Below are 144,179 nucleotides of genomic sequence, written 5' to 3' on the forward strand. Positions count from 1 at the left end.
TGACTTTCCTCTCAGCCATGGAGCATTTCCTGAGTAAACTCTCCCGTGAACATCAAAGTCATGTGGTCAGCAGCCCCTGAGGAGCCTTCCCTCCGCAGTGCTTACACGGTCTGGACTCGAATGCATCTGGAACGGAGAACCGAGCCCAGTGCTGCAGAGCCACCTCACTTTCCATCTTCTACCCACCTGGTTTTCAGCAAGAATAATCTTTCTTCTCTAGGAAAGCTTTTCAGAAATATGAAGGAAATGACCAGTGACCTCTTACCCTCATGTCTTCTCATTGCCAGGAGGAAGAACTTTGTTCCTTCAGCCATCTTCACAGGCCAGGGGCTGGCACCTCCTCCACACTCTCGGCACACCGTCCTGTGCATCGTACAGTTTACCCACAAGCCCCTAAGAGGGGCAACTCCCCAGGTGTGCTCTAATCAGATCTCCCACTAAGTACCGTATTTCTGTAAACTCATGTGAGATCAAACTAGCTTCTCAGTGGGTGCATCCTGGTGCTAGTTAATTTTGGATTTAACTGATTTGACATTGATTAAAACTGTTAAGATATTTGCAACATGCTACCACTAAAGCACTACTCCTTTGTCCTATATTGGGAAGTAGTTTGTAGGATGTGAGGCGGGTGGACGCAAATAAAAGCATTTACACTCATGCATATTAAAATGAACTTTTGTCGATTCAGATTTTTTCAGCGGAGATCCTTCCACTCTCCCTCCCACTACCATGCTCTCTGTAATTGAGGAAATGGGAACTTCTGTATTTCTGTTCAGGGCACTAATAAAAATGCTGGACAGTCTAGAATCGGGGACAGAGTCCTAGAAAATAAGATCAAAAGACTTAGGGTTACTGAGTCAGTGATTCCTTTGGACACCATTAGCCAGTTAGGAATCCTCCTAATTACCCCAGCCTCTATCCCACATTTCTGCAGCGTGTCCACAAGTAGACCATAAGAAGCTTTTAAAGTGCCTTGATGAAGAACAGACGCGCTGTGTCCACCGCATTTCCCAGGGCTACTGCTGTGAAAGAAGGAGTGAGATGGGTGGGTAGTGGCCGCTGGACTTGGCTCCGCTACTTCCCTCAGATCCTCCGCTGAGTGAAACAGAGTAACAGGAATGATCTCAAAGTAGGCAGCTCACCCCAAGAGACAGTCTTCTTCCAGAGTGCTGGGGGAGATACAGAACCAGAAGCGTAGAGTCCTGCAACCATGCCCATCTCATACACCTTTGGCTATGGCCCCAAGATGCCTCAGTTTCCTGCATCTACCTATCTCTCTGACTCTTAGTGAGAATCAGTTTAGCTGAGGTCATGCACATGTGCTTGAAAACCACACACCCCCCCTCCCGTGCTATGAATGTGAGGCGATGGTAGCATGGTCCAGTAATACCTTTCATGGCATTTTGGAAACCTCAACTAGCTTAGGAATGCCATCCATCTGGGTGCAAACCTCAGGGAAGTTCTAGCTGTAAAAACTCCTTAAAAACATAACAGGCAGGGCATAGTGGCTCACGCCTGTAATCCCAACAGTTTGGGAGGCAGAGGTGGGTGGATCACCTGAGGTCAGGAGTTCGAGACCAGCCTGGCCAACATGGTGAAAACCCATCTCTACTAAAAATACAAAAAATCCCCTGGGCATGGTGACTGGCGCCTGTAATCCTAGCTACTCAAGAGACAGGCAGGAGAATTGCTTGAACCTAGGAGGCAGAGGTTGCAGTCAGCCAAGATTGTGCCACTGCACTCCAGCCTGGGCAACAGGAGCAAAACTTCATCTCAAAACAAAACAAAAAATAAACAAACAAAAACGCACCTACCATATATGGACAGTTTTGAGGTTAAGGACAATTCACAGGATCAAAAACAACAGTACTATTCCCAAGAATATGTTAACCCTGCTTTGCTTTAATAAAACACGTTTCATACTCCACAAGCCAATTTGTACTTACGAAAGTGCTTAAGCCATAGCTTACCATCTTTGGAATGGTCCACCAAAGAAAAGAAAGAGTTAGCTGGCGATATTGAAGGGATTGCTTTTATGACTTTTATGACACAGACTCCTGTGTGTGTCTGTGCTCCAGGACTATGGGATACACCGAAGCATCACCCCTGGTCTCAGACAGATCTGCACGTCCAGTCACACCACTACTCAGTGCCACTCTGTAACCAAAGAGATGACCAACACAGAGCATGAGACTGTGCTTCCCAACCTCCCACTGAACACACGCAGGACACGGGACACAGGACACATGCAAACCTGGTGGTGGGAAAACACAGGTACCCCTCATGCACCAATGACTTAGCCACCCCAAGTCTCGGAGCCTAATTTCCTCAATTGTAAAGTGGGTTTGTTGTAGCAATTCACCATGGTGCCCTCTTCACCATTGTACTTTCTTCATCTGTCTGTCCAGAAGGTTAAGTGAAATAATACATATGAAATTGCCAACCCTAAAGCCAGGCTAGACCACAGTATTTTTCCTAACAGAGCAACAGATGTTGTTCTTGAGATGAATCATGGCTGATTCATGCAAGACCAGCTTCCATAGATGGATGGAGCTGCCTTTGATCTTGAGCTTCACGTTTGTCATGGTGTCAGAGATCCCAGTCATTAAATCCCCAGCAGATCTACTTGTTAAAATAAAACCCTCTGTGATGTATATGCACTTATATAATGTATATGCGTGAAAATGAACTGATCCTGTCTGGATTTGCAATAACAAAATTCCCAAACCTAAGATAAGAAGTCATTTAAAAGCAGAGTGCAGTGAGAACACTCACACTTAACTGAAGTTATAAATAACAAAACCGCAGTAGCTTCCAGCTTTAATGTTAACATGTATTTCACCTTTTGATAATGAGAGTGAGTGTTCTTCAAGAGTAAAAGCAAATATTCAGTAGAGACTTAATATTTGAAATTATATTGAAATATGTAGTTTATGAAGAACATTTCTCCCACATTTGCTCAACGAACCCCTTTTCAAATGAGAAAACTGAACCTGAGGTTGAGTCTCCTCAGCACTATACAGATCTTCAATGCCCAAGTTGAGAGTCAAACCCAATCTGACTCGAAAGCTGCTGCCTTTTCCCACTAAATTCAGACTGTTTGCAGCACGCCAAGCTGCTGCCAATTTCTAAACCCACCTCTTGCCATTTTCTTCCCTATTACTGAAAATGCCTTTCTGGGCCCGCAACACTGCTGTTTCCCTTTTTGGTTACTATCAAGAGGACTTGGGCACAAGGCATGCTAGGCTGTCATGGCTAGGATCTAGACCACACAGGCTGTAGAGAAATCAGACAAGACTGGAGGAAGCCAGGAAGACCCTTTAACGCCACCCAAGTTACCTCTTGAACGCTTTGCTGCTTAGAAATTTCTTCTGCAGCAAATCCTCTCTCTCAATTTCATCTCTCTCAAGTTCAAAGTTCCACAAATTTCTAGGGTGGGGCAAAATGCCACCAGTCTCTTTGCTAAAACATAACAAGAGTCACCTTTGCCCCAGTTCTCAACAAGTCCCTCATCTCCGTCTGAGACCACCTCAGACTGGACTTTATTGTCCGTCTCATTTCCAGCATTTTGGGCAAAGCCATTCAACAAGTCTCTGGGGAGTCCCCAAGGTGCCAGGTCAGCAGGTCAGGGTGGTCATGGTTGCTGGCAAGTCGCCCATACAGCAACAGCAAAGGCGAGGCCACCTGTGATGAAGCAGAATCTGTGTCACAGGTCCCACTCATAGGCTTCATCCTAAGCTGCAGGTTCACGTGGGTTTTTTAGCCCATGATCATTGGAGAAAAGAAGCTGACAAAGATCCCAGGCTGTGTCATCCCAACCCACTGATAATTGAAAGAACTTCCTGCAGCTTTCAGAGGGAGCACAGATATCCTCAGCTTAGGGCTCATTTCAAAAGTACCAGACCTTTTCCCCAAACCTCCTGTCTCTAACCCTCCCATCCTATTCTGTTTGAGTCCCTGACTCCTGTGTCACAGCCCATGAATCTGCGTAGATCCTCATCGGCTGCCATTTCTTCACCCCTGGTCACCACAAAAGCAGTAAGTGTGAGCAGGGCGGTGTACCTAGCACGTGACCCTTAGTTGTTATTTTCCTCCCCTTTAGGATTACTGCATACCAAGTGGACAAGATCATTGCTCAGTGCTCTGCCTTTGGGATGTCCTTTCCTTCTCTGCTGTCCTTCAACCCGAGCGAGGGCTTACCATGCCATTGGTCACCTGTCACATGGTGTTGGCAAGTCTTGCCTTTATTCCACTGAATGGTGGAGCGATGCTGGCACACCTGACTTGTGACTAGGTGGGCTGGGTCACATCTGGCTTGTGACTGGTAACCTAAGCGGTGTTGAGAGGGGAGACCCTCCTCACTTCCTTTAGCTTTCCGGTCTCCACCTTCCCCCTCCCCTCCCCTACAGATGGGAAGGAGGGTGAAAAAGAAATGAAATACTAAAGAGCTTGAATCCGTGGTCAGGCAACTTGCTAATGCCACTGACCAGGCCATAAAGAGGCCCAAGGATGGGGAAAATGACTCCCTTTTTGGTTCCCAGTGTCTCTGCTATCTATAATCCTTGAAAGAGTTGCAAATGAATGTTATCACTACTGGCCAGAGCCCTGCACTGGGTTACGTCCCGCACATTTGCACGACCCAGGCTCCCTCCTGGAAACACCTCTGCCAACTAATAATTTACTGCCTTCGTCTGGTCTCTGTAAGCCCCCTCCCCTGCCTGTTCCTGCTCATGCTGCGTATGAGTTAGCAAATCAATGAAGTCAAAAGATTGTAAGGTCAGATGTCCAGCCAATGGACAATGACATAGTTTTGCCTCAGTTTCCCCTTTAGGGTTGTAAGCCTATAAAAGGGGAAAGAAGCTGCTTCTCTGAGAGCTCAGTGAATGAGCTCCCAGCCGAATAAAAAGCCACTTCCTGTGTGTGAGGGGGGAAATAGAGGAGGGACAGCGGGAGGTGGGGAGTTGGGGAGAGATAGCATGGGGAGAAATGCCAGATATAGGTGATGGGGAGAAAGGCAGCAAATCACACTGCCATGTGTGTACCTATGCAACAATCTTGCATGTCCTTCACATGTACCCCAAAACCCAAAATGCAATAATAAATAAATAAATAAATAAGCCACTTCCTTCCTCGGTTCGGTGTTGGAGAGCTTTGCTTCTCGCCGCTCCTGCTTCAGTATGACCTCTCATGCATGTCAGGAGCTGTTTTCCAAAGGAGAGTCCTGCATGCGCAAGGAAATGTGGATTAGCTCCAAAATCCTGAGGAACTCTGCCATGACCCCACCAGTCAGGATCTGTCATAGGTTTGCCCAGCTTCCTCACATCCATGAAGAATTTGAGAAGGTTTCTGTGGGCTGGATCTCAGAGCCATGTATAAGACCCACAGCAGGTCCCCATGTGCTAATTTTGTGTGTGTGCCTTAAAATAAACTACAAAATCTTTAAAGAAAACAAGGGAATAGCAGTAATAAATTTTTTTGAAATACAAAGCCTGAACTTTACAAAGTTAATTTTTAAAGAAATGAAAGCAACAATTAAGCAACCTAAAAAGTTTCTAAATTTAGAAAGTGAAATGCAGTAGCATGAACCGAGGGTATGGATGAGAAGCTATTCCAAAGGATTCAAAGGTTATAAAAATAAAATTTCTAAAGGATTCAAGAGGAATAAAACAAAAATAGTTTTGAGACTCATGATTATGGAATAAAGCCGAAAAGAACTGAAGATGGAGATACAGTAAGATGACAACTTTGATTCCAGTTCCTACTAGACAAAGACGAAAAGCACCCTCTGAATGGTCACAATGGCCCCTGTGACTTCCTATGTAGGAGGAGACCAGGCGGCATCAAGTTGGCATCAAATCACACACTTGGCTTCCGGCCTTGCTAAAGCTGGGACATGGAGGCGGCGGTCTTTATAGCAGAGGCAAGTTTGCCCTCTGCAGGACTCTGGCTCAGAGCCCCAGTTGTCCCTAGAGACACCCTAACGCCCTGCACTGCCCAACAGGCAGCGGCAGCTGCCCCTTCTCTCCCAGTGCTGTGCACGTGTGCTCAGCAAGAGGCTCTCTGGGTCTGTGAGGGCTGCACACATGAGCTAACCCAAACCCTGCTCTCAAAGACATCAAGGAATAAGAAGGAATAACCGTTACGTGCAAATGGTGGAAACCCAAATGTCTGCTTTCTCCACCCCACTAGCCTCCAGCTGTGAGCTCCCTTTTGCATGGGATGTTGTTATTTTGGTCCCAGTCAATTTTGAACTCATCAATTTCACACTGTGCCCCTTTCTTGTAGTTTTACTCAAAGTGTACAGACGCACAGGAGGCAATGCCTTACATATGCCACACATCCCTGGAAAAGCCCCCACCAGCCACCCTCTCGCCAGAGTGCTGCCTGGCACCCACCGCTAAGTGGGTCTTACTGCCGCTGTTGGGCTCACAGAGCCAGCGTGGAGATTGGCGTGCTCATGGCATCAATGCCACTGATGGGGAGAAAGAAGTGGGTTAGGCCCAGAGAACAAGTGGGCTGTGGTGCAGCTGCATGGAGCCTCAGCTGACCTCAGACCAAGTCCTGAGAATGGAAGGGCTTCAGAGTTGGCTCAGTTGAGGGGGCCATGCCTTTAAACCCACCAGTGACCAGTCACTGGACACAGGCTGCCCCCAGGGAAGGAGCACAGTCTTGGGTAAGGTCTGGGGCTGAGGGTAATGCTCAGAGAGGGACTCAGCTGGAAGCCACCAGTAGCCACCATTCCAGGCAGCGAGGGAAATGAGTGTCCCATCGTGAAGGAGGGTCTGAACAGTGCGCCACAGCACCCACTACCCCCAGTCTCCCTGCTGCTTCATGGCTTTCTCTCTGTACTTGCAGGACACCCCAGGGTCACACTTTTGGGGGGAGGGAGCAGAGCACCCCAGAGTCACATTTGTGTGTGTGTGTGGTGGGTGTTGCTGGGGTAAAAAAGGTCTTAACCATAAATCCCCAATTCAGTGGCATTACCCCTTTATTTTTAGCCCTTGGAAACCACTGTTCTACCTCCTACCCCTATGAATTTGTCTACTTCAGGTTGCTCCCATGAGACAAATCGTGGGTATTTGTCCCTTTCTGACTGGCTTATTTCACTTTCTTCAAGGTTCAGCCAGGTTGTAGGCAGCATGCGTCAGAATCCTCTACCTTTTTAAGCCTGAATAGTACTCTACCATGTGGATAGACTACATGTTGTTTATCCGTTCGTCTATTAATATTCAGGTCCTTCTTAACATAGTGGAGTTTCTCCTGGTCTCTCCTTGTATAAATATGTATACCAATTGCTACCAAAAAACACACATTTCCCTTCTCATTTCTGAGTGAACTGTCAGTATCAGAGTGTTCTCAGCAACCAGCTTTTAGAAAATATTCACTGAAGAGCTGACCACTTACCAAGTTAGCCCCCATGCCATCCCCTCTCCCTGCTTCACACTGTAGCTGCTGTAACACAGTCAAGCCATGCCAGGTGCAGCCATGCTCTTCCTGATTGGAGGAGGCTGTTCATACACCAGAAATACAATGCAAATTAACAGAAAACTTCAAAAGAGGTAAGATTTTGTGTAGTAGGTGACAGTTATATTACAGAATTTCTGGAATCACAAATTCTGGTAGACCAGTTATCACTGAAAAGGGAAAAGTTAACAAAATTGGTGACATCATCAGTGACTCACAACAAGGCATCGTAAACATTTAAGGGATTAAGAAAGGCCTTGGAAAGATGGTTAAATCCCTGGAGCATTCTGACATGTGCGACTCTCTTCATGAACTTGCCAGAAAGTCAAATGAGAGGATGTCTCATACTTATCATGCAGCGTTGTGATCTCACATGAAGTGCAGCCTTAGCGTGACCCGCTAGATATTCCGAAACAGTGATTACATGGCAGGATTTTTCTGCCTTGAGGAGACGTTAGGGACAGGTTAGAATACATTTTCAAAGAAATAAAGAAGAAAATTTCTAAATTTCTAATCTAAAAAAAAAATACTTTTGATAAAACTGAACAATTCAAGGTTCAGCCAGGTTGTAGGTAGCATGGATCAGAATCCTCTACCTTTTAAAGGCTGAACAATAATCCACCGTGTGGCTAGACCACCTTTTGTTTATTCATTCATTTATTAATATTCAAGGTCCTTCTTAACGCAATGGAGTTTCTCCTGGTCTCTCCTTGTATAAATATGTATACCAATTGCTACCAAAAAACACACATTTTCCTCCTCATATCTGAGTGAACTGTCAGAGTGTTCCACACTTATTTATTCTCACACTGTTTTATTTCTAATTGTAAAAAGACTCATTAAATTAAAAGAGAAAAATATTTAACATAAATATATATATATATAAAACACATAGTATATAACATGATTCCTTAACATCTGAATTCAGAATCTAATATCAAAAAGAAATGGATGAGACATTCTCAGTGAAGATAGAAATGTTTAGTACCATGCCATGTTATGTAAGTACTAGGAAGTTTAATAAAATAAGAAAAATAAGAGCTACAAATGTTGGAAATTAACATCAAAATACTATTTATAGCAAAATGATATAATAGTGTATCGACAGATGGTGCTGGGACAATTGATTGATAATTTGGAAAAAAAAATAAAATTCCTACCTTAAACCTCCCACCAAAAACAAAAATCCACATCTCAAATATTTAAAATTAAATAAAATTTAAATTTAAAAATACTAGGAGAAAATATGGGTGACAATTTTTTATGGTTTTCTATTTGCTTATAAGTAACAGAAAAGATTTCAAGCTAAATGACATAGGAAGTGAATTCATTATAATTCATGATATTCTATCATTGCTCTTTCTGTGAAAGGCCCACATGGGACTGAAACGAGACCTGGAGTGCTTTGGGAAATGAAGACGGCTTTGCTCTCACTTCCCTTCCCTTCTCATCAACCTCATAGTAAGTCCAGGACGTTTGCTGCACAGCTTTCTGGGCTACTTGCATAACTCACAAGCAGGCTTACTAGATCTCCTAATCCCTGCATGTTTCAACCAAATAAGGCTCTCTTCCAGACCCTAACAAAAAGAAAAGAAGCCTAAACTCTTCGGTGGACACCAATGGCCCCTTCTCCCACAGCCCCTCACAAGGTAGGAGGAGGAAACACTCATATCTGGGCATCCCGCCGTGAAGGGCGCATGGCTGGGGACAGATGCGCTCTTACGCCATGGTGGTACTGTGCCCTGATGCTTGAGATATTTGGCAGCCTCTCTTTTTCTCCTTGGCAGGCCTCTTAGAGCTGCGGTTGGCCCATTGGTTTTTGAGCCTGAGGATGACCTGAGTGCTGAGAACCCTGGGTCCTCAGTTCACCCACTTGAGGTTTCCCGGGCAGCGGAATCCTGGTGAGCTGCCTCTCAGTTTCAGTTTGCGGTATCCGTGTATGAGTCACAGCCTGACATCTCCAAGCATCAGCCGCTCCTAAGCCCAACTGCCTAATATGACAGTAGACTTTCAGTTTGCTCCTAGAAGTTAGCAGTTAACCCTAGGATTTTGTCCTTTGCTGTGGTTCACTAAGTAAACCCTGGCTCCCGGAGCCCACGTTACTAGGGGAGTGGGGCAGGGATGTCAGGGGACCGTTCTCAGAGAAGGGGCACAGGGGCTGAGCAGATGCCCAGACCACATCCACTATAGTGTTTCTTAACCTGGAGTTAAAGATGGCATTTATAAGCACAGCAGCAGAGATGGACTTTGTAAGGGGAAAAAAATTAAAAGGTATGAGTTCAGAAAAATTTAAAACCACATTAAAAAAGGAAAATGATAAGTACTTTAAATTTTGTAATATTGGTAAAAGTAATTCAATCAGTAAAGAAATCTTCAAAATAGAATAATAAATAGGCCAAAAGTAAAACGGGCTGGGTGCAGTGGCTCATGCCTGTAATTCCAGCACTTTGGGAGACTGAGGCGGGGGATCACCTGAGATCAGGAGTTCAAGACCAGCCTGGCCAGCATGGTAAAACCCCATCTCTACTAAAAATATAAATGTTAGCCGGGCGTGGTGGCGGGCACCTGTAATCCTAGGTACTCAAGAGGCTGAGGCAGGAGAATCGCTTGAACCGGGGAGGCAGAGGTTGCGGTGAGCCAATATCGCGCCAGTGCACTCCAGCCTGGGCAGCAGAGTGAGACTCCATTTCAAAAAAGAAAAAGAAAAGGAAAGAGAGAGAGACAAAGAGCCCAAGCTCTTTTCCGACTTTCAGACTGGATTGAATTCAAAAACAGCTGTGTGACTACGGGCAATTACAAAACCTCTCTGAGCCTCTGTTTCCCCTCTACAAAATGCAAAGCTTCCATCAGTCTGGGAAGAATTAAACATGACACTGAGAGCCAGGCATAGAGAGCTCAATCCCTCAATCCCCTCCATCCCAGAGGAGCTATTGTTTCTGTTGCCGTTAGTTTAGGTTTGTTGTTGTTGTTGTTTTGAATAAATTGTTTAAAATTTAACTTCACTAGTAATTTTAATCAATCAAAACAATGCAACATCAATTTCACACATCAAATTAGCAGCAAAGATTTAGTAAAATAAACATAGTTTTAGATGAGAGATGAGACATTTAAAAGACCATTAGTGGGTCAGGTGGGTGGCTCACACCTGTAAGCCCAGCACTTTGGGATGCCGAGGTGGATGGATCACTTGAGGCCAGGAGTTCAAGACAGACCAGCCTGGCCAATATGGCAAAACCCCATCTCTACTAAAAATTCAAAAAATGAGCAGGGCATGCTGGCAGGCGCCTATAATCCCAGCAACTCGGGAGTCTGAGGCACGAGAATTTCTTGAACTCGGGAGGCAGAGGTTGCGGTGAGCTGAGATCGAGCCACTGCACTCCAGCCTAGTTGACAGAGCAAGACTGTCTCAAAAACAAAAACATAAAAAATAAAAGACCATTAGTGGGAGTATAAACTGGCGTAGCTCCTCTAGCGGGCAGCTTGATGACGCATCCCAAAAGGCTTAAAAACATGAGCCACCTTGGACACGCATATTTCATGTCTTGTAATTTGTCCTGAAGTAACAAAAAGAGAACCGAGTAAACACCTGTGCAAATGTCACTCATCACCATATTGTGATAAAAGTGTGCCATCACTGTGTAGTGGAAAAGTAGAAACAATATAGGTGTCCAAGAAAATGAGGCGGCGTGACTGTGGTACACGCATACCTATGCAAGATCAGGAGTTTATTAAAACCAGGCTGCAGAATCACACTCAGCCACGAGAAACACAACAGTGATGTAATTAGGAAGGACGGCTGAATACTAGACACTGCCGGCCACATTCTTCTTCTTGACATTCTCTCCTACCCACACCCTTGGTTCCAGAGTCCACCCTCCTGCCCGCCGCATCCTCCCTTCCATTCCTCGTGAAACCTGCTGAAGGCCCCATCCCTGTGTCCATCTCTAAAGGCAGATGGCCCCCTGTGGCCCTGGCTTCTCTTTCCTCACTATATGTTTTCTCTGGGTGACAGCATTTGAATTCAAGGCTTGAATGTTGTAGTGATTCCTCCCGAATCTCTAGCATCCAACCGACCTTCTCCCCCTGCTTCAATGCACAGGTCTAACTGCTGGCTGATTAGCTCATACCCCATAAGGACTCAAAAGCAGGGTTCATTATTTTCTTGACCACTGTAGAGCTCATCATGTGTTCCCTGTCTCAGGAATGGCTCCACCATGCACCCAGACAGCTGGGCGCCTTCATCGCTCAGCCCTCTCCTCACCAGCCACAGCCAGCCAGTCACCAGCCCTGATCCCCTCATTGACTCATTCCCATGTCTTCAATTTCCTACTCCTTCCCGTGCCAGGGCCACAGTCCCGAAGAGAGCCTTCACATCTCTCTTTGTAGACTGTTCACGGCCTCCCTGCTCCATTTGACATAACAATAGTTCATTATAACAGAAAATGGGGAGTAGATTGTCCTGGATTCTGAAATATAATCATGTCCTCTGCTTGCCTAAACAATTAGTCAATGTTCCTCCCTCTGTGCTGTCTTACACTCCTGGCTGGGCGCAGTGGTTCACGCCTGTAATCCTAGCACTTTGGGAGGCAGAGGTGGGCAGATCACAAGGTCAAGAGATAGAGACCATCCTGGCCAACATGGTGAAAACTACTAAAAATACCAAAATTAACTGGACATGGGAGCACATGCCTGTAGTCCCAGCTGCTCAGGAGGCGGAGGCAGGAAAATCGCTTGAACCCAGGAGGCAGAGGTTTCAGTGAGCCAAGACCGTGCCACTGCACTCTGGCCTGGCAACAGAGTGAGACTCCGTCTCAAAAAAAAAAAACATAAACTCCTTTGCATGACAGACAGGGCCCAGTTCATCAGCTGTCAGTCCAGCCTCGTCTCCACCATCCCAGGAAGGGCCAGCACCTCTCTCCAGAGACGTCAGGTGTTTGCACGTGCCAAGCACTCACCATGCAGAAACACCTCATCCTTCCAGCCCCACCGAAACGCCAGCCCCGCTGTTTAGTCTCCCCAGGTGCTGCTGAATGACTTGAATGTGCTTCTCCTCAACTCCCAGTCTTCATCCTCACCTCCGTTGGAACAAATATCATCTTGTCTTTACTTGCCTGTGCATCTGTCTCTAAATGCTACTTAAGAGCAAGGGCCAGGACTGTCCATTTTCTTATCCCCACTGCTTTTCACGGTGCCTGGTTCACAGAAGGCCTCTCAACGGCATGCATGCCTTCATCAAAGCTCCTGTCATTTTGCACAGCAGTCATTGTTTATACATCTGTTTCCCCTGCTGGCCAGATAGACAAAACTCTGATGCTTTTATCCCTGTGCATGCACATCCCACAGCACAGAGCACTGCTTGCTAACTACACACCAAAGCGGCGATCAGATATTAAAACTCACATATGCGCCTGTGTTAGCATGATTGTTCTTGGGTCTGCTTGGATTTTTTTTTTTTTTTTTTTTTTTTTTTTTTGAGACGGAGTTTCGCTCTTGTTACCCAGGCTGGAGTGCAATGGCGAGATCTCGGCTCACCGCAACCTCCGCCTCCTGGGTTCAGGCAATTCTCCTGCCTCAGCCTCCTGAGTAGCTGGGATTACAGGCACGCGCCACCATGCCTAGCTAATTTTTTGTATTTTTAGTAGAGACGGGGTTTCACCATGTTGACCAGGATGGTCTCGATCTCTTGACCTCGTGATCCGCCCGCCTCGGCCTCCCAAAGTGCTGGGTGGATTTTTTAATTACCAGATAGAATGATGACCAGTATAGGCCAACTCTCCAAGGTCAGTTTGAGCTGGAGGACCTGGCCTGAAGCTTTTCTTCTAGAAGCTCCTTCCTTCAGCCTCTCCACTTACGGAAGCTTCCTCAGCATCTGGCACCTGTTAAAGCCTGGTCTCCTCTTTCCTCATGGCCCTGGTTCGGCAGCACATCCAGAACATGCACCTGCATTGTGTCGAGAACTCTGCTTATTCTTCATAGAAACAGCCTACTTAACACGACTGGACCTTCAGACAGCTCCGGCCACTCTCATGCCCAGACGCATACGTATTCACTATCAAACCTAGGCCTGTCATCTGTACAGTCTTTCTGTCAGGTCACATTCAATGATCTTTCGGTCAAGGGCAAGGGTGTTCATTCCCAGGCCAGATCAAGCTTTGCACAGCGCTCTACAGAAGACCAGACATAGAAACATGTACTTGGAGGTGATTTAACTCAGTGCCTCTAAACCAGAGATTGCAAATGGGTGGCTCAAGGGCCAGACATTCATTTGGCAGGGGTGTCTTCAAATCTTCACACCTGGGTGCCTTTAGAGTGGACACATCTTCCTTATTTGCCTCAAGCCTCAGCAGTCCCTAGTGCCTTGCTCCTACTCTGCCCAGGAGACCCACCCAGCCCTTGAAGAACACAAGCCTGTGACTCCACCTAGACAAAATATGCGCCATGAGCTCCAAAAGGACCCCAAGGGACTGAGGCCGAGGGTGGTCCCTGAGCCATCGTCACAGCGGCTGCTCTGGCTGCCAGTACATCCCCTGTTATTACACATTCTGCCCACTTTGAAATCGTCTAGTGAGAATCCCACTCCTGCTCCTGGAGCCGAAGGAGGCCAAAGCCTCGGGCTCAGGGAGGTCACCAGGGGAGTGGCCCCGAGAGGCTCCAGGATGGTTCCGTTTCTCTGTAAATCAACAGTTAATTTGGGTTGGGGCTTGAGTAACAACCTCTGGCAAACAAGGCAGCCAGCCGAGCCCCGATGAGGCTCCGAAGACAGTGCCTCTTCTTCCACACGAGACGGCCAGGCTGCGCGGCAGAGCCTGCTGAGCTGCACCCCGCTATTTTTAGTGCTGCTCTCTGCCACGCTGGCGAGGCCGCCCTGCTCAGCAGCAGGCAATGTGTTCCATGTGTGCAGGCTGGAATGCAGCGGCTGAACCAGGGCCAGCAGCAGAGCGTGCTTCCTTAAAAGGCAAGAGAATGTCGGATCACATGCCACAGGGACAGGAGCATGGAGCCCGGGACAGGAAAGGATTTCCATCCTAGAGAGCTCTTTAGGGGAAAGTGAGCTAGCAAAAATCTACTATGAACATGCTGTGGGTTAGAACAGATTTTTACCGTGAAATTCAAATAAGGACAAGGATTTGAGCCAACGGTTCCGTTGCATTCTGGTCATCTCAGGAAAGGCGATCCCTGTGTGATTTATTTGTGGCAGGGACTCTAGAGCCACTCATATAAATTTCCCTCAGACATTTACTTCACAAATCAAAGCTGTTTGGCCAGCTGGTTACAGCTTGATGCTAAGCAGACCCAGGCCTCAGCTCAAGCTTTTCCCAGGGCAATCTTGCGGAAAGAAACAGTTTTCTGAATATATTCTAAAACAGACTAGAACAGAATAAAGCATAATTAGAATATATTCTAATTTGGGATCTTTACTCTGAATATCATTAAACATGCGTAAGCTGCTTCTGGAAATGGTTAATATTTATCTTCATTACCCTGAAGTTGCGTCTCACTCTGACTAGCATTCATTTCGCCTCCTGAGGTGGGAAATTCAACAAACAAATCATTGTGTATAGAGAAGGGCCAGGCAATCTATTGCCAAATTCCTCTTTCACCCCACAGAAAAACAAAGATAGAGACATTTTTGAGGTCTCTCTGCACAGCCCTAAACTCGTACTTAACCATCGCACTGCTTTCCAGTTTAATGGAAAATTAACCTAGGTCACAAGCATTAAACCTGGCCCAGGAATTAATGAAGGCCACCAGGAAGTAAAGAAGGTGGGAGAGACGTGCGGCTAGGATGATGGGCACAGACCCCCAACGTTCAAATCTAGCGAGTCAGCAAAGTCAGCGTCTAGTTGAGGCAGTCAGGTCGACGGTCACATAAGGACCCAGTTTTCCTGTCTCACAGTGAGGAAAACACAATAGACTTCATGTGTCATTAAGTCTCGTTACTTAAGTGCTTCCCTTAAACAAAAACTAGAAAGCTGTGTTTCTGTTGTTTTGCCTCTTTCGGAAACTATTGAGGGAGTTGGGGAGAGTGATGCCTATACCATTGGGTGAACTGCAGGCTGTTAAATGTCACCGATGGCTGTGAGTCACGGATGCATACACGTGAACTTATCCAGGCGCAGTGATGGGTGCAGCCCTCTCACATCCTCTCAACCAGAGCCCGAGGGCCTCAGGTCCGGGGCCTCTCCACGGGGGGATGGGCTTATTTAAGAGGGTTTCTTCTTTTCTTTTTTTTTTGAGACAAAGTCTTGCTCTGTCACCCGGGCTGGAGCGCAGTGGCACGATCTCGGCTCACGGCAACCTCTGCCTCCCAGGTTCAAGTGATTCTCCTGCCTCAGCCTCCTGAGTAGCTGGGATTACAGGCATGTGCCACCATGCCCAGTTAATTTTTAGTAGAGGCAGCGTTTCACCATGTCGGCCAGGCTAGTCTCAAACTCCTGACCTCAGGTGTTCTACGGATTCTATTCTTATTGCCAATGTTGGCTTAGAGGCCATGCAGCCCAGTTTCAACCAATGGAATGCCAAGTACCATCTGCAGGGCAGCTTTTTGGAGAAAAGCCACAGAAAGGATGCTCTTCCTCCTTCCTTTAAATATAGTTGTGTCCACATGAGACTGTCTCATTGCCAGCCAGAGGGTGGAGCTCAAGCCAAAAATGGCCCAGAGAGACTAGAAAACCTGGGTCCTTTATGGCATCATCGACTCCTCCCACAGCCTGTGCTTTGGATTTCTGTGAAATGGGGACAAGCAGTGACATCATGGTCTAAGCCAGTGTGAGATGGGGTTTCACTTCCTGGCTGCCGAGAGCATCCTGACACACCATAGCCCCAAGAATACTTCTCTCTCCTTCCTGCTCTCCTTTTTCTGAACCATTAGCAGCATTCAGCACAGGTGACTGTTCTGTTCTATTTTTTCTTTTTTTTTTTTTTTTTTTTGGTTGAGATGGAATTTCACTCTTTGTTGCACAGGCTGGAGTCCAGTGGCATGATCTCAGCTCACTTCAATCTCTGCCTCCCAGGTTCAAGTGATTCTTCTGTCTCAGCCTCCCAAGTAGCTGGGATTACAGGTGCCTGCCACCATGCTTGGCTAATTTTTGTATTTTCAGTAGAGATGTGTTTTCACCATGTTGGCCAGGCTGGTCTTGAACTCCTGATCTCAGGTGATCCACCTGCCTTGGCCTCCCAAAGTGCTGGGATTACAGGCATGAGCCACCATGCCCGGCCCTGTTCTTTTTGACACAGCTTCTCCCAACACTATCCATGCATGTCACCTGTCTCTCCTTACTCTCTTATTTCTGCAAACACTCCTCCTCAGCCTCTTTCACCAAGCCTGTCTTCTCTGCTCAACCTCTGATAGCCAGGGCATAGAGAGGCCTCTCCTGACTCCCAGTCCCTCTCCATCTACAGTCTCAAACAAAGGAATCTCTCTACAACTCTAGGCTTCGAATATTGTATATTCCCAAACTGCCGAATGTATATCCCTAGCCCCAGCCTCTCCTCTGAACTTCAGCTGCCTTCCTCATGTCACCACTCAAAAGTTCAATACGCATCCCAAGTTCTAACATGTGTGACAGAATTTTTGATTGACTACTCCGCCTCCAGAAAGCATCCCATGGCACACCCAGACTGCCTGGCTTAAAGCTCCCAACAGCTTTCTATCACATTAAAGTAAAATCCACAAGCTCCTTACCATGGTGAAAGAACTTTGAGACCTGACTTGGCCATTCTCTCTCAGACTTGAACTCCAAAAATTTATCCACTCATTTGTTTGGCTCCAGCCACGCTGGTCATCTTGCTGTTTCTCAAATATGTCACTGTCATTTCTCTACCCGAGACCTCAGAGCCAGCCCCTCTCTGGATATGGAATCTTCCTCCAGGTCTTCCCAAAGGTGGCTCTCTTATTTTTGTTTTTGGTTTTTTGAGACAGAGTCTCACTCTATTGCCCAGGCTGGAGTGCAATGGTGCCATCTTGGCTCCCTGCAACCTCTGCCTCCCAGATTCAAGCGATTCTCCTGCCTCAGCTTCCTCCCAGATTCAAGCGATTCTCCTGCCTCAGCTTCCCGAATAGCTGGGATTACAAGCATGTGCCACCGTGCCAGGCTAATTTTTTTTTTTTTTTTTTGTATTTTTAGTAGAGAGGTTTCACCATGTTGGCTAGGCTGGTCCCGAACTCCTGACATCAAGTGATCCACCTGCCTTGGCCTCCCATAGTGCTGGAGTTATAGACATGAGCTACCATGCCTGGCCTGTCTTGTCTTTTTTTTTTTTTTGAGACGGAGTTTCGCTCTTGTTTCCCAGGCTGGAGTGCAATGGCGCGATCTCGGCTCACCGCAACCTCCGCCTCCTGGGTTCAGGCAATTCTCCTGCCTCAGCCTCCTGAGTAGCTGGGATTACAGGCACACGCCACCGTGCCCAGCTAATTTTTTGTATTAGTAGAGACGGGGTTTCACCATGTTGACCAGGATGGTCTCGATCTCTTGACCTCGTGATCCACCCGCCTCGGCCTCCCAAAGTGCTGGGATTACAGACTTGAGCCACCGCGCCCGGCCTTTTTTTTTTTTTTTTTTTTTAGCTCATAAATCAACTCTTCAGAAAGGCTTGCCTTAAACAAGCAGTAGCTCATCAGACAGCCTCCACTGCCACTCATGCTCCTAATTTACTGAGGGTTTTGTGTGTTTGCCACTGACTTCCCTGCCATGTAAGGAACACAAGAAGCAGAAGTGTGTGCTGTTCACCTCTGTGTCCCCAGCGCCTTGTCTAATACCTGCTGTATGTTAGGTGCTCAGCAAATGTTTGTTGAATAAGTGATTGAATGAAGGCTGTTTCTGAACTGGCTCTGCATGGGGTCTCAGCAATGCTGAGGGGTGGCACAACGCTGGAGTGCATGATTCCAAGAAAACAGGAAGACCCCAGAATGCGATGGCTCTCACAGAAAATCAGGTTCACTTCCACAAATGGAAAGGAACAGGGAAGTTGAGCAGCCAGAGCTACGGCTGAAATTCATAGACAAGCACAGGCTCCATGGCTGTTGCTGGAGCCCGAAAACCACTGGATACTGTCGGGGTCCTTTACCAGAAGAGTGTGCCAACCCCCTTCTGGTAGAGTGCTGGGCACACTGTGGGCTGTGGTTTAAGAGCTCAGAAGCTGTGCTTAATCCATGAATCCCCTCGTTTCCTCCCATCAGCGTAATCAGAAGTGGACAATATGTCTCGATTATCATCCTCATCTAGACAACCCTCTCTAATCCACTTCATGTCAAAGCCACTTCAATGTCTATAGGCTCATGTTCAAACTGGCTGATTGCTGATGCTGCTCATGTCCTGCTCCTCAGCCAACCTCGGAGCTCCCCTGCAGCTGGGCTGGCTGGTTCCAGGTGTGCTGACAGCACTCCACCTCAGTGGCCCACATGGCTCTGCTTCTCTGCCAAGGACTTTTCTAGCAAGTGTGTGCAGGGGAGCCTCAAAATGCTGGTGTGTAACACCCCCAGGTCAACCCCTGTGATGGCTAATATTGAGTGTCAACTTGACTGGATTGGAGGATGCAAAGTATTATCCCTGTGAGGGTGTTGCCAAAGGAGATTAACATTTGAGTCAGTGGACTGGGAGAGGGAGACCCACGTCAGTCTGTTTGGGCAGTATCTAATCAGATGCCAGCGCAGCCAGAATAAAGCAGGCCGAAGAACATGGAAGGACTAGACTAACTGAGACTTCTGGCTTCCATCTTTCTCCCGTGCTGGATGCCTCCTATCCTGATACATCAGACTCCAAGTTCTTCAGCTTTGGGACTCTTGGCTTTACACCAGTGGTTTGCCAGGGGCTCTCAGGTCTTCAGTCACAGACTGAAGGCTGCACTGTCAGCCTCCCCACTTTAGAGGTTTTGAAACTCGGACTGGCTTCCTTGCTCCTCGGCTTGCAGACGGCCTATGGCAGGACTTCACCTTGTGACTGTGCAAGTCAGTACTCCTCAATAAACTCCCTTTCATATATACATCTATCCTATTACTCCTGTCCCTCTAGAGAATGCTGACTACCACAAACCCCAACCAAAAAGAGATGAGGGTCAGTCCATAAACACCCAGCTTTCTGTTCCATGTAGCATTCTCCCAAATTCCTCAGCGGGTTCCCAGGGGGACTGACTTGCTCTCAAGGGTAACACGCTTTTAGCTAGTGTACCAGCCTTTGACTTGCCCACTTGTCTTTCTCTGTCTGGCTTCTCAGTGGCCTCATTTGTGCTTCCCACACACCTTCCCAAACAAATGACTGCAACCAAAACTCGGTCAGCATCTGCTTTTGGAGGAACTCAAAATAAGACTGGTTTGCAAATGACCAGTCAACTTCCTGAACTATAACTCCTATCAGACGTAACTGTTTTAAATGGAGTCTTTAAAAACAAATATTCTTTCATAGATATATAAGTTACACCAATTTCTTTTTATTGTGCTATTTCTGTTTCTAAGATCTCTTATAAAATTCATGCAAGGCAAGGCATGGTGGCTTACACCTGTAATCCCAGCACTTTGGAAGGCCAAGGTGGGCAGATGGATCACTTGAGTTTGAGACCAGTCTGGACAACATGGTGAAAACCCGTCTCTGCTCAAAATACAAAAAAAATTAGCCAGGCATGGTGGTACTCACCTGTAATCTCAGCTACTGAGGAGGCTGCGGCAGGAGAATCACTTGAACCTGGGAGGCAGAGTTTGCAGTGAGCCGAGATCGCCCCACTGCACTCCAGCCTGGGTGACAGAACAAAACTCCATCTCAAAAAAAAATTATGTAAATGCTGGGAATTCATTATTTTCTTGAAATCACATGTGAATAGCTAGTTTACGTTGCAGATGCCCATTACCTTCTATCAGATGACTTTTCACAACAGCGGTGTGGTTTTCTCAGAGACATCGACATAGGCAGGAAAACAATGTCAGCTTTCCAGGTTGAGCGATACTTGGGCGGTGTCCCTGTCATGCACAGAGGCCCTTGCATCGCTGGCCTTTTCCCATCACCCATGATCAAATGTCAAGCTGTGACAAGTAGATTTCAAAATACTACTTCTTTGGTATTTTGGTCTTCATCAACTTTATGCCCACCATAAAATTGGGCCAAATAATTGGGAGAAAAGGATTTCTGAACTGTCTCTGCACTGAGGTCTCCGAATGCTGAGGGGTGGCCCAATGCTGGAGTGCATGATTCCAGGAAAACAGAAGACCCCAGGAGTGCGATGGCTCTTACAGCTGCGTACTACCGGTATTCAGCTCCCAGGGAAGGGGAGGCACAGGCAGCAGCAACGCTCAGACCCAAACTAAACCAAGGAGGGGTGTGCCAGAGGGCAACCTCTGGACCAGACCCCATGGCCTGGCAGCGTTGGCAGCCCCTAACTGCTCTGGAAGCCACACCCGGATAGGTAGAAACCTGGGAGCCTGGCTCATGAAGAGCAGCTAGGTCCAGCTGGAAATCTGACAACCATGGAAATTTGGCAGGAAAATACGAACCATCTCCTAAAAGTGAATCGCTGTGGGGGAAGAAATTAAAAATGGTTCTTGAGGGTTCAAAACATTGGCTTTCTACAAAAAGGCTTGCACCCGTTCATAAGTGCTGTGATTTCTTTTCAATTATGCTGAAAATTGTAAAGAGGGAATAAGAAGTAGAAAGCACTTGCATTCAGAAATCCAGCAAAGTTGCTGTTGGAAGGACTGATGTGCTCATAGCTGAGTGCAAATAGATGTACTCGTGACTCGGCCTCGGAGCCCAGGCAGGCCGTACTCAGCCCTGGCCACCTTCTGTGCAAGCCCTCAACGCGTGCCAGAGCCCCCAGCTTCTCCAAGTTCCTCCCTAAGCCACAGCTGCTCAGGATAATGAGAAGAGATAGAAAAGACTGCAATGAAATGACAGGGAAGGATAAAGACTTGCTGTCCAAGAGAGAGTGACGGAAGGTCTTAGGGAGAGTCACGCAGAGGGCATGCTTTGTTCTGGGAGAAGACACATGGCTCAGATCTGACTTCCAGAGAAAGAGCCAGAAACATCTGGAGAACGGCAGTGAGGGTCCTACAGGAGCCAACCTTGGAGCTCTGGGAAGGCTTCTGGGTCACCATGACTTGTTCAGATGCTCCATTAGGGCACAGCTGAGTGAACTAGACCACTCTGACCCTCTGTTTCATCATCTCTAAAACTAGGGCAATGACCACTACTGAATAGCACGCACCACCTGAGATGTGTGTGAAACATGTAGCAGAGCACCTGACCCACAAAGGCTTCTGGATAAAGGTGTGCTGTGTTCGTTAAGGTCACACCAGCTGCTAGAACAGTCCAAGTCCCTAGTCTCTTACCTCAATAGAAGTTTATTTATTAGTCACAAAATCCAAAACAGGTGTTCTTTATTGGCAAGCCACCTTCCATGGGCCAGGCTGGAGGCCTCCCCAGAGAGAGCTGACGGATATTAGGGTCAGGGACATGTCAGGGTTCAAAGAAGGACACAGAGTCCTTGGTATAGTCTGGCAGAAGATGCATCTTGAGAAGAGACATCCATGAGCTGTCAAGGGGTCAAGAGTCCTACAGCTCAGGTCATGTTTTGCCGAACCCTAAGTTAGGACAGATGACGTAACAAAGGATTTTGTTATATTTGCTCTGTGGGAATAAATGGGGAAAACCGTTCATCCACTGCCTAAGCACCTTGCCTTACCTCAAGTTAGCAGCACACACAGCTGAACCAGCCACTCGTCTGGACTTCCATCACTTCCTCCTTCTCCTGACTCAGGTGAGACAGTGGCTGTGATCGTCCCAGCAATTTTGAGCAGCCAAGGGACACATACAGAGAAGCAATGCATGGATAGAGTGAACCAAGAATGGCAGGGATGGGCATGCTGGCAACAGGAGGTGGGAAGAGAGATTGGGTTCCATGTCTGGAGCCCTAGGAAGTGAGTCTCCAAGTGCTGGGCCCCCGCCCCAGGCTATGTGTAACATGCCTTGAGCAGACCATCTAGGTATGTTACAAATATTGGCGTCCTACTCCTGTACGTTGGAACTGACTACTCCCCCAAGTTCCACCAGTATCTGCAGGTCTTTGTCAAAAACACTTTCTTACACCACGGAACGCCCCTTTGCCAGTGTGCCTGCAAGCTAGGAGGACCAGAGCAGGAATGCTCCAGGAGCAGCCAGTGACGTGTGGGAACAGGCGTATAACTACCCCAGCTCCTTCACCCCTCTGCTGGGCTATGTGTGCCACAGGCGCTCCCTGAGTTTCCCGGAGGGATTAGGCTCTGGGCACCCACAGTGGGTGCTGACTACACACCTCTCAACAGTGCTCTCCCTTTCCTTGTCTCACTCCCCATTTCTCAGCCACTCAGTGATTTCCCTCACCTCCCAAATAAACTACACCTACCCGTATCCTTAGTCCCAGAGGCTGCTTCTGGAGGAACCCAAAAAGTAAAACCAGAGTGCGATGCTCATCTTAGGTCCATAGCAGATACAGTCCATGGGGGGATCCCTTGGGAAGTGCAGTAGGCAGCTCATCGCTATGGGAGCTGGGTCCAGAGCTCTCTGCTCCTCAAGTTCCTACAAGAGGCTGATATTGGGTTCCTGGCTATTCCCACTTTCTCAGCATTGGTCACCAAAGGCCACAGCTCAGAGCACACTGACCTGAGCCCACCATGGTAGCCGCCAAGCTAGAAGAGGACGGGGGAGGCGGTCACGGTGGCCTTGTGAGGACCAAGTGGTGCTTCTGAAAAAGGTCACACTCCTCTCTCCCTTCCCAATAGACCATCTGGCAAATTCGTCCCCTGATTTTAAACAGAACAGTCTGCTGACACCCAAGATTCCTGTAATTCTATCCTCAGCACTTGTCGGAACATATGTATTTTACCAAATAAGTTGTTTCCTTCGTAATGGAACTCGAGTGCCTCCTGAATATGTATTTGTTGGTTTCTTGTGTTATTTCTGAAGACAGAAAAAAAATCTTTAAGAAAAAAAAACAATGAAAGACCTTGTGCTTTGTCATTGAGATTCCAGGAAAAGGGTGGGGGGTGCTGGGGAAACACTGAATCTCTCAGCCGTTGTGAGAGGGAGCAAGTCAACCCACTGGGAAAGGAGCGCTGTAGAGAGGAAGACAGGAGGAGGCCGAGGCTCTGGGGGCCAACAAAGAGTTAGGGGAGAGGATGGGAGCCAGCCTGGCTCTGAAAATTAGAAACACTGCCTGCACCCGACAGCAAGAACACCCTGCACTCGGCCCCGGAGTGCTGGAGGATGTGGGGCTGAATTCGCAAAGCGGGGGTGCTTGTCTCCACCCAGTCTCTTTGCACACTGGCTGATGAAGCGCTTCTTGCCTCCTCCACTGGAAATGAAGGGGTGTTGCCCAGGTCCATGGGGCCAGGACCAAGCCCAATTTCCCCAAGCTAGGGGGGAGTTCTAACAATCGCTGCTATGGAAACAAGACAGCCAAGAACACCACACCCAGGAGACTTTCAATAGACTTTATTAAAAAGTTTCTTTGTATAAATTTCCTAAAAATTTTAAAATTAAAATTAAATCCCCTCCCCCCTGCACAAAAAAAAAAACACACAACATTAGAGGAATGCCAAAAATATTCTCTATGGCAACTTTCTTTTAATTCTTTAATGAAGGCATTGGTCCCAACGGTGCGCATAGATTAAGGAATTTCGCTTCCTTCTGAACTGGATCATTTGTTAGAGGCTTTAGAAAAAGAAAATTAGCTTGAAATCTAATTCAGGAAATTGGGGGCAGAAAGTGAAAAAGTCGGTCTCTTGTTTCTCCATGATACACAGGCTTCCCATCTAAAGTCATGCTTAACTAAAAGGAAAAAAAAATGAACCAAGCGAAAGTATATAGAGCAGCCATGACATCTGCGTTATTTTCTAGACTTTACATTTGCCTGCAACAGGCATAACATGAAACTCCAGAGGGAATTTGAATTGATAGGAATGTTCACATACACACCAGCAGTGGCTAACTATTACACAACATTCAAAGGATTCGAGAGAACAGACACATTAGCACCATACTGATAGGTCATGCAGCAGGATGATTCCTCCCGAGTTCGAGTGTAAATCAAAGCATGAAATGATACAGTGCAAGGGAATCTACACCCGGAGCTTCTACAGAGACGGGTTGGCGATGGCTGACTCCTTCTTCTTCAAGAGGTATATGATGTTGGCCAGCCACGCTTAGGTTCCGATCACATTGATGACTCCAGGTTTGGCGAGCACTGAGGGTTGATGGGGCGGGTGGGATGAGGAGCCGAGAGAGGAGAGGAAAGGCCACATTACTGACCCAAAAGGGCACGTCGTTATCATGACACAGCCGCGCGACCCCTGGTTTCCATCACCTGTCTCGCTTTTCTGCTCAGACCATCAGTGACTCTCTGTGACCTTCTCGGCCTGGGGCCTGGGAATGTCTGTGAAATCTGATTCCATTCTTTGGCCCTGCATCATCTACCAGGCCTTTATGCGAACTGAGCTCTCCCCATTCTGGCACTGACCCCAGGATCCGTTCAAAGTGTTTATTTTATCACCAGTCGAACTGCCCAATGTAATGGAGACACTCATTGTTATTCATAAGAAGCAAAATTATTTAAAGACAAATTTGTGGGGGCTATTGATCTTTGGCGTCATCTGTAGTTGCTCATTATATTATTTTCCCAGAAATCATTTTTGGTGCAATATTTTACGAAAAATGGCAACTTAATAAGATTTCTGAAGAATGACAAGGGACAAGTGTTTTTTTAGAAACCCAAAATAGGAATTCAAAAAGAAATTTCATGGGCTGTATTTGAACCTCTTTCTTATCTGAGGATACAATTCATCTTCTTTTTCATATGTATCACAATCTTTGTACCTCTAATATTTTTCAAAGTGCCTTATGGACCTGAATCTCTTATCTTATTTGCAAAAGCCATAAACACAAAGAAGAATCACTTACCAGGAGCGCAAACCTTTTCACATTCTTTCTGTGATCCAAACTTGTTTTCATTTCCACCGCAGCCTCCGTACCAGAATCTCGCACAGCTTTTGGTGTTTGGATCGTAGTACCATTTTAATATGAAGTCCCTGCAAGTTCCTTCGTCTTTCGGCAACTTGCATATGTCTTTAATAACAAGATGACAAAGGACATTAGTGAGAACGTGTGTGTTACTCTGTTCCCCATGCTGGGGCTGACAGTCTGATGACCCTACTGTGGCAGAAGAAAAAAAGAGAAGAGCTTCCAGGTGAAGACGCCCTTAACCTGCTTGAATCTCTATCTCCTCACTGCCATATGGACACAGTAATCACTTACAGCATTGTGAGAGATCAATGAAATTATGTCAATGAAAGGGCTTCATATACGGCACTCAGAATCCCAAACATTGGCGATGGTTACTGAATAATTTTAAATGAAATAAACCGTCTTTCTCCTTTCCAATCACTGGCCCATTTGCCCTCCAAATCGTTCCATGTTAAATCCCAGAGAAGAAACCAAATTTTAAAACCTCGGCGTTTTATACTTCTTGGCAAAATGGAAATTTGATTCTGTTGGAATATAGTTCAACGATAAGGCTCTACCTTTCATTACAAGCCAAGTAGACTGAAAATTAAGGGTAAAGCAGAAAAGAAAATCCTTTGAGAGAGAGAGAGAGTGTGTGTGTACACGTGTGTGGTAGCCAAGGGCCTTTGTGACCTGCCAAACGAAACACGTAAAACGAAGAGCTAGCACTGATGTAAAACGCACGATGGCAAAAATGTCACATAGCAGAGCTATTTTGAAGACAGAGAAGCATTCTTTTTCCAGTTAAGGAAGTTTATGTTTTAAATGCACAGGTCTGATGTAGCCCAGCTGCAAAGTAAAGTGAAGGTCCCCTCGATGCCTGGAGAAAAAAGTTTACAGTTCACACACAGCACAACTTCTGTTTACAGAGTTTTCTGGCAAACTCCAGATTGTTCTGAGAAAGAGAAGCACTGATGTCAACCGTTATCTGTAAGTTTGAAAACATAAACCTTCTTTCTCCAAAACTCCCTGAAGCCAATAATTCTGCATGTTCCTGTGAGCAGCTAACAGGCTCAAATTATCCAGCTCTCCCCACAAAGGGCTGCTTCTCCATCTCCTTTGTCCCCAGTGAGGCAGCCTGCTCACAGCTGTGGAGGTGGTGAGCATCTGTGGTTCAGATAGATACCAAAAAGGACAAGGAAAACCTAAGTCTTCAGTGGCTAATCATAGCTTGGATCACCCACGGTGGAGCACAGGACTGAGGCTCAGAATTGGTCTAAAACATCCCCTGGTTGCTGCTGTCACCCAAATGCCAGGCTGGTGGCTGGTGGCTCCACAGTTACAACACCTCCTAGTCGCAGACCCTCTCAGGGACCAGAAAGCCAGCAGTCCCCTGAGAGCCTTTGAAGACTCCAGGAAGTCAAAATAAAATGGAGACGATTTACAGAAACAACCTTCTTTCCCTCAAGTATGCCAGTAACCGAAGGAAAATGTCTAGCTTTCAAAAAATGTCCTCAAGGGAACTGAGCAACGAAAGGTGATTCAACCAACAAAACTTATCCCTCGTTTACTGGTGGGTTCTCCTTTCCAATTTCTGGGCCATTTGCCCACCAAATCCTTCCATATTAAATCCCCAGAGAAGAAACCAAATTTTAAAACCTCGGGGTTTTATACTTCTTGGGAAAATGGAAATTCAATTCTGTTGGCGTCTTGTTCAATAAGGCTCTACCTTTCATGACAAGCCAAGTAGACTGAAAATTAAAGGTAACACAGAAAAGAAAATTCTCTATGAGTGTGTGTGTGCACGAGGCCCACATCAAATGATCACCTTATTCCCTCCTTCCTCCTTCACAGAGCGTTCGCCAATGGACCCTATTTGTTCTAATTTATTTATCTCAAGTGTACTTCAGTCCTGACCGTCTGTGTTTAGCTGTTCAGTTCCCAGTCCCCTGGGCTCTTCTGAACCAACCACGAGAGGTCTGCCCAGACCCACAGACACCCAGCCCGTGGGCGGCCTTACAGCAGCGCACTCCACCTCCCATCTGACTAGCCTCTCCAGCTTCCTGGGGTCTCCACCCTAACCCTCCAGGTCCACACCATGGCACTGGCGTTTTCTGCCCTTATTTCAGTGAGAGTCACTACTGAGACCCTGTGAGATTTACTAATGAAAAATAAAGACACTGTTACTGTGGACAAGCAGATATTTGGAAAACCAAGAGAAATATATTAATGAGGATTCAACACGATTCAAAGACAAAAACCTGGAATTCTCCACTTCAGAAGCACGAAAATGGGGGATTTTATGTTCTCAAGCAGACTTCTAATGCAAACGCCACGTCATCTTGACTCCTGAGACCCATCGTTTTGGCTGGACTCTCCTCAGCTATGCCCACATATGTTAAAGCAACTGTTTAAAAGCCAAAAAAAAAAAAAAAAGCAGGGCTCAGTGGCTCACGCCTGTAATCCCAGCACTTTGGGAGGCTGAGGCATGCGGATCACTTGAGGTCAGGAGTTCAAGACCAGCCTGACCAACATGGTAAAACCCCATCTCTACTTAAAGAAAAAAGCATACACACACACACACACACACACACAGCTAGGTGTGGTGGTGGGCTCCTGTAATCCCAGCTACTTGGGAGGCTGAGGCAGGAGAATCGCTTGAACCTGGGAGGCAGAGGTTGCAGTAAGCTGAGATTGCACCAGTACACTCCAGCCCAGGTGACAGTGCGAGATTCTGTCTCAAAAATATATACATATATTTAAATGTCCTGGAGTACAAACAGAGATGGCTGGCCCTCGTTGAATTTAACCGGGACATTTCCCTAGAACGACCAGTCTTTGGACGCAATAGTTATTCATCTTTTCCCTCTCAAATGAGTTTGCCCCCCAGGCCTGACCTCTAGGAAGCTAGAGCGTTCTCTTTTTCTGAGAGGAGTGTTTGGTTGAGTCTTTCTTAATTTGCTCTTCCTAATTACTGAGAACCTAGTGAGACCCTAAAAGACAATAAGGACTGAAAATTATCCACAAGCTTCCTGGCTTCCTAACCTAGAACAACAATGCAAGTTTCCTTGCAAAACAAAGAGGCGAAAGGCTGCCTGACTCAGACCACTGTCTGCTGAGACTTCCTTACTACTGGTCACAGTGTTAGGGTAAAACCCCGTTCTGGGAATCCCACCTGTTCCCAGAAGCCACAGGCACCCACCTAGAACATCCTACCAACAACCATTCAAAAACAGTGGGGTGCGAGGCACCCTAAGCACCACGGTCTGATATAAAGATACATGGGAGTGGATGCACACGTGCAATGCATGCACCTACCCACGTGCAGCAATATTCACAGAAAAAAAATCGGAAGGCTATGCATTGGGTCACTCCTGGTTTTCAACCAAAGCCAGCAATGCTGTCACAGTGAGAATTGTATAACGTATTTCTTTGTCTATCCTGAATGCTTGACAACGCATCTCTATTAACTTTATCATCAGCAAAAAATATGTGTATCCTTCAAAGCGGAAAACACGTTGAGTGAAAAATCTTGTCTTTTTCATAGTTTGATAGTCCCATAGCGTTTCGGTGCATTTTTAAAGGCGTCAGCTTTGACATTTTCCAAACATACTGATTTCCGAATCACTATGTAAGTACTCCCCTGAGCAAACCGAAGGAAGGCAGGCTGGAGGTGTTTATGCTGCATTCAGCAACATGTTCCTCATCAGTTTAATGGTCCCCAAAACAAGAAAATTCAGTCAGCTTCTCACTCGGCATTGTTATTGTGGTATAAAGTGCTTACAAACCTTGATGCTTCCTTGGATCCAAGTATGGATGCAGACATGATTTGCCTGATTGAAAACACTTTCCACCGTCTACATTTTGAGCACTGGTCAGTTCAAAGGGTACCAAGGAAACGTACTAAATTTCTAACTTTATTTATTTGTTTATTTATTATTTACTTTGAAATGGAGTCTCACTCTGTCACCAGGCTAGAGTGCAGTGGCACGATCTCAGCTCACTGCAACCTCCGCATCCCAGGGTCAAGTGATTCTCCTGCCTCAGCCTCCTGAGTAGCTGGGATTACGGGCATACACCACCACACCTGGCTAATTTTTGTATTTTCAGTAGAGATGGGGTTTCACCATGTGGCCAGGCTGGTCTCAAACTCCTGACCTCAAATGATACACCCACCTGGGCCTCCCAAAGTGCTGGGATTACAAGCGTGAGCCTCCACACCTCGCCAATTTTTAACTTTATTTTTAAATGTAGCTGTGGTTAAATTTTGGACCCTTTGCTCTTTCAGATCTTGACCAACAGACTTCTATTTTTTAAGACTTCAGGATAAAAAATAACTCTTTGGGCTCAACGTGATCCACACACAGTAACTAACCAGAAAAATTCCTCCCACAGCGATGAACAACAGACAGCTTGGAGAGGACGATTTCCCAAATACCTGTAGCTATTTAACTTACTTCAGCCATGAGATTAGTTCATTCTTTAAATTATTATTAACATAAAGTCAGATATGTCCCCCGAATATACCATTTTATGCTAATTGATGATATATATGCATACAGAACATGGACAACCAAATCCTGTATTCCACCCAATCTAAGATATCTTAATTTTATGATGCACCATTGTTTTATGTTCCACTAAGTCACACGAAATACTACCAATAAACCATGATATGTTGTCAATTCTAAGTCACCTTTCAGTTTCAGAAGGGTCCCAATGGGGAAAAAAATGTGCATCTTAGAATCAATAAGTAAAATGTCAGTACACATGAAATGATGGTTCCTTCAGGGCTATATAATTGGCCCAGTGATGTCTGCTCAGGCAAAATGTGATCAGTTCTACAGACTGCTAATTTCAAAAACAAATAATAAAGGATATTATTTGTTATTTTTTTCTAGTTTCTGCATTAAAACTTCTTTAACACATACGATTAAGCCAGTAATTTAGGATTCATTTTGTAATGTTGCAAAAAGTAAATTTTAAGTTAGAAAATCTAACTTGTTATTGTTTAGAAATTTCGGAGAGTCTTAGCTTTAGTAATAATATGCATAGAAAATATCTATCCAAGGCTTCCTTAGCTAAAAATGAGAAGGGAGAAGAGGGAAGTGGTAACAAGAGACTAAAATCAGAATTAGCAACTGCACAGCACGGTCTAACCAGCAGCGGCAAAGCAGGTGGCAGAAGGGCCCAGAACACCCATGCATTCAGGAGGCCGTGGTAATGAATGAAGGATCCATTGCCGCTAATTGCCATTTGTAGGCAGCAGATGTGTCACAGAAAAGTGGCTGGGGTGTAATTCTTTTAGATGCTGAACAAAGCAAAAAGCGCAGTGAGATATTTGTGTGGGGGTTCATTTTGTTTGTTTTAAAAAAATACAAATATTAACCATTTAAAATCAAATCACCTAATATTGCAAAGCTGGAATCCTGAATGGCTGCCAGCGATGCCGTAGGCGTGTTACTGGAATCAAGGTCTGTTAACAGAATCAACCTTCATCTCAAAGGCGAGAGCCTCCCTGCCACACACCAAACAGGGCCAGACCTTGTAGGGACAGAGAATTCCCTAACCAGACCGCCCTCGCCTTACATGCCTACCTCAAATTCCTGATAAACAAGCATCTATCCAGTGTGATTGTCAAAACGTGCAAACATTAAGAAACTCAAATGAAAACAAAGGGTAACCCTGGGGCTCTCCTCTTCCTCTGCCTTAGGTGCCCAGGACTGGGAACCTTTTCATTTCAAGGTGTTTTTGCCTACGGATTCCTTCACAGACTCAAACACAGGTCACCAGGTCCCCAGAATCCAACATGATAAACTATGAAAAATATAGGTTCTTAAGACAGCATCTTTTATTCACAAAAGTAAAAAAAGCAAACAATAGTATCTACTATTTCATAGGGACCCATCTCTGTAAACATGTTTCTAAATAGACACATGTAAATATCAAAAATGTGTTTTTAAAACTCTGTTTTGCCTGAATGGTCTAGAAAATCTGTCTTTGGAGAAATAATGCAAAATAATGCATATTGTGGTAACTGGAATTTGGATGCAAAATACACATGCAACTACTGAGTAAGCACGCGGTTACTATTTTTTTAAGTTATTTAATAAAGAGTGACGTATTCTAACTTCTTTTTCTATATCCAAAAATATATAAGCCATTAAAAGATTTCCCTGTCACCCCAGGGTGAGAAGGTGAGGAGGGGAGGGTGAGAAGTTGATGGGGTGTGGGGAGGACAAGCATTCCTCTCCTAATTCTGGTTATCCATTTTTAATTTTAGACATTTTTAATTTTAAGTAAATAGTCCATTTATTAGGTTGGTGCAAAAGTAATTGCGGTTTTTGCCCGTATTTTCTTTCTTTTTTTTTTTTTCTAATTTTACTTTAAGTTCTGGGGTACATGTGCAGATCATGCAGGATTGTTACATAGGCATACGCATGCCATGGTGGTTTGCTGCCCCCATCCCCCTGTCACCTACATTAGGTATTTCTCCTATGTTATCCCTCCACAATCTCCTCACCCCTTAACAGACCCCAGTGTGCGATGTTCCCCTCCCTGTGTCCATGTGTTCTCATTGTTCAACACCCACTTATGAGTGAGAACATGCAGTGTTTGGTTTTCTGTTCTTGTGTCAGTTTGCTGAGAAAGATGGTTTCCAGATTCATCCATGTCCCCGCAAAAGACAAGAACTCATCCTTTTTATGGCTCTGTAGTATTCCATGGTGTATATGTGCCACATTTTCTTTATCCAGTCTATCTTTGATGGGCATTTGGGTTGGTTCCAAGTCTTTGCTATTGTAAACAGTACCGCAATGAACATACTTGTGCATGTGTCTTTATAATAAATTGATGATAATCCTTTGGATATATACCCAGTAATGGGATTACTGGGTCAAACGGTATTTCTATGTCTAGATCTTTGAGGAATCACCACACTGTCTTCCACAATGGTTGGACTAATTTACCCTCCCACCAACAGTGTAAAAGTGTTCCTATTTCTCCATATCCTCTCTAGCATCTGTTGTCTCCAGATTCTTTAATGATCACCATTCTAACTGGCATGAGACGTGTTTCAGTAGCAAAATTGCAATTATTTTCCCACCAACCTGTAATTCAAAAAGAGTTCTCAAAAACAGCATGTATGTGTGTAAGCCAACATATAGTCATCAGGTCAAGGTATATTAAGTGGCCTGTTTTGCTACTATGAAGTAATTAAGTTTAAGAGATCAGAGATCAATTATGTAGGGCCTTGTTCTTTTTTAAAAAAAGTAATTTATGTCTTCACTCTAGGCAGGAAAACACACATAGTCATGTGTACAAACATACATACACAGACACGCACATGTGAAATGGTAAGAGGACATTCACATCCTGGGTCTGAGGGTTGTGCCCCAATTAGTATGAAGGAGAAAGAAACACAAGCCCCAATTTCAAAAACTCTTTTCTCTTTATCACATGTAGACAGGCGATCTCAGTGTTAAAGGTCTGGCTCAAAATCACCTTCTTAATTCTGAACCTCACAACTCAATATATAAAAAGAAAAGAAAAACAAAACAGCCCAGCCAGAACCTGGCTTAAAGATTTTGTTGTTTATATTAACTAGGCACTGCTGTTTATATAATCTTGTCCTTTGCAGACCACACATAAGAGAATCAAAAACATCCCCAAATCTTGCTGTCTAGTTTACACCAAGTCATTTTCTCTCAATGAAGTACTAAATTGGCTAAAAATTTTATATTTCTCACACTGTTTTCAGGGTAAAGTTAGCCAATGAGTGAGAAATGACATACACAGATTTCAACGACTTTGAAGTTAGAGTTGAATCTGCCCTGACCCACACCTTTGGGGGAAGTCTGTGTTCTTTGTGTCTTCTCTTTGAGCTCAAGCACCATGGTAGGGCCTTCTAATAGGCTCACTCAACAAATGCCTTTAAAATCAGTTACAGAAATAAGCATTGTGAAAAGAAACGCTTTCCTCCTCCTGGCAGTAGATGATACAGCAAAATATGATGAATCGTCCCTTAGTCAGGTCTATAAAATAGTATTATATCTAAATTCCCATGGAATTTCATTTTTTACATTAGCATCATATTCTTTGCTGAACCCTCTTAAGCAAGGCCTATCAACTACTTTGACAATCAGTTTCTCGTGGGTGAACAAGCCAAGTTCACATTCTGCTGAATGAGAGATTCCAGGTCTCTCGGAGTTTCACTGCCCAAGAACAAAAGCAAGTAACAGCTGTCAGTTCCTGAATCACACCTAATCAGTCACTAACTTAACACAGGCCCTGCCCACACTCCGGGGCTCAAGCACATGAGAGACGGGAATCACAGACTAAGCCAGGCTGTGTGCTTAGGACATTAGGACCAGAACATCCCATGATTCAGCTCCAAACCCATGCATCTCATGGATTCCAGCCAGATTTGCCTTGTGTCCTTCTAAGCAGTTTAGTATTCGATTAAATCACTGAGTAAATGAAACCCCAATCTTTGCAGCAACACAGACCACATATCAACTCGAGTCCCAGTATGAGGCACAGGAGAAATGACTAATGGACATGTGAATCCCAGCAACAGCTTCAAAAGCACCTCCCATCAAATTTTCCCTGAGCCTGGTCACAGGTAAGGTAAGACTCCATTTACACCTGGGATTATGCAGAATAAGATGATGTTGGGCAGCTCAGAGCTGGCGTGGACATTTCCCCATAGAAGTCATGCCTGGGCTGAGACTTACAACCCAGGAAGGTGAACTGGAATCAAGACTTCCAAAGCTTTAACTTTTTGGATGGGTATTTTCTTAGTGCCATTAAGGGACCTAATATTTTCACAACTCACCTGTTTCAGTGAGAGCCAACGGTTCTGTGCTCACCATTAGATTGATGGTTGAACTAGAAGCTGACCTTGCTGGCTGTGGAGGTGAGGGCTGAGATTTCACTGTAAAAGAAAAATACATGCAACTTGTAGGTAAATCAGAAACCAGAGGGCTTGGGAATCCTTAGTGACTGATACAAGGTTGCCTGCAGTGATTAATGTCTTACATGGGGGAGCAGGGATTGAAAGACAGAGATCCAAGATACCTCTGCATCCATGGCTTGTGCTGTGGGGTACAAGTTGGATCCGTGTACTAATAAACAAAAGGAGGAGATCCCTGAACTTCTGAGCAAATCCTCTCACCTCCCACACAGCCTCTTCTGCTGCCGTCCAGGAAAATAGAGCCCTACGGTTGGCTGGGTCTTTGGACTCATATCTCTATGGGCCTAATCGATGGCACTGGTGAGAATTCCCTTTTCTTAAGCTGGTTCCTTGATCTGAATCACTGCCTAAAGAAAAGAGGAGGCTTACCCTCCACATTCCTGGAGCAGTGGGGGTCAAGAAGAACCGGATGGGGGAATCCAGAAGAATTTAGACCCATGAGAGAGGGGATCATGAATAATTAAGAAAAGCTGGGAGGGTACTCATGTGCAGGCCTCAGTGAAATGGGGGACCCCTGGGACAACAGCTGCTGAGGACAAAGCCCAACTATGGTGAGATCAGGGCAGGGAGACTCAGCTACGGACATCCTCCACCCCTGGGGTAGTGAGACTTCAGTGACACCTCCATTACTCCCTAAGAGAGCAATGACTGGCTGGTGTTTTCCTGAACGTTAAAACCTGGACAGGGTGGTGGGCAGCAGAGAGCTCCTGCCAAGAGACATGGCCACGTTTCCCAGGTATGATGTTGGAAAGGGCTGTGCTCGGGCCAGATGGATCTGGTTTCCTGCATAAAGTAGCCCAGGACCCAGAGGGCAGGACCGCATCCCACATGGAATCCCATTTTCCATTCTGTCTTTTATAAAGTCAAGGTGCCACCAAAGCACCCAGGCTGAGCTGTTGTTTTTTTTTTTTCCTAGTTTGTAGTTATTTCACAATAGATTCAATAAGTGTCTCCTTTGTGCCCTAATTGATATTCCACATAGAAATCAGGTACTGACTTGTACTGATCACATACTTACTTGTACTGAAACTTCCGTGGTAGGTGGCTCTGACCTGCGACTTCAGGTAGCAGACCACGGCCACGTGGTACGTCTGCCCAGGGAGCAGGCCTCCGATGATGCGGTCCGTGATCGAGAGGTTCTGCTTCAGAACCAGGGACTGATCATGGGCTGAGGTGACGGTGAGGTCATAAAAGTAAGGACTGTAGGGGTCAGGCCTCTCCCAGTGGAGTTTGACGCTGTTCTCTGTGATGTCAAACACCTGGACTTCTTGGGACGCCTTAACTGGAAGATAGATCAGAGTGTGAAGGTAAAAAATAAAATCCTCCATGATTGTGAGCAAGAGAGGAAATCTGGAAGGGATGTGCTAACAGACAAATTGACTTGAAATTTAGGTGAGGCAGGGAAGTAATTTCTCGTTCAAGCCCCCCAAAATATTGCTCTTATAATCTATCGGCACATGTAAAATGTGAAATTCATAATAATGAAAAATCTCATTATTCATCAACTACTTTTTTTCTATTAAAAATCTCCACTGTTAAGAAGATACTTTGAAAATGCAAGTATACTAATCATAAGTTGTGTTTGCTACAAAATGAGCCCCATAATTTAAAATACATTAAGTCATGAAACGTTAGGGTATGACACGAAATTCTTTCAAAGGAATTCTGCTTTCCCTCTTTCACACTGCTCCTAAAATGAAGATAATTTCCATTTTATCACGAGCCTTCCTATACAGCTTGTGACACTCTGTGGTGTCTTTCAGTATCTTAAGACAATGATAAATAACATACTCTTGGTCTCATTAAACCCATCTATTTTTTGTATCTAATTCAGTCTGAAATATATTAGGTTGGTGCAGAGTAATTGAGGGGGTTGCCATTACCTTCAATATTTTTCTCATGGTCATTATAAGCACAGATTTCAGTCTTGGGGGAATGGCTGATGGTCCAGGCTCTGACTTTTCAGGCTGCTAGACTGAACACCCGAAATTGCCATAGCACAGAGCTTAGGGCCCCTTCTCTGTGGGTATAAGGCAGGGACAAAGTCTGCATTCGCATAGGGGTCCCCCAGACTTTTTCAAGTCATATTCTAAGGTAGGCGAGTCCAGCTCCAGACACCAGCACAGAAATAACTGCCTTGGTGCCTAAGAACCAACTGCAGGCTTTTTCTTTCTGTTTCTCTCACTCCTTAAATAAGGGCTAAAGCCCTATTTTGGCATAAAATCTTTTCTCTGTAGTTTAAGACAACTCAATTTCCAGGTGAGGTGAGCAGTGCCCCCATGGACATTCCCGGGAGAATGAGAGCTTCCCATCCCTACCCCAAGTCAGGATTGAGGGCACAGGATGGGGAGTGGGAGAAAGGTGACGACAGAGGCTGGAATCCCTAACCAACACCTCTTAAAATACATCATCCAGATGTACAAGCCCAGATCAAGGACTGTATTCTGAGTGCTTTACATGCAGGCTTTGAGGATCACGCCCTGGGAGCAGTCAATGAGGATGTCACAAGATGGCAGCCCTAGAAAGCGCTTTCTTACCCACGGGCTTAGTGGTGGCTGGCTTGGTGGCAGCTGGTTTGGCTGCCTGTGGCCTAGAGGCCTCGGGCTTGGTGGCCACTGGTTTTGCCACAGCAGCAGGGGGTCTTGCAGCTCCTGGCTTTGCTGCTGCAGGCTTCGCTGCCACTGCTGGCTTCACCACTACCGGGGGTCTGACGGTGGCTGCCTTTGTGGCCACAGGCTTGGCAGCCACAGGTTTTGCAGGGGCTGGTTTCGCAGGGGCTGGCTTTGCCTCGGCTGGCTTCACAGATGTCTGATTTACAATAGTTACAGGCTTTGTTGTGGTGGTCACCGGCTTCGTTGTGGTCACCGGCTTCGTTGTGGTCACTGGGTTGAATGTAGGACTTGAAGTAACATTATTCGGAATGTTTCTGTTAAGACAAATAAAATATTACCTCTACTTTTGCCTGCTATCTAAAATAAACAAAGAAATAACCCTGTGAGCTACATGAGATTTGCTGTTTTAGCATAATGCATGCAATAGTTTTTATAGATTATGTATAGTAGTGCATATATTAAATTCCTTCTCTTAAGGATTTGTGCCCCCCTCGAAAAAGATACGGAACAGCATACTGAAAAATAGAATCACTAAAAATGAAGCTTATATTGTTCTACAAAACATCTTTCAATTTATAAAATAAAGGCAGAGAGAAAATAAGAGACAATAGTAAATACTGTCCAACAATGTTCTCATTACAGCAATTAACCAGCCAAAACAAACACCAAAAATTAAACGAAATCAGTAGTTAGCTACTTTCATTATAAGAAAGTATCCACTCAATCAAATACTAGGTTGAGCTGGAAAATTATAAAGTTAGCAAGTATTATGTTGCTCCCAGGGCTTATTATTGGGAGTATATATATTTTTTGTCTTAATTTTTGTGTATGTGAATTTTTCTTGACAATTTCTTGATCTATTACCAATCCCTAGAGAGAATAGCAACCTAATCAAACAGACACAGCAATATGGACCCGCACTTCGTAGCTTTCTTGATCTTAGAAGAAAATGTATTATTTTATAGTCATATCTTCCTACATGTCCTAGGAAGTCTTACTATATTTTCAAGTTGATAGCATAAGATTTCAAATACTAGGTTACTTCATTCATTCTATTTTCCTAAAGATAAGAAGGTTGAGCCAATTTTAGGGATTGTTCCAGAGAAAGAATAAGAATCATTAAAGCCTAGAAAAATAGAGGCTGCGAAGCTAAATGAAGCATCCAGTGCCATGATAAGGGTCCTAGTTGCCTTAGCAATGATATTCATTCTCACTATGCTGAGATCTTTTTTTTTTTTTTTTTTGAGATGGAGTCTTGCTCTGTTGTCCAGACTGGAGTACAGTAGTGTGATCTCAGCTCATGGCAACCTCCGCCTCCCCGGTTCAAGAAATTCTCCTGCCTCAGCCTCCTGAGTAGCTGGGACTACAGGTGACTGCCACCATGTCCAGCTAATTTTTGTATTTTTAGTAGAGACGGGTTTCACCATGTTGGCCAGGATGCTCTCAATCCCTTGACCACGTGATCCACCTGCCTCGGCCTCCCAAAGTGCTAGGATTACAGCCGTGAGCCACTGTGCCTAGTCCATGCTGAGATTTAAAGCCACTCCTTCTGAGGACAAAGAAAAGAGCTGAAGGACTTGAGTGGTGATAGAGAGAAGAGTCTGCAGTAGGAAGAGATGGGCTCTCTTTTCCCATTCTGAAAGTCAGCCAGTCAGCCAGTAGTAAGCCAGATAGTCATTTTCCAAGGATCATTTGCATTCACATCTCATCTGTACACAAAGTTCAGAATCTGCAGAATCTGCACTTCCCTCCAAAGCATGGCACATTGTGACATTCTCTTGAGAAGCACACATTGCTGACATACCACAGGAGCCCAGTTCTGCAGCTGCATCACCCCAGCTAGCCCTCTGTCACATGGCCCCACTGCCTTCTTTGCTCCTAGACTTGGCACCCAAGATGGAGCAGGGCATGAGCCATGGCACACAGGCCAGGCAGCAGCATCAGCATGGGTGCCACAGTCCTACTCACTTCCATCCCTCCCTTCTGTCTTCAAGCAGAACATGCACGTGGCTTCCTATTATTACCATCATTACTTGTTATTAGAGCATTAATCATTTTAAGAAGATGTGGAGTCCATTTTTTGAGGTATCCAATCCTTCTTTTATGTAATCATTTCACACCAGCTACGGTAGATTGTTTGGACATATGGTCCCAATTATCTACCTTCCCTGTGCCCATGACCTTTATGATGTAATGTGGCAAGTCCTTCCATCAAGCCTAGTTTTCCACCCTTAAATATAGGTTAGCCTGTGGACATGCTTTGGCCAATAGAATGTGGCAGATCTAACAATGTGCCAGTTCTAACCTAGGTCACGGGAGGTCTTACACACTTCTGTCTTCCCTCAGGGAACCCTGCCAGGTCACCTTGTGAACAAACCCAGGCTAGCCTGCTGAGAATGAGAGACCACATGGAGCAGAGATGAGCCAGCTCAGCTGAGACCATTCTACACCAGCAGCTCTATAGCTGACAAGCAGCTGACCACAAGCATATAAGGGAGCCAAGTAGAAAACAGAAGAACCACCCAGTTGAGCCCAGACAAAAATTGCTAACTCACAGAATTGCAAAGTAAATCAGTGGTTGTTGGCCAGGCACAGTGGCTCATGCCTATAAATCCAGCTCTTTGGGAGGCTGAGGCAGGCAAATCATTTGAGGTCGAGAGTTTGAGACCAGCCTGGACAACATGGTGAAACCCCATCTCTACTAAGAAAAAAATACAAAAATTAGCCAGGCATGGTGGCATGCACCTGTAGCCCCAGCTACTCAGGAGGCTGAGGCACAAGAATTGCTTGAACCCAGGAGGCTGAGGTTCCAGCCTGGGCAACACAGCAAGACTCCATCTCTAAATTAAATAAATAAATAAATAAATAAATAAATAAATAAGTGGTTGCTGTTTTAAGCCACTCAGTTTTGTGGCTTGTTACTTGGCAAAAGCTAACTGATAAAACAGATCACATGACCCACATTACCTATGGGAAGTCACATTTCCTGAATTTCAGTGTCCTCATCCCATAAAGTTGGGAGTTGGTTGGAGGACCTGTGCATTCCCTGCGGCACCACAGCTTTTGAGACAATAATTATAATCACTTACACTTGTTTGTGACCATACTTCACAAGATTCTTTTTTGGTTGGTCCCCTTGGAACCAATCACACTGTTTCCTGATATCTGGCGACAAGTAAAAAGCATTTTCACCTAAAGAAAAAAAAAAAGAGAAAACAATTGAACTGCATGCTAATAACATGAAAATTAAAATTAAACTGTCAATGAGCTAAATGAATCGCATAACATTTATTTCACCCATAATTATTGTTGAATTAATTGTATCAGACAAACTATGTCCAATGATTTTAAACATTAAATATGATGGCATTTGAGCCATAAAACATGGTAAGCCAATATGTTCTATTTGGCAATATATGGGTGATTAAGTTAAAGATACATTTATTCAATGTGAGAGAGAAGACAGGGATAGAAGAAAAATCTAGTGAAGAGTTTAACAAGTTCTAGAGTCTTGAACATCAGATTATAATCCAACTGCCCTTCATAGTTTCTCAGTGCTTTGTTGAACAAAGCTTTAGTTTTCATATTCGGATGACGGGAATGGTGGCCCGTGGGTGAACCTGCTGGTTTCCCTTTGCTTCACATTTTCCCCTAAATTTTGGGGGCCAGACCTTCACAAATGTGAATATTGTTTTCATAGACCTCAACTTTCCCTTAAATAATGAACTTTCCATACATACATGTTTATTTATACTTTACAAATCTCCCTCATTGGTGCCAAACCTTGCCTATACTGACGCTGGGCTGCCCACTATATGCAGGTTCCCAAGGAGCAGTGTAGGGGACCACAGACCCACAGACCCACAGACAAATGATCGGCAGACCAGGTAACAGACGCCCTAAGTAGGGTGTCCGGATTAACCATGAGCAGGCCTTGGGAGCGGGAGCCGCCACGGTGAGCAGAAGCCATTGGAAATGAGCTTTGATGATGAATACGGGTTTTCTGCTTAAGTGCAGTGGAGAGCATTCCATGGCGGGAAAGCCCCATGAGCAAAGACCCAGTGGTCTCCAAGCACGGGGCTGGTGGCTAAGCTCACATCAAAGCAACTCTTTCTAGAAGCTTTCCCTGATGCCCCCAACAGAAATCACTTCTCTCGCAACATGCCAGCATGTTATGTCATGCATAACAAATGTGTGTTTGATCCGTTTGCCCACCCACTTGTAAACTGTTAAGGACACCAAGAGTGCCTGATGGCGAGGAAATGCTCAGTCAAACGTGGTGGAATAGATGAATCGATGAGAACAAGGATTCTGTCTGCATGCTCCCTGCTGAATCTGGCTCCTAAAAGCATTTCTGGCATATGGCAGGTGTCGATACATGTTTGTTAAATGAATGAACCAGTTCATGTCAACACATTGGTTGTCTTTTCCGTGACTGTTCCCCGACTCCTCCTGGTCCAAGCATAAAGCCAGGCCAGGGCACACACTGCAGAGCAGGACTTACTGCTGACGAAGGACGGAAACAGCCTCCCAAAGCGCATCAGCGGCTCCTCGCTCAGCTCGGTGGACTTGTCCACTAACTTGAAGAAGACGTCATTTGGCTCACTGGCGAAGGTGTATACCTCCTTGACGTTCACCTTCCTGCCAATGCCCAGAACCACAAAGAAGTAGCCCTGGCATTTGGCCTGCAAGATGACTTTCTGGGCCTCCTCCAGCTGCTGCTCCTGCACTTCACCCGTCAGCATCAGGACCACGATTTTCAGGTCACGTGGGTTTGGGGCACTTTTGAAAACGTTCTCTATGGTGTATTCAATGGCACTGCCCAAGGCCCTGGTTCCCTGCAGCTGTGTCATTCCCCTGCTGAGGAAGTCCAGCAGCTTCTCCTTGGAGCCATAGTCAGTCAGGGAGAATTCCACCTTCACAGGTGGCACGCTGGCATCACCCACGGACTCATAGGGTGCGTGCTGCACAACGGCCACTCTGGCAAAGTGCTGCGAGGCCTTGGGGTCTGGGCTTATGTCCAGTTGTCTGATCAGGTATGCTATGTACTTCTTCATCTCACTGAACTGGAACAGGCTGGTGGTCTCAGCGCTGTCTAAGATGAAAGCCATATCGATGTCCACATCACTCCCCGCCGCTCTCCTGTCCCTGAAGGAAGGCCTCCAACTGCCAAATCCACAGGATGGGTCGATGTTGCAGATGTCTAGAAAGAAGCATGGCAGCCCATTTATTCTGTGACACCCACAGCGGGATACGCCGCTCATCAATCTGCTGGGAGACTGGGGTGATTAAAATGGTCACAGAAGATTAAAACCGATTTGTATCTTGCTGCCTTGATTACCGCCAGATTTCAGTTTCCATCACCTAATACTTAGTAGATGAAACAATTCAGTAACCTAAAACCTTTGTAGTATACCATGGTACTGACATTTTTGAAAGAAAACAAACATTATCTTACTTCTTTGCCACTCATTAAAGAAATATGTTGTAGAATGTCACTAGAGCCAAATATTTTCATTCTAGATTCTAACATCAAAAGTTAAGCAGAACCCACCTCCTCCTTTGTTACCTATAAAATGAATTATCCCCCATCAAAGAGAAGCTCCGTTTTGGGAGGTCCACTTTTTTTTTTTTTTTTTTTTTTTTGAGACAGAGTCTCACTCTGTCGCCCAGGCTGGAGTACAGTGGTGCGATCGAGATCATGAGAGCCAAGCTGACTGCAACCTCCACCTCCCAGTTTCAAGCAATTCTCCTGCCTCAGGTCCCAGTTAGCTGGGACTACAGAAGATGCCACCAGGCCCAGCTAATTTTTGTATTTTTAGTAGAGAGGGGGTTTCACCGTGTTGGCCAGGATGGTCTCAATCTCTTGACCTTGTGATTCGCCCGACTCAGCCTCCCAAAGTGCTGGAATTACGGGCGTGAGCCACCACGCCTGGCTGAGGTCCACTTCTAATATAGAAACTGCTACGGTAGTATTTACAATGGCAAATAGGAGGCTTTGTGAATCAACTGGGCTCAAGCTCTTTTTACAGATCATAATTATTCCCTCAGACACTCTTCTGTGGATATTACGTTTTGTAATTGCAGCTGAACAGATTTTCCTGTTAGAGAAACAGCTTACCCAAGCAAACATGACACGTGAGGACATTCTTCAGGAAGTCTGTGAGGTCTCTCCTTGCAGGCAGGACAAGCGCATGGCCCACTGCTGTGTTATTGATCTGGTTTAAACAAAAGAACAATTTTGATAGGGGCTTACATGATCAGTAATATCTGAAAATACGGCAGAGGAGTAAATCAAAGCCACATCAATAAAATAGACTAACTTCCCAATAGGGCAGTATTGAGAATATTTTCTCATTTGGAGGTGGAGCTAGGCTCTGAGTATAATAAAAAAACATAGGTTTTATTCTAATGGGGTAAGCTGGAGTTCATATCCTGTTCAAAGTGAGTTCGGTTTTTTTAGCTATAAAATGAGGGGGTAATAATACTTTCCTAATGATGTCATTTGGAGGGTTAAATCAGATGATAAATGTTAGTACCTGGTGTATTCTTCAGTAAATAGTAGGAACTTAATCTTACCGTTATTTTTAGCAACAACATGGGAGCACCATCCCTTCCCCACCCTCTCAGGCGTAAAGCAAGTAACAAAATCACTCCCAGCAGGTGCAAAGAGTCCTGTCTATCACAGCACCTGGCACGTGATTAGTAGTAGTTACTCATTTAACAAATAGCTAGTTTGAATGAATGACTGGGTGAATAATTAATGAATGAATAATTTTTTGATCTTGCTGAAACCGTGCTAAGAAACTCACATGGTTCTGGGTCCCTCAGCCCACACAAGGACACGATTTATGTGAACAAACCTCCCACACGAGAGCACACAGCCAGTAGCCCAACTTCAACACTGGATTCCCAAGCCCAGCATTCTGTGCTCAAATCACCCTGTGGTCAGCAGAATAAGCACTGAGAAGCAGTAGTGAAGACCCAATGCCTTTTGCTGACATAGGCTGTGGTAAAAGCATAGACCATCCAATGTGGAAGGAAAGCCATGAGCAATCATCTTGCCCAGCCTCATCTTACAGGTGACAAATCTGAGACCCACAGAAGCTAAGTGGCTTGCACGTTACTTTAAATGTGGGGGGAGGTGGAACCAGGCCAAGGCCTCCTGACTCCTGGCTGGACTCCTTCCTACCCATCACCCATCTCTCTTGAACAGTACCACCAGAAATGCACCAAATAAATATTAATCGATATAACAATTAAACCAGTCAGCCAGGCACGGTGGCTCACACCTATAATCCCAGGACTTTGGGAGGCCAAGATGGGCGGATCACAAGGTTAGGAGTTCAAGACCAGCCTAACCAACATGGTGAAACCCCGTCTCTACTAAATAAAAAAAAAATACAAAAATTAGCCCAGCATGGTGGCAGGCGCCTGTAATCCCAGCTACTCAGGAGGCTGAGGCAAGAGCAACACTTGAACCCAGGAGGCAGAGGCTGCAGTGAGCCGAGATCATGCTATTGTACTCCAGCCTGGTTAACAGAGTGAGACTCCATCTCAAAAAAAGAAAAAACCAACCAATTAAACCAGTTATTTAATCAGATTACAAGTGACACTTGGCCGCTCTGTGGGATGACCCTTGGGGCCTGGCTGAAGAAAGCTTTGCACAGTGGTGTAGATTGGGGATGCTCAGTCTGCATGGTTTGAGGGACCTCACTAAGAGACTACAGACCTCCAGGGCCACCCTGGATATTAACCTTCAGGGCTGATTGGGACAGAGTGGAATGGGTGTCATCAGTACATCAGTTTCAGAGTCTAATGGACTAGGGTCCCAGCCTCTCACGAACACCTCACTACCAGCAGGGTCTTCTTATCCATGAGGTGAGACTGATGATACAAACCACACCAGCTGGTGATGGGAAGCAAATGCCCAGTACACAGTAAGACCCAGCTCAGAGTGGGCACGTGGGGCCATCTTGGGAGGAGCCAGGACTGATCCAAACGTCCAGGTCCTCACAAATAAAGCAAACAAGTCACACCACCTCCTTAGTAGACAGAGAGGGTCACGAACACTGGCAGTAACCGGCAGGAGCTGTCAACGTGTGAGGAGGGACCTGGGGGCAGTTCTACAGGCGTGTGGGCATCCCTGCAGTGCTGGAGGCACAAGGCTGTCCCGGCGATCTCACGAGAGAAGATCTCAGGTAGATGGCCTCATTGGGGGCCTTTTAGGAGCTATGGGGCATAAAGCCACCCAGGAGCGTGGACATGTCTGAGAACCTTCTCAGAGCCCCAGAAGAAAGGAAGAAGTCAGCAGCACCCACAGAGCACAGACCTGCAAAGCGTTGATGAGCTGCCGGTCCTCCTGGTTCGTAAGGAACAAGGGGGTGATCCCTGCATCTGAGAGCTTGAGAACAGCCTCTCCAAGCTGTGGGGATGCTCTTGTGGGCCTGTTGCTGAAGAAAACGGCCACTTTCCTCATTAGGAATCCATTCCTCACGCGTTTAAATGTGTTTCTGGCCACGAACGACATGGCCGTCTCCAGACTCTGCTGTTTGGATGTCAGAGCCACCTGAAGGTTCTTAATCTTGTCCAGGAGGACCGACTTCTTCTTGGAGTCAGCGAACCGGATCTCCGTGGTCACCTCATTGTTGTAAGTGACCACTGCCACCCGGGCCCCCCGTGGGCAGTTGCTCTCAGCAACGGTCAGGTCATTCACAATACTCAAGACCACATCTCGCATCCGGCTGAACGTGTCTTGGGTGACCCCCTCAGAGGTGTCTAAAGCAAAGGCTAGTTCTGTCGGGAAGACAGGACACTCCAGGGGTCCTGTGGAAAGTGGAAGGTGGAAGGTTAAAGATAAGCCACACGTACTACAAAAGGGAGGCTTCCTTTCCTTAGGAGAAAGTCACCAAAATCAACTTACCATAGCAGCAAGCTGGAAAGGAAACAAAGAGAAGAAAAGGTGAGACATCACTCTACCAGGTGAGACTTTCTAATGTGAAAATACACATTGTCAGACAGAAAATCAGGTACTTACGACACTTATCTTTGATGCTTTGGATGAGGGCACATTGCTTTAAAAGAAAATAAAAGAATATGTAAAGAGAGCAAATCAAAGCTCACAAGGCAATGAGTCATTCTGGACACATGTAACTTACATCGATGGAGTCGCCTCTGTTGCCCTTGGGACCCTGTAAAACCAAGGAACGAACAGCTGAGAGCCACGGCAGATGTGGAATTCAAAAAAAAAACAAAACAAAACAAAACAGTCTTTGGCTCCCAGAAACACACAGAGCAAGACAAAGGGACTCCTGGATAACCTTCATTGTTTACAGCCTCTCCCTATACCCCTGACTTTATCCCTTGCAAGGCAAGAGGGAAGATTCTGAGGGCAAATGTGTTTCCCTGGGAGGTCATTTGACTTTTGAAATAGTCTCATGTCCTGAAACCAGGAAGCTCACCAGCAATCCATGTAAAGCACACATGTGAGCTTGGGTCTAGATTTTGCTTCTCTTGAGAAAAGAGCTCCCTTTCACACACCTCCTTGATACACCACCGCTGCCAAAGTGGCAGTGAGGGGTCATTAAGCTGTCCTGGTCCCCTCCATGTCTAACACATCCCAGCTGAATTCCACCCCGAGGAGCTCCAGGGACTGACTCGAAGCAGCCCTCAGCATCCCATCCCTAAACCTCACTACCCTGACAGCCCAGCAGGTATCTCATGGGCCATTAGGTGTCTTTCCAGGGGGCTGTTTCTGCCTGCTTGGTCTGTAGGAATGGGCTTAACATGCTCCCCCCAACACTTTACTCATTTAAAGACAGCATCAGACCCACCTGACCAGGCTTCTTTTCCCTAATTCAACCAAACTAAGCCCTGGACCTTTCCTTCTAGGAATGATTTTCCAACTCCTGAATTATCTTTTCCATTTTTTTTTTTTACTTATCAATTTCAATATTGAGGGTCAATATAAGGAGAAGTTTAAATAAGGAAAAAAGAAGTTTAAATAAGTTTAAATAAGTTAAATAAGGGAACAAAGGTATTAGCAATAAAGAGGTTTGGAAGGTCTGTGGAAGGATGCCCTCCATCCTTCTCATTCCCCACCTGCAGCCTGGTGGTAGCGTGACTAGTGGACTTTACCCGCAAATCAGGAGATCCCTTGAAGATTTCATGGACCAGGGGAAGCATCGCCTAACCAAGACCTAGCATGATTGTACAGCTTCTACAAGATGCAAGCAAAAGGTATTTAGATTTTCCCTCTGTGGTGTCTCTTCTACACAAACCTCAAACGCACCTATCCCAGGAAACTATAAAGGCAAATTACAATACTCCCTAGATGACAGAATATCCCATGAAAGCTATTTTTAAAGTTTCTTGTTATTCTAAAACTCAAAATCTCTTTGCTGCATCATGATGTGAGAAAGGAAGTGGTTTGACAACCAAGCAAATGCAAGCGCAGCACGCGTTCTGGTGAGCAAAGGAGATGCTGGGAAGTTTTCAGGGACCGCGTGAAAAGCACCCAGCTCCAGGTGGCTGCATCAGAACTGGATAAATACTTACAGCTGGTCCTGGGTAGCCCGGGTCTCCCTTCTGTCCAACTATCCCTGGAGGTCCCGAATTTCCCTAGAGGGAACAGAACAAACATTGTTCAATTGTGTCAGAAAGTGGAAACTTTAAGGCTCCTATAGTTTGAAGGGATGGTAAAAGTGACCTAACTCAAGGGACTCCACCACCATGAGAAACCTCTCACTTTAAGGGAGTTAAAATGTCTCTTAAATTCAAGTTTAGGGACAAGCAACCTCAACAAAGCCAATGAGAGTCCCCCACCAACTACGGAGGGATTATGTTCTTTGCCAGGCTGAGGTAAGACAGATGCTTTCCCAAGAACCATTAATAGGATTACTATGGACACCCAGGAGAATAGGTAACGGACAATGAATGAGATAATTTGTTCAGTGTAATCAACGAATGTTTAAAGTTCTTTTGGGTATTAAATGATCTACTTTGACTGTCTTCACTGATCAAATTAACAGGATAATTATGATTCTTTTCTAACTATATATCAAGTCGAAAATAACTGTTAGCAACATTTACTGAGATCTAGGCCACGATTTGCTAATTGAAGACTCTGCCATTTTAGAAGGGTGCGTAAACATCCATTGAAAAGAGTAATCTGGCCAAGTGTGGTGTCTCATGCCTGTAATCCCAGCACTTTGGGAGGCAGAGGTGGGAGGATCGCTTGATCCCAGGAGATAGAGGTTACAGTGAGCCAAGATGGCTCTACCGCACTCCAGCCTGGGTGACAGAGCGAGACCTTGGCAACAGAGTGAGACCTTGTCTCTCTCTCTCTCTCTCTCTCTCTCTCTCTCTCTCTCCACACACACACAAACACACACACACACACACACAAAAGAATAAAAAGAAAAGAGCTATCAGGGCCAAAAGCAGCTTAAGGAAGAGGAGTCTCAGAACCAGTAAGCTGAGACCATGGCCTTGACCTGGCTTGCTTGCAAGCCCAGAGCCTTTGGAAGCAGTTTCCATACCTCATTCACTCCCACTGACTGGCTGTCTCGGTGGATATGGCCCAAAGTGATTGCACAGATTTCCCAGTCACCCATAATGAGACTTGAGAGAGTAGGTGGGTGCTGTGCCTGGAGTGAGCTGGGCTGGTGACCCTGGAGGTGAGTTGCAGGAGGACAGCCATGGACCACAGCCATGGCAGCACCCTGAGGACATTGGTCTGGGGCTCGGATTCCCTTCCTTCCACCCTGTACTATCCCTGGCAGGGTGCAATTGAAGAAGGATAATTGTCAAAGGCCTTAGCAGTGAATCACGCTGCAACATACATTCTCATTCCCCACCTGCAGCCAAGGCCCAGGCAAACTTACCCTTCGGCCTCTGATGCCTTTGGGTCCTGGTGCTCCATTTAGCCCAGGCTGGCCGGGGTTACCCTGGGAAGAAAGCCGAGAAGTGGCACAGTAAGCTCTGGAACAGAGTATCTCACTGAGGGTCCCTGGGGCAGGACCTCCAGGGAACGTGTGGGCCACGTTTTCAAGGGCAGCCAAGTGGTTAGCTTTGATTCACTTTTCCAGTGGTTTGCTAGTGTATTTGTGGTATTTGCAGATAAATCTTCATTTACTTAATCAGTAACGATGCTATCATATAGGTTAAAGCATTTCACAGCTTACTGAGTACTTTGATTGCAGTGTATGTTATTTAAATCTCATAAGCATCAGGAAAAGTAAGTACTGTCACCTCCACTTGACAGATGAGAGAGTGTTTTATGGAAGGAAGGGTCTTTCTTAGGGTAGCCCAGTTAACTGAGTGGCTGACCCAAGACTAATGCCAAGATAATCTGATTCTCAGTCCACGGACATAACAGAGTCATCCCAAAATCATGATGATGCTTCACTGGCTGGGGATTATTTACCTTTGGTCCTGGGTATCCAGGGAATCCCCTTTCTCCCTATAAAAGATAAATACATTATTTAAATACTTGGTTCTAATTTAAATTCATCTAAAATAAATTGACCTTGAAAGAAGGAAATATCTGCAGAGTCATCAAAAGAAAATAGTCACTCAAACACAAAAACAATTTTTAAAGAAATAATTCTTTTAAAATGCAACACATCAGAAGTTGTCCTTGGCACCTCCTGGCAGCAAGGACTCTTGGAGAATCCTCAGCAGATACGTACTTTTTTGCCCCTGCGTCCTTCGCTGCCAACTCTGTCTCTCCCATCATCTCCCTAAGGGTAGGAAAGAGATGTTACTGCCAGTCGCCATGTCTGGCACACCATAACCACCGTCTCTGCCCTGCTGCTGCCCTGAGAAGTGGATCCTTGAGCTCCTGAAATGTTTCCAGACTAAGGTACAGGAGTAGGAACACTTCCCGCTCCAGTTCCATCCAAATGTGAACAAGACCATTCCTGTAGGCAGTGGGCTCAAAGGACTCCCACAGCAAAATGGTGCTGGCAGACTCACATAGAAAGAGCTGCTGGTAGCTTTCTGTAAAGATTCTGTTTGGATGTAGAATATAAGACTCGTCAACCCCAGGAATCTTAGAATTGACAGGAATCCTGATGGTTACTTCAATTCTGTGCATCCATGAGTCTTTGATTCTACTTCAAAACAAGAACACTAAACTCCATCTCTCAGGCCCAGGTCATATTCCCCTTCCCCATACCCCTTCACTTCTTTCCAAGCCTTCACCCCTAGACCCCCTCCTTTCCAACACCTCCCTTGGCATGCCTAGATCTGTTCCTGTTGCTCTCTCATGTGTAGCATTCAGAACTGGGCATCATTAATTATTTCAAAAGAATCAGAAGAACTATGTGAATTATACATTACTACCTCTAAAATACGTAGGAGCTTGCCACTTAGTTAATTTACAGTTTTAAACGGACATCAACAACTAGATTCCTGCTGGCCCAGAGTAATGGAAACAGAATCAGGAAAAGATTTCCTTCAATAGTTTGAATAGACTTGAAAGTCCCTGTGCTTCTGAGACTAACAGTAATACAAACAGATTTGTTTTTAAACTTTAGTTAGTTGAATTGAAAAAAATGCAAGAAAGAAAAATATTTTAAAGCTTGGGATTAAGTGTTTAGGTGTCATGACTCATTTTGGAAAAAAATCACAATGGACCATAGATTTCTTTATTATTTTGTAATGTAGATGCATTACAAAATTATTGTTGGTGAGTTGTCAGGATGTTTTTAAATAGCATTCAAAAAATGAGTTACTGAGGTAATAATTTCTATTCCTAAAATGTCTCACTCAAAAGAAATTGTTTCAATCTGGATTGAGACCTAATCAAATCCAATTCCATTTTAACTCAAAAGACATTTACTTCTTTGCAGAAAAGCTTCATCTACTTATGCTGCGAAGCATTTTCGGGACCTAAGATAAAGGTGGTTTAAGCTTCATAGCCTCTACATTCCCTCGAATCCAGAAAAACACAGGGGAAACAATGTCTCTGCCCACTCCCGCCCCACCTCTCTACCCCTGCCAATAAAATTTGTTAAATTAATTTGCTGCGGATAAGCTGCAAGTTTCACTATTTGCAGCCGTATCCCCAATAATACAAGAAGCAAGGCTCATCTCTATTTGGAACCCTCTCCTGGCTTCCTGCACCTTCCGGCAAAGCGCTGGCAACAGCCTGGACCCAAGCGTGCTGTGACCTTACCGTCTCCCCACGAGGGCCACGGTTCCCAATTCCTCCTTTTGGTCCTGGCTCTCCGGGCTCACCCTAGACATGAGAAACACGACTGAGACCCTGTGGCCTGAGGCCAGCTTATGCTGGGACGCCAAGCCCCGCTTTCGCTCTAGATAAGGGTGCTGCGACCTGCTGACTTTACCTTTGAGATTTCAGTAAAATTATTTCCTAAACTGCAACATTCATGTGCAATCTAGAAATGTATTTGAGTGCAGTCACTCAAATACAAAAACAGTCTTTAAAGAAATAATTCTTTTAAAATACAACACATGAGAAGTTGTCCTTGGAGCCTGGAAAAGAATCCAGGAAGGTTTGTTTCTGTCCTTTGCACCAGCGTGGCATGGGGGCCAGGCTGATGAGAAGAGAGAATAACAGCTCAGAGAAGGAGGCATTGAGTCCAGCATAAAACCCAACAACACCCTCCAGGCAGAGACCGCCATGGATTCACAGGAACTCGCTTCTTTTACAGAGAACATGCAGTCTTTTCAGATTCTTATGACAAATTTTAATTTATCTCAAAGCTGAGAGAAAGGAGGTTCTCAGGCAGCTTCACACAGCAGACTTGCTGTTATCCAGAACAGTCAGAGTCAGGGCTCTCGGATGATCTAAATGTGATTAGCTGAGCTGCTGTACGTGCACTGTCCATGTTTAAAGACTGCTTGTTCCATATTATACTGCAGCTGTGCCAAGCACTGCCCGGCTGCTCTGATGGCTCAGAGCGGGCTGCACTATTGGCATAAACCAAGCAAAAGAGGAACGGATAACCCACCAACTGATGGAGGGCTGTGGCCAGGAGAAAGCCAGCCCTCTGAGCAGGGATGGTTGGTGGCAGAGATGGTAGTGGGGAATATGGTGGCGATTGTTGGGGGACAATGATCCCACTGGCCAAGCCAGTGATCAACAGGGGAGGCTGGAGTGGGAACCAGCAGTACTGAAGAGGTGAGATGGACAGACAGACAAAAGCGGAAGAGGAGGTATGTGCACCTGGCTGGCCCCTGTCCTCAGGAAAGCGCTACCTTTCTCAAGACCTACCTTTCTTCCCAAGGGACCCGTTCTGCCGCGTTCTCCAGGAGCACCGGCGGCACCTCCGCTTCCCTGGAGCAGGAGGAGACGAATCTATCAGTCAACTGGTCAACCGTCCAAGCAAAGTTGTCTCTAAAACCTGACTCTCCCCTGCATGGAGGTCAGAGTCCCCGAGGGGCATGGGACCTGTCCTGCCTGCAAATCCCAAGCACTCAGCTCTGAGCACAGGGCTACAGACTCAAACATAAACCTGCACAAAAACGGCATGTGCAAATTTGAGATACGAGTATTACCTCTCGGTGCCAGTTCTCACAAAGTAACGCATGTTGCAGTTGTTAATGTACCTATCCTAGGTTCCTGACTAGACGACAAGCTCCCAGATTTTATGTGACTGTGTTCTGTGTCCCTTTTCACACCCTCACAATGAGCACCTGGTACGTATGGGTATGTTAAAGCCTGTTAGGTCAATGGATAAACTGATGGATCAAATTAACTCTCAGAACGTGGTGCAGTCTACCCAGCCCAGAAATAACCTAAAATAGATGATGAAAAAGTGCAAATGAATAAATGTTTCTGGAGCTATTGATAAGTATTTGAATAGCTTTGCATCTATACCATCTTAAATTGTTGACTAGTTAGAAGTAAATGTTTTTTTATTTAAAAAAAACTCTAAAATCATGTATTTTTCAGCTTTCTAAGCAAGTTCCTTCCCACTTCCACTGTAAAATCTTTTTGTGCATTTATGTAGCAACATGTTGAGCTTGTTGCCAGTTTATTGGTCATTTTTTGGTAACAAATGATAGGATGCCTCCCTCAGTATCATCTCAGCCATGAGGGAGACCTGACCATGTAGTTTCACGACACCTGATCCTAGCCCAGCGATGGCAGTGTGTCTCTGCTCCTCGTTGCTGAAAGCTGCAACGCAGGTCAACATCCGCAGTCACAGCAAGTTTAAGGAACGTCTTCTGTGCTGAACTCAAGCGTGAGCTTGAGACACTCACTACACAAAACACTTGAGCACCAGGGACTATCTCCAGGGACCTTGCATAATCTAAGAATTTTGGGAGATTTAGATTTTCCACAATTCCATTCTGAGGCACATCCCCTGATTTCCACCCAGGGGCCTACACTTGGAAGGAGCAGAATTGAGACTTAGAGGCCCCTGGAGCACCAAAAAAAAAGAAACTCTTACTTCCTTGGGGTGAAGTAGCCAGTCACTGCATGGCCTGAGGTTAAATCCAGGGTCTGTGTTGCCAAAGAGGAGAGCTAATGGGAGGTCTGTCTACAATAGCATCACCCAAGAAACGCTCAGCCTGCTTGGCAGGTGCCCTCTGTTCAGCTAGAGAGGGGAGTGGTATTAGGACAGGCTTACCCGAGGTCCAGAGATGCCTTGTTCTCCTATCAGGCCTGGAGGACCAGCAGGACCGGGTGGGCCCTGGGGAAGGAAAAGGCCATTGTGAGTGCTAATGAGAAGCCTCTGCATGACATCTGCCCATTCCACAGGGCTTGGAGCCTCACTTCTGCCGGCCAGAAAAGGCCTCCAAAACCCACATTTCTCCTATCTTAGCTGCAGTAGCAGCTGCCTCAATCCAGAACGTGAATAGGCAAGTTGGCTTAAAATGTATACAAGCAGCAAGCATTCAAACAGAAACCCGTACAAGAATCTTCACAGAAGCATCACTCATGATCTCCAGAAGGTGGAAGTGACCCAAACGTCCATCAGCCAATGAGTAGATGAACAAAGTGTGCTGTGGCCACACAACAGAGCATGCATCCCTCCACCGTGAAGAGGAATGAAGCACTTATACACGCTGCAATGCAGATGAATCTCAAGAATGCGATGCTCCATCAAGCCACACACACAAAGCCGCCTAGTAAATGATTCCATTTATACAAAATGTCCAGAGCAGGCAAATCCATAAAGGTAGAGAGATTCGCAGTTTCCAGGGACTAGGGGTGGGGGGCAGTGGGGAGTGACTGCTCATGGCTACGGGATCTCCTTCGAGACTGTTTTGAACCTGGACAGAGGCGATGGTTGCACAGCATTGTGGAAGTACTAAATCCCACTGGATTGTTCACTTTAAAATGGGTAACTTTCTGTGATATAAATGCCACCTAATCATTTTTAAACAGAACTTATCAGGGTATTTGGGAAAATACAGAGGGCACACAGTCACACAAGGAGGCACTCACCTGCGCGCCTCTTGTCCCCTGCTCTCCCTCGAAGCCCGGCTGGCCTGGACCGCCCTTGTTGCCCTTTGAAATAAGAGAAGATGCAGGGAGGAGTCAGGATGGTTCCTGTCAACGTCAGCTCTTTGCTCTACAGTCATTTCTGGGCCAGGGATTTGGAAAGCAACCAGGGAAAACTCAGCTCTTCCAGGGGTTACAGATGATCAAAGTGGTAACCCCAGGGCGAGACACTTGAACACAGGAGCCAGCTGTCTCCCTGCACTTCCACAATTGCTTCTCACTCCTGCCTCGCCTCTCCTTGGACAGCTTTGTGAAACAAGGGTCATTAAGACCTGAAGCAGAGGACCGAGACCCCAGGAAGCTGCAGGTTGCTGACGGCCAGATAAGTGGGCATGTTCTGGAAGAGACGCCCGCCCGGGCTCTACCGCCTCAATCGTGTTTCCTGCGCTTAGACCCCAAGTCCCCACTGGGTGCCATTTTCTCTAGACTCTGCAGATGAGGCTAAGTTTAAGGAGATGGCCAAAAGAGCCCCGGGAGCTGTGACAGCTCAAGGAGGACAAAAGAAAAATAAATCTCAGAACCCCAAAATTACTAAGCCAAAGAAAAAGTCAAGCTGGGACCTGCATTGGACAGAACTGCCTCCATTCTATTCCTAATAAGACAGCTACAAAGTTTTTTTGTTCTTTTTTTTTTTTTAAGCTACATACCTCCCTCACAATCTGCCCCCAGAGAAATTCCCTGTGGACAAGGGACAGACAGAACTGAAAGTCATCCCTCTGCTCACGGAAGACAAAGACATATCCAATTGCTTCCTCAGCCCTATGTTTCACCAAGCCTAACTAAGGCATAGGTGACTGTTCCTGTAAACTGTGTATTCAGTGAAAGGCTAATCAGAGACTCAAAAGAATGCAACCTTTTGTCTCTTATCTACCTATGACCTGGAAGCTCCCTCCCCTGCCTTGAGTTGCCCCACCTTTCTGGACTGAACCACTTACATCTCACACGTACTGATTCATGTCTCATGTCTCCCGACATGAGCTGTGCCCCAACACCTTGGCCACGTGTCATCAGGACCTCCCAAGGCTGTGTCACCTTGGCAAAATAAACTTTCTACATTGAGATCTGTCTCCAAAGCTTTGGGTTCACAGGAGAGAGTATTTTTTTATTCCTGGACTAAGCTGCATCTGGGCTGTTTGAAGAGAGTCTCCCGAGGGCGCTCCATGAGGCTCACCTTAGCTCCAGGGGGTCCCCTTCGGCCAAAGCCACCCTGTGGAAGAAAAAATCCCACAAACTGTAAAGGGGAGCATGGGAGGAGGCTGGGCATGGGGCCTGGGGCTCTTTCAGACTTCACCCTCTTATTCCTCGGTTGCTCAGGGGACCTTCCCAAGCACCCCATTGTGCCAAGAACCAGAAACCACGCCTCATCAGCCCTAGGGAAACTTGCACACAGACACCCTTCCTCCACCTTTGTCCGGGTGCAGTTTCGCTTCCTTGCTGCGCCTGTTAATCACCCAATGGAAGTTTTGAGAATTACTGCAGACCTGCCAAGCAAAATAATGACTCCTTTTGGCTGCACGATCCCAGCCAGTTTCAAATGAGGAATGTGAAAAGGGAATGTCAACCTGTCTATTTTTCTTCCATTTTCCCAACCGTAGTGAGAAGTCATGAAATACATTAATTATAATGGAAGGGAGTCCCAAGTTCTCCAAGTGATCCTTGCCAAACACAACACACACTTGGTTAAGTAAAGCATCTGAAGTGCACACACGTGCACCTAAAAGTCCAGTACTTAGGTAGGGCTCACAACTTGGCAACATCTCCCTGGATGCTCCAGAGGTGACCTTAATTTCCATCATGTGGGCTTACTGCACAAGTCATCCATGAATTTCCACCTCAAAATTGTTTCCTCGGCAGTGGAAAGGTTTGGGGTGGGACTACATGAATGTCCTGGGCTGTCTCATGTTGCAAAGACTGTGACGGACTAGCTCTGTTGTGGGGCTCGGCCACCTGCTATACCAACCTAAGAACCTCACTCTTCCTTCCAATGGACCAGCCCAGTGATCTGAGGTGATCAGTTTGCCATTATTTGCTGTAGTGCCACCTGCTTCAATGGAAGATCTTGGCCACCTGCCAAGGAAAATTTGAAGGAAGGGGACACTCTTCTCCTCCACAAAGCAACAGTCTGCCCCGGCCCCTCCCAAAAGAGACATCCTAGAGTTCCGTGGGAGCCCACCAGCACTCAGTGATACATTGCTCAGGCCGGAGGCCACCTGCGGAGACGCTAAACGGGGGATGTAGGCATGCCAAAGCCCAGTGGGAGGGACACATTTCCGCTTGGCCTGAGCCTGGCACTGTGGTCCTAAGGGAAGGGATAGCAGGCCATTAGGCCAGTCCTTACCCTGCCACAAAAGGCAGAACCGAGTCCATAAGATCCTGTGATTGTAACCGAATTCAAATTCAGTTTCTACCTTGTGTGTAGAATTTATATTAATCTCATGAACTACTCAATTTTAAATCATTTCATGAAACCAAGTTTTAATTCTGCTTACACACCGAGTTGTAATAGCCCAGTGTAACATTTGATGAGCATTTCTTCTTTTTCATTATATAGCATTACTCAAAAATAACACTCACTTCCAAGCAGTTGATCCAGGTCTTTAAAATGTATTAAAAATAAGTAAATAGATAGTGCTCAAACTTTTAAAAATTGAATTTTCAAAATTTCTATTTTCTTCTGAATTTTCTTTCTTTTTCTTTCTTTCTTTTTTTTTTTTTTTTTTTTTTTGAGATGGAGCCTTGAACTGTTGCCCAGGCTGGAGTGCAGTGGTGCGATCTCAGCTCACTGCAACCTCCACTTCCCGGGTTCAAGTGATTCTCCCACCTCAGTCTCCCGAGTACCTGGGATTACAGATGCATGCCACCACACTCGACTAATTTTTGTATTTTTAGTAGAGAAGGATTTCACCATGTTGGCCAGACTGGTCTTGAACTCCTCACCTTGTGTTCCACCCACCTCCGCCTGCCAAAGTGCTGGGATTACAAGCATGAGCCACCATGCCCAGCCTCTTCTGAATCTTCAAAGCAAAATGATGCCCATAGTCCTTTATTTGATTTTGATGAGTCGCTCCTTTCGAAAGCCCCTCACCCCAGCGTACTCTACTGGCCCTAGTGCTGTGGCCGAACGTGCTGCTGCCCCTTGGGACATGGCTGAGGGCCCAGTTCTCAGCACCAAGCCCCAGTTTGCAGCCTTCGTGCTCTGTTCATTTCTGAGCAGATACCTCTCCTAGGCACCCACCAGCATCCTGAACAACTTCTGAGGGTTAACAAACTTCTACACCACTGCCTCCCTGAGCAGGGGTCTTCTCCCAGCTACAAGGCACATGATGTCTCTGCCCGGGGACCCTAGAAACTTTTGGATGGCTTCAGAAAGATCATTCACATCACTCTGACTTTAGCATTTCTTCAACGAGACTGAGGGTTAGGCATATAAGGAACTACTCTGCTACAGACATTTCTGAAATGTCTTGAAATTGCAAGATGCAACACACCAGAAAAGAAACAAATCTCCTTTTGTTATTTCACTTATGGCAGCACAAAAAAACCCACAGATAATTACAAAAACAACAAATCTACAACCCCCCCACCCCAGTATTAGTATTTCCATTTGGGTTTCTTAAGTATTTAGTTGGATCAAACCCAGCCAGATATCTGAAAGCAGCAAATATATTATTTTTAAAAGCATCTGTTCAGTATGATTTTGGGGAGAGCAAAGATTAGGGAGAGAGAAAAGATGAAGCACCAAGTAAATTATAGAATGAAAATAGATTGGAGAACAACTGTTCCAGAAGTCCTTTTACATTCCCTCGGTGAAGAGCTGCGGAGTAACTGTGCACAGGTAATGTCGGGCAGATCTTATGACACTAAGTAACACCACAGAGCCCCCCTCAAAGGCCGAAAGGCACTCACATTCTTCCCAGTTTCTCCAGGTCCTCCGGGTACTCCATCTATCCCTGGGACACCCTGGTGTGGGGAAAATTAGCATGAGATTCTCATCTGCAGAGAAGAATGCTGCACAAGACATTGCAGGGAAAGGGGCCGATTCACACAGGAAGCGCTTGTCTGCAGGAGGGCAGGTGCACACTTTGCAGGATGCACTGGACTTCAGTACGCTCCCACCTCTACAAGCCTTTGGCTTAACAAGCACCTTCTGTAAATATCTAAGGTGCACAGATTCTTCTGAGAAGCCCCATTTGGCAAGGGTCGCTCTGGTTCGCCACAGAGACTCCCTTCACGGGGACTCTGCTCCTAATCTTAGACTACTCTGCAGTGTTAAAGGCCACGTCTTCGGCCTCTGTGGCTGCTGATGGGCTGAGGAGCGTGTCCTTTCTCTGGCCCTCAGCACAGCAAGAGTCTAGGGATGTGCGGCGCCTTACCACGGGGCCAATGTCACCGGTTTCTCCTTTGGGTCCTCTCTGCTGGCTGTCTTGTCCTGGGTTACCCTGAAAATGGCATGGGAAAGGGAAATGAGCCACATACACAAGGAAAGCTGCTGCCACTGAACTGGATGGTCAGGGAAATAGTAGCAAGGACCTGCATGCAAGGCTCCAAGGACAAGCCGTTCAGCCACGGCCCATCCAGGTAACATCCATGCAGCTCCTCCAGAACCCAATCACAGGATCAGCAAGGCACTCTTAGCCTCAAACAATGGGGCAATGGTTCTTCCCCAGGCAGGAGGACACCCCAGGCTCACTCTTGCTTATCCTTGGCCACAGAGGCAGGATGGGCTGGAGGAGGAGGCTAGTTTGTAGTGGTCATTTGCTTAAAGGTTTTACAGAGCCACAAAATGAGAAAAGCTGCAAACTTCTCTCTTTTCTAAAAGCAAATTTAAAGCGCCCTGATACCACATTTTTGGAAACCTCAGATCTTTGTATAACTGAACTTGCAGATGACTATCTTGTTAGCAAGAGAACGAACACATCTCCCGAAACCCCAAAATTGCAAGGAAAGAATATTTTATCAACACATATTAAAACAATTTCAAAAGCAGTATTCTTCCTTTCATCCCACTCTCCCCACAACGCTCTTCCTCAGCCTCGGGTCTGAAATCGTCAGTAAAGAAATCGTTACCGGGTCCCCTCGAATCCCAGCGTCTCCTCTTTCTCCTTTCTCTCCTCGAGGTCCTTTATCACCCTAAAGAAGAAGCACAGGTGGGTGCTAAAAGCCAGAGGTTTCCATTTGTATCTCACCCTACAAATCACATTCTTCAATTCATAAATCATAACTAGAACAGTGCTTACAATGTACTCATTCGCCATGAAGGCAAATTCGCTTCCACATATTTTTTTTATTCATTCAGTTAGTCCATGAATATCTATAGGGGGCTCACTTTGTGCCAGGCACTGGAGATTTATTTACAACAAAACAAACTCAGTTTCTGGCCTATGGGACGTGATCTCCAAACAAGAAAATGTACTGTAATGTGTCAGAGCCGAGAGGGGATATCACAGGCGCACCCACCGGGGAAGTCAGGGAAGGCTGTCTGTAGGAAGTGGGCTTGACATATATGAGGATAGGAAATAACTATTCCCTAAATGAAATGTTAATGTTCTTTCCATAATAGCAGCACTGTGGAAATACACCTACCCTTCTTCCAGGATTCCCTTTCTCTCCAGAAGAACCAGGCGATCCTTTGTCTCCCTGCCAAAGACAAGGATTAGAGGTCACATTTGTTGCAATTTCCATCACAGACTGAGTTGTTAGTTTCTGGAACCTTCTGAACCAAAAGCAGTTTGGACTTAGAGTAAAATCACTTACCTCTTCACCGTCCAGACCATCCAGTCCGATTTCCCCGACCTCGCCCTGAGAGGGAATGAGGCAGACAGGTAAGTCTAGAAGGCTATTCTGGCAAAGGAAAAAGTGAGAAATACCGGGAGAGGGGAGCGTTTTCCATTTATGAAACAAAACCAAGCTTGCGTACCTTCTCTCCTGGGAATCCCCGAGAGCCCTGGAAGGCAAGAGGACAGGGGAAGCATTAGCTCTTCCTGCAGGGCTGGCCCCCCAGGGAGAAGAGGCCAAGGGCTGTTCCCCCACTCCACCCCATCTGAATGCTGCAGTGTCTGAAAATTTAATATTAGAATTCCACCCCTTTGGATTCCTCTCTCACCACCACGTGCGGTATTTTAAACCTAAAACCGGAACTGAATGCTTGGGTGGTCTTGGCTCCTTGGGGGATGGGGAGGCAAAACCCAGGGCAAGGAGCTGACTTTCCAGGCAGAGGCTGACTTTACAACTCTGCAGCCCTTCCCTTCAGCACCTGCCTTCAAACTTCAGCAAACAGAGAAGCAAGTTCACCAGCCTTCAACCCAGCTGCCATCCTCCCACTCCACTCCCTTCCCCGGCTGCTCCCACGGTTCAAGGCGAGGGCCACGGGCACCAGCCTCCCCTTCACCCTGGACCATGTTCTTTCCTCGTGAGCATTTCCTGACTGCTTCATGTTTCCATAGGAAACTATTTCTCCATTCTCAGACTCCCCACCAGCTGCAGCCCCTGCTCCTGAACCCACCCCGCTCAGAACTGCCTTCCGATGAGAGGTCACAGGCTGCTGAATGTCGAGGTCAAGAAGCCTGGGCCAGTGGCCTCCCTCCCTGGCAGCATCTGAAGAAACTGCGAGTCACCTGACCCCTCCACACACTAGCACACCCATCACCCACCACTCACCTTTATCCCTCTCTGGCCTGGGCAGCCCTGGAAACCTTGAGTGCCGTTCACACCAGGCGGACCTCGCTCACCCTGTCACGAGAAACAAAGGCATTTTGCAAGTTGGGGCCCCTCATCACCCTGTCTCTGCCGGGCTTGCAGCAGTGTGAAGAGCACTGTGAACAGCACGCAGCAGAAAGCAGATTTCACCATGGGAAACACTCATTGAGGCTACATGAGCCAGGGAACCTCTTGGGCCCCTGCATGAGGCCTGGCCTGGAACCTGCAGGTCCCCTGAAGGGAATGAGATCTGAGACGGTAGCAGGGCAGACAGCACTGCCCGGTGGGCTGAGGGTGGGTGAGTCCCAGCACTATGTCCTTGTGGGTGCTGAATCCCAGGAAGATCCACTGGCCTGACAGCCTCTCCAGGTGATGCTTGGTCCCCAGTTCTCTGGCTGAGCCCTGCTGGGCTGGGCCGTGGTGACTGCACTGCTCTTCGTGAGCCCATCTGTCCCCTCTATCCCAGGGCTGGACCTTAATCTAGTGTCCCAAAGCCCCTCAGACAGGCATCTGTCCCAGGCATTGCTCCCATGGACCCTGCCACTGGGGTCTGTCCATCCCCAAGACCCTCAGACACTGATGATCTGATCCAGCAGCATTCCCTCTGGGGACTGCCCTTAACAGGGTGACCCCTGCAGCCCTGGTGAGTTTTTGTGCTGTGCCTCTGCCCCAGCTCACTCCCATCTCTGCTTGCATGTCTTAATCTAGTAGACACTGGGTGTGCACATTCAGTGGCCCTCTGGCTCAGAAACCAATTAATCCCTCCCTCCGAAATGGCGTAAGAACAAATCCCACGCTTCATGCCCACATTTGTCATACTTGGATTCTCATACTTAGACATCTGGGCAAAGTTGTTAAGAAAATTAGAAATTAATTCTTCTCCCAAAGGGAAAGCCATCAGCCACTGAATAAATGATGAAACCCACAATGCAATCCCAATGGGTAAGGAACAAGGAGGGGGTGAAATTCTAGGGACTAAAACAATTTGTACTTACGGGTCCACCCTCATCACCAGGATAACCTCGGTAGCCATCTTCTCCAGGAAAACCCTGAAACAAAGTGAAACGGGGCCTTCATTAAACCCCGTGGTCTTCTTTGTTCTGGCGTAAGGATCTCTGTGGTCCCACCTTCATTTGGCAGAGCAGCACTGAAATTCAGCATGGCTTTCCCAGTTACTGCTTTTCCCCTCACGACGCAGTGTCATGATTCTCCTTATCAGGATCTCTTAGGCCCCTGCTCTGCCAAGAAAGCCTGTCAGTTCCTGCTGACTCAAGGCAAATGCTACGAGTTCCAGCCGCCATTCGCAGCCGGCTGCTGTCAGGGACACCTCACTTGAATGTTATTTTATGAAATGAAGAACCAAGATGTTAAAGCACAGATTATCCCGTGCAGAAGGAGGACCCCGCCTGAACCATCTTCACTGGGATGGGCCCCGGAACAGCAGCATGTGGGTTTGCCCCTCAGAGCTCCTCCATCTACCATAAAGAATGGTCTCTGGTCTCCTTCATCTCCATGCTCTCCTGTTAGAGAAACTACCCTACCAAAGGAACGTCAGACTTCCGACACCTCATCTCAGTGGCGGGCAAGGATAAAGCCACCGTACCTTTGGCCCGATGCTGCCGATGGGCCCTCGGTCTCCCCTCTGTCCAGAGCACTTGCAGGGAACCCCACAGCAAGCTTTCTCAGCAATGTTGTCCTACAAAAAAGGAGAGAAACCAAACATCCAGATCTCAAGAAACACCCAGCAGAAAATCACAAATATGCTTTAAAGGTCAAAATCGGATGCATGGGGGTCTCATGGTGCGAGATGAAGGCCCTCCAGGTGACATTTGCTAGACGACTGGCCAGCAAAGTCAGGAGGGCCCAGCTCCTGGCAGGCAGGGTATGGGTGGGAAGTCACCAACGGGAAAGGAAAGAACAACCAAAGTGAGATAGATCTTATCCACAATGTCACCTCCGGCTGGACCTTATTTCTAGAAGTTTCCATCATCAAATCTTAACTGTAACTTACATATGTTCCAGTTCCAAAATGCAAAGCCAAGGAAATGGCAGATGGCCAAGACTGAAGGTGGTTCCAAAACAGAAATCCATGACCACCCTTCTTTGGAACCGCGGTGAGAGTCATGGGATATGGTGCCAGGCCAGAAAGAGGCTTCTGGAGCAGCCGTGGTGGGAGCATGCACAAGTGGTCCTGGCCTGGGAGCCACAAGCTTCTCAACTCCAGGTCACACAGAGACCCTCTACATTCTCATCCAATACGGTCCCCGACCTTATGTGGGACAGGGCATGCCTCAAACACATTTCCATCTGCTAAGCTAAAGGTGGCACATGCACTTTCTTACAATGAGCTTCCAAGAGCTTTCACTTTCTCCCATATCCCAGATTTGTGAACTAACTCAATGTACTTCCACCCAATTAAAAAAAAAAAATCCTAATTCTAGCCCTGTGAAGAGGTAGGGAAGAAAGGAAGGAGCAAAGTCTAGTCATCCCATTCTTATAGCCACGGTCCACTCTTGCTACCACCAAAGAACCTCTGAGATCGCAGCGAAGCCCCACACCTCCCAAAAGCTCCACTCCCAGTCCCAACCAGGAAGTCACACCTCCAGATTAGAGAGGCTGGCCCTGGGAGGATTAGGAAGCCTCTGAGGGACGCTTCATTGACTCTAAGGGAAACTAGAGAAAGCAATTAAAGCACTTCTCCACCCAGAAACAGCCTTTCTTTTCCGCATGTTCTTGTTTTTATATTGCAAGATTTTAGATGCGCTTGACATGGTTTCCTGTTTGAGGATGGCCAATCTCAATGGCTTGCATCCCAGCGATGGTGTTAAAAGAGGCTGTTGTTAAGAGAGCAGAGGAAATGCTAAGGCCACAACCTCAGAGCTCCTAGAACCCCCTTCCGGTTTGCTGTTTTTCCAGCGATTTGCTATTTCCATTTCCAGATTCACACGTGTTATGGCAACAAGGAATGAAGTGAATTAAATAAACTTAAATATCCACCAAGGCACCCGTACCCCATTCACCTGGTGATAATTAACTTCATTCTCTAGAAATGCCAAAAATTGTGGTATCTAAACTGGTTTGTGTATACAGACATTAAAAAAACTCACAAGCTGCTCCGCTAGTTCATAATCCAAGTCCAGCAAGTTAAGCCTCAGGGGCCTGTCATACATGAACCCTCGCCCAAACTCCAGGTGCATCAGATTCTCCAAGTTGGCCACTCGTTCAAGGCCCACCAGGATCAAAGCACGGACACCTGCAAAAAAAGATGCCTCACCTAGGCACGTGGGAACGGCAATGTCTTTTTTTTCCTGACTACATTTTCAAAGAAAACTTCAGTGTAAAATTTAGCTTTTAACTTAAATATATTTAATCAAGTTAATTGGCTACTCTGAACAGTTGAAATACTGAAACTTTGGACTCCACTGAATAATAATTTCAGGTATGTCGAGAACTAAACCTATTACTAAAAATATAGGAAGTGGCATCATGAAGTATATTCATGCGTGAATTCTCAAACTCTGGCCTTCTGTAACACGAGCATTCTGTGGGAAGAACTGACATACTAACACCTCCAAAATCAGATCATAGCAGTCTCATCTCCATTGCTTGGGAAAAGCAAGCTAAGAAATAGAACATTCTTATGATAAATTGCACGTCTGTAAATTCTTCTTAAACCTTTGGTGTTGGCATCCACTTTGCGATAGTCAGTGCTACCAAATACCAAAGCAAGTGAGCAGTCAAATATCAGCCATGTCTGGTAACAGGCATGGCTGCTTTCCAGTCACCTTCTGTTTGCTACATCATTGCTTACACTATTTTCTTTGTATTATTATTAAATGTTGAACTGTGATAACTGCAAACCAAAAATAGAGCAATGCATTCTTGTTAGTAATTAATTCCTAGTTTATAGGATGAAGTTAAATGAATCAATACTTCATGATCTTTTGCAAAAGCATCATGCTTTCTGCACATTCTACCACCTGAAGGGTCACAACACAGCAGTAAAGCTGTCTAAGCGCAGAAGGAACTTTTGTTAGCTCCATCCCACAGCTCCAAGTGGGTGACAAAGGGCCACGATGCCAGGAGGAAGAGTCTCCCAAGACACTCTGGTCCCTCGGGGGACTGCATTAACAGAAAAGTCCCTCGGGGGACTGCATTAACAGAAAACCCGCCTCAGCTGGGTTGACTTCTCGTGTTTAGAAAGCCTTGGCACCTACCTTCTTGGCGGAGGTCCTCAGATGCTCTGTGTAAATCAGCCCGATCTCCATCTGCTCCATCAGTGAAATGAATGACCACCTGAAGACAAGAGAGCTGTCAAACCCCACGCAAACTAAAAGGAGCATCACAGACTGCTGATAGAAAACTGAGAGATCTGCTGTCTCAAAGCCTTCATTTTACACTTAAGGAAACTGGAAACTGACGGCCCAAGTTGAGGAATGATTACCCAATGAACGGCCTTTGATATTGCACTGAAAATGCAGTATATTTGAGTGCTTAATTTATTTAAAAAAAAACAAAAAAGACAAGCAGCAATGACAATAAAAACGATTTATCTCATTCTCGTATTTCTAAGATGTCGTTTCTAGAAGTCATGTGCATGTGTGCAAGCATGTGTGTGCATGTGTGTGGGTGTGTGGGTGTGCATGTGTGTGTGTGCATGTGTGTGCACACATATGAGTGCATTTTGCATGTGTGTGGGTATACTGTGTGTGCATGTGTGTGCATCTGTGTGTGAGTGCATGTGTGTGTGTGTGGGATGTGGGTGTACTGTGTGGGTGCATATGTGTGCATGCATGTGTATGCATGTGTGTGCATGCATGTGTGGGTGCATGTGTGTGCATGTGTGTGTGTGCAGGGTGTGTGTGTGCATGTGTGTGCATGCATGCATCTGTGTGCATGTGCATGGGCATATGCATGTGTGCATGTGTGTGTTCATGTATGAGTAAATGTATGTATGCACTGTGCATGCCTGTGCACATGTTTGTGCATGTGTGCGTGCATGTGCTTACATGTGTATGCATGCATGTGTGAATGCATGTGTGTGTGTGTGTTATGGGCTAAATTGTGTCCCCTTGAAATTTGTATGTTAAGTCCTAACCCCAAGTACCAACAGAATGGGACTGTCTTTGGAGACAGGGTCTTTAAAGAGGTTAGTGAGATCATTAGAGTGGACCCTAATCCGGTATGACTGATGTTGTTTTAGGAGATTAGGACACAGACATGCACAGACAGATGGCCATGTGGAGACACAGAGAGAAGACCGCTGCCTACAAGCCAAGCAGAGAGGACTCAGGAGAAACAGCCCTGCCAACACCTTGAGGATGTCAAGTCTCCAAGACTGTGAGAAAATAAATGTCTGTTGCAAAAGCCAGCCAGTCTGTAGTACTTCATGACCATATCCGTAGCAAACTCACATGGTGTGTGTGTCTACACGCTATATAGGTATATATGTACACACATGCATGCACGCACACACACAGAGAAATGTAAGTGGAGAACGCAGCTGACTCATTTAATTGGTAGGACTATAATTAAACATAAATCCATCAAAAATTCAATCACTCAAGTTTAACTACTGATTTCCAGGACTTTTTAAGAGCTCAAGTAAGACTACCACAATAAGGAAGACCGTACATGACATTAGATCAGTTAATAAATAAGGGACTTTTCCATATACGCACTAACAACCCAGTTAAACATGAAGAGGATTTAACTTGGGGGAAGGAGCTTCCTCCTTTACAGTAAAAATCTGGAAGTTGCCTAGGGAGCACCCGAACCAAGGGGGCTCACGGACCTTCACGCTGTCCGGCGAGGACTGTCTGAACTTGTTCTGATAGACCTTCAGCGTGTCCGCCGTGAGGACATAGGGGTGCTGGCTGCGCATGTTCCGGAACTTCTCAAGCATCTCTGGCTGATACTCGTCAAAGTCAAAGGCCTCCACTGGCCCTGAGGGCGTGGTGGCCACCACCGACACGCGCACCGTGGGCGAGCGGCCGCCGCTGCAGCTGACCCTGTGCATCTGGCTAATTCTGTTCAAGATGGCATCCACTTTGGACTCGAAGCCCTTCTGGGCCACAAATACATTCTGGTCTCTGGAACCATCAAACCCCAGAATCACATCCAGATTACAAGCTGGAAAGGAGAAACACAGGTAATGAGCTCTAAGATGAGGCTGGGAAATGAACTCTACTTACACCAGCAACAGCGACAACCCAGGCAGAGGACCAGGGCATCACGCTCAAGTGTAAAATGAGATCCTGTGTGTGCAAGCGTTGAGAAGCAATTCGATCTACCCCTCTCACGGAGAGAAACGAGGATCACTGTTAGATGTCAAATTGTAAGCTATTTTAAAAAGTTGGCTTTTTTGGTGGTGTTAATTAACTTTCGTGTGACGATACACTATCGGTGTTTAGATGTGTCCCAACTTTGTGCTTTAAATTAAAAGCACTTGAAAACCAAATACTCTAATCTCAAATACTTGATCTAATAAATCTATAATTAGATACAGGAATCAATAAATCTGAATTGTTTGAGGGATTTAAGAATAGGAGAGAAAAGTAAATCTTATAAAAGCAAGGTACAATAGACTTCTTCTCTTATCTTGGAAGAACGCCCTATGCTAGTGGTGAGGTGGGTGTCAGGACCAGTCCAGGTGGGTAAAAGTAAACGTGTGAAGCAACTAAATGCCAAAGCACTCCAGAGGTCAGCGCTGGGGACCAGACAGTTACAGAGGCACAAACAGCAACAGGAAAGGGTTGAAAATACCAGTTACCTCTGGCAACGTCGGTCACACCAGGGCACAAGGTTTCGTGCATCGCATCATGCAGAGTTTCCAAAACTTGCTCGCTCAGTTCGGACAGCTCCTGGACGTTGCCCACACGGAACGCCGTGGCACTGTTGGACGCTATCTTTCCGACCTCCTCCGAGTCGATATTCCTCACACCAACGGCAAACACTTTGACCCCCCTCTGGGTGAGGGCCAGGCTCACATGCTGCGCATCTTCCACCGACTTTCCTCCCGTGACCACGAAGGCAATCTGAGGGACGCGCTGCTCCAGGCGGCTGCCCGCCTCGGGCACAAAGTGGTTCACCCGCAGGTGCTCCAGGCCCACCTTGGTGTTGGCGTGTCTGCCCCCTTTGTAGACCACTTTGTTGATGGCATCGATGATCTGCCTCTTGGTGGAGAAGTCCCTCAGGAAGAATTCGTCGGTGGGGTCAGAGTTATACTGGACCAGCCCCACTTGGATGGAGTCGCCGTCTTCATAAACTGTGTCCACGATTTCAGACACAAAACGAAGCACTTCCTGGAAACTGTCCCGCCTGAAGTTGATGGAGCCATCCAACAGGAACACAATGTCTGCTTTCTTCTTCTCTAGAAGTGATCAAAGTGAAAATAAGGAGAGATTGAGTTTCCAGACCCAGAACATAATTACACAAAAGGTAAAATTAAATAACTGAAATAAGACATTTCTAATAAGTTATTCATAGTAAAACCTTCACTCAAATCCATGCCTCTCTAATCTCCAGTTCCTCAATTTGCAGCTCCCAAAAATGCTAAATACAAGATGAGTGAGAAATCATCTAAACAAAAAGGAAAGGAGAAAAATTATTTGATGTCACACTCTGTGAAAACTCAGTGACAGAGAACTTCAGTTATCCCATGCAAAATGGCATTGTGACAAGAATTCAATAGGAACCTGGCTTTGACATCTGTGAGCTCAGGTGTTTTAGGAAATGCCACTAGACACTCCCTCTGTGGTCAAAAATATTAAATGGCACCTGGAAGTGGAGAGAGGTGTGTTAGACGCAGGGCAAGGAAGAACCAGGAGAAACAGATTGGAAAACAGCCTTTGGAGGATGATCTGAGAGCTTTGTGGGAGCCAGCTGAAAATCAGTGGTGTGGGGGGTAATCTCTTGATTATAATCAAGCAATTGAGACTGAAGTACAGAGGAGGAAGAGGAAGTACTAGAGACAGTGTGAGGGATGTGAGATGTGCCACAGGCAGCCTGGAAGGGAGCAGTGAGCTAGGGAAACAGGCATACGGCTCCCTCTTGGAGAACCAACCCTAATGGTTTGCTTCAGATGTCTACATTGTGGCTGCCTGGAGGAGGGGTAAAGAGAAATATGGACTGGTGGAGAGATCTGCTTTGCTCCCGTAGCCCCAAAGGCAAGAACCAGGAGCATGGGGTAGTAGCTGAGGTGGACGGCTGCATGTCCTCCAGGGAAGTGCTCCCTGACTGTCCCTCTGGGGCAAGGAATGAGGGGACCTGGACTATGGTGGGCATCTGGCTGCTGGGCATGGGCCAACTTCAAAGTCACATTTAGTGGAGCATGGACTGGTTGATTTCAAAGATGCCACTCTATTCTGAAAGCCAATGAGTTTGTAATTAATTAACTCTATGCAACATCATAGGACATTTCAATGGGGCTATGATCAGTCTCAGGAGTGACAGAAGATCAATAATATGCTTCCCTCTGCAATTTCAATGGAACTACTTTTCCAGAATTTAATTTCTAATATTATCTGCAGAAACAACCCTGAAAGGGGAAAAGTATTAAAAATGACTACTGATTACTTCTTTAATTAAAAAAAGTTGATGTCACACTCTGTAGTCTCAGGTCACACAGCGCATACCCGGCAGGGAAGGGGGCGGGATGTCCACCCCAGGAGGTGCAGGAGTGGCTGCGGAGGGTCCGAACGAGTTCATGATCCTTTCTTCTATGTTGGGAAGGTCTCTGAACTCTCGCACTGTGAAGACCAGTCTGGGGTCATTGGTGATGGTCTGCAGCTCTGTTCTGTCGATGTTCCGGTCTCCTACCCCTAAACTCACAATTCCCGAGGAACGGATCACCTGGGCGAACCTGGACACGTCGTCCTGGGATTTTCCGCCCAGGACCAGAACCAGGTGTTGGGGCACCCCGTCTTCTATGCGGCTCCCCGCAGACTTAACAAAGAAATTTCTCGCCACAAATTCCAGAGCCTTGCCAGTGTTCAGTGGAGACCCCCCTCTGAGCCTCAGGCGCCGTATGGCCTCCAGCACTGGGACCTGGGATCTGTAGGTCTTCAGGTAGAATTCTGGGAAGACATCATTGCTGAACTGCACAACTCCAACTCTCACTTTACTGGGGCCAATGTTGAGTCTTCGAACAATCCTGATAACAAAATCTCGAATATGTGCAAAGCCCTCGGACCTAACGCCCTCAGAGCTGTCGATCAGAAAGACGATGTCTGCAGCATCGCTCTCAACTGCTGCCGAGCGAAGAAGAAAAAGGGAAACGTTCAGTCTGTAAGTAGGTGTGCACTTTACACCGTAATCTCAATCAACCTTAAAATTATATCCCAAGATGCATGTGTTGTTTGTATCTTGGGCCTTTTGAAATTAGCCATTAAAAATTGGACCTTTTACGTCAAAGCAATTTCTGCTTCTTGAAATATTTGAAGTTATCCAAAAGCCGTCTTTCTGAATTTACTCTATTTAAATTTTGGCATGGTAGTCTGGGTTACTACTGATTTCTAAAATGTAAGCAGCATTTAGAAATCAATCCTGGGCTACCACAATCTACAGAATCATGAACTGTTGCTACCAGAAGAGATCAAGGCCAATGGCATCTACATCTTTGTTGTACAAGAAGAGAAACAGCTGAGGCCAAAGGTCCTCGCCTTGTCCAAGGCCATCACTTAGCAAGTGAGACCCCTGAGAACCCCATCGCCATCCCAGCATGCTGCCCAGGCTCAGCCCATGGGGGCAGGGATCATATTAAGGCCCAATGGGTCACATTAAGGCTCCCCAGGCATTTATGTCCTCGTATTTTTTTTTCTTTTGGCTCACACATCTGTATCATTTACACAAAGTCTTTATTTTCACTATTATTCCTTCTATTTCCTTTTTTCTTTTTTTTTTTTGAGACAGGGTCTCGTTCTGTTTCCCAGGCTGGAGTGCAGTTGCACAATCACAGTTTACTGCAGGCTTGACCTCCAAGGCTCAAGCAATCCTCCCTCCTCATCCTCCAAGTAGCTGGAACTACAGGCATCCGCCACCATGCCCATGCCTTTATTTTTTTAATTTTATTTTACAAATATCTATTTTTTTTTTTATTTTTTGAGATGGAGGTCTCACTGTGTTGCCCAGGCTGGTCTTGAACTCCTGGGCCCAAGTGATCCTCCTTCCTCAGCCTCCCAAAGTGCTGGAATTATAGGCATGAGCCGCCATGCCTAGCCTCCCCCGACCCTCATTTTCTTTACATTAGTGCATTTTTAACAATAAAATTAATCAAAAGATCGTGGGAAAGATGAGCCACATTTTCCTATTGGTTAGAATTTCAGGTACTTCTCAGATGCCATTTTATTAAACTTGTATGTTGCCACTCAACACATTTCAACCTGCCCTCTGCCTTATACACAACTGGGCTATTTACAGTGTAAATGCGGCCCAGTGGGAGCTGAGCAGCTCCTGGGATGCAGCCATTCGCTCTGAGAAAGGGAGAATCAGCCCCTGCACTGGGGAGCTGGCCCAGCACACACAGCCTTGGGTTCTCCTGTTGAGCACACGTGACCTCACAGAATACTCACGACAGACAAGGCCACTCTGTGATCATGATGGAGCAAGATGAAAATGAGACCACATTGTAACTCTATCTGAACACAGACAAAAAGAAAAACATTGTGCAAACCACAAAAACAACAAAAACGCCACCCTATCCTGGCTCATAGGAGTGACTGCTGTTCTCTACCAATCTACACCAAGGCCACCCTGCTTCTAGGTACGACTTAAAGATAGCCAGCCACAGAATCACCTCCACAGTCTCAACAACATCCAACCCAGGCCAAAGTTCCATTTCTTTAAGCCATCCACAAAATGACCTGCCACCAGCTCAAGTCCTCCCAGTCCTTCCCGCCCCCCTCCTACGCAGATGCCCCATGCTTCACCACGGCACGCATTCTCCCTGGATGCCATGAGCAATAGACGCAACCTGCTCAATCGCAACTGTGTCCTGGTGCTGTCTGGCTGGCGGACGGAAACAACATAAAGATGCCGGGCGCAGTGGCTCATGCCTGTAATCCCAGCACTTTGGGAGGCCGCAGTAGGTGGATCGCTTGAGCTCAGGGGCTCGAGACCAGCCTGGCCAACATGGTGAAACGACATCTCCACAAAAAAACACAAAAATTAGCCAGGCATGGTGGTACACGCCTGTAGTCCTAGCTATTCAGGAGGCCAAAGTGGGAGGCTGGCTTGAGCCCAGAAGGCAGAGGTTGCAGTGAGTTGTGATCATGCCACTGCACTCCAGCCTGGGCAACTGAGCCAGAACGTCTCAAAAACCCATAAAGATAAGGGCACACCATGTTTATTTTAATTTAATTTATTATGAGTACCAGGGCCTTTGAGTCTGTTATTTTTTATATGGAAAATACTCCAAGGAGAGCCCCCGCCACCCCCGTCTCACCTGGAGGTGGATACTGAGTGCTGGCTAGGAGCTGCTGGATATGATCTGAGGTCAGGGATGTGATGGGCGTCAGCAGTTTCTGCTCCAGGCTGGGCAGCTCCTGGAAGGTGCTCACCGAGAACACATATTCAGGGCTCAGCGAGATCTTCACCAGCTCTTCCTTGTCTGCGTTCCTGGCGATGGTCAAAGGGGCCACGCCAAACTGCTTGAGCTCCACCGCCGGCTCGTCCACCTCGTCATCGGACTTCCCGGAGGAGACGAGGACCAGGAACTGCGGGACACCCTCTTCGATGCGGCTCCCCAGGGGCCTCTTGAAAATGTTCCTGGACACGTACTCCAGGGCACTGCCCAGGTTGACCTGCCGCCCTCCCTTGGGCCTCAGCCGCCGCACCGCGTTCTGCACTTCGTCCTTGCTGGAATGGGCGTTCAGCAGGAACTCCACCTTGGGGTCATCGCTGAACTGGATGACGGCCACCCGGGTAGTGTCAAAGCCCACATCCAGGAATTCAACCAGCCTCTCTATGAGGGTGCGGATGTGCTGGAACTCAGGCCCGGCACTTTGGGACCCATCGATGAGAAAGACCACGTCCCTCTTGCCACCAACACCTGCGAAACAAACGTGAGCATGGCGGCACCTTCGTCGTCACCACATTCTTAGCGTTCATGAGCCACCGCCCGGTTTGTCATGGAGTCCCAGGCAGGGGATCCTGACACCAACACCCCTGTTAAAAGTCCAAGAAGCGGGAATCCTGGGCATTTCAGGGTTTATGTGTCAGAGAGAAGAGGAGTAAAGGACGAAAAACCTCAGGGAAGCAGAAACCCGAAGAGCTGCCTTGGCGCCAGCGAGGATGGCACCTGGGAAGGAGGGCATCTGCACTGCAGCGGGCACTGCTCAGGGACCTGAGGCTCTGCCACTGGGCTTCGCCGGAGCCAGGGACATCGCCAGATGCAGTGACCTCAACTGGAGCACTTGGGGGAGGAGCAAGGATGAAGGAAAGAGTAGGGTGGGCTCAGAGTGGCCGAGAGGAGAGGAACTTTAGAGTGTAAAGTCTTAGAATGAGAGAGGTGCTGCTGGTGGGGGAGCTGAGCATCAGAGAGGGCGTTTAAGAGAGAAGATGCAGGGCATTTCATCACGGATGGAATCATCCAGTACGGTGGAGATAGGGTGATTACAGATGATGCCACTGAGCACGTGAGAGGCAAGGGGGCCGAGGAGGTGGAGACGGGACACCCAAGGGGTGCCTGGTGGGCGTGCGTGCCTGGTGGGGCACATTGCTCTCTGCCCCAGAAACCAGTGAGGAGAAGCCAAGCCCCTCTCAGCTGCACCCAAATAGTCATCCTCACCACCCTCGTCACTCACTGTATCCTGCGGTGATTTTCTTTCACTTGCTTTTACTCCTTCCTCCGCCCCTCCCCCACCTTTCCTTCTTTTCCCTCCTCTCGGAAGAGCAGGCGAGTGAGGGGGTACAAGGGAGCTAGGCCGCATCTGGCTCCTTCACCGCTGGGAGCCCCCCCATCTGAGTACCCAGGAAGGGTGGCCCTTATTGAGAGGTGGATTTATCTTCCCTCCTTCCTTCTCAGCACCAAGGTTCCCACCATTTTTTAGTTTATTGTACCAGACCTAGAAAGAGGGCACAGGAAGAAGCAAATCGAATAAATTATGATCATAAGAGCCAATGGCCTTCCTGCCAGTTAAGACACTTACTTCTCAGCACCAAGCAAAGTCAAAAGTCGTCTTCACACCTGAGCTCTGGAGATACCACTATTTCAAAGTCTATGTCCCAGCCTGCAGAGTGTCTGTGGTCAGGCTCCCTCCTGCCTCACAGAAGGCTGCTGACCACACCTACCAGAGGGGCTCAGGACAGATCTGGAGCAGGCGTCATCAGATAGATGGCCCCTCCCTTCGGATATCTAGACAGAAGCCTTCAAGCAGAGTTAGGAGTCTGAACTCCAAGCTGCATATATGTCCCTTCTGGAGAATTTACTTTGTCCCAAAACATGAATCTTAGTGTCTCCTCCTTGAACTTCTGCCATTTCTGCCCATCGAGGCCAAAAAGGGCACATAGGTCCTAAATTTTCCTGTAATTTTAGTTTTCACTCCATATGGCAGGAAAAGCAAAATTTAAAACACCTTGTGGCCCACAGCCCAGACAAATAGCCCCAGACAGTGACATAGAGTGAGGACGCAAAGCATTCCCTGCGTACCTGGGCTCGGTAGAGGCTGCAGCACCGGCTGCAGCCTGCTCAGCTCCTCGCGGGTGAGCTGGGTCACCCTCTCGGAGATGACCTGTTGGATGGTCCCCAGCTGGCGAAAGGTGGGAATGGCCACGGCAAAGTCGGGGATGAAGGAGATGGTCTGCATTTCTGTGATGTCAGCATTCCCGATGCCAATGCCGATGGGCACAGCCCCGCCCCTCTTCAGGACCACCGAGGGGTTCCGCACGTCATCCCCAGACCTGTCGGCTGTGACAACGATCAGCAGCTGGGGCACGCCTTCTGTTATCCTGCTTCCCGCAGAGCTGACCAAGATGTTCCTCAGGACAAACTCCAGGGCGGCCCCGGTGTTGGGGGTTGGCCCTCCCAGCAGGGTCAGCTGGCGGATGGCATTGACGACATCCTGCTGGTTCATGTACGAATTCAGGTAGAATTCGGGCCTGGTCCGGTCGCTGTACTGCACCACGGCCACACGGACCCGGTCCTGGCCCACATCCAGGCTCTCCACCACTCTCTGGACAAACTCCTTCAACAGAGGGAAGCCGCTCCTGACACCCTCAGAGCCATCAAGCAGAAACACCACATCCTTTTCACCTGAAACTGAGAGGAGGATAGCCTGGTGACTCACACAGGACATCAGATCAACAACTCCATATCAACGAAGTGGGCTGCATAACAGCACCCCAAGGATGTCCAAGTCCAAATCCCTGAACTTGAAGTAAAGAACTTTGGAGCTGTGATTTAGTTAAGGATTTGGGGATGGAGGAGTGCCCTAGATTAGCCAGGTGGTCCCAATGTAATCAGTCACAAGTGTCCTTATAAGAGGAGGTAAGAGAGTCAGAGTGAGAGAGAAGAGTAAGAATGGAAGCAGAGGTCAGAAAGGAGAGAAGGTGCCACGCTGCTGGCACTGAGGATGGAGGATGGGGCCAGGAGCCAAGGAATGCAGGCGGCCCCTGGAGAAAGAACACAGCCTGTTGACATCTTGATTTTAGCCCAGCAAGACTGGTTTCCAATTTTCAAACTTCAAAACTGTCAGATAATAAATTTGTTTTGTTATTAGCCACTAAATTTGTGTTACTTTGTTATAGCAGCAATGGGAGACTAATACACCAATATAGGGACCCCTTCTATTGTGGAAACTTTCAATGCTTGAAGAGTATTGTTAACTTTCAAAGTTGTATTCAAGATAAAATGGGGACGGGAGGAGAGAGATGGGATGGCAGCATCTGCATAACCACTAGCATTTTCTCTATGGGAGGTTTCAAGTGAGTTGCTGCAAGTCACAAGTGAGTTAACAGAAGGAAATGTAACCCAGATGTCAGAGTTACCATCCCAAGCCAATGGGCCCAGTAGTCAAAGGAAAGGCTCTGGAGTCTCCACTTTTCATCAAAAGGCAGTTAGGAAAAATTACTCTCTTCACTGCATTTTTATCACTGAATAAAAGTGGTTAAAAGAAAAGTGATAGTCGTGTGAATTAGCAGTTGGGGATTTTAATGCAGAGTTTTGATGGGAATTTATCTGCCTCTTCTAATCCTTTAATTTTTAATGAACTAGTGAAGGAATTATAACACAGTGAAGGAATTGTAACAATTAATATAAAGGCATTGGGTGAATATGAAGATGAAGACTGTTTTAGCTGTAATGCAACCATGTGATATGGCTTTTATTATGCATACAGTAAGAACTGTTTTTTAAAAAGGATTTTAACCACTGATACCTAAATCTTTATAACATGTCTTACTTTGAAATAATCTAACGTCCTTAAAAATAATCACCCTGATTCTCCTGAGAGAGCAGCTAGAGAATGAAAGCTAGGAAAGAAAACTCATATTCTATTGTTCCTGCTGAAACTACTGATTAACTTTCCACCTTTCCTGTAAACTCAAGGAGGGCTTCTATCTGAGGACCAGTGGCCAGCAGCCTACCCTCACTCGTGCATTAGAGAACAGAGTGGCAGAAGCAACTAGAATTTCTCTACCATACCTCGTGCTGGAGCTCCGTTGTGCACTGTTTTTAAGAGATTCACGATCTGTGGTTGAAGATCTCCAATCTTGGGAAGCGACTCTGCAGCCAGGATAAATGCTGGAGACAGCACAATCTGCTCTAACTCAGCGGGGTCCGCGTTCTTGGCTTGGAAGATGAAAGGCACAATCCCACTCTGCTTCATGTTACTTGCTGGCCCGTCCACACGGTCAGATGACCGTCCCGCAACCAGCAGCACCAGGAACTGAGGCACTCCATCCTCGATCCGGCTGCCAGCAGACTTCACAAAAATGTACCTCTGAGCATAGTCCAGGGCGTAGCCCAGGTTGAGGGCTTTGCCTGTCTTGATCTTCATTCTCTTCACAAGATTCAGGATGTCAGACTTAGTCTGGTGCTCGTCAAAACGGGACTCCACCTTGACATCATCGCTGTACTGAGCCACCGCAATTCGGGTCCCATCTGGCTGCACATTGAGCTCATCGATAATCTTGTAGAGAAAATCACGGACAACAGGGAACTGTCCCTGGCCCACCAGATTGGCTGAGCCATCAAAGAGGAACAGAATGTCTCGCTTGCTCTCTGCAATGAAGGTAGATTAGGACACAATGAGGGACGAGAGCATAACAGGCACCAAAGTGACTTCAGCCCAGCACCAACAGCATTTGACAATGGGGGTTGGCGAAACTCATCTGATGACCACTGTTCCAGCAAGAGAAGAGAAAACCCAAACTCATGCCACTTGTCTTGACAATGCCCTATTTCAAAGCCATGCATATTTGCGAAAGCTAGTGACTAGATCAGCCTATCCCATCTAGCATCGTGCGTCTTCAACAAAGCAAGCCAGGGAAAAACCCCACCAGGTTCTCCTCTTACATTATGTGGCAATCACTCCAGGAAAACAGACAGCGTTTTCAAACTGTTGCAAATGAAAGTATTGAAAATGTGGTCCTTAACACTCTTTTGCTTAAAAAATTGATCTCAATCTCTAGTGAAAAAAAAAAAAGCTGATATGGGTCAACCACCCAAGGATAACTGGGTTGCCATTAATCTGCTGTAATTGAATGATCAAGTCATTAAATTTGAGGTTACAGGTCAAGACCCACAATAGTGCCCATTATTGCTGTGTGTGTCGGGCTCTTTGTCAGTGCTTCCCAATCTGTTGTAATGAGACAGTAGGAAACACAGATGACAGCCCTCAGGGCACCACAACACGTAACGTAAATATTATTCAGTTCGAACAATTCTTAGAATTATTTTGATTAGGTTTCAGTTGGGTTAGTCTTGCCACCCATCTGTGTGACATTAGCAGACTGGTAGATCTAATACATCCACATCTTACCACCATAATAACTTACAGTAAGAATAAGTTAGACTTCCCCTGGAAGCCATTTTAGTATTGCATGAAGACGCACCTTTGTTTTATAAGAAATAGTTTTCTAGATACAGCAGATGTGGAACATTTAAAAATTATATAAAAATACAATTTCAATTTTTAAATAATCCCAAGGCATACTCATGTAAGAAAAATCTCTCTCTCTCTACCTCTCTCCACCCCCTCACCCCCAACTCTGAATTGGAACTCCAGAATCCTCATAGTCATTAGAGGAAAAAAATCATTCTGAATAAAGGGTGAGACAAAATGGACAGAACATAAGCTGGATGTTCTAGACTTGCCTTAGTGAACACCCTTTAGACAGAGTCTAACCTTGCTGGTACAGTGTCTCAAGTCCCATTCAAATTGTTTCAGTGAAAGGGAGCCAATTGTCCTTCTACAGTCCACAATGCTCTTGAGTTCAGACTGACCAACTACCCGCCAGGGTGGTGTCTGAGGAAGGAGAGGGAGTTCCCGGCAACAGGGGAGGTTTACCTGGCTGGGCGAGTGGTACTTCCTCCACACCTCCACTAACATATGTGGTTAGGGGCTGAATCAGCTGCTGAGACAAATCTGGCAGGGAGCTGAAATCATCCATGAGATACACCAGGCTTGGGTTAAAAGCAATCTGCTCAAGCTCTGCCTTATTCGCCTGGTTAGCTCCCACACAAAAGGTCAGGATGCCCGCACGCGTCAGGGCGTTGGCAGCTTGCAAATAGGAGTCCTCAGACTGCCCAGCTGTGAGCAGAAGCAGGAGCTGCGGCACATGTTCACGGATCCTGCTGCCGCCAGCTTCCGTGAAGTGGTTGGCATGGACATAGCTTAGGGCTGAGCCTGTGTTCAGGCCCGAACCTCCCTGGAGCTGCAACTGCCTCAGGTGATCAAGTATATCTGACTTGGTCTGGTATGTGTTTAAAGAGAACTCCGTTACAGGAGTATCACTAAATTGCACTAAACCAACACGAATATTGTCATTTCCAACATCAAGGCTGTTAACTAGCATCATTACAAAGCTGCGCATATAAAAGAAATTGGCTTTTCCAACGTTGACTGATCCATCCAAAAGAAAGATGATATCCCTTTTGTTTGCGTGAACTGCAGTGAAGCACAGAAAACAAAGTGAGACATACACAACCACAGAGAGTTTTATCATGTGTGCCTACAACATGTGCACACATGCCAACATTTAGAACACAGAGAAAGTCAGCATGGCAAAGCATGTCCATCTTGTAAAATACAGCAGATGGCTGCATATTTTCCTCGGTTGGTGACTGGTGTTTGTGAGACATATTGGTAGACAAGTTTACTAAACCAAGTTGGCTTAAAGAGAGCTACAGCATCAAAGTTAGCATGTTTACAAACAACAAAAATAATCAGAATTCTTGAAACTGAACACTTCTTCCCTAAAAATGAAGGTGCTGCATCATTCCACATCACTCACCCCAGCTAGGTTTAAGTGTGTCTGGCTGGGTCCTCTGGGGCTCACCTCTACCCACTAACAGAGGGTCTTCCATCCATAGCTCAGAAGCAGTTAGCCCTGACTAACCTGAGAACTTCCTTAAGGCTAAAAAAAAAGTAACAAAAGTAGGCTGGTCTCATCTTGAAGTCTTCCTCAGACTTCCCTGTTTGTCTTTCTCTACTGGGACTCTTCTCGTATTAGGAAGTCACAACCTTGCTAGGCAATCATCCAACAGGGGAATTCCCCCAAAGTGAGACGATGGGACCATAAATACACAGCAAAATAGAAAAAGACTATTTGCTAGGCTTGGCCAAAGTTATACACATTCAGAATAAAAACTGTAATTCTCAAAATAGAGTATTCTGCCCAACACATTTAGCTTGTGCCTTTAAATTTTTATTTTTTATTTCTTCCCTGATGCCCTACTGTAATTGAGACCTCGCAATGAATTATATCCTAGGTTAAGTTGAACTTTGGCTATGAAAGTGTGGATTAAAAGTTTTAAGAGAAATTTTATGAGAGAGAGAGAGACTGATTTAGAAGACCAGGGAGTGTGAAAAGAAAGCATGCATCCAGGCAGCATGAGTCATTCATCAGGCAATCCTCTAGTGACCGAGTCTATAAGGTGGGAAAGCATGATTCTGTGATACTCATCTTCTCATTAAGGATGGTGAATCATATTTCTTCAACTCATTAGCTCATAGATATTTATAATGTCTTTAAAAATAACTCTCCACTGACAATCATATTAAATGAGAGATTTGAAGAACCACTAGGTTTGAACTCCACACCCACCCATTCAATATGCTTTCCCATTGAGAGTAATCCCTTAACGAGAGAGAAGGGAGGGAGTAAAAGCTGAGGACACTGTGCCCAGAAAAGCTCAGACTGTTGTTTAGAAGTAGATGGTCAACTCAGGAAAGGTAAGCTACATCCTGGTGGTAGGGAGGAGACTGGACAGAAATCACCAGTAGAAACAGAAGAGCACAGGGATCTGACAAGCAATAAGAACTGAGATGTGACCTCCTAGGCCAGAAGCTTCAAAGACAGGTAGCCCCATGGTCCTATGGTTTAAATCATACGGTTCTTATCATATTAAATTTTATTGCATGACATTGTAAACTATTCAATCCTCAACCCAGTGCAAAAGGGAACTGAAATAAATCATGTTTGTTGCTGCTGTTTTTATCATCCGTTGTCTCTTAGTGAAACACAAATAAACTTCATTTTGTTTTGTTCTCAAAGGTCCTGCCTGGAGACCACCCCACTGTGTGTCTGAAGCCATCACCACCATACCTTCAGGGGTTCCAGAGAGGGTCCTGAGAGGTGCCAGCAAGCCGGGCAGCATGCCTTGCAATGGGGCAGCTCGGAACTCAGCCGGGATGAACACCAGGGAGGAGTCGAAAGCGATCTCTTCCAGCTCAGCCTGATCGGCACCCTTGTTTCCAATGGCAAAGGCCATTATGCTGCTTCTCTTCAGCTCCTGGGCAGGCTGGCTGATTTCATCTAGGGACTTACCACCTGTGATCAGCACCAAAACCTTAGGAATCCCGTCAGCATCCCGGTAGCCTGCTGAGCTCGTGAACAGGTTGTTCCGAACAAAGTCTAGAGCGGAGCCCGTGTACAGGGCCGAGCCGTCCAGGGGCTTCATTTTCCGCACAGCGGTTATGATGTCTTTTTTGGCTGGGTAGGTATTGAAATAAAATTCGGGCCTCACAGTGTCGGCGTACTGAGCCACTGCCACTTGGATAAGATCCTGTCCAATTTCCAGCCTCTGGATGACTTTAGCAATGAAGTCTCGGATGGCATTGAAGTTGGCCAGTCCCAGTGCAGATGTGCCATCCACCAGGAAGACTATGTCTCTCTTGTTGACTTCAATGACTGTAGGTGGCAACATTATAAGGCAGTTAGAATGGCCTTACCAAGCACATTCAACAATGACTTTCTACAAAGCTAACTCCATTGAAAGGACATTCCCATTTGCTGTGGCCAATGTGACCACAGGGCCACCCCAAAGGGAATTTGTCCTAAAGAACGTATAAGTCACAGTTGCCTCCCCACCTGCTGGAGGAAAGCTAGCTCCCCTTCCATCGCGCCCTGTCAGTAGTTTTTACAAAATAGTTGCACAAAAACAAATTTAGTTTTAGTAGCCACCTGTTTTGTTGTGCTGTCACAGAAAAGTCCATATGTTCTTTTCTGCCATAAATACAAACCCAGCCAGAGTGAAGCCATCGCTTGAGTAATTAAAGAAGAAGAAACCACTGGTGTCTGCTCAGAGAACCCTTTGCCTCACGTTCTTGGTTTCAAAATGCTCACTGTCAAGTGCAAAAGTTGAAAGAGTCTGCATATCCCCATTCTCTTTAGTTCTATATTCCACGTCTTCATTTGACAGACAAAAGAATTAGCATAAAAGTTACAAAAGGAAATTAGCATCAAAACCAGCAAATGTTTTTCACTTAAGAGACCTGTGTTCTGGCCAGGCACAGTGGCTCATGCCTGCAATCCCAGCACTTCGGGAGGCTGAGGTGGGTGGATCACCTGAGGTCAGGAGTTCAAGACCAACCTGGCCAACATGGCGAAACACTGTCTCTACTAAAAATATAAAATTTAGCAGAGCTTGGGGGCAGACACCTGTAATCCCAGCTACTCAGAAGGCTGAGGCATAAGAATCGCTTGAACCTGGGAGGAGGAGGTTCTAGTGAGCCAGGATCACACCACTGCACTCCAGCTAGGTGACAGAGCGAGACTCCATCTCAAAAAAAAAAAAAGAAATCTTTTTTTAAAGGTCCTAAGTAATAATTATGATAGTCATAACTTAAAGGCAAACCATAAAGCAAAACATCGCAACAAGATCACTGTCCCACAGTGACTGTGAACTGCTATATCCACGTGTAGGCAACCCACCCATATTGTAGGAACCATGAACTCTATTAGACCACACACCTAACCCAGAAACCTGACAGAGCTTCCAAGAGGTAGAGGAACATAAATGATTAAACCTGAGATGGACTGTTTGCAAAAGAGTCCTCTGTTACTATATACCATCAGATAGATTGCATGGCAAGTTGATTTTGTGAAAGCAGACAAAGGAAACAAACTTTGGGATGCAGGTAAGGAAGAACTTTCTAAGAATCAGAGCTACCTTCTAGAACGTGTTTTATTTTTATTTTGGGACAGAGTCTCACTCTATCACACAGTCTAGAGTGCTGTGGCACAATCTCAGCTCACTGCAACCTCCGCTTCCTGGGTTCAAGTGATTCTCCCACCTCAGCCTCCTGAGTAGCTGGGACTACAGGCACGCTCCAGCACGCCTGGCTAATTTTTGTTTTGTTTTGTTTTGTTTTGTTTTGTTTTGTTTTGTTTTGTTTTGTTTTGTTTTGGAGACGGGGTTTCACCATGCTGGTCAGGCTGGTCTCAAAACTCCTGACCTCCAGTGATCTACCTGCCTCAGCCTCCCAAAGTGCTGGGATTACAAGCATGAGCCACCACACCCAGCCTAGAACGCATTAATGAAATACAGTTCATTTCTAGTTGTCTGGACCAGAGGCTGGGAGCATGATGTCTGGGATGAGAATCACTGATAAACGCCTTAAGAAATCATTTTAGGATAGCAATGCCTCATCTGGGTGCTTCCCTGTAGCACCAAGACAGGTCTATGTTCTAAGAGAAGGGCCACTTGTTATGCACCAATGTCCTTTAAATAATAACACAGTTGCCTGCTGGGGTAGCAATGTGTGCAGAACATCACCGAACCTTTCCTCAATATTTAATGGTCACTGTTATGAACATCCGTTCTGGGCTTTCATTCCTTCCTTTAATTTAGAACATGCTGTCTCTCTGGGCTACCCCTTTGATTTTGCTTTAAAATATCTTTGCAGATAAAATTAATGTGCAGATGTCTAGAGGACTTCTTATACCTTTGTACCATTAGAAAAAAATGTATATATATATACACACACACGTATATAGACATACATAAATTCCATATATGCTATACCATGAATCTACCATTCATGTATTTACTATGTATATCACACATGACAGAAAAATAGAAAAATGCTCATATAACAATGACCTGAGAAGCTTCTTTCCCCTACACTAAGTGGTTCAGATTGTTATATTATTCTTTATAAGTACCACAACTCTTGGGGTGGGAGACACAACTCTTGGGGTGGCACAACTCTTGGGGTGGGAGAAGATAAATATTATACCCTCCCCTCCCACGTTTTCCCTCTCCCCACCACTGCATCACTAGAACTTCTCCCGACGGGCCAGTGGGAAGGCCTGCCGTCCAGATCCGGTGAACCAAGCAACCTAGTTTCCTTGCACCCAATAGAGATTCAGCTCTGGGGACCCTGAAATGCACCTCCGGTTCCCAGAGGCTCTGTCCCAGAGTCCCCTTTGACTAGTTAAGAGGTCATTTATGTTTGATTTTTACTCAAGTCATGGGAGCTCGTAACAGATGATACGCCTAGAACCATGCTTAGCCAAATACAACAAGCGCTGAAAACCAGTGAGGGACTGCAAGAATAACTGAATTCCTGTGTTTGCCTCATGACTCTGACTCAAGTCGCCTAGCCTTAGCAGAATCATTTCATTTCTCTGGGTGTGTCTCCTCATTGCTAAGACGAGAGGGCTGCACCAGGAATCTCCTCCGACCCAGTGACAAAAACCTTGGGATTCTCAAGGCTGCCTCTTCTGTGAGCCACGTCAGGGACGCATCCGCACTTCCTTCCACCTGACATAAACACCAACCCAAACACAGCTGTCTTTTCTCTCTCACGCGGCCCTGCAGGGCCTGACTTCACTGCCCTGTTGGGAGATGAACTTGAAAGTCCTGCTTCTCCTCGCCACCAAGGCACAACCCTCTTCAGCCCTCCTCCCGCGCCTCTCTCTATTGTCCTCCGTGCCTCGTCCCTGCGCTTCCATCAGACTCTCCTGACAAAGCCTCCATCAGGCCCTCTGTCTTCCTCACGCATCACTAAAGCAATGGACATTCCCAGAGAAACACAACCGGGTACCTGCATGCGCCGCTTGGAACCCCAGATCCCCACCAGGAGATCCGTGGCCACCCGCCATCCTCCCACGCCTCCCTGGGAAGCTGGCTGTCCCATCCTTCAGAATGACTGTCTCTCATGGTTGTGCTCTCTGCTCAGCCCTCTGCCACTGCCTCCGCTGAACCAAGGCCTCCTCATCTGTCTCTGAGAAAATAGAAGCCCTTAGAGGAGGGCCCATGCCCCCACCCCTAACCCGTGGCCTGCCTGTCTCTGCCATTGGCTCCCAGCCCACAGGCCCATCTCCCTGCACCACGTACCCGGGAGTTGGTTCACCAGTGTCACCAACTGCTTCACGGTGACCCTGCTGCCCGTTGCTGGTGGTCTTCCTCCTATCTGGCTTACCAGCATCCCGTCCCAGGCAACCCCTCCCTCCCTCCTGGTACTCCCCTCTGTCAACTCCTGGCATCCACACTTTGTATCCACATTGGACAGCTCCTCCTCACAATTCTCCCTGGGACATCCTCCCCTCACCTGGCTGTAGGATGATCACTCCTCAAGGCTGGGCCCAGGCCTCCTTCCTGCTGTAGCCACACTCCTTCCCAAATGCATCTCAGGCCTCTCCCGGGAAACCAGGTGTGTGTCAGTCCCTGGATGCCTCACGCTCCCCTCAAAATCAGCTACAATAAAGCTGCAGCCTCTCATTCCCCTGCAGCGGCTGCTTCTCCAACTTCCACGAATCCAAGGAGCCTGAACTTCAGGTCCCACGTGTTCCAGTCACACTGCCCTCTGACCAAGCCCCTTTGTGTTGCAGGGCAGCCGCTCCTGCTCTTCCTTCTGCCTCGAGCACTCTTCCCCCGGCTCTCCACATGCTCATCTGCCTTCGGTCCCACACCTTCTCAGAGCATTCCTTCCACCTGATCTAAAGTTCCTTCCCCCAGTCTTTCCATCACAGCCCTGTTGAGTGCCCTACTTCAACTTCTCATGCTCAGAATATTTTGTCTGGTCACTAGTTTATATTAATATTATCTCTTTCCCCATTATGCTGTAACAGACAAGCAGCCACATCTGTCTCATTAAACAGCACCATGTCTCCAGCACTTGGCATAGTGTCTGGCACATACCAGATAGTCAAGGATATTTGTTGAATATTTACATGTTAATCACTGATATTAAACATGATGCTTGTAATCAAGGGGTTAAAACTCTACTTAGCTAGGGAAAACCTTAAACGAGGGTCATGTGCTGCCCATTTTCATTAAAAAGTTGAAACTTCTCCTGGTACAGACATATCATCATCTGGTGCAACTCGTTTGTCATAAATTCAAGAAATCAAAACCCAGAGAGGTTGCATGACCTGCCCAGGATCACACGGCAGGTCCACAGAAGACCCAGGACCAGAAACCAGGTTTACCATCTACAGCCAAGTCGTTTCGTCGGTGTCTGCAAAACAGGGAAGTCTCTGGGCATACTTTGAGACGAAAACCAAAAGTAGGCAAGCCCAGAGACACCTCAGCAGGTTGTACATTTTCACTTGGTTGTTTTCTTTTTCTTTTTTCTTTTTTCTTTTTTTTTCTTGAGAGGGAGTCTCACCCTGTCGCTTAGGCTGGAGTGCAATGCACAATCTTGGCTCACTGTAATCTCCGCCTCCCAGGGTTCAAGCGATTCTCCTGCCTCAGCCTCCCAAGTAATTGGGATTACAGGTGCCCACCACCGCGCCTGGCTAATTTTTGTACTTTTAGTAGAGACAGGGTTTCACCATCTTGGCCAGGCTGGTCTCAAACTCCTGACCTCGTGATCCACCCACCTTGGCCTCCCAAAGTGCTGGGATTACAGGCATGAGCCATCGTACCCGGCCAGTTGTTTTCTTAATTGCCAGAGTTACAAAACGGCACCAGTATGCAATGAGCGTAAGCAGCTCCAGGCAGCGGCAGGCAGTCCTACACGCTGTGTTTCCATTGCTCCTCAGTGTCCGTTTGCGCTCAGAACGTTATGCCCAAACTTCTAGTCTGCCTGTTAGCTCAGCTGAAGGATTTGGGTCAATTCTACGGCCCTGTCAAGTGAGAGGAAAACCTGGAAAACTGTATGCGGTAAAAGCTAAACCACACTGAACTGGCCTTTCAAACTTAAGTAAATGCCAGGCAGAGGCTTCTCCAGAAGGCAATGCTCACATGCACTTTTCTTGCTACATCACCAGGTTACGGTTCCAATGTACAAATTAAGTAGCGATCCCATATCCTGAGCTTTGTACCTACAATTTTTATTACAACAAAACCCCTGGTTTAAAATCATCTGAAGAAAGTTTAAGCTAACTCAATGTGAATTTGGTAACCCTTGTAAGGAAATGCGGTGATATTGCCTTTACATGAATGCAACAACTAGAACTAATGATTAGCAAAGCATTATTAAGTAGAGGTCAGTTCCGTAAGTAAATAGATATTGATGTTTTTAATTAAGACTTTGAAATGCTCTACTCTTAATTTCATACAATTTTCATACATAGGTATATTCTCCAAAAGGGTTATTTTTAAATTATTGTCACTCCTTTTTCAAAGGAAAACCTCCCTGGACCCCTAATTGATACAATGGGTGATGCAGTATCTTATTACAGTATTTATGTTGTAAACCCAGCCTTTACTTATAAAGTTAGCAAATGAGAGCTGTGACAGTGTGTTATTTCACACAAGAAAATTTAGATGACTGGTTGCAGATGCTAATCAGAGTCTTATAGGATCCTCAGTATCCATTCACCAATGTTCACTGAGCCCATACCCTGGAAGGACAGTGAAGAACAAGATCTTATATTCAAGCACTAATCGTATGAGAGCATCCCAGTGTGTAAGCAACACCGGGAAGTGAGTTGAGTGTTTCTGGAAACTGTTGGGGGCCACTGTGTCCCTAATTTACCAAATGGCATCCTATTGGCCTGACCTAGGTCATGAAACTGATAGGTCTGAAAATGACTGATGTCTCAGAAAACACTTCAACAGGTAGGGAGAGCTGTGCATCCTGATGCCCCCACCACACCTCCTGTGTTTGTTATGTGACTTAACATAACAAATGGTTGGATTTTTGCTTTTTAGACCACTCCAATTGGCAGTTTTGCCAAAGGCCCTCCATTTGAGCCTGTATCCTAATATTGCCACTCAAGAGAATTACTCCTACGCTTGATAAACACAGGAAAAAAAAATCATAAATATTCCATCGAATGCGTGCACTGTTATGTCTTCCCTTCAGAAGTGTAACTCTCAGCACTCTAAAACGGAAGGACTTTGAGTAGACACCCTCACTCCGTCCTTGCTTTTGGAAACAGACTCTGCATGTGAGCACACGTCTAACACACTGACTTTGAGAGGCCCATGCCATGGTTCTGGAGTAACTTTCTCAGTACTGTATTGAGCCCCTCGAGCCCATTTTTAGGACGACTGGGTTACAAGTAGTTAATACGGTGATGTTTAACAATCTCAAAGCGACAGGTTTGTGGAGTTAGCCTTAAAAGCACACTTTCTCAGCAACTCACACTCTCACAAGAGCTTTCACTCACTGGTCCTTAGTTTTCCTGCATACTGCAGCAATCACAAACGTGACATCCAGGACCCAGCTCCTCAGGCAAGGACTGGACTGTGGGTACTTACAGCTTCTCCTGCGGCGAATCATGCTTGTGCCCACCTTACATCCACGAAAACCAACACACACAACACCCCACTCCCACACGGACGGTGAGAAGAGGATACATACCTTGTGTGACTATGGTTGGCGGTTTCAAGACAATGTGCCTTTGGGCCACGCCAACAATGTACGGCAGTAATTTCTCCTGGAGGTCCCCAAAGCTACGGAATTCCGGGACAGTAAACACCAAGTTGTCATCGGTAGCTACGTGCTGAAGCTCTGCCCTGGAGGCGGCCTGGGCTCCGAGGCCGAACGAGAACACGCTAGCCTGCTTCAGTGCTACCACCCCGTCGCGAATCTCGTCACTAGAAGGCCCGGCGCTTATGAGGACCAGCACCTGGGGAACCCCTTCCTCCACGCGGCTGCCCCCTGCCCGGGTGAAGTGGTTCTCCACCACGAAATCAAGGGCGAGGCCGATATTGGCCAACTCCCCACCAGCAAACCCGAGGGCTTTCACTGCACTCAGAACCTGGGCCTTGGAGGAGTAGGTGTCCAAGGAGAACATGGTTCTGGGCTCATCACTAAACTGGACCACCCCCACTCGAATCTGCTGGCTTCCAATTGGGAGTTTCTCAAGGAGATTTACAAGAAAGTCGAGAATGACTGCGAAATTGACACTTCCGGTGTTGTTTGATCCATCAATAAGGAAAATAATGTCAGCAGAGTCTTGTGCTTTAAAAGAAAGAAATGCAAAAAATGTGAAAGCATTAGAACAAGTGACCACATGCATCATTCAGTGTTCTGACATGTTTCTTTGGAAACCAATAAGAAACACGAAATACGGGCAAACAAAACACATGTTGATGAAGGAATGTGAAATTCTCTTTCAGTTCTGCATTCTGAATGGATAAGAGGCAACCTTTTAGAAATTATGGTGTAGAAGGGGGAATTTATATCAATTTTCCATTTGTGCCATCTTCGTAGTTAAATTTCCAAACATCATATTCACTTTTCTGAAAGGGGATTCTTGGGTACAATATTCTAGAAATTCCACTAAATTGGGAGGCAAAGATAGTTGCATGGAATTATACACTACCAAACCTACAGGGGAAAGTCAACGAATAGGTGAACAAAACTTTAGAGATGATTTCTAATTGTTGGTCATTTCGCCTGTCTCCTCAAATGATTAGAATTCTTTTATACAAATCCACAGTTACAAAACAGAGTCACAATTTGGTGATTCCTCAGCCAACTATGTTGCTCAATGCCTTAGGCAACTATTGTTTCTTCTTCTTTTCTTTAAAAACCAGAATGACCTTGTACATGCACCTTTGTGAATCAGAACTCAAACTACATTTAAAGTTTTCATGTAAAAAATATTTTGATGAAATTTTTGTTTGATTTTTTTTTTTCTCGAATGCTATTTAGTTGCATAAAACTCAAATGCAGATCTGGGATTGGGCAGGACGTTTTGTTCATTTATGTTGTCATTGCCTCTATATTCAGTCACCCAATGCAGAACAATGTTAAGCAGAGTGATATGAAACCAGTCATGACATAATTATCCAACCTTGTTTTTATGACATCCTAAACTAGTTACCTAGCAAGACGATGAGCATCGAATAAACCCCTAATCAGAATTAGCCTGGGGTTACACAAAGGACAGAATATCAGCTGACCAAGACCTCTTTTCTCCCCCATAATGGCGAACAGAGAATTCTCATCCTGATACTGAGAACGTGGCTGTATAGCAGCCTGAGGGAGGAATAGGAATCAAGAAATCTACAAGGCAGGGCCAGAGATTTCACAGGCTCCGTTCAAACGTTTAAATTCAGCTGATTTAAACTCAAGGAGGAGCACAATTATTCTAGCCGATGTTTTTGATAACTTCAGTATGTGTTAGGAATAAGAAGAGAGTATATGTGAGCTTATATATTTATATTCTGAGATTCCAGAAAGCTACACTCAAGGTATCGTTTTTAAATAATGGTGATATTACAGGTAAGACCATTCAGTATGATCTCTGATCTTTTCAGTGACAGTGAACATTTTATTTGTAAAATTAATATTTCTCTGTGCCAACCAAATTGTTTTTATTCTCACTGTAGAAAAGGATCCAAAGCTTGTCTCAAAAATTGAAGAGTTCTAGTCTAGTGAAATTACATTCTTACCCAAGTTCTTCTCATTGTGTGAACTGAAACAGAGATTGCCAGGGTTGGAACTGCTCTTTTTCCTTCCTAATATACATGAAAGTTCCTGACAATATATTGGCAGATTAATTCTTTGCATAGGAAAATATATTAACCTGGCAACATTGCTATCACAATCCTTCTTATAAGATATAATGAGTAGGATAATTGTTGTGCTACAGTAATTAAGATCTTGTGCTTTTAGTAACTGCCACAGAAAAGTTTTATATAAGACTGAGCCCTTGATTAGAACCCAAAACATTTGCTGCTGTTTAGCCAAAATATAAGATTCTTGAATGATCTTTGAGAAGGTGTGGTGCCGGGGGGTCTGAATTACACAGAAGGTCATAGAAATGGCCCACATCATTGCATAATGCAGAGGCTCCACAAATCACACAAAACTTCTCAACATTTCCCAGACCTAAACCAATGACCTGGAAGAACACAGGAGGATTTGCCACTTCCTCAGCATATCAAGACATTTAAAGATTAAATATTATCAACGCAGTCAATTTTTAAAAAAATAATCCCTAAGTTTCAGGGTAACACTATTTCTTCTCCATCTGTAACTTCCTTTTTGATTGAAATTTATAGTAGTGCAAATAAGACAAAGGAACCCTGAGGGAAAATCTTCGAACTTTCTCTTCTAAAAGACTAAACATCTACAGTGGCCATAGAAACATGTTGGATAATTTGTCATCACTGAATAAAAACATTATCATCTTACACACACAATAATGGGACACACAAGGGCATGCTTTGTTATTCAGGAGAGCTGAAGCCTCAGGGGCACACAGGGGCCATGTGTTTCTATATACAGCAAGGCAGACCAGTGACCAATGTTAATGTTACGAGTAATCAGATCTGTGCAAAATTTAAAGCTTTGAAGTTGTCTGGATTTCTGCCTCTAGACTTTGTGTATCACATCCTCTATGGCATTTTCTATGGGAAAGTTTTACAGTGTCCGAGGAAAATTCACAGTTTCCTTCGACATCCCTGGAGGCTCTTTCCCTGAGCTCACTGGTGTGGGCACAATGCCTTTCTTAGCTCATGTGATGCCTCCTTTCATTAAGAAAAACACATTCACTTCTTATTTCCTATGCAAAACACAAAATTATAAATATGTTTATAAATTTTAAAAATCTTAGAAAGCTGATGCCAAAATCCTCCTTGTCACCTTTAGCTTTTGTTTAAAAGAAAGGTTTTGTATCTCAGTCATATCCATTTTTTAAAGAATGATAGATGGATTTTTAAAAACACAACCATTAGAGATTGATTATTTGAGTAGAGTTCACTGACAACAGTGGTGACGGTTCACATTTTACACATATGTGTGTTTAATAATCAAGAACATTCTATGGGGAGGTTACCTAGCAGACAGGTAGTAAGAAGCAGCAGCCCTAACTAATTAGCAACCTCTATAATGCCCTTGTAACTACCTTTCTGAGAAACTCTAAGCAGAGACTTACTGTCCTTCTGGGATTACTACTCTGTGTTTTTGCTGTGGAACATGCAGCAGGACATGGTACTAGGAGGAATTGCGGAGTGATGTTAATTAGAAAAGACAACATGAACGGATTAATTGTCTGCCCTGGCGCTGCTAGTGACTTGGACACTAGAAGACAGAGATGTTTTCTTGGCATAAAAACAAAGGTTTTGTCATCTGTGTGGAAACACACTATGTTGGTAGCTTCATTTAGCATTCACGATGGTAATCTCATTGTTTGTCCATTACATAATCATTAAACATAAAAGCAAACTCGGCTATTTTTTTGTGAGTATAACAGAACGTCAATAAAAAGATGTTCTATTTCTCTACTGGTCCCTTTCACTGTTGTTTTTGTTTGTTTGTTTATTTTAGATGGAGTTTCACTCTTGTCACCCAAGCTGAAGTGCAGTGGTGCGAACTCCACTCACTGCAACCTCCACCTCTAGGGTTCAAGCAATTCTCCTGCCTCAGCCTCCTGAGTAGCTGGAATTACAGGGGCCCACAACCACACCCAGCTAATTTTTTGTATTTTTAGTAGAGACAGGGTTTCACCGTGTTGGCCAGGCTGGTCTCGAACTCCTGACCTCAGGTGATCCGCCCTCCTCAGCCTCTCAAAGTGCTGGGATTACAGGTGTGAGCCACCTCACCCAGCCCCTTTCACTGTTTTTTGATAGGTCTTTGTTATTAACCCTATATTCAGAAATGTGATGGATCAGAATTAATGATATTGATACTATGGCAGCGAGCAGCATCATAGATACCCTCTTGTTATTTCCTGGTAACCTGACTGTTTGGTTTGAGATACTCTTGGGGACACCCACCTTTTCCTGTCTTTTGGCAGGACTGATGCCTATGCGGTAATGCCAGGGGTGAGGTCTGTCATTTGGAAGCAGGGAACACTTTTCGGTGTTTGAGCTGCCTCTCACTCCTTCCTATTGCGAAGTAGACCCACTGGTAAGGGCATCAGCACTGCCAGCCCCATCAAAGCTGAAATCAGGGGTAACCACTGGGAAAATCATTTTATGAACAAACTTCTGAAACACCCTGGAGCAGGCTAGTTCTGAAACCCTCCACTTATCCAAGCTCTGCCTGCCCAAGACAGCTGGTTCCTCTCTGCTGATGTTAGGTCATCCCTCTCTCCATCTCCTGCTTTCTGAATCCTTGTTATGAAAAACTGACGTCGGGTCCTGCTTCTCTGCAACTGCTCCATTATTCTGATTGCAATCTTGCAATTCTTCTGCTGTCCCTCCCGTGTGGCCCTGTTGAGTGATGCTTGCCTCTAAGCTCAACTCTCTTTTTCCTGCCCCACTATCCTTGTGTATTCATGAGAGACTGACTCGCCGTCGGTCACCTCACCTCCTCCCTCCTGTCGTGATGGCCCTCTTGGTGGTAACCATTTTTTAAAGTATAGAAGAAAAATCCGTTCATAAATCTTGCTTCCTATGATCACTTCCTCCATGCCATGTGGTTGCCCACTCATTCGTTTTTGATTCAAAGAATCATCCACTTCTTCATGACTGCTAAATACACAGAAGAGATTCTCCAACCTTCCTACATGATTAGTTCTATCATATTCAGCCTGCATCCACACGGCAGGCTCTGTGGTCATCTGCAGACTTTAACGTCTACATGGACAACCCTTCTGAGCACCAACCTCTGGTTTCCCTGGTGGCTGGCTGTCTATGGCTCCTACACATCTGAGGACCACACTGAGCACCACTGGAAACTCCTCCAGCCCTGTGATCAGCCCTCGGATGTCCTACACACCAGCAGTGTCCCTGACTTGCATACTCATCTGTCTCCAGGGCTCTCCCTCCAAGCCCCGGCCTCTCATCCTCCGTCTCTTCAGAGGTCTCTTGGCCCATTCCGGCTCTCACTAGCTCCCCAGCCAGGATGCTGTGGCAGGCTATTTTAGAAATTTACTAGCTACTACCCCGGATTTCCTTACTGAGAAAGTTTTCTTCTGTCCTCTCTATTGTTCCCTCTTTGCAAGTTTCAGTTCTGGGAATTTCTTTGATCCTGGGAGTGCCTGAGATATCTGCAGAAAGGCAAGGATCCATGCTAATGCTCATAATCTCTGATAGCAACCGGGCGCCACTGCAAATCACCAGTTGCTTCCTGAATGTTTTGTGACGCCTCTTTACATCCCTATAGCAGCTCTTCAAAAATAACTTCAATCCCCCCAGGCCTCCAAACCCCACTGCTTCCTGCCTTTATTGAGATGATGGATGTCAACTCAACTTGAACTCTGTCAATATGCCTCTTATCCTCCTGAATATCTTGGAAACAAGCCCCCTTTCTTATCCTCTCCCTCCATCTCCGAGGACTTACACGTCTCCTTTCTGGAGCTCAACTCTCCCTTGGATTCCTCCCTCATTTCCTGCTCATTCCACCCAGAATTCTCTGCTATCAATTCTCGAATGGCTGCATGGACTTATCTTCTAACAAGGGGAGGTCCCTCTGATCTGCCCATCACTGATGAGTAAGCTCTGGGCACTCATCACAGTTGCTGTGGTATGGTACAGTTTGAACTTTTACTTGTCAAATTCCTTCCCCACCGGTCATTTAGGCACTTAACCCTAGAAGGAGAGCTAACGGCCTTGACCAGTTAAATAACTTGTCAGCCAATTAGCTCTGTACATGCAACTGCACATAGCACATCGATGCAATGTCCACATGCTCTCAGTATTTCCAGAGTGGGTCTCATCAATGCCATTAGAATTAGAAGAGTCTCTGTGGGCACAGCCGTGATTACCACATGGAGGACAAGTAAGAAGACCAGACCCACGGTCCAAACGCACAGCCTCCAGCTCTGGCTGTCACTAACCATCCAGGACTCAATTTCTTCCAAATTGATCTAGACTGGATCAGAGCTAAGGTTTGCTGCAGTTCTGATCCTACCAAACTCTCTCCATGGAGTAGAAGAGAGGAGCTCTCTGCTAGCCACTGGATATAAAAACAGATGCCCTCATTCCCCTCTCAGTTCATGCACTGTTCAACAGGGAGCTTTTCTTAAAGGAAACATATCTCAATGCCAGATAGAGGGATTTGATCAGATGCTCACCTCACCACTCTGGGGCTTTATTTTCTAATGAAGGCAAATGTGCTTTGTGGGATCATGATATTAGAATGTTGGTTTTTTAGAGTTAAAATTTTAGTTGTTTAAAGAAAAAAACTCTTCTTGTATGTAGGTGAATGCCCTATTTGGGAAGAAGGCTGTGGAAGAATATTCCAAATCAAACCTTTGTTTTTAAACCTGCGAACATTCATCTCTTCCCTGGCCCGCCCGCCATCCTAGCTGTTGCTTTAAGGCCAGCAGTTGCCAAGCTCATCTCCCAAGGACAGCAGGGCAAGGCGTAGCTTGGCGGCATTGCCATTACCTGTGATGTCTTTAAGGGTTTCCGTGTCGCCAGCCCTTTCTGGACTCACGGATGAATGCACACAGGACACTAAGTTTCCTACTATGTCATGAAGTGAGGTAAAATTCTCTAGGTTGAACACATGCATATTGAGCGGTTCACTTGCTATTTCTTTTAACGCTCCTTCATCTGCATCCTCAACTCCAATTGCAAACACGTTAACATCAGCAGACTTAAGTCCCGCTGAGGGCAGAGCCAGGCCCTCCTTTGAGTGTCCATCAGTTAACACTACGATAACCTGAGGGACTCCGTCACCGGCCCGGCTTCCAGCAGCCTTGGTGAGGTGGCTTTGCATTACGTATTCTAATCCTTTTCCAGTCTGATTGGCTCCCCCAGTGTAAGACATGTTGGAAATATGGGAAAGGACTTCTTGTTTAGTACGATACGTATTTAACAGGAACTCGGTATGTGGGTTTCCGTTGAACTGGACCAGAGCAAAATGGAAATCATTTTCTCCCACAGCTAAGGATTTTACAACATCATATAGAAACTCTCGAACAAGTTGGAAATGTTCCTCTCCAATGCTCCAAGAGGAATCCACTAGAAATATTATATCAGCAGCGGCACCATTTTTGACATCTTTAAAAAAAGACATTGGTTTAGATTTTTCTACTATTTAAGCAATTACTTCCTTTCAGTGTAAAGCCTTCCTAAACAAATTTCATTTACACTATACTGTTACTAAACACTGCACACCTCACTGGTAATACAGGAGGGTAGACTGACTTACCTGCGAACCAGGGACCTGGGCCCATGCACTCAATAGCTGCTGGCGCCCAGTCACTAGCCCAAGTTCCATACGCAGAGACCACCACGCATGGGCCAGTAGCATGTTGCAGATTAGGGAAACAATTTCCTGGGCTGTCTTTACCTCAAGCATGATTCCTTGTGTCAGTTTGAGCCCCAAGACCCACCTGATTAAACCAAAAGGAAGTCTTATCACAGATAACCAACCATCATTTTATAAATTCATTCTTTAGTTTGGAATACGAAACTGGGCCTTGGCAGACGGAAAAGTGAAAATTGCTATTTTCTATTCACTAACCCCCAATGCTTTGGGTAATTTGCATGAAAAATAAATATAATAAATACATCTTCTCTAAGTGTGGAGGACCTGTGTAAATGAAGAGAAGGGAAAGGACTTATTTTTTCCAGATTTTTGAGCATGAACAAAGGTACTCTAACTAGTTACTGCATATTTTACAGAGCCAGAAAAGTCTTCATAGAGGTCAAACATTATCTATCTCATTCCCAGATGAATCCAGTTCTCCCTCAAGTGTAGGAACTCGGGGTATCGGGCTGTCAGTGGCCCCAGGAGGTGCCCTCCTGCAGCTGTGGGCCGGGCTTGCTCCTGGACTCTACTTACCTCGGGCTGACCTGATGCCCCAACCCACGTTCTTGTTCCATTGAAGTGACACTAGACTCCCCTCCAGCTAAGAGCAACCTGGCCTGGTGAGAGAATCCCTCAGAGGCCCAGCTCTCCAGGTCAAGAAGAGGGAGACCCACCTCAGTACTTCCCAGCTTGCAATGCGTGAAGCATTTCCCACTTTTCTAAAACTCTGAAATCAAATTCTCAGTAGGGTTAATTAGAATCCATGTTTTTAATTCATTTTGTGAAACAGAAATCTTAAAGATCCAATGATCCCAGAGGAAAATGCCTTTCTGCATCAGGAGTTAGAGAGAGTGATCTTTGCTTTTTTTCAGGGAAAATAGTTTTGACTCTCAATCATTGACTTCTCCCTATTTTATGTGCTCAGGGACCAGCCAGTGCCAGAAATGTGGAAAATCCCTTCAGGTGGTAAAACATTTGAGATACAAACTTTCCACTCACATCCAATGTAAAAACAAATCATTTTCAAGCCAATTCCAAGATACTGAACCCAAGTTTTAATAAAAATAGGTCATCTGTCACTGGATAAAGAGTATCTGAAAAGGTCTGTAATCCTGTAACTATCATATCTGACTATCCTATAACAAATGGCTTAGCTACCTTAAAAACATATCTAAGCTCTCTGAGAGCTCCTGATGTCTAAGATCTAAAATCAAAGAATGCTATTCCTTTTTACAAAATCCAGGACATTTTTGGTTCTTACCTGCTTGCTGTTGTTGGGCACGAGTTGTGGGAAAGCCTGAGAGAAAGAGGCAAAAGATGGCCACTAAGGGCAAATGCCGACGTTTCCTCATTTTGAATTTGTCTAAGCACCAAATATGAACCTAAAAGAGAAAATAAGGCAAAGGGAATGATCGGTTTTTGACTCTCATTATGCAAAATCCCTCAAAATCCCATGCTTTTTACATCCTTTTTAGACTTCCAAGAGGACTTTGTATCTGATTCATTCTTTGGACCAGCAGCAAAAGGATGGATGATAAATAGATGATAGACTGATAGCTAGATAGACAAGTAAAGATTTAGATACATACATGCACACATACATGCATATATAAAAGAAAATAAGAAAAAAGGAAGGAAGGAAAGGAGGGAAGGAAAAAAGGAAAGAAGGAAGGAAGGGAGGGAGGGAAGGAAGGAGGGAAGGAAGGAAGGAAGGAAGAGAGGGAGGAAGGGAGGGGGAAAATGGGAGGGAGGTAAAGAATAGGTGAATGAGAAGTGAATAGACAGAGCTCTCTGTCTAAGGTGACCTCAGACCTCTTCTTGTTGGCAGGACATAGATCACGTATAATGAAACTGCTCACCTTCCTCACTGGGCATTCTTAAACACAGTTCAAAGAACACAATTACATTTCTAAATAATAGGCTTTCATAGCAGTTTCTTCACAATCTGAAAATATTCTTTCTTTTTCAAATTACTAATTAATGAATGAAGAATTTATCCATTATGAAAGTTGGTTTTGATTAAACATATAAATGAGAATTTTTTATTCTAGTGACTATTACTTTGGCCACAGCTAAAAGCTATGCAATTAAACCTTTCTTTTCCTCCCAAAGTAACATAGGCAGCAATTTGGAAATAGCATATTCCTAAGCAAACAGCAGAATGGAAATGGGTCAGCAGTAAAGGCACTGATAGACACAAAATGTGTCAGGTTTTGACATCCAGCTTAAGTTTGTAAGTCGTGTTTAAAGGAACCTCAGAGGAAAGCTTCAGTTTGTGGAGAGAATGGACATTGCCCAAATCACACCAAGTGCAACCCAACCACAGCAGCCCGGACCGTGTCAAGCCTTGTCTGTTTTCTCTATTACTATTTAGCATTTTTCCTCCAAGGAAAATCGCCATATACCAACCTCCAGTCTCACAATGGAATGAGCCGAGGGTGATTTAGTTAGTAAGACTGTGAAGCCAGACCTGGAGGCCCTGTTGCAGTCTCCCATACCCACACACCTCTGGGGGCTGCCCACAGGATGCCCTGCCAGCCAAGTTCACGTTCACATAAGCTCAGTAGTGTGTGTCATCAGACCTCTCCCCTGCCAACACCTTCTCTTCCTACCTCAAGACTTTGTGACAGCCTCTTCACTCTCCAATCTCCAATCTAAGAGATCAGCTTGGGGGACAGGGTCTCCCTTAAGACCCCTCCAGAGAGCTGGCCTAGGTCTTTCTGTCTAGGCTGAAGTCTCCTTGCCAGGAAAGCATCTTTTTTCTCCTCTCCTTGACACAGGATTCTAGTTTCCCTCAGCTTTTTCTTAGAGAGCCAGGGCTGCCCACAGGACCCTGTGCTCAGAAGGGTCCAGCGCTCAGTTTGATGTCTTGGTGTTGCTATCTTGGAATTCTTAAAACGTCTGAACAAGAAGCTCCTCATTTTCATTTTGCACTGATGTGCATGTCAGTGACTCTTCTTACTCAAAATGGCCAGGGGGTTCCCAGTTAGGAGCTCTCTGGCCAGGGGTTCCCTTTTCATAGGTTTGGGTAATAGTATTGGGGAATAAGGGCATTGGCGACACAAGTAGGCTAGGATGTTATCAAACCGCTGTTTTTGATGCCATGCTATCAAAAGTTATTCAGCATCTACTATGTGCTAATTGCAGTTTTTCAAAATTTTTCGTAAGGTGCTCCTCACAGAGGCCTGGAAGGGAGGCATGGCTATTGTTGTCTCTGTGTTACAGAGGAGGAAATGGAGGTTTGTTTATCTTTACATTATTTATTTATCTTGTCTTGTCTTATTTATCTTTACATTATCCTTAGAGGTAGGTGCTGATCCTCATGCTTACAGGAAAAAAATGGGGTGCAGAGAATAAGTGGCCAAGGCTTACAACTATTCAAAGACACCATGGTGCTCAATGGCACCTACCACACCAAGGGTTCATGAGATGAGAGGACAAAAAGAACATTTTTATTTCTCCATGAAAACTCCACGATTCCACAGCAACTTTGCAATCAAGTTCACCAGCCTGAATTTGGGCTTTTTAGGAATCAGAAAAGGAGTCAGTGATGTTGGGGAAAGACGAGGTGCCTGGAATCAGATCAATCTGGATCCTCGATCCACCACACCCTGCCTCAGGCAGGTGGTGTACTTGCTCACAACCTCCGTTTCCTCCTCCATAACATGAGGACGATGATAGCCATGCCTCTCTTCCAGCCCTCTGTGAGGAGCACGTGGCAGGCTGCTTGCTGAATGCCTGACGCAGAATGGACTGTAAATGAACTCTAACTACCCTTCTCCAACAAGGTTGGTTGCATCAGCACTTCCCAAAACGCATGCCATGGAACACCCATTCCATGAGATGTTCTAAGGGGAAAAACAGGTGTTCCATGAGCAAAATAGTTTGGAAAGTGCTATCAAGCCTCCTTCTGGAAAAATTACAATATACTTTAATGTATAGCAGTTCTAAAAAATAAAGAAACCTGCTGTACTTGATTTAACCCAGAGCATAGCTAGTCACATCTCATGAAACAAACTGTACACTTTGGGAGCACTGGACTATTCCTCTCAATGTCTAATTTTGCTAAGTTCTTACTTCTCTGAAGCAGCAACCAAAGGCATCTCCACCTGCCCAGTTCTCCACTGAGCCCAGGTCATTTGCAAATTTCTGTTCTCTCAGACTCGATTAACTGTAAGTGAGACCCATGTCCCTTGATGGTGGAGCTCACCACCTCCCTGTGACCCAAGTGAGAGGGTTAGAATGGGTTGGTGAGTGAAGTTTCCTCAAAGAATCCCAGGGGAGGGACCAGACTCAATCTCATTATTGGCATGAGCTTTCATGACATTAGTCAATATTGTCATTTTTTCTTATACTGAGTTTCAGGAAGTACTATTTGATACTGGAAATAATATAGTGTAGACTACAGTTAAGTAAGAAATTAGATTTGATTTAAGAAACTGAAATAGATATAATCTAGACTGAGTTATCGTCATCATTTCACTGTTAAGGCTCAAAGGTTAAAAAGAAGTCTGTTTCATGGATTACAGCATGTAAAGGCATCAGCATCAGGGTGAATGAAAATCAAAAACATCTTTCTGGTTTTTAAGTATATGTCAGATTTTAAAATGTGACTTTTTTCGTCTCATAATTCTAAGCCTCCAAGTGCTTCTAAATTGGTTTTATATCGCCTGCATCAGGAATAATTTGACAATTCCCTGAAGAAAGAGGAACTGAGAGCAAATCAGGCACATGAAATCGTTTATACAAGACTTCGGAAAGACTGATAAGACTCCATGAGATCGGTAAGAAGTGAAGACGATAATGCACCGACAAACTGAATAACTAGGAAAAAACAGATACATTGCCTGAAATATACAACCCACCAAGACTGAATCATGAAGCAATACAAAAGTTCTGAACAGACTTAAAACTAGCATGGGGTTTGGATCAGTAATCAAAAACCTTCCAATGAAAAAAAGCCCAAGACCAGATGTCTCTCCTGGAAAATTCTACCAAACACTTAAAGAAGAATTAAGACTAATCCTTCTCAAACTTTTCTCAAAAAAATTAAGAGGAAAGAACACTTTCAAAGTCATTTTTATAAGGTCCTTATTACCCTGAAACCAAAATCAAAGACATTACAAGAAAAGAAAAATACAGACCAATATCCTTGATGAACACTCATGCAAAAATTCTCAACAAAATGCTAGCTGACCAAATCAACAATACATTAAAAGGATTATGCACTATAACCAAGTAGAATTTATTTCTAGAATGCAAGGATGTTTCAACAAACAACAACCAATCAATGTGATATACCACATTAACAGAATGAAGGGGAAAAAAACACATGATCATCTTAATTAATACAGAAAAAGCATTTGACAAAATTCAGCACTTTTTCATGATTTAAAATAAAAACACCCAACAAACTAGGAATAGAAGAAAATTACTTTAATACAATAAAGACCATATATTAAAATCTCACAGCTAGCATCCTACTCAGTGGCGAAAAACTGAAAGCTCTCCTTCTGAGAGCAGGAAAAAGGCGAGTATGTTCTCTCTCGCTATTCCTATTTAACGTAGTTCTGGAAGGCCTCACCAGAGCAATTAGGCAAGAATAGTAAATAAAATGCATCAAAATTGGAAGGAAGAAGTAAAATTAACTCTGTTCGTAGATGGCATGAGCTTGTATGTATAAAATCCTAAATACTCCACATATTTTTTAAAAACTATTAGGACTAATAAATGAAGTCAACAAAGTTGCAGGTTATAAAATCAATAAACAAAAGTCATTTGCATTTCTATTCACTAACAGTGAACTATCCAAAAAGGAGATTAAGAAAACAATCACATTTATAATACCATCAAAAAGAATAAAATACTCAGAAATAAACCTAACCAAGAAAGCAAATACCTGTGCACTGAAAACTATAAAACACTGTTGAAAGAAATTAATGAAGACAAAAACAATGGAAAAGCATCCCATGTTCATGAATTTGAAGACTTAATATTGTTAAAATAGCTATACTCCCCAAAGCAATCTACAAATTCAGTGGAATATCTATCAAAATCCCAATGGCATCTTTTGCAGAAATAGAAAAGCGATACTAAAATTCATGTGGGATCTCAAAGGACCCTAAATAGCCAAAGCAATAATGAGGGGAGGGGGAAATAGCAAAGCTTGAGACCTCACACTTTCTAATTTCAAAACATAAAATGAAGGTAATCAAAACAATGTGATGCTGACATAAAGACAGACATATGAACCAATGGAACAGAATAGAGAGCCCAGAAATAAAACTCATATATATGGGGAAACAAGAGCCTCCATCGTATGAATGTTCCTCAAAAAACTAAACACAGAATTATCATATAATTTGCCAATCCCACTTTTAGGCATATCTAAAAGAAGTGAAAACAGGATCTCAAAGGTATATTTGCACATCCATGTTCATTTCAGCATTATTCATAATATCCAAAAGGTGGAAACAATTTAAATGTCCTTCAGTAGATGAGATGAATAGATAAAAGAAATTAATTTCTTTCAGTAGTGTTTTATACTTTCTAGTGCACTGTTTTTTTCTTTCTTGGTTAAATACATACATATATAGGATTTTTTTTGCAATTATGAAATTGATTATAGATTTCCATCCACTTTATCACAAACCGTCTTCCAGGACTGTGAAGCTCAGCCACATTATGAGCATAGAATATGGCAAAATGCCTGTCTGTATCATTGTAGGTATATAATAAATATTTGTTGAATTCATTAACTGCTATCCCTACAGTTCTCCTAGGACTTTGCACTGTTATTACACCACTTATGTTGTAATTTCCTTTGTTTCTTTCTTTTTTTTTTTTTTTTGTGAGACAGGGTCTCACTGTGTCACCCAGGCTGGAGTGAAGTGTCACGATCACAACTCATTGCAGCCTCAACCTCCCAGGCTCAAGCAATCCTTCTTCCTCAGCCCCCTGAGTAAATGGGACTACAGGCACACACCACCCCACCCAGCTAAGTTTTGTATTTTTAGTAGAGACAGAGTTTTGCTATGTTGTGCAGGCCAGTCTTGAACTTTTGAGCTCAAGAGATCCTTCTACCTTAGCCTCCCTAAGTGCTAGGACTACAAGCGTGAGCCACTGCTCCTGGCCTACTGTATTACACTCTTATACATGCCACATACAAAGAATATTATTCAGCCTTATAAAAGAAGGAAATCCTTTTATCTACCACCACATGGATGAAACTTGAGGATATTATGCTGAGAGAAATAAGCCAATCACTAAAAGACAAATACAGTACTTTATAATTCCATTTATATAAAAGTATTTATTCCATTTATTTCATTCCATTATTTATTTAAAGATATTGTTTCATTTATTTATTTAAAGGTATTTATTCCATTTATTTAAAGATATTTAAAGGCATTAAAGCCGTCAAAGTCTTAGAAACAAAACTTAGAATGGTGCTGGCCGGGGCTGTGAGGAGGGGGCAGTTGTAGCTACTGTTCCACTGGTATAGAGTTTCTGTTTTGCAAGATCAAAAAGTTCTAGATCTTTGTTGTGCCACAAGGTGCATATGGTTAATACTGCTGTACTGTCCACTTAAACATAGTCAAGAGGGTACATTTTATGTTATATGGTTTTTACCACAATTAAAATAGAAATGAGGACAGGAAATATCATTTGCCAGATTTTAAAAGCATGGATAACTACCCCTAAAACATAGCCATCAATTGAGCAGGAATGATGGGAGTGCATCATCTCTTTTTTGAGGTGTGACAGAGTTTAAGAGCGAAGAGGATCAAACAATACATTAAACATCCTAAAGTTTGTCTCTGTGTGCCTGTATTCAAATAACACAACACTTGCCCTTGCTTCTAAATAAGACTTGGAAAAGAAGAAGAAAAGAATATATGTCATGCAAAATGTTAGGGTTTGGCAAAGAAGATCAGAGTCTCATGAAAGTGAGAAAGAATCTAATAGGAACATTTGGACCTGGTGGAAACATGGCTTTGGCCCTGACTAGTATCCTCTGAGCTTTGGAATCAGCTCCACCCAAGGCCTGAGCTTTTGTATCTCTGCCTTAATCTTCCTCTTTCCCCAGGTGCCCCCATGGGCTCTGCAAGTCAATTTACGGTTGTCTGTTGTGTAGCACAGGAATTCCATTTTTCCCACATAGATAAAGAAACCAGGGATGAGGATGATCTAATGTTCTCAGTCTTGCCATCTGAAGATTGATAGCAGAGGAGAGTCTGTCTGGCTGATGAGTGATATGACTTTGCCATGAATGGAGCAGTGGATTAGTATCCAGATGGACCACTTAGCAAAAGTACAGAGAGCCACAGAGAGTTATTGAGGCTGCCAGTCAAGGACAGAAGCTAAATGGGTTCAAAGGAAACCTGAAGCTCAGTCCCACGGATTTGTCATGAAATTCCTCCTGCCTGAGGTCAGGCCAGTCAGGCCCAGAGGGAGAAGCTGGAGTTCAAATCTTGTGGCCCAGCTATGAGGAAGACAGTACACAGTGTGGGCCCTAGGCCTGACCTGCCAAAAATTGGTGAGGTGGAGAAAGATGAAGCCATAAACAAGGGAATGAACTCCAGGACCCATGTGGCTTTGGATTTCCAAAGAAAGTCAACAAAAAGTACCACCTGTGATGAAACAAATCTACCCTGTGATTCAGATTCTGAGAACTTGAAGGCATGATCTCAGCAGCTAAAATAGAACCACCTGTCAATACAGCAGTATCTTGGAAATGTATCAACAGTGAGAAAGGAATACTGTTCTAATGATATTCAGGAGGCCAGTCATCAACAGAACACATTTCTTTCTGCAACAAAGTGACAGCAATGAGTGGTGATAATGGCAGCGTTGCAAAAGCTCAGTCCAACTGTTTTGCCTTGCAATGGTCACTGCCTGTTGGACATGGATATATATTAATACAACGTAGAAGAGCAGTCTCCAGTGCTTGTGCTATGGTTTGACGATGCTCCCAAGTTTTAGCCCTGTCCCAGCACAGCAGGGCTCAGGGCACCCCTGACAGGCTGGACTGCCTGGTCTCCTCCCTCCACTTAGGATGACCCTACCCACCGCCCCATGCCATAGCCCCAGCTTTGCCCCTTCACTCTCTAGGAATCCCTCAAGCTCATGCAACCCTGGGAACCTTCCAGACCTTTCCACCAAGCTCTACCTTTCTTCCCTACAGTCTGTGAGACACATGCCTGAGTGTTTCTTTAAAAAAATAAAAATAAAAAAATAAGCAAGTGCAATATCTAATTTTTTGTATGACCTCAACTAAATAACGATATATACTTTAGAATAATATAAAAGTGCATTTTATATGTGCTATTCTTGATTCTTTCTATCAAAGTTGAGCATCAAATTTTTGAGCAAAGATAAGCTTCCTGCTAAATTCTTTCCAGGAATATGGCCTGTTCTTTCCAAAACAACCGGTAATATTGTAACTGGTCTAAATCAATGTTTTAATATGGGATCAACAGATTCAAGGGGTCTATCACCCTCCCACAATTGACTGCAAAACTGCATCTGTGGATGGGGGTTTTCCTGGGGATAAAAGTCTATGTTTGTACGTGATCCTAAAAGGCAATTGTGCCACTCCTCACGCCCCAAAGTTTAAGCATCACTGCTTCAATCAAAAATTTTAATGCAAATCTTCTGGAAGATCCAGTTCAATTATTTTAAATGTTTAATCCATGTTCAAGAGGCATGATTTTAAGTGATATTTTTGTTTGTGAATGAGAACACAAGAATATTATAGAGTCTCTCTGTAAAGCATTTTGCCTTTGAAATCCAGATTAAAAAAAAAAAATAGGGCAGGCGATAAGATGAGACCTGTTCCCTCACTGTTGAGTCTGGGATGGCTGTAGACACTTCTGCAGGGAGCACTGACAAAGAGCATAAGTGAATTATGCCTTGAGCAGGTTTTGCTAATGGTTTTCTTAACCATTCCTACACCTCACACAGTTGAACACCTTTGAATCCACTGATTCTGTCACATATAAAGCATTGAGTGGGCTCACTCTGGGGCAATTCCAAAATTACCTTTCTCGTCTTCCAGAGTGCTCAGTACAATCTACATAGTTACAAAATAAAACCTGGGAAGTCTTTCTAAGACATCACTCACTTACTTCAACCATTCTGTGAATAAAATAAACTTTTAATGGCTGAAAATCATATGCAAAGATTTTTATTTTCAAGATGTGAATCTTTAGAAGAATAGCCCCCTCAAGGAGACACTTCCCACTGGAACACACAGGAATGGGATAAATACACTGCACACAGGAATTCTTTTTTCCAGAATATATCCAGATATTGAGGGAAGAGGAGGGGAGGGAAGAGAAGGAAAGGAGCTCTTCCAGCTCTGAAAAGGACAGAAGATGATGCCTGTAGGACAATATGTTACCCAGGCTCCACTGATGACTCAGAACCCATATGGTTCCACTGAGCTGAATTCCCAGGTGGGAAAAACGCCTTTGGCCCCACACACTGTCCCGCCATCAGGCGGGAAGCAGGTCTTGTGGCTCATGGGCTCCTGGCCCAGCTGGTGAATATCTGCTGATATTTTCGTTTACAATTAACTCTTTTCTATTGTTTTTTATGCCCTGGAGTCTCCATTTTTAAAAAACGAAATTCCCTGGCAGCAAATTTTGGAGAATTTTTTCATTTAGATTATTAAAAGATGTCAAACACCTTCTCCCCAAATGACTGCCCGACCACTTTAATGAGGGGGAATGAGGCAGCCATCCCCCCTCACTCCCCGACCACCACCCTCCCAGAGGAAGGAGAGAGGAGAGTGCTAGTGACATGTCCTGGGCTTCTGTCTGTGGGTGGGATTCCATGCCCTCCTCCCAACTGCCCAATGGCTGATTTCCCTCCATTTTATAGCTGAAAAATTGAAACCCCAGAAAGGCAAAGTGATTTTCCAAAGTCACATAGATAAAACAAGGTGGAACCAGAATCCTAACCCAAGTTAGCATTTCCAAAGCTCGAGGGAAGAACCCCGGGAAACCCTAGAGGCTGTGCTGGATTTGGCCCAGATCTCAAGGAAATTCCCCATGTCTTTTGGGGAAAAAATAGACTTCCCTCATGGTGACAAACCACAGATTCTATGTCAATAGAATTCGGCTCTCTGCTATTATTCTTTCAAACATGAAAAAAAAAGAGTCAGAATTGGCTGCTTGAGACCCTTGGGCTGGAAGGGGTCTGTTCCTTCATCCTAGATTCTATGTCCTAAAGGCAACAGATTCAATAAGAGAAGTTCATCACATTTTCATTCTCATCTTTCTATTTAGGATTACTCATCTTTTTGTTTATTCTGCCTCATTCTAAAAAGGATTTGAGGTGCCTTTTTCCATTTAGTTTCTATCCCTGTGAAATTTAAAAGGATACCTCTTATTATAAAGGTTGCCCTACATGGCCCTTCGACATAAAATCATATTCAATCATATTCCAATGAATATGATTTCCCAAACTATTTTGCAATTCTGTAAATTCATTTTCATTCAGCCTACTTAAAAGTTTTTTTTTTTTTATTTTCCATGTCTGGAAATCTTTTTTAAGAAAGAGACACACACATGCACACAAGGAAATAATTTTAAAACAAAGACTCAAATAAATCCAGAGCTCCCATTTTGAAGTCATTTATTTGGTTTTCTCCAAGCACTGCTTTTTAAAAATCAGCCGGTCTCTCCTGTCAAGTTCTGGGACTCCTGTTAGTTCCTAATCATCCTGTTTAAAATTCGAGCAGTGGAAATAGCCAAAGACCATAGTGGGAGAGCCGTGCACACTGACCGTGTAATAAAAAGTCAAATTTCAGTAAATTTGAAGCACTCCTCCACCCCTGCCTTTGCCATACCCATTCCTAGACTGTTAGAATGCGAGCTCCCCATTTCTTTCTCTTTTTCTCACTCTTTCTCTTTTTGCCTGAATCTTGGGAAAGAAGACCCCATTCTTGTCCTCAGGGAGGAAGCTGAGAAAGGATTTATTAAGTCCTGCAGTTAGAGTAGGAGGAGAGTGGAATTTAATATGCTCTTGCTGTTTGGAAGACCCAAAGGAGAATCCTCAAAAGCAAATGTTTTGGAACAGCTCCAAGAAACCCTCCAAACAAATACATCAAATTTTGGTTTTCTTACATTTATTTTACAACCTGGATTTCATAAATTTTTTTCTTCCTTTTTTTCTTTCTTTTTATTGAAACAGGGTCTAGCTCTGTCATCCAGGTTGGAGTGCAGTGGCACAATCAGGGCTCACTGCAGCCTCAACTTCCTGAGATCAAGCAATGACCCCACTTCAGCCTCCCAAGTAGCTAGGACTACCAGTGTGGGCCACCACGCCCAGCTAATTTTTTTTTTTTTTTTTTTTTTTTTAATTTTGGTACAGACAAGGTCTCACTATATTTCCCAGGCTGATCTCAAACTCCTGGACTCAAGGGACCCTCCTGCCATGGCCTCCCAAAGTGCTGGGATTACAGGCCTGAGCCACCACACTTGGCCTTCGAATTTCTATTCTATGAAAATATTCTAGAACAATAACCCATTTGACTCAAACTGAATGGGTAACCTGTGATAGTAACATTTTAAAACTCTCCTTGTCAGGCAGGGTAACTAGACCTCATTTGTCACCTACTGGGGTCTTTGTTAGATATGGAGTAACTGACTCGAGATCTTCAGCTCTTCTTTGTAAAATCTAACAAAACAACACCTGTTCTGCAACTCATGGGTTATAACAAAGCAATGCAGAAAGAGAGGGCCTGGACATCCCCTAGCGATGCCCCCACTCTGTGAATGAGAGCACCTGTAAGAACACGCCGCCCACCAGCCAGGCTCAGGCCAAGCTCCTCAGAGTCTCCTTCCCATTACAAAGGCAACTTTAAGAAACTTCAGATTAATTGTCCAGATATTTGAAAGATTACTTTAAAACATACTCCTAGCATTCAAGATAATAACCATGAACCCATATCTGGTGTGATCTGAAAGCTAGACCCCACCATCCACATGTAAACCACATTCCACATTCTGAATTATATGGCAGCCAGACAAGATTTTGTCTGCATTTATACTGCTAATTATAAACATCAGGCAGAGACTAGTTCCATTTCAACGTTAAAGAAGAAGGTGCATTAGAAAACGCTTCAAAAGAAATTGCACAAATGCCCACTCCGTTCCAACCCCTTGCCACATGGCGCTGCTGGGTCCAAATTGGAGCTTGGCACTTACTCCTGTCTCTTTCTTTCTTGGCAATGAACTCGGGTGCTACTGACCTTTCCAAAACTGTGGGTTTCCACTGTAAATGATTAAAGTGGCTGAAAGGTGCTCCCATTGTGAGAGAAAAAAATATTTTTTGTTTGTTTTCTAGTCTAACTCATAATCAAGTAGAGAAGAAAAAATTATTCTTGAAAATAGAGAAAAATCAAGTTGGGACATCTAATAAAATATCATCAATGCTGGATTTATTGCAATAACCTGGGAAATTCTACTTCCTTACTGCCTCTGTCAGCAATGGTCAACCAATCTCTTCCAGTCTCCCTTTTGAAAGAACCCCCTGAAAGAAGGCTCCTTGCCTGTTGCTTGAACAGGCCATAGTCCTGTAACTGCTGTCTTCTATCTATTGCCCTGGGCTCGGATGAGTGATGGATTTTCTGCGACCCCAATTAGAAACAGAGCCCCCTGGTGCATCGCTGGGCCAGCTGTGGGTTTAGCTGAGTTGGCGCTAACTCTGGGTACCAGCCCTGGGCTGCTGAATCAACTAATGAAGATTCCAGAAGTGAAAAACCAGTTTCCTGGAATGGTTTCCCTTGAGATCTGAGTCATCTCCAGCTGCTGTTCAATTTTTAATTTTGAAACTAAACCGAGCCATGAGCTCTTCCTTCCAGTGGCCAATTCCTGATGCTCTGGGTTCCTGAAAATCTAATGTATAGCACACATGGGGGAGTTTACAGAAACATTTCCATTGTTCTTTTCCCTGGCTGCTCCCAATTCTCAAATGTTTCTCTGTACTTCATGAGTTTGAAGCTTCAGGAGAGCAGTAGGATTGTACTATGCTAAATGCAGCCAGACCCCTACGAGACTAACAATTTGCCTTTGGGAGAGGGTTTGGCAGAACTTTTCGTATTTGTTTTTTTCTTCTCTCCTTTTTCTTTCCAAATTTTTTAAAACAACAGTTACCCCTCTGCTGAATCAAGTTAAAAGAGGCTACTCCAAAGAAGACTGGGAGTAGGAAGAGTGCCTTTCTCCACGTGACACCCTGAAACACACTCTTAAAGGCTTGTCCCCCTTGTAATGTCCAGAGTGCAAGATGTCTGCATATTGGAAACATCAGACACTTCTGCTACCCATTGTGTTGCACTGCCACTGGCACGCCGCTCTGAGCTCTCTTTCTTCATCTGAAGTATAAAGGGAGTGGAGAAACCATCCGCCAAGGTAATAGTTTTTGATATTTCAAATAGCCAAACAGATATATGCTTGCCCACCAGAAGAAACGGGGCTACGTCTTAGCCATTTTTATCCCCTCCCTGCACCTCAACACTCAAGGCCATGGTGCACAATAGGCTTGTTAAACGTAAGTAAACATGAGAACACAAAGACCAAACCAAAGGGTTAGGTTGTTTTTTTTTGTTGTTAGTTTGTTTGCTTTGCTCTTAGCTAGGATTCTCTCCTCAGACTCTTAACACTGGTTATCAAGCTAACAAACATAAACCTGAGAGTCAGTAATATATATTTGTATTAATAAATACTTAAGATGAGATATTCATAATTATAGCTTGTGTGAATTTTTAGAAGTATGTTAAAACCTATTGTCCTTTAGGGGAAAATATCAAAGGACATGTCATGAACATGGCTGGAAGTTTCCCTTCAAGTTCTGAAATTCAATAACTCTACAAGGATACACAATGGCATGAATATGCAAACTTACTATGGTTCCCAACACCCGACTGCTCATTTAAACTTCTATAATTAGATACAGGTAAAATGCTTCCTATAAAGTATCTTATTTGCTGAATACCCTTGTAACGCAATTATGTTTGAGAACAAAGAATGCCCCCTTTGAAGGCACAATTTTATTTCAATACACTCACACCTAAGCAGAGAAGACAAACAAAACTCTAATGTATGTCCCCTTCAGTTATGATGGATAGACACAATAAATATAACAATAATAATGTACCAAAATGCCAATCCTAAAGTTACCCGAAAGTTCTGCTGAGATGTACATTACTGAGTCACTGCAAACCCTGAAACCCCACCCTGAAACCTTGGAGACTCCAGGCACCACTTCAGAGATGTTTCTGGAGCTCACAGAGATATACCTCCCTCTAGAGGAAAGAAAACCAAACTGCCTTTTCAAAAACAGCTAGACCAAGATGAACATGCTAACTCAAAATTTCCTTTTTTTTTTTTTTTTTTTTTGTTTGAGACAGGATCTTGCTCTGTCACCCAGGCCAACGTGTAGTGGCAGTCATGGCTCACCACAGCCTCAACCTCCCAGGCTCCCAGCCTCAATCCTCCCGTCTCAGCCTCGTAACTGAGATCACAGGCGCATGCCACCATGCCTGGCTAATTTTTTAAATTTTTTTTGTAGAGACAAGATCTCACTATGTTGCCCAGGCTTGTCTCAAACTCCTGGATTCAAGCAATCCGTCCTCCTGGGCCTCCCGCAGTGCCGGGAATATAGGGATGAGCCACAGCACTTAGCCCTCAAAATTTCATCTCCTTTCCAAAATGGACTATAAGACCAGAATGTATTAAAAATTGTATTTTCAAAACTAACAAAGTGAATTCCTGAAGGGAATATCTCCTTTGCAAAATCAGGACCTGTGGGATACTCCCTGAGAGTAAGACATTCATGACCACACATTAGACGGGGCAAGCAACATCTTTTATTGAACGAGTAGGACTGTCCTTCCTCTGCACTGAATTTTTCCACTGAATTCCACTGAAGTTTTACGGTGGAAACAGAGCTGTATCTAGAAATGGGAGAATGAAGAGAACCATCCTTGTCTAGTTTATGGCTGTCTGAATTAGCAGGAAACTTAAAGCTCCCCTGCTTTAAAATTTGGATGGTTTGTGGCTTTCATTTCCTCAGCTAGAGCTCATAGGATGTTCTTTAAATGTCAGGTCCCTCCTCAAATCGTCAGCTATTTATGCAGCAGCGGTGTGCTTTTTACTGCCTGCTTGCTGCAGCCAGGACACCGTGAAAAGTTTGCTCCCGTAGGTCAGGGTGGAAAAGCTGCCTGGTACACAACGTCCCCTTCAGATGGAAACCGCCTGCGATTCTTCCCCCAAGAGATAACAGATTTTCAGCTTCTTCCAAAAGGAGCAGTGACAAAACTGAACTTTCAAATAAAATTTTTGCTAAAGTTGTTACTGTGCCTGCCGGGAAGTCTCAGGCAATAGTATTCGCGACTTGCCAGTGGTGAATTTTAAATCCTAAACATGGAATTTCACACGGGCCGCTGGTGAAGACACACTCGACCCAGTTGTCTAAACACGCTGAGCAAGGAACCAAATGAAGCCTCGCTGGCAGAAACTCACTACCAGCTTCCAAAGCTTCCAAAGAAGAGGGCGGTCTTGTTTCAAGCCAGCTTTAGGCACCCACATCTAGGGGTTCCGTTCCTGAAACTGAGGTCAGGATGAGCAGCCTCACTGGAACCACAAATCAACAATTGACTGAGGAGAGGTGCTTCTTCCTACTTTCTCATCGGGGGCATATCAAGTTCTAGGATAGGAAATCACAAGAGGCACTTATGATAACGTCAGTGCAATGCGCTGAGTCCTGAATGCTTGAGAATTAAAATGAAGTGCAAAGTGAAGACAATGTTTCAGAAGGATGCATGCCTCATATCAAAAATATCATTCAGAACCCGGGTTTGGACATCTGCCACACATCCCCTCACCTGTGGGCGACAACCACGGTGGGGTGCAGCACGAGTCTTCCCACGCAGGGGAAAAGCGGGGCCGAGGGCTGACGTTCTAGAGGCTTCCCCAGCCACCTCCCAGAAAGGTGCTGTGGCCACACCCTCCAAGACCTGGTTAGGAAAAGCCAGGACAGCCTCGCTTCACCCCAACATGGATTCCTTCCCAAGCCTCCTTTCCACTCAGTGTCTGCTTCATGGTTTCCCTCAGCCATGAGTGAGGAATGGAGAGAAGTAAACTTCTGGGTAAGAAGAAACCCTTGCCTAAACAAAGAAGTCCAGACAGACAGCCAGTCTTAGATCCTGATCTCTGTAAAAGCCCCGCCTCCCCACCCCAGGCTTCCATCCTCAGCTATCAGCTCACTTCAGAATGGGGAGCATTCAAGCCTCCTCCCTCGGGGCCCTCCACCCCCAGGAGGTGGCCTGAGCCAGGGTTGCCAGCCCCGGTGTTCTGGTCACAGAGCTGGTGCCCCCTCCCCGCAGTCCACCTCACTTCTTTCTCTGTTCATTGGTAGAATCTTAGTGAGCCCAAAGCTGTTTTCCCATCTAGATGTGAGTTATTTGGGATCCTCCATCACCAGCTTGTCCGCTCTCCTGCAATGGGGAAGGATTTCACAGCCGTCTCAGACACTGGCTCCACGGCCTAGGCAAGGAATCCCGCATCTCAGAGCCTCTAGTTTGCATTTTGAAAACCAGGGAACAACTCCATCAGTGGCTTCCATCCAAGAATCCCATTATCTTTAGCCCAACAGAAACCTCAGAAGTCTCAGTAATGTCATCAACGGCCACACACTCAGTTTTCAATATAGTTTTGCTTAGGAGCAATATAGCTTTAATTTTAAAGTCATTTCGGTTCAGTTATTTACAGTGTTAAGAATCAGTCCCTGGGGCGTTGGGGGATCCCGGGTGGAGCATCCGCCATCCCCATGAGCTCTGAGCACACTGTGGCCCTCATCGGGGTGAGCTGTGTGTGGGGAGAGATCACAGCCCTGCCTCCCCATCCAGTGCAGCAGCAAGCACCCTTGTGCTCACAGAGGGGGTTTGCTCCTAGGGTCTGCACCAGCCTCAAAACTGGCTCCTGGTGCTCCCTGTGGAGGCCGATTTTTCTTCAACCACTCCCTCGTCCCTCCCCATGGCCCCACCCATGTGGTCCCTCCCCATGGCCCCACCCATGCTTCAATCCCGGTTCATCTTCTAACATAGTAGGCCCCTTGAAACAGGTTCCTCAAACAGGCTGGCCACTGTCGGTGAACGTCTTCCATCCTCAGCAAGAGAGGACCCAAGCCCCACCCTGCGTCCTCCGGGCCAGGGAACAGCCCTCGGGGCCTCCCAGCTTGGCAGCGGCCTCACCTCTGCGCAGCGTGGGCTGGCCCTTCAGCCCCAGGGGCCCTGCCTTGTACTCGCAGCATGCTGCCCAAGCGGCAGATTCCTTCTTCCCCTCTGACCCCTGCAGCTCCTTTAAGCAACCCCAAGGGACAAAGTCTCCAACAGAGACTTCAGGTTCCTGAAAAGATGAAAGCTTGATGGCAATGACTGAGTGACCCTTGACTTGGCCCTGAGCCTGGGCACCAGAGTCACTCCAGTCTCACAAATGTGCTCCACCGGCACCTTCCATGGGTGGCCCTGTGCACAAGACCCAGGCGGGTTGCACCCTGACCCAGTGTCACCACCCAGGGAGCTCAGAGAACATCTCTCAGTGGAGCCGCTCGGCAGGGAGCGCTTATAGTCCTCGGCAAAGACGCTTCTGCAAACAAAGCGGATCCCAACCGGGTTTTAGAAGGCGGGAACTTAAATAAATCATGAGCCGAAACACGCTGCCGCCCGGAATGCACAGGGCGCGTGCAGCAGCCACAGACACGCGGTGGGAAAGCGATCACGCTCTTAGGCAACCATGACCTTAACCAAGTTAGGGAAACCGAATTGCTACAAAGTGAGAAGGAAAAATCAGCGGAATCTTCCAGAGACCTAAAACACGTACAGAAAACTGAAGAACAGCGTGAACATGAGAGCCACTGAAGCTACTTAGAAACGATCACTTCAGGTTTACAGCGTTTCCTTCCAGCCCCGAACCTGGAAAAACAGAAGAGAAATCACACTCACCCCTGAGCAAACCTGAAGGCGCGTGTGTTCCTGGGCTCCTCGATTCAATTAGCTTTGAATAGGATGCATATTTCTCCCACTCACTATGTCTCCTTTTCTTTTCGCAGTCTTTCTCCACCAAAGAAGTGGGGACTCAGAGCTGCGGAGACTCTTGCAGTCTTTGCAGGAGGCTGGAGCCCAGGAGAACAGAACAGCCTTTGGTGGAAGACTGAGCTCCAAACTAGACTGGGGCCAGGGATACAGTCAGGGCTTCCTCCAGCTCCTCCTCCTCCTCCTCCTCCCTCCCGGACCCCTCCCCTCCCCCTCCTCACTGCAGAGCTGACCCAAACTGTAAATGAAACCAGACTCCTGCACTCTGTTTCTTCTGGCCCCCGCTCAGGCTGATGTCACCCTCTAAAGGCTGTCTTCACCCTACATTCGTTTAGCTGGATTCCTACAAACCCCAACTCTTTAAAAAAAAAAAAAAAACTGACCGCTTCTACTCGTCACCTTTTGGGCTGGGCCCTTGGCGGCAAAAAGAATAAATTTTGGAATTTCTTCGTGGGTATCCATGGTTTTCCTGCAATGTTTTCCAACACCATCTGAAAGGAAAACAGGAAATGCGGTCCCCCCTTACCCTCACCACACCCTCCCATTTCTTCTTGAAGTTTCTGAATTGAGACTTCTACTAATAACCTCCCCTTTCAAATAGAAAAACCAGCAATTAAAATCGCCTTGGCTTTCCGTTAACCAAAGCTCTGTTCACCAGTGAAAAGGAAAAAAAAAAGGAGACTACATTTCTTTTAGCTTCTATATATAATGATTCTGATTGTGGAGCTTATAGGCCCCTTCTAGGCACAGACAGGGGTAATGAAAATGGTTATATTGTTCAAAGCTTCAGGAAAATTCTTGAGTAAGAACTTCTGTTTCTACAAACTTTGCACATTTCAAAACACTTCAGTATACATTCTCTCCTTTATCACAAACATCAACACCCTAAGCCCTTTTAGACAGAGAGATGTGTTTTTTTTTAATTAGGTGAAACTGTGGTCCCATTTTACAGATGAAAGAAACAATGTTCAGAGAGAGTCAGCTGCATCATCACTGTCTGGGCTGGGTCAGCAGAGCTCAAATGACAACCCCAGCCGTGGCCATCCCCAAACTTCTCACTTCTCTCCCACCACGTGGTGCTTATGAAAAGTCCATTAATGTGAAATACCAAGAGACATCCCAAAGGTTTTCTTTCTGACTTTGAGATCCTTCTGAACCAAGTTGTTGGAAGAGTAAATAAATCATTAACGCCTTTCCATGGATTATCTCCCTCCAGTTTAGGGAAGAAAGGAGACAGTGCCCCCAGAGAGAATGCCTGCTCCCCTCTGCAGCTCCAGGGCTCCCTTCCTCGCCCGTAAAGGGGCCCAGCCCATCTCTGCACCAAAGGGCTCACTTGCAGAGCACTGGGTTAGGGAACAAGGACGGAACCTGAGTTACAGGGTTCTTAGATGAAGACACGCTGAGCAGAGGCTCCGGGTATAGAATTGCGCTGCCTGCATGATGTGTAGAAGGATAACACGCCCCTGCAGGGACATCCAGCTCTCTGCCCTCATCCTCTCTGCACACTGCAGGCATGGACTGAAGCCCCTACAGAGACCTGGGATATTGCTGCCACCCTCTTGGTTAGAGTCTGCAAGGTCAGCACTCGGGAGGACTGTTTCTCCCAGACACACTGTCTGCTGCAAAGAAGACAACCTTTGATGACAGCCCCATGCTTCACGCAGCTCAGCAAACTGAGGTTAACTGAGCAAGCATGTTTCAGGTGTTTCCACGCCACGGTTTCTTTCAAATACAAATACACTCTTTTTTTGCAAAATCACTAGGCATATGCATTCCTTGATATTAAATGTTTCTATTACAGTTGACCTCGTATCCATGGGTTCTGAATCCATGGATTTAACCAACTGTGGTTCAGAAATATTTTTTAGAAGTGGATGACTGCATCTGTACTGAACATGTACAGACTTTTTTCCTTGTCATCATTCTCCAAAAGACACGGTATAACAACTGTTTACGTGGCATTTACACTGCATTAGGCATTAGACGTAATCTAGAGATGACTTAGAGTACATGGGAGGATGAGCACGAAAGTACATGAGATTGTGTGCAAATACTACACCATCTTATTTCAGGGATTTGGGCCTCCGTGGATTTGGATATCCACGGAGGATCCTGGAACCAGTCCCCTGTGGATACCAACAGATGACTATATTTAAATAGCAAGGACAAGAAATCCTTTAGAACAAGATTTAAAGAAATAAAAGCTCCCGTTCAGTAGGAAACCATAATCTTTAATATTTAGCTGCACCTAATCATTGATGATCCAGATCCCCTTCAGCACTGCCCGTGGCTCTAGAAACTTCCAGAGGCTGCTGGTAAACCTCCCTTGTGCTAACAAGAGACAATTTTCGTTCTATCGCAGCTTTATTCCTTAACCACCAGTATGTGGAGTCTCACTTAAATTTCCAGTTCCTCTCTGCCACCTGATCCCAGGAGGAAAAACCACCTCAAAAGTTAGAGCTGCCCTAAATGCCCCAAGTCCTGGGTCTAAGCCTGGCCATCGGTGGGACCTCATAAGTCACTGAATCTCTCAATTCTGTTTCCCCTTCTCTGCAGGCTTGAACCGGCCCTTGGCACCTCTTCCTATTTCCTTTCCCTATCTTTTCTTTAACTACACAAGTTAGCAAGTTTATAACTCCATTTCCCAAGCTCCCTTGTAGCTGCGGCCCTGATGGGGATGAGGCTTCCCCACCAGACACACGGCTGTGGAACCGGAAGGTAGCTGAGGCGTGGTGATTTTCTGTGACTTGGGCTGGCCTTTCTCCTGTTGGCAAGGACAGTGTGGAAGGTGCCATGGGTGCCTCTGGAAGACCCCTTCAGATGGGAGTCAGATGCTAGGGGTTCACACCCACGCCCTCTCCTTGGGGACTGTTCATGGATGCTGGGAGCTGCCTCTTCTGGAGACATTGGGGTATGTGGGGTGGGTGGAGTTCTAAGATGACTCCCGGGAGTCAAGCCCTTGTGTAATTCCCCCCTCCCACCTTGAGAGGGAATGAAACCTGAGCCCTGATTCCAGCGTTTGAACATGACAAAGGTAAATGGTGTCCCTCCCTAGATTAGGTTACAGTTAGGTCACAGGAAGTCACCCAGGGATCACAAAAGCCTCTGTCTTAGGAAATGGCAAAGAGAGATTTTCTTGCAGGTTGCTAGGGTCTGGATGTCAGGTCCCTCAAAAATCCATATGTTGAAATTCTAACCCCCAAAGTGATGGTAGCTGGAGATGGGGCCTGTGGGAGGTTATGAGGTCCTAGGGGAGAAGCGCTGATGAATGGGGTCAGTGCCTTATAAACAAGGACATGGAGAGACCACTCCGTCCTCCCACCACATGAGGACACAGAAGAAAGGTACCATGCATGAGCCAGGAAGCAGGACCTCTGCAGACACCGAATCTGTGGCACATTTATCTTGGGATTCTCAAACTCTTGAACATGAAAAATAAATTTCTGTTGTTTAAGTCACCCGGTTTATGACATTTTGTTACAGATGTCCAAATGGACTAAGACACTGGCCTTGATAAAGTGAGCTGCCATCCTGAGAGGGCCAATGGCAAGGAAATGTGGGGGCCTCTGGGAGCTGAGACCAGCTCCTGGGAAGCAAGGAAGCAGGATCCCCCAACTCGACAACCACAAGAGCCTGAATTCTGCCAATATCTACGTGATTTCAGAAAGAAATGCAGTCTCCCAAACCGAGGTTTCAGCCTCTGAGACCCCAACAGAGGACCCAGCGAAGCAGGCCCGAACTCCTGACCCAAGATGCTAAACGCATATTGTAAGTTGCTAACTTTGTGACAATTTGTTACACAGCAGCTGATAACTAGTAAAGGGTTATAGCCCATCTCCCTTTGATGTCTGATGTGGAATATGACAGCACCCTGTCTCAGGCTCTGCTTCAAGGAACTTGAACAACTCCAGGCCATTACCTCTGGGCTAGAAAACCTGGGCAGCAGGATTCCCACTGCAGAACCGCCCGTGGGACCAGGCTGACTTCTCAGAACCCACTCCTTGCCTGGCTTCCTCTCTGCCCTTGTCCTCCTTCCTGCCTTCATTCTAGGTCTCCTCTGGGAGCTCTCCCTCAGTAATCACTTGCACAGCACCCCATCTCAGGCTCTGCTTCAAGGAACTTGAACACACACACAGTCATAGAGAGGCCAATATGAAGACTCAGCTCCCTGAATGTTAAGAGGCAGTGGCAGGCAGTGTAGCGGACTCAGCCTCCAAGTTCCATCACAGGCTCTGGGACTTGATGGGAAGTTGTGGCCACAGCAGTAGCAGCTGCCACACCCCACATCCCAGCATCCAGACAGTTGCTGAAGGGTACCTCAATCTCCATCCTCTAAGCCCTGTACTGCAGCTGTGCAGTGGATTCCTAAGTTCAGTCTCTCCAGTGCAGGCTCCTATTTCTCTGCCTCCCAGAATGGACCAGTGGGTTTGTGCTGGGATGTCCTGGGAGTTATTCTTGGAGGCCTAGCTCAAGTCCATTCTTTCACCCTCCCAACCGGCTCCCAGTGATGGATCTGCAATCATGTGAATAGATTTGCTTGTTGCAGTGAAGCTGGAGTTTCCTCTCTTTGAAGAGGAGATATGTAAGATTCCAGAGACAGTAAAATGCTCCACAGAGGCAACTAGACCTATTTAAAGACAAGAAGAATTAGAAGCCCAACCAAGGAAGAGGACTTGGGGCTGCCATTGACCCACAGGCAGAGGTCAGCTAGGATTTCTCATTCCATCCCTGTGCCTGATTTAAGCCTCCTTGAGTAGCGAAGTGGAAAGCTGAGCAGCTCTCTGGGAATGAAGCCCTAGTGCCTTCTTTGCTACTAACTCACCACAGGTCTTGGGCACGTCAGCTAAGCTTCCTGCACTCAATTTTCTCATTTGCAGAGTGAGTGGTTGCTGTGCTCAGTAATGTCCAGAATCATCCAGCAATAACCCCCCAAGGATCTGGGCTGCGTCAACCATATTCCTCTCTGCCTTCACTTCTTTCACTGCCCCAATTTGCAAATTTCAAAGCTCCCACCTCTAGATTCAGCCCCACTCAGCCCCAGACTCAAAAACGCCAGATATAGGTGATGGGGAGGAAGGCAGCAAATCACACTGCCATGTGTGTACCTATGCAACAATCTTGCATGTTCCTCACATGTACCCCAAAACCTAAAATGCATAAAAATAAATAAATAAATAAATAACAAAAAAAAACAAGGATGGACCAGCTGCCGCTCCCCATTCCCTAAGCACTTCATACGGACGTGTTGGTGTGAATCTTTCCTACTCTATTCTACTGCACAAGCGATCCTGTTTCTGTGATTTTTGAGAGTCTAAAACCAAATGGCACTTCACTTCAGGCTACTAAAGCACAGCAGGCTACGAGGCAGATGTGGTGCCAGCGATGGACAGAGAGCTGTTGGGCCATGCGTCTAGAACAGCACTTCTCTTATTTCAGGAATACCCTTCCCCTACTTTGATCACGGGTTCAAATGAGTGCTGCTGTCTTCCAGAAAAACCCTCTAGCATCACCTCTACCAGATGATCCAGAGTTGGTGAGCTCATTCCCAAGCCCCTAGCTTGCATCTTAGAGCCAGCAGGCCCTCTCTGATAATACCAGGAGCTGCTGTATTTGCTACCATTTGGAGGAAGTCAGCCAAGGAGAGCAAATCAGAGAGAAGTGAAGAGGAGACAGAGTGCAATTGGCTTCCTGACTCCAGACATCCTGTCTATACTAGTTCAAGTTAAAATTCCAACACTTATAGCCAAAACATCCTGCCTGATGCGCTCATACAATCTGTTCAAAGAAGACACATTTCTGAAATAAGTCCTGGACTAGCAGATCAGTCAAGCCATTACACTAATTCCCACTGCAGTGCCACGATTTCTTCTGCTGTGGTAAAAGTATAACTGTTCTTGATTTTTCTTGACTTTTCTTAAAAACATTTTTTTCATCAAAACAGACAGGATCAGGAGGCCGAGGCAGGTGGTCTGAGATCACCTGAGATCAGGAGTTCGAGACCTGCCTGGCCAACATGGTGAAACCCGGTCTCTACTACAAATACAAAAATTAGCTGGGTGTGGTGTCAGGCGCCTGTAATCCCAGCTTCTTGGGAGACTGAGGCAGAAGAATCACTTGAACCCAGGAGGCAGAGGTTGAAGTGAGCCGAGATCAGGCCATTGCACTCCAGCCTGGGTGACAAGAGTGAAACTTGGTCATAAATAATAAATAAATCAGGCAGGAAGGGAAGTCTTTGTCTCTGTGCAGCACAAAAGCCTGAAATATAGAGTAGATGTCAAATATGTTTCCTAAAGCGTCAACCCAGCGAGACACAGATGAGAACTGGGGGTCCTAAAGTGAGTCTTTTAGTGTACAGGAAACACCTTATTAAAATAAACGTTCTTGTGAAGAAAAGTCTAACAAACAATTCTATATTCATCTTGAATGATTAATTTTGGGGGTACATGTGAACCTGGACATTTGAGGGGGATGAGAAGATTGTACTAAAGAGAATGTGCCAGCTTTTAGCTGACACTAGGAAAATCGGTGTAAAATTGCCCAGTTAAAAATACAGCATTTTTCCTAGAATTTTGTGAGCTATAAACCATGCTCAGCTGATTAATTTTAAGGATGTCAAACCCAAATGTGAGAAGATCCAAGAAACTTTTTGCAGTTGATTGGAATTCCAAAATTTTAGCAAGGAGAGGTTTGGTTTTATAATTATAGTACGACACCAAATTGCCAATTTGGGTTTTTTCAGTTTGAAATATAAATTTCCATGTGTGAAAGATGGGTGGACCAGTTCCTTTATTTAACAATCTTAGCCTTGTGATGAATTTTCTCTAAGGCACAAAGTCAGATGTCTACTCATTTTAGCTTCAAAGTCATCTCAGTTCCTTCATTCCTTCACTTATTCAACAAATGTGCACTGAGAAGCTATTGTGTGGGGAAGCTCCGCCCTAGGAAGCGGAGGTGATGCCAAGATGAAGCAGGCGTGGACCTCAAGGCTCTCATTGCAGACCCGTGGAGATCCGGGCTAAGGGGCATGGACAGGCCGGGCCGATGCTGGGGACCCCAGGAGAGGGCGCCCTCATTTCCACCTGAGAGGAAGCCCCGAGGAACGTGTACACTGGAAATCCGATCTGTAGTGGTAAGAGCAGATCCTCAGGAACTGGAGGCTCCCGTTATTTTCCAACACTGAGCTGAGGCTGAGAGCACAGGGATGACGAGAGTTTCAGTAGGGAGGACTTAGGCCCCTAGATCCCCACCTCACGCTGACCCCTCCTCCCGCCTCACCCTGAGATTAATTTCAAGAGCAATTAAAGCAGAGAAGTCCCAGACCCAGGGACAACAAGCACAGAACACGACCCGGGGGAGACCTACAGCAGGTGAGGGAAAGCGGAGGTAGGGGTCAGGAAAGTGCTTCCCCGGAAGTGGAGGGGGCTTCCAGAAGGTGCTTCCCCGGAAGTCGAGGGGGCTTCCGGAAGGTGCTTCCCCGGAAGTGGAGGGGGGTTCAAGACAGTGCTTCCCGGGAAGTGGGAGGGAGTTCAGAAAAGTGCTTCCCCGGAAGTGGGGGGGAGGTTCAGCAAAATGCTTCCCCACCGAGCCCTGCACCCTCGGCTAGCATCCCGGGCAGCAGTGGGCACGCACTCTCTGTGTTAGTTTGCTAGGGCTGCGGTAGCAACGTGCTACAATCAGGGTCACCTAGAACAATAGCAACTTATTTTCTTACTGTTCTGGAGGCTGGGAGTCTGAAATCAAGGTGTTGGCGAGGTTCCACTCCCTCTAGGCCTTCAGGGAGGCTCCCTCTCTGCTCCCCCCAGCTCCTGGTGGCTCCAAGCGTCCCTTAGCTTGAGGCCGCGTCACTCAATCCCTGCCTCCGTCTCTACAAGGCTTCTCCCTGTGTCTGTCTTCATATGGTGTGCTCCTCTGTGTCTGTCTCTCCTCTTCTGTCAGGCCCCCGGTCATATGTGATTAAGCTCCCCCACTCCAGCATGATGTCATCATCATCTAAATAATTATATCCACAATGACCCCGTTTCCAAATAAGGTCACATTCTGAGATACTAGAGGCTAAGACTTGAACAAATCTTTCTGGGGGGACACAATGCAATCTGTAACACTCTCCCAGCAGAAATGGGAAAGTTCCTCCACGGAGAAAGTGACTAGACCAAAAGAAAAGATAGAAGATGCTAATATATAAGGTTCCCTCCAACACCCCCCAAAACATAGGTAAGTCTTCAGCCATTGAAAAACTCACTACCCACCAAGTCCCACCCATAAATACAGAGCTTCTGACTAGCTTTTCGGTGACTCATTCTCAAATATGAACAGCTAATCACACCCTCTAAGGATATCCCAAAATAAGTAGCAGAAATGTAAATGAAAGAGGGAAAGAGGAAGGAAGGTAAAAAGGAAGGAAGGAAGGGAGGGAGGGAGGGAGGGAGGGAGGGAGGGAGGGCAAGCCAACAGACTTGGAGGAAATAATGCAGAAAAAAGAGAAAACTGTTCTATAGAGAAACAATGAATATTCACAGGATAGAAGAAAAAACACTAATGCATGAAATAAGACAGGAATGTTACTTTTGAAATGAGAACATTTACAGAATAAGAAATCTTTTTTTTTGTATTTTTAGTAGAGACAGGGTTTCACCGTGTTGGCCAGGGTAGTCTAGAACTCCTGACCTCAAGTGATCTGTCCACCTCATCCTCCTAAGGTGCTGGGATTACAGGAGTGAGCCACCGTGCCTGGAGTGATGATGGCAGGTGCCTGTAATCCCAGCTACTTGGGAGGCTGAGGCAAGAGAATCTGTTGAACCTGGGAGGCAGAGGTTGCAGTGAGTCAAGATCTGGCTACTGCACTCCAGCCTGGGCGACAGAGCGAGACTCCATCTCAAAAGAAAAAGAAAATAAATATTTTAGAAATCGAAAATACCATAGCGAAAATTAAAAGTCAATAGAAGTTTTTGGAAGATTAACTTGAGAAAACCTCTGAAAGCGTATAATAAAATGTCAAAGAGATATAATAAAACAGGAAAGCCCAGAAAATTACAGGCTCATCCAGGAGGTCCAACATCTGAGAAACAAAAGTGACAGAATGAAAGAATAGAAAACAACGAGAAGGAAATGATCAAATAAATAATATGGGAAAATTCCCAGAATTGGACAGTGTGAGTTTCCAGATCGAACAGTGAAACAGTGAATGAAAAAGAATCCTCATGAGGAAACATCCCTGTCACATTTCATAACACTGATAATAAAGAGAAAATCCTAACAAGTTAAGAAAGCTAAAAAGAAAAACAAGATTGCATGGGTATATACAAAGCTTCAGGAATCAGAAAGCCTATCAGACATTCTCAACAGCAGCACTGTAAGGAAAGAGCCAAGGAACAATGCCTTTGAAAGCCTGGAAAGAAAATATTTCCAACCTAAAATTTTATATCCAACCATTAATCAAATTCAGTATTAGGTAAGATGTCAAAAGTTGCGTTATCTTTGCTCAGTTCACTAAAAGATGTGTTACACCAGGGATGTGTTATTCCAAGTCGAGAAATAAATCAGGAAACAGGAAAACAAAGGTTCTGGAAGACAGGGATCTTAGAGAAGATGCTTTGCCAACCAAACCCATTTCTCCTCACAATTCAACTGGAATTTGGCAGGTGGCAAAGGAAGCAAGTGCGGACTTCTCCACTCACTCTTCTGTCTGATGAGCGTCTTGAGCCTCCCCTTTCCCATGAGTCTCTTTGAATCACTGGTGAAACAGGAGAGCTTCATGTCACACCAAAATGTGTCATTCCACATAATTTGAGAATTTCATCATTGAATGTATCCTGAGAGACCATCTAGCTCAAATCGTCATCCTACAGATGAGGAAACTGAGGCAAGAAGAGACCATGACTGGCTGGGCCCTAGGAAGGTCCAGCTGCAGATTCACTGCAAAGCCTCAGCCTCCAGCTCCCAGCCCTGCCAGTCCCATCTCTCCTGACGACCTTCTTGTCTTTCTGTGGTTCTCCACGTGGGCTGCTGCATACTCTCTCACCCTTAACCACAAACTTCCTGAGGAGAACATTGAGTTTTTCTCTATTCTGCCTATTTTCACCCTCAAAATGTTTTTACTATTTTTTTCTTACTATTTCAATCTTTGGTAGAAGACACACTATAATGAGACTTCTTCCATATTGTAAATCAGTCTTGGTTTTTCCCTCATGTCACCTAAGTGACACTGAGTCACATCCCTGCAATGTTCATGGAACAGAAACGGGCTTCTTCCACCCTTTTGTCCTTGCTGGCTTTCTAGTCCTCAGCCCACATCCAAGACGCAAATAGTTGAAGCTTCTATACAGTTGCTTGAGATGACAAGCCTCCAAGATACTGAACACATGAAACTCGAGTTTCAGATACAAAAATTACAGGCAGAATAAAGACAGAGTTAAGGGAAAAATTCCTTTATCCTATTGGCCCCCAAATAAACATAAGTGTGTCCCTAACTTGGTGAGAATTTTTTGCAAAGACTGCTGAGTAGCCCTGTGGGACTCTGGGGGTTGTCAGTGCCCTGAATCCACTTACAACCCAGAAAGGAGGCACCTAGCCAGCAGGTGGAGCCCATGCTCACTGGAGTCCCTCACGTTGCACCACTCCCTCACCTCTTGCCCATGCTTCCAGTGCGTCTGTCTCTATTCTACCGTCTCTATAGTATCTGACTTTTTTTGTTTTTTTTAAAAAGTCTCACTGTCGCCCGGGCTGGAGTGCAGTGGCACAAGCTCAGCTCACTGCGGCATCTGCCTCCTGAATTTAAGCAATTCTCCTGCCTGAGCCTCTTGAGTAGCTGGGACTATAGGCATGGGTCATTATGTCCAGCTAATTTTTTGTATTTTTAGTAGAGATGGGGTTTCACCATGTTGGCCAGGCTGGTCTTGAACTCTTGAGCTCAAACGATCTGCCCACCTCAGCCTCCCAAAGTGCTGGGATTACAGTCATGAGCCACTGCACTCTACCTAGCACCTGAAATTATTAACACTTCTATTGCCATTCTGAGCTTATTCCTTGGGCTTAAGATGACCAGGATGTCAGAAGTTAGGATCTATACAAGGAAAAGAAGAACTAACATCTTTGTAGAACTTGACAAAACGATTCTAAAATTCACAAGGGACCCAGAATATCATGTAAAATTAGACTAGAGCTGGAGGACTCACTCTTCCTGATTCCGAAACTTACTACAAACCAACAGGAATCGAGAGCATATGGGACTTACATAAGGATAGACATATAGATTAATGAATCCTACAAGGCCCAGCAATAGACCCTTAGATTTATGTTTAATTGATAACTAAACATTTACATTTATGTTCAACAAGGGAACTAAAAACAACTCCAAGGGAAACAATTATCTTTCCAATCATTCTTGGAACAACTAGATATCCATATCCAAAAGAATGAACTTTGATCCCTACCTCATGTCATATACAAAAAGTAACTCAAAATTAATCAAATAACTAAACGTGGCTTGATTCAGTGGCTCATTTTTATAATCGTAACACATTGGAGGCCAAGGTGGAAGGATCACTTGAGCCCAAAAGTTTAAGACCAGCCAGGGCAACATAATGAGACCATATTTCTACAAAAGTTTTTAAAAATTAGCCATTCATGGTGGCACACACCTGTAGTTTCAGCTACTCAGGAGGCTGAGGTGGGAGGATTGCTGGAGCCCAGGAGGTTGAAGGTGCACTGTGACCACACCACTGCACTCCAGCCTGGACCATGGAGAAAGATCCTGTCTCAAAAAAAAAAAAAAGGTGGTGGGGGTGCCTAGTCATAAGAGCTAAAACTATAAAACTCCTGGAAATAAATATAGGGGTAAATCTTCACAACCTTAGATTAACCAATGGTTCTTTTTAGATGTAACACACACAAAAAAAAACCAACAAAAGTAAAAATAGAAAAATTGGAAATTTTCAAATTTTAAAATGATTGTGTTTCAAAAGACACTTTTAAGAAAGTGAAAAGACACCTCACAGAATGGGAAAAAATGTTTGCAAATCACATATCTCACAAGAGATTTGTATCTAGAATGTATCATGAGCTCTCACAACTCAATAATAAAAAGACAACCCAATTTGCAAAATGGACAAAGTGCCTAAACAGACATTTCTCCAAAGGAGATATACAAATGGCCAGTAAGTGTATGAAAAGACGCCCAGTGTCACCAGGCATCAGAGAAAGGCAAGTCAAAACCACAAAGGACTACCACTTCCAATTCACTAGAATGACTTAGATAACAAGTATTTATGAGAATACAGAGAAACTGGAACTCCCCCTCACTGCCGGTGGGAATGTAAAATGGTGCAACTGCCTCAAAAAACATTCCGGCAGCTCCTCCAAAGGATCAGCATAGAGTTACCCTATGACCCAGAAATTCCACTCCTAGGTATACACCCAAGAGAACTGAAAACAAACGTCCACACCAAAGCAAAAAAAAAAAATGTTTATTTTTAGTAGCATTATTCATAATAGGCAAAATGTAGAAACAACTCAAATGTTCATCAAGTGATGAATGAACAAACAAAATGTGTTGTATCCATCCAATGGAATATTAATCATCTATTAAAAAGAATGAAGTGTTGACACACGTTACAACGTGGATGAACCTTGGAAACATTATGCCAAGTGAAAGAAGCCAGACACCGAATACCACATGATTTATGGTTCCATTCCCATGCAATATCCAAATAGGCAAACCCGTAAAGACAGAAAAGTCAGTAGCTGCCTAGAGCTGGGGAGCAGGAGGCAAAGGAAATAAAGTGAGATGAGATGAAATGGAATGGAATGAAATGAAATCATACACCTTGTGCATTGACACAGCAATGGAGAAGTGGGGGGCAGACTGCAGGCCGGGGGCTGTCAATGGTCTGAATGAGAGGATGTGGATTGTTGGCTACTCCATCTGACCTCCAATTTCTCTGTGGTGAAATGAGAGGAATGCCCTCATCTTTCTGGCCTCCCAGGGCTGTCATGGAGATTGGTCGAGAGGAGTAAGTAGAAGAGACTTAAAGGCCACAGAATGTTCTAGCCCATGTAGCAAATAAAGAGCCTTGGAACTTCACAGCCGTTCATACTGTTCTCTGCCTGGAACGTCCTCCCCCTCTTCTCCACCCAGACACTTAACAATCACTTCCACTGTGCAGTCGTCCTTAGCACCCCAGAGTGATGCCCTCCTGCAATGGGGCTGCCAGAAGGAGTGTGCCCGACCACCGTGTCATCACTTCTGCACCCTGATAAGACCATGTGCCCCTCAAAGACAGAACATGAGCTTTCACGTTTCTGTGTCCAGCCCCCTGCTGACCGCAGCACTGTGGGAGGATGAGCCCCTGCAGGAGGGAATGCTGGCTCTCTGGGGTAAAGAAGGCTCTGGGGAAGGGAAAGGGAGGAACAGGAATATGGGCTCCCTGCCAGGCTGCCCCAGATCCGGGATGCCATCGGCAAGTGGGCGGGGACAAGCCAGGGTAGATGACATGGCAGTGAGTAAGTGGGGAGGCAGGCGAGCAGAGGAGCCAGGCTCACCTCCCACCCACCCACCTCGGCCACAGACCGGGAGGGGTTGGAGCACTGCGTTGGGGTTGATGAGGCATCTTGGGGTGAGCAGATGACTGCCAGGCAACCGTTCACAGGAACTGGCACAGACACACCTTGTTCCAGCTGCCGCCTCAATCCTCCCTCAGGGGCAAAGTGAATGAGATACTCACCAAGGAAGCTGTTAGCAAAGGCGGCCACTGATTCATGGTTTATAAGCAACGGTGAAGCCCGTTTTCCACTGGCTGCAGCCACGAATGGCCAAGAAGCTGTAAACAGTAACTGTAGCCATGCGTGAGCATCCCCACCTCACTGTCTCCTCGACTCACCTCTCCAGCCCCGGGCGGGGTCACTGGGCATCAGAAAACTGCCCCATGGCTTCTCACCTGCACGGTGGCAGTCCGCATCCCTGGGAAACACACGTGAGTACCTGCACAGACACCCAAGACGTGCATCAAATCTGCCAATCAAATTCTGGGAAAGGTGATGAGTGGACTGCAAGGCTGTTTCTTAGAGACAGTAAAGGAGAAGATAATGAGGCCTCGAGTTTGCCCAGTAGGCTTTCTGGACAGCAGCATGGCCAGGAACCGGGGGGCAATAAGGTTGATGGCATCGTTGCCTCACTCATTCATTCACGCAGCTAAACTGTCCCTGAGAGCCACCACGTGCCAGACTGTGCCACAGGCTAAAGGTGCAGAACAGACGCCTGCGTGTGACTCTCAGTGCAGGGGAGGGGCTTTGCACTCTCATCACATCCTCTGCACCCTTTTGACACCTTCAGACTCCCAAGGAAGGGAGCCCATCCAGGTGCCACCATAGAGAGGTGCCTGGTAATCATGCCCGTTGATGGCAACCACAGTAGAAATTCTGGAGCCCGGGGGTAAAAAAAAGCCCAGGAACATTCCCTTTCCAGAATTGTCCTGGCTGGGCTCATGGCTGCCAGGATGGCTTACAGCTCTGCACACTGTAACATGGCTAAGGATGAGGACTCTGGTGGCCATACCATTGGCTACTCCCACTCCCACAAGGGATCCCTAGGATCCCTTGTCCACGGTGGGAGAGCCCATCTCCCAGCTGCTGCTAAGGGCTTGCATACGTAGCCTTCCCTGGAGGATCATCCCTGAGCAACAGCAGCCCCTTCCCAGAGGTCCCAGGAAGTATGTCCCCCTCCAAGGAAAGCCCAAAGCCAAAGACTGGCAGAGGCAGGGGTGCCAAGCACTTGGGGGCAAACCTAATGAATGCTCCTGAGCTCCCTGAGAGTCGGCTCGGCTTTGCTTCCCACACACACACCCTGCCCCGCTTCCTCCCGGGCCTCTCCTGCTCCCCTCCCTCCTGTATTAGCTTCTCCTTGATCAGTCACTTGCACTGAGGATTTGTCTCAGGCACTGTTTCCAGGGAGCCAGACTTAAGACAAGTGTGAGCCAGAGGGCCTGGATCAAATCCCAGGTGCACTGAGTCACCTGCGGCCAAGTACTCAACCTCCCCAGGCCTCAGTGTCCTTCTCCGTAAAATAAGGATAAGAGTCATACTTGCGCATGAGGGTGCAGTGCAGAGCGCATGCGTGCATAACACTTAAAGTGGTCGGAACACACCTGGACCATCGAAAGCACCTGGAGGAGACGTCGGTTCTTACCCCTGTAGCTGGCAGGTTGTCTCTCTCAGCTACAAATAAGACACTCGACACTCATTTACTCAACGTTCTATGGACCATCATAGCCCAACCCAGTCAAGCACCTACGTTTCACATTAGGCATGTCCATTTCGAGGTGTCTTATTCAGAGGCTGAGATTGAAGGATCATTTTCAAGGTGAAAATAGGAAGAACTGATGATGCTTAAATAAATAAGCCCGGCCTTTGTGGGATGCTTTGAGCAGCACAGTGCTGGCAAGCCTGGCTGCTCATCGGAGTCACCTGGGGGGGGGGGGGGGCGGAGCTTATTAAAACTGCCAGCTCCCCTCCACCCGCATCCGCCACCCCTTCCTCAGCTTCACCCCTGAAGGTCTAATTCAGTCTGGTCAGCTGGGGTCATAAAAGCCTTCCTGGAGGGAAGGATGTGTGGGAGTTATTCAAATGGAGCAGCCATGCGGGGCGGGGTGGGGGGATGGGCAGGACACCCCAGCAGAGGGGACTGTGAGAGCCACGGTGTGGGCCCTGGAACCCTGTGCAGGATGCAGAGAACCACAAGGATTTCCCTGCGGCTAGAAAGTGAGTGGGGGTGGCAGGAAGTGGTGAGGGGGAGGGGCTCGCAATGCCAGTAATGGCCACACTCGGGGCTGCTCACAGCCCCTGCAGACGCTCCTGAGTCCTCCTTCCTCATGCCTCAGTCCTCCCACATCACCCCAGGAAATAACAAACAAAGGCCTGCACCTGCATGGGGGATCGACATGACTTTAGAAACCTCAGAGAGTCTGCAAGAAGCTTCCCTGGCTGCGTCCCTCATCCCTTTAGGACCTGCAGGGGCCATCTTTGCTGGGTGAGGTGCAGCTGAACTAAGGGTGAGCTCCTTTCCTCTGCGGCCGCAGGACTCGAAGACCACGGGGCCCCAGGGTGGGCGAGCGGTGGTCCCCTGGCTTCTGCATGGCTGTGCCGGCCCACCCTTACAGGGACAGCGTCACAGGCAGCAGAACTTCAGCATTTTCAGAGGAGCTAGAAATCCCACCTTTTGTGTGAGGTTTGAATTTTTAAATGTTGGAGCAAATTTTTTCTCTGAAGCAAAACACATTTGTAGAGTCGCGACCTCTGCCAGGGAAGTAGGACAGAAGCTGGAGCCAGAACCTGAGGACAGGTCTCAGTTCTGTCCCCTGGCTCACCGGCAAGGGAGGAGGTGGGCCAGAGGGTCTCTCAGTGCCTTCCCAGCTGTGCATGCCTGACCCCTCCTCTTCTGTCATCCAAAATGTTTAAAATCCTTCCACTTTCTAACCGCCTCTTGGTGTGATTTTATTAGAGCATTAACTGAATTATAAGTATGTCTATTCAAACAAGGGTCTGGCCAGTGAAATTTTAACCAACTACCAGATTTCCAACTGTTTTCCATTGACCCATATATTAAAATAGTAGGAGGCTTTGGTCTCATGCGGCTTCTGGAGAAGCCTGCACACAGCAGGAATGATGGCCCGGTTGTGGAATTTCACCAGGCAACAGGCTCCAAACAGAAAATGTTAGCACTTTTGAGGACAAATACAGTGTTTCGGGTACACTCTCCCCCAGCCCTTCCCTTTATCTAGTTTCTGCTCTTTCTTTGCTCTTTTTACTATTCCTTTTAAGGGTTCATGTGTATTTTCATTACCGTAACTTCAGTAGTACCCATCCCCTGCCAAAATGCTCCCTCTGACTTTACACACTGCTGAAAATGATCTTGCTGGCCTCTTCTTTGGAGTACAACTCTGCCCTGTTGAAATGCTCAGCCAGGAGGGGCACCGAATTCCTGCTTTATCACCAGAGTCTGAGTGTTCAAAGAGTCGTTCATGGGGTGGGGGTGGGGGTGGGGTGGCCATGCCAGACAGCTGGTCAACCCCAGAGGAAGGCCAGCCCCAGGAGGGAGCGAGACCAGTGTAGGGTCCAGCCAAGGGTTTGTGAGCCTGAAGATTGATTCAGACAGTTGTGCCATCCTAAGGGAGGCACAGATACACCTCGAAGAGAAGCTGCTCCACCACTGCACCTGCTCGGTGCCGTGTGGAGGGTAAACATCTCCTAAATGAATGCAAGTGAAAGCCTGCCCCTTCATACCTTGACTATCCCACCTGTGAGTGGCCAGGAGCAGAATGGTCCCCTGGAGATCCAGCAAGGTGGCTGTTTCCCTCATAGTCATCTGTAAGGCTCTACAGAAAACTCACTCCACAGGCATCAGGCCAAAAGGAGGATATGCCAGGAGTTTAGAGGGCATCATGGGTTGGATGGTGGCCCCAAAAATGCATGTCCTGACCCCTGAACCTCAGAATATGGCCATATTTTGGAAGGGGGTCTTTGCAGGTGAATTAAGAATTTTGAGATGAGATGATCCTGGACTGCCTGGGCGGGCCCTAAATCCAACAAATAGTGTCCTTAGAGAGGAGGAAGAGAAAGGACTCGTAAGGGAAGCGGGAGCGGAAGGCCCTGTGAAAATGGAGATATTGGAGCCAAGGAATGCCAGAGCCACCAGAGCCAGAAGAGGCAGGAAGCATTCTCCTCTAGAGCATCTGGAGGGGGCACAGCCCTGCCCACACCTGGATCTCAGACTTTTGGACTCTGAAACTGTGAGAAAATACATTTCAAGCCATCAAGTTCATGGTGATTAGTTATGGAAGCCACAGGAAACTAAGAGAGGGTGTCACCCTTAGAAGGGGTCCCATGCATAATCCCAGCGCTTTGGGAGGCCGAGGTGGGCAGAAGGCGGGCAGATCATGAGGTCAGGAGTTCGAGACCAGCCTGGCCAACTTGATGAAAACCCATCTCTACTAAAAATATAAAAAATTAGCTGGGTGTGGTAGCAGGCACCTGTAATCCCAGCTACTCTGGAGGCTGAGGCAGGAGAATCACTTGAACCTGGGAGGAGGAGGTTGCAGTGAGCTGAGATTGTGCCAATTCACTCCAGCCTGGGTGACAGAGTGAGACTCCATCTCAGAAAAAATAAAATAAAATAAACAAAAAAATTTTTTTTTAAAAAATAAGGGTCCCATGGCACCTTGCCCAGTAAGGACAGGAGCTTACCTGGGACGTGGGGAGGGTCAGAGAAGTGGCACTGGCTGGAGGTGACCTAAGCACCTGAGCCCATTTCTGTGGGCAGCCCCAGAGTCAGCCACAGTCAGTAGACCAGAGAAAGGCCACTCCACAGAACAGCTTTTGGGGACCCAAGAGCCTGGCAGATGCTGCACCCATCCAGGACAGCTTGCTAAGGCATTGGTCCTTGCTGGAGTGACCCACAGGTTGCCAGCTCTGGATGGTGTCTGCCAACCATCCATCCACAATGTAAGCCCATTAAGGACCCCATCCTTCTCTGAGCCCCTCGGACCTAATTGTTCAGCCACCCTGGGGAGACAGCCCCACAGCCCCGTAGGCCACTTCGTGCCTGGATTTGCGGAAGAAAGGAGCTGCTGTACTTGAACTGTGGGGCCAGGCTGCATGATAAACCCCTTCCAAGCAGGCATGAGTGCAGAGAATGAATACCCTGTTACATTTTATTTTTAAATTTCTAGTTTAAAAAAATACACAGGGGAATTCTGGTTTTAAGATACTGAAGTATAATCTTTTCCATTCCCATCTTCTCTCAAAAAGGACGTTTCAGCAAGGAGAACAGGGAAATAAGGACACAAAAGATATTTATAACCTTAATCCACAACACGAAAGCAGAAAGCAGGTAGATGAATGGAAAATGTACAGCAGGACCAGAAAGGGTGGGGCTTAAGACTGGTGGAAGAGAGAACAGTGAGAAGCAAATCCAGGAAGGCTTGGGAACCGCAGGTGACAGGCACCGTAGCCTGTGGATCCTCCACCCAGGTGGCGAAGACGGGGGATGCTGGAAATAGGGCATGTGTAAACATCTGTACAAGGAGACCTCTTGCCCAGGTTCCACACCCACCCACTCCTGCTGAGACAGGAGGTTTATTCTCTGGGGAAAGTGAACCAAAGGAACCAAACCTGCAGGCACGTTGGGAGAAAAGAGTGGCTGTACTGAAACTCAGCAAGCCAGGAAATTGTGCACGCTAAGCATGGAAATTCCCAGTCCTGCCATCTCACCCAGATCACCAGTAGCCCTTGCCCCAATCTAGCTGGCAGTCAGAGTCCTTTTCTACAGAAACCAAACTGCTCCAGAGAAAACAGCCACAGAAATTGACCGCTGGGGGTCCCTAATGAACAAGCCAGCTGGCCTGCAGTCACCCTGCTCTAAAGCCCAAGTTACTCATGTTTAGAAAACGCCCCCAACCATCATCCTGAGGCCCAAATTTACATATGTGCCTGCGTGGAGGTCAAAGACCAAGGACAATCAACAAATGGGGGCAGGAGAAGTAAAGTGAGCAATAAAGAGAGAATAAACCTTCAAAAACACTGTATTTTATAGCCTCAGCGAAAGAAAAAATAACGCATTCTTCAAACAACGGCAGGATGTTATTTTAAATTTGTTTACAGGCAGAATATTTAACTGCCACTTTAGCTAAAAATACAAGGATCAAAACAAAAACAATAGGCTAGGCATGGCGGCTCACAGCTGTAATCCCGGTACTTTGGGAGGCCAAGGCGGGCAGATCACCTGAGGTCAGGAGTTCAAGATTATCCTGGCCAACATGGCGAAACCCTGTCTCTACTGAAAAATACAAAAGTTAGCCAGGCATGGTGGTAGGTGCCTGGACACTGAGGCAGGAAAAGTTGCTTGAACCTGGGAGGTGGAGGTTGCAGTGAGCCAAGATCATTCCACTGCACTCCAGCCTGGGCAACAGAGTGAGGCTTTATATAAAATATATATATATATCAAAAAGGATAGACAATAAAGTTGAGAAAACCTCCAAGAAGGCTGAACAAAAATAAAAGGAATTTACAATGGAGGGGAAAAGATAAGACCATTAAAGGAATGATCTATCCCACAAGCCTCAAAACAGAGAGGAGAAATTATGAAAGAAATAACACAAGAAAACTTCCCAGAATTGCAAGACTTGCATTAATAGATCGAAAGCATGTCCAGGCAAAGTGGCTCACACCTGTAATTTCAGAACTTAGGAAGGCCAAAGTGGGAGGATCTCTTAAGCCTGGGAGGTCAAGGCTGCAGTAAGCCTTCATTGAACCACTGCACTCCAGCCTGGATGATAGAGCAAGATCCTGTCTCAAAAAAAAAGAAAAAAGAAAAAGAAAAGAAAAGGAAAGAGAAAGGGCCTAAAACAACCAACCATTAACTCTTGCTTTGCCTCTTGAATCCCGCATTATAAGAGGACATGATGCCCTCATCTTCCCTCTGCTCCTCCTCAGCACCTTCCAGCACCCCACTCTGTGGAATCATCATTCTTATTTTATTATTTTTTAAAATTTGGTAATATTAACATTCAATGCTGTTTCCATATGGAGTAAACTACTCAAAAATTGAATCTAAAATTTAAAAACCTATCACCGCTACACAGAGATATCTCACACACACACACACACACACACACACACACACAGAGTAAATGTGTGTTGCCACACAGCTGGGTAGTGTGCTGCTGTTGCGGTTCCCTCTCTGGAAGGCCAACAGCAACTGAAAAGAAGTTGTCTCTCGATGTGAGTCCTTTTTGCGCTCCACTAACTACCTTATATCTCTTCAAGCCCCTCCAGGAATGCAATTGCTTTATCTCTTTTACCCTTTCCTCCTTTCCTAGAGACTTCCTCTCAGCCTTTCCCTCCAGCCTGTGCCCCACTGCCACCATCCTTGCAGAAGGTATGGTGCTCTTACAATCAAATGTACCATCTCCTAGAAGCCAGGTCTTGCTCTTCCTTAATTTAGTCTCTTCTCTTTGGGGAGAATGTCCTCCATTCACCTCCAATGGAAAGATGCTTGAGAGGTAAGCTTCCTTAGCTCTTCCATGCATGAAAACGTCTTTGTTATTCCCTAACACTTGAGCAATAGTTTAAGGGTGTTGGATACCGAGTTCAAGGTGTTGAAACTAAAGCCATTTACCTTTAGAACTTGCTCTGTTGGCTTCTAGCATCCAGTGCTGCGAATGCCTTCCCCTCCATTCTCCCTGGTCTTCCTTGTTGTCTTTTTGAGGCATGGGAGAACAAATTAAGAACAAATTGAAAAACAAGAAAGTGGCAGATGGGAGATAGAAAACATCACCTATATTACTGGAGGAGGCCAAGTTGGAGCCTCGTGGTGAAAGCCAAATGAGATGGCTTCAGAAACAGGACAGCTCCAAAAATGAGACAGCTCCAGAAACAACACAATTCCAGAAACAGGACAGCTTCGGAAATGAGACAGCTCCAGAAACAGGGCAGCTCCAGAAATTACACAACTCCAGAAACAGGGCAGCTCCGGAAAACGAGGCAGCTCCAGAAACGGGACAGCTCTAGAAACAGGGCAGCTTCAGAAACAAGACAGCTCTAGAAACAAGATAGCTTCAGAAATGGCACAACTCCAGAAATGAGACAGCTCCAGAAATATCACAGTTCCAGAAATGAGACAGATTCAGAAATCACACAGCTCCAGAACTGGGCTGACTCATCCACCCAGTTTCAGTGGCACTGGGATCACAGCAGACCTCCTGACAGGGGGACAGAGTAGAACATGCTCCTAGCAGGCAGTTCCCTCCCAAGAGGAAGAGAGACGGGGCTGCCCCTGCTCAGTAACCTTCCCACGTTTACCGTCAGAAGGGTCATGGCCCTTCTTGGAGAGAGATCCAGGAGAGGAGAAGGGAAGTGGGAGTGCCACATCAGAGAGAGACAGAGCAGCTGTCCCCATTGTAGTCTCTGAAACTGCAGATAGTCAGACATCAGAGCTTCTGGCTTGAACCTCTGTGGCTTTTCTCCAATATTCTTAATTTCCTGGTCTTTTCGTACTATGTTCTGGTAGATTTCTCCTACTTATCTTCCAACACTTGGATTGGTATTTTTTCTAGACTTTTAATTTTGCTGTACCTTCTCTTGGTGACTGTTCTATTCTCAGAGTCTGAGGTTCATGCTTCATAGAGAAATTATCTTTTTACAAAATTCGCCTAAGTTACTCATTCAGGTGGGGTTTGAGGGTTTGTTTTATTTCATTGTTGTTCTTGCTGGTTCTGTATATGTGTTGAGGGGAAAGGAGGGAGAGCTGGGTCATCTGCAAAGCAGACAAGAAGACAGAGTCAACGTGAATGAGATGTGTTGGCAGAAAAGCCAGTGATGATTAAGATCAAAGGGAGGAGTCTTTCCAGCCTGCCTCCTGATTTTGAGCTGACCCATCTGTAAACCAGACTTCGACTCTTTGTTTCTCCTCTGGCAGATTCTATCAGACCCGCCCACAGGGCTATTGGTGCTAGCTGGGGAAGGGCAGTCGCTCAGCATGGCAGAGGACGTGGTCACCTGGGACCACTGCTTGTATAGCTCACTTGTGTCCTCTGGTCCTATTCAGGCTCCATCCCAGCTGTGCCATTTCCGTGTTAAAATGAACTGCTGCAGGCACACCCAGCTGTATGACGTGGTGTGTCCGACCACTAATCCTGCACCCTTAAAATCTTCAAGGCTGACCCTGATCCATCCTCCTCCCTTCCGTGGTACGGTGTCAGTGACTCACTGTCATGGCGGGTGGGGAGTGGAACTTCAGGGCTCTCTACTTGGTCTTCCTCATCACAGTCTCTCTCACTCCATACTCCAAGGATCCAGCATGGCCGCTGAACCCACTGTCAAATATATTGACCCAATCACATATCTGGGGACTGAATGCAGAAATAAACGCAATGCAGTAATAACCAGCCACTTTCGCCATCCTCATGTGCACTGTTGACTCTGTATGTTTCAAAAGATCGAATCATCACACTCATCGGGGCTTTTCCCCTTGAGTGGGACATCTGTCCAAGTCATCGCCGTTAAAATTGTTACTGCTGGGCCACTGTCTTGTGCCGGGGACTATCCATGCTCCATACCACTTAGGATACAGTCTCCCTTGCCAACCAAGCAGTGGACAATCCAGCTCCTAAACTCAATTCTTGAGTCCTCTGCAAACAGAAGCAAAGACAGAGGTGCAAGAGATGATTGAGCATAACACCTGTGAGAAAACTGAAGGGAAGAAGGGGCAGAGGTCGGTGGGGAGAACCTTTGGATGTTGATGCAGGTGTGACCCCTAAGTGAGGAGAGGGAGGAAGGAGGACCGTGATTGTGGGAAGAGCCCCCGCCAGCCCATCAGGAGCTCTGCAGCAACGACGTCCTCAGAGAAGTCACACGCAGCTGGGGATGGGTGGCCCTTGTACCACCACTGTTCCCTGTCTTTGGCTCGGGGCTGCTGCTGGAGCTTGTGGCCTTGGCTCAGTAGCAGGGCGGAGACTGAACACGCCCAGACAGAGCTGCCCGTGAGCTGCCGGCTCCCTTGGACGGAGATCAGTGGCCCACCTCCATGGCTGGCATATCAGCCTCCATTCTCCTTTCCTCTGCATTTCTTTCTGAGTGTTTTCCTCTGTTCTCATTCATGTTGCCAGTTTAAGTGTCTGGCAGTCCCTGGCTGTCTGCTCATTTATTTGAGCAGGTAATAGAAGCTGCCTGCCTGGAAGAGGGGCTGGCAGCTGGCAGATCTCACTTCGGGTGATGGCACTGGTGCAAACAGCAGCTCAGGATCCCGGGACCAGGGTCCAGGGGTGGGATCAGTAAATGTCAAACTGCACAGGGTTTGGCTCTGGAATACTGGTGCCTTCCAAAATAACTTCTAGGCCTCCCAAAATAACCCATTAAATTTCCTTAGAGCAGAATGCTTGGTGAGTTGGTTGGTTGGACTGGTTGGTTTGATGGTTGGTTGGTTAATGGGTTGGTTGGTTGAATTTGCAGGGTATCAGGGAATAGTCAGTGGCTGGGAAGAAGGAATAAGTAAATATCAGTACTCTAGGGAGAGGAGAATGGGGTGATGCCCCTGTTTCAGGCCCACAGCCTTCTCCACACTTGGCACTCTGAATTCTGGGCATCTCTGGGCTCTCTGCAGGGCAATGCCCCCTGCAAGTGTTCATATGAGGCACCTCCACCAAACACCCTCTTCTTCTGCTCTCCACTTTCCCAACATTTATTTGAAATTTTTTTGAGGGGGGCAGTTGCTTTTTTTGTTTTTGTTTTTGTTTTGAGACAGGACCTTGCTCTGTCTTCCAGGCTGAGTGCAGAGGCATTGTCATAGCTCACTGCAGCCTCAAACTGCTGGGTTCAAACAATCCTTCTGCTGCAGCCCCCTGAGTAGCTGGGACCACAGGCATGCACCACCACACCCGACTAATTTTTGTATTTTTTGTTGATGCAGGGCCTCACCATGTTGCCCATGCTGATCTCGAACTCCTGGGCTCAATCGATCCTCCCACCTCTGCCTCCCAAAGTGCTGGGCTTACAGGCGTGAATCCCTGCATCCGGCCCACTCATTGTTTGAAGGATCCTCTCTCATTCTCTTTATTTTTAGTGGGTTTATAACTCAGAAACTTCTTGACTGCATTTAATGGAGCTGCAGACAGATGAGCTACAGCTACTGAGCCATCTGTCATCTTGACTTGAGTCTTTACCGTCACGCTTTAAAGCTTGAGCGTGGCTATCTTAAGTCCTCTCGGATCATGTTTTGGAAATCAACAAGTCAAATTGTTTATTTTCTAAGACTGTGCAATAGTGAGGTTTACAAATTGCTATCCTTTTTCTTGACCCTGCCCTTGGCTCCCTCCTGAGATCCAGCCCCTGGGACACTGTATACCTGAAAGTCAGTTGTCCTCCTGCCTCTGAAACAGGATTGAGAACCTCCTCATGCACCCCACACCACACACAGTCCCATCCAAAGAAGCAGTCCAGCTGCCTAAACATTATTGGAAGCAGCAGGAATGTCCATGCCTGTGTCTCTCAGAACTGCCCAGAGGAGAACACTCTTAACTCCCAGACCTTCCTGAGCCTGCTGCCCACCCTGCCTCCCTCCCAGCAGCTCTCCTGCCCCACTCCCTCCACAGGCCCCTAGGGCTCCTGCGCCCATCACTTCCTCCTTTCTCTGCACCACCCCTCACCACCTCAGGGCTACCTCCTGGGTCACCCGAACTCCACAGGAACCATCAGTCATTCATTAGCAAAGCACAGACACCAAAGCCAAAGAGGAGGTGCCACCCCTTTGCTCTTAGAAAGGCAGCTTGGCTGGGGCACCTGGGGACTCCAGAGATGGCAGCGCTATTCCGGGTCTCCAGCCAGAGGCAGCTGGTTCGGTCAACGGCGACCACAGCATCCGGAGGAAAGGGCTACGCTGGTGAAGAGGGGGACAGTGTCCAGTGGGGGCCTTAATGCCCACCTGGAGAACAGATCAAAGGAGCCAGAGGACAGCTGGACACTTGGCTCAGTCTCCAGCCCACACATCCCAACATATGCAGCAGCCTTGGGGAATCTGGGGCACCTGGGAGAGAAGGGCTGGGAAAAAACAGAGCTAGTGGAGCGGAAAGAAAACCACTGCCATGGGGACCCGCCACAGCATAGGGAAACACAGGTGTATTTTACAACTTGAACTGGCCGTTTACCAGATGTCCTTAGGTTGTTTTCTGGGGTACATTTGTCTATCCCAACACTCCTCTAGAACACTGAAGGCAGAGCAAAAACCAAGGCTTCCGTAGCTTCTGAACTAATTGTTTAATAAGCATTTATTAAGCACCTACTAAATATTCGGCACTGGGTCAGGCAGAGAAAATAATTCCTTTGTGTCTGTGAAGACACAAAGCAGAGAAAGTAATTGCTTTCCTTGAGGGGCCTATGGTCCCTTGGGGAAAAGAAAGACTCACACATAAAAAGTTAGATGCTTTGACCCTGGGCACTTAAACTGTTACATCTGATGCTTTCTTGAATCCCAGAAATTTGCATGTAGTTGTATAGCATATAATTCATTGCATCACATGCAACACAACTTAAGTGAATGTTTGAGTGGCAACTTCAGATGATAATGAATGCATTCAAGATTAAAGTGATTCATAAAGCAATTTTCTCTCAAAGAACTAGCCATTTTTTTAAACTCTCCTTACTCTCAAATCTTTCCACACACCAGCACCAGCAATGGGGGTTTTGCTTTTCAGCAGAGAAACAAAATCTATGCTATTGTGTGGGAGTGGCTGTGTACCCCCGGGGAGGCTGGGTGGGGAGGACCTCTCAGCCCAGGGAGGCACAGGCTCCGGCACTGGGCAGGGTCCCCGGGTCACCTGGTGCCGTGCTCAGGCACAGGAGCCCCAGGGCAGGGGCACTGGCATAAGTCCAAGTGGCTACAAAGAACACAGCCCCAGGGTCGCTCACCAACAATAAATGCAGATGCTTCATCTGGGCCCTCCCACCCGGGCTTGCTGTGGGCAGCGCTGACTTGGGTGCCCGATGAAGGAAAGAGCTCCTGAGGGGTGGGTGGGCTTACAAAATACCCTCAACCTTGGTAGGCCCAACAGCCCGATGGCAGGCAGGTGTGGCTGGGTGACAACTGACTAGCGTTCTCCCTGGACTTGGGTTCCGGGTCCTACCGGCTGCGGCAGCTCCCGCTGGCCCCACCTTGCCAGGCAGCTCTCTGGGCACCAGGCTTCCTGCAGAACGTGGCCTTGCCTGACCCCTTCCACATGGCCTGGGGCATCATCACCTCTACCCAGGTAGGGATCATGGGAAGCCCTAACATGGCAAAGGCTTGGAAGGCAGGGAGCATGGCATCTTCGTGGGACAACCTCGCACAGGAAGAGTGACAGAGCAGGACAGACAGAGCCTGGTCGGCCCCAGCGCCAACCCCAGTCATGCCCTTCCCAGGGCTTCAGTGAATGCTGACCAATGACCTCCATGTGGATCATGGTTTTTGATAAGAAAACTGCATTTTTTCCACATATCGAACAACCCCCAGTCTGGAGGACCGGGTCGGAGGAGCCTCAGACTCCAGCACAGTTCCAAGAAGGGCAGTCCTCCAGCCACTGCCTCCTGTTGGAGGAGTGGGCCTGGTGTGATGTTTATGCCTTTGTTAGGCTTTCTAAATAAAAACGCTTCTTAATCAGAGAGGCAGGACAAACAGATTTAATATCGAGTCAAGCAACCATCTTTTTTGCTAACAACGTAGAATTCAGATTTTGTAGATGAAAGTTTAACATCAATACACATAAATTGCCAAAGACACCAGGGAGTGCCCAACCCTGGATACCAAGTTGCTTTCACTTTATAGTGTTGTACAAATGGAGCCCTTATCTCAGGCTGCTGAACAAAATATCAGAAATTGGGAGGCCCATAAACAACAGACGCCGTGCAGCCCAGGTCCTGGGGCTGGAAACCCAAGATCAAGGCACCAGCAGACCTGGGTGTGGTGAGGGCCCACGTTCTGGTTTATAGATGGCGCCTCCCAGCTGTGTCCCGACACGGTGGAAGGGATGAACGAGCTCCCGTTTCATGAGGGCACTCATCGCATTCGTGCGGGTCTGCCCTCGTGACCTGATTCCCTTCCCAAAGACCCCCACCTCCTTATACCATTGCCTTGGGAGTTAGAATTTCAACACAAGAATTTGGGGATACACAAACATTCTGACCATAGCAGCCCTCTTTGCTCTAGAGCAAAATATAAAGACAGACATTTGGAACAGATTAATTAGGAAAACCCGAAACCATTGTCATCAGAAGCAGCCCCTGAGAAGGCTCACTGTGAAGACAGCATTACATTACGCGTTTGATGAACAGACTTTCTTTTCAACTAAGAAAATAAATCAAACGCATTTGCCAGTAACGATGACAAAGTTCGAAGACCTTTCCATGACACTTCAGTGCATTCATTACTCCAGAGGGGAGTCAGCACCTTTGAAAAGAAAATGAGAGAACCAGGTTACCCATCAGTGAGAACAAGAGCACCTCCCGGCTGGCAGCTGCTTTCACCTTCGGCCTTTGGTACAGCAGAGTGCAGCAGTGGCCGGGGCTCCCCTGGACTTTGCCTGCGATACTCCAAGGCCTCTCTGGTCCCTCCTCACTCTTGCCCCTCTTGCCTCAGGTGGGTTTCACGGACCTCCCAGATTCTTTCCGGAGACACTGCTTCCCGGGCTCATCTGGCAACGACGCGTGTACACCATCTTTCTCGCCAAGAATAAGCGTCTTTCAAAGAAGGAGAAATGGCAGCGGCCTGGGTAATTTGAGGATGATGTGTGAGGAGCCTGCTCTTGTAATAAATACCCCAGTGAAAAGCAGCCCACCAAACCCATCAGGCTGCTTTCCCATGCTCGCCCACAGCCACCCCTTCCACAGTGTTCACTCCACCGCCTGTTCCCACGTTTTTTAATAAAGCAGTTGAGGCTGGAAAAGTCAAGAGATTGGCCTTGGAATCCAACGACTCGCTAAGAAGTAATGCCCAAATCCGAGTCTCGTCTGGAGGTTCCAAAGGTGTTTTCTTGAATCCACACATCTTTCTTTTAGTCGAGACTCACTTTGGAACTAGAAGTGCTGGGACGTTCATTGTTTGCCGGCTCATTCCATGAGTCCTGAGCTGTTCTCAGCCCTGAGGATGCAGCCTGAAACAGAATAGGTCAAGACCCCTGCCCTTCTGAAGTGACAAGAACCAGACACCAAGCCCTTGACCTCTCCTGCACTCTCACAGGCATGGCAGAGGTGGACCTCCCGGGGAGTCCTCCCCTGCATCCTGGCTCTGGAAGACATTCAAACTCCCTGCCCCCGAGGGGCCCACCCCTTCCCTGAGGACAGCCAGTTGTCCTGTTACCTGGAACTTCTGAGCA

General features: G+C 46.0%; 1 protein-coding gene across 1 annotated transcript; it reads right to left on the reverse strand.

Moving 5' to 3' along the window:
• Positions 1–23,903: 23,903 nt before the first annotated feature.
• On the reverse strand, positions 23,904–115,464 carry COL6A3 (collagen type VI alpha 3 chain). Its single transcript, XM_012434148.2, has 44 exons — positions 115,207–115,464; positions 97,456–97,576; positions 95,324–95,941; positions 88,395–88,997; positions 80,959–81,543; positions 78,699–79,298; positions 76,832–77,410; positions 74,840–75,448; positions 72,635–73,240; positions 69,828–70,442; positions 67,964–68,563; positions 66,986–67,323; positions 65,409–65,487; positions 64,299–64,444; positions 62,795–62,887; positions 62,187–62,240; positions 61,153–61,224; positions 60,413–60,439; positions 60,250–60,294; positions 60,079–60,132; positions 59,563–59,625; positions 58,869–58,934; positions 58,402–58,455; positions 55,667–55,702; positions 54,439–54,501; positions 53,618–53,680; positions 52,255–52,317; positions 51,193–51,255; positions 49,703–49,753; positions 49,438–49,473; positions 48,896–48,958; positions 47,568–47,630; positions 46,169–46,201; positions 46,048–46,084; positions 45,934–45,945; positions 45,343–45,836; positions 43,132–43,228; positions 41,515–42,213; positions 40,100–40,202; positions 36,936–37,324; positions 35,417–35,680; positions 34,261–34,359; positions 25,383–25,547; positions 23,904–24,669 (listed from the first exon to the last, which is right to left on the reverse strand). Exons 2-44 carry the CDS (start codon positions 97,544–97,546, stop codon positions 24,629–24,631), a joined length of 9,531 nt encoding a protein of 3,176 aa, XP_012289571.2. The 5' UTR covers positions 97,547–97,576; positions 115,207–115,464; the 3' UTR covers positions 23,904–24,628.
• Between the last annotated feature and the right edge of the window lie 28,715 nt (positions 115,465–144,179).

Source organism: Aotus nancymaae, unplaced genomic scaffold, assembly GCF_030222135.1.
Source record: "Aotus nancymaae isolate 86718 unplaced genomic scaffold, 86718_ANA_hifiasm-v0.15.2.pri h1tg000031l, whole genome shotgun sequence".
Taxonomy (NCBI): Eukaryota; Metazoa; Chordata; class Mammalia; order Primates; family Aotidae; genus Aotus; species Aotus nancymaae.

Coding starts and splice junctions, on each gene's coding strand:
- COL6A3 (XM_012434148.2), bottom strand. CDS start 97,546: ATGAGGAAACGTCGGCATTTGCCCTTAGTGGCCATCTTTTGCCTCTTT. Junction 95,942..97,455: donor TGCCCAACAACAGCAAGCAG/GTAAGAACCAAA, acceptor CTTTTTTTAAAG/ATGTCAAAAATGGTGCCGCT. Junction 35,681..36,935: donor AGCCACCACTAAGCCCGTGG/GTAAGAAAGCGC, acceptor TCTATCTTCCAG/TTAAGGCGTCCCAAGAAGTC.